Source organism: Diuraphis noxia, unplaced genomic scaffold, assembly GCF_037042655.1.
Source record: "Diuraphis noxia isolate RWA-SAM2 unplaced genomic scaffold, SU_Dnox_SAM2 contig0002, whole genome shotgun sequence".
Classification (NCBI taxonomy): Eukaryota; Metazoa; Arthropoda; class Insecta; order Hemiptera; family Aphididae; genus Diuraphis; species Diuraphis noxia.
In genome coordinates, this window is record NW_028301712.1 from 28,883,420 (window position 1) to 28,998,568 (window position 115,149).

Below are 115,149 nucleotides of genomic sequence, written 5' to 3' on the forward strand. Positions count from 1 at the left end.
TTTAAAAGAGAAGAGGGATTTCCTAGTTACCTCGCGTCTGCATCAATACCATAACTGATTTTTAGACGTTACATATTATTATATCTATTACCTTAAAAATTAAAAACTGGTCTAATAGGCCTAAATTAAAAAAAATAAATGTATTTTAAATTGAATACATAGCACAAGTAGGCAATTGATTCAAATATATAAATATTATATACGTATAATATTACTTATTATTTATTTTAATCAATATTTGGTACAAGGGAGCTGTCAGCTGGTGGATACTAACAAAATGAATAAACATAAAGGTACTTCCTATACCTTGATATAATCAGTATAATATAACTAAAATAATAATAATAATAAAAATGAATTATAAAATAAAGCATTCACAGTGCATCTGTGCCTGAGAAGAAATCATCTAATTAGAGTAAAAAAATATATATTATTTAGTTCATGTGAAATTTTATATGAATATTATACTAACCACCACTATTATACACAGTATATACTATGCAGTACACTAATACCTGGAATCTAGGTATGCAGTTTATTATGTAATTGTAACTTGTAAGTACCTAAAATATAATTATATAAGTACTAAGTAGATAAATCGTAGAATGATAAGTGAACAAGTGATAAATGATAACCTTTTAGTATTCAAATAACCTATATACTACAGAGTACAGGACGTACCTACCTATTTAACATGTAAGTATGATTATACAGACATAACCAGATGCCCAGATAGGTACAGTGAAAGGTGAAACTATATACTTGTGAAAAACCACATATGTTTAGTATAGAAATGTTATTGAGTGACTTTAGACATTTTCAATATTTCCATCATTAACGGATTCGAGAGGGGGGGGGGGTAATTACTTCCTTCGCTCTCTTTAATGTATTAAATGTATTTTTTATTTTTATGGTATTGATTACATTTTGAAAACAAATCCCCCCATTACTTGATTAATTTTTGAATCTACCACTTTTCCTAAAAATCCTTTTAATTATTTAAACTACATAACTAAATATTTTTAAATTTTAAATATATTTTATTGCGCAATTTGTTCAATTAAGTACATAATATAATATACATAATACATAGTCACATTTTTTTTTACAAGCTTTCAAAGTTAGAATTTTGACAACATACGTAAAAATCACAAAAGTATACATATAATATTTATTTTAGATTCTGAACGAAGTGATGAATGTATTGATTTTACAATGATGTGTGTTTTTGTTTTTTTTTTTTGTGTCTGTGTACAGCATAACTAGTCGAAATAATACTTCGATTTCAAACTTTGGGGGTGGTTTCCGATGTAAAATTGAAGATCCTTGGTGCATTATAGAGGTTAAAAGTAAACATTTCCCAACAGTTTTCAAAATAATCGAGAAAAACAAAAAAAAATGACAGAAAAACGGGAATTTTCATGCAAAATCAGTTTTCGACAAAATCTATTTTTTTATATGGTTTTAATTCAAAAAATAATCTCTGTAAATACTTGAAATTTTCACCAAATGTTTATGTTAGTGTTATCTATATACAGTTTAATTTTCAAAAATTTTCGACTTTTTTTGAGTTATTTATAGACCACTGAAATTTTCAATTTTTTTGAGAATTTTTTTTTGAAGTGTCGGTAAAAAAATGTTGGACGACCAAAAAAACTTGAAAATTTAATACAAGGTTCCTTATGAGTTGTTCTTATTGTAGCTAAAAAAAATTAAAAATCGTAAGTCACAATTTTTTTAAATAAGCGTTTATAGTTCAAACTTTTACGAAATCTGTCGAAAACGCGAAAATTTGCAAGTAAGTTTGAAGTGAAAAATCATAACATTTTTTGCGTTTATAACTAAGGATTAAAAACACAACACTAAGTTTTCCATAAGTTTTCCTTCAAGTAGGTATAGAGAAAACTCGAAGCATCATTATAGGAAAAATTTTAAGTGCGTTTGAATTTTAAATTTTTACGAATTAGCGTAAAGATAACGATTTAAAAATTTAATATAAGATTCCTTACAAGTTTTTCAATCTTTATCACAAAAAAAATGTCCACCGGAAATGCAAATTAAATTTTTATAAGCATTTGAATTTCAAATGTTGACAAAAATTCGTCAAAACCATGAATATTTGCGAATTTTTTTGTAGTTCAAAATTCATAATATTGTTTGTATTTGTATCTAAGGTTATAAAATTCAACAATAAGTTTTCCATAAGTTTTGCTTCAAATAGCTATAGAGAAAATTTGAAGCGTCATTATAGGAAAAATGTTTTGAGCGTTTGAGTTTTAAATTTTTATGAAATCGCGTAATTATAACGATTTATCCTCAAACCAGGTACCTATATGTATATCTATGATAATATAAGGTATTATGAATTATGATCACTACATGATAACTACACTAATTGATTAACCATGCCTAATGCAAAATGCGTCTTAATTGAAAAATAAAATATTTGTTTCAAAATAGAATATATGACAATATTTAAATATAATATATCCTAGACTGACAAATCATCTCCGTTCAGAATCGTTTTTCGTACCTATACAATGATACCTATCATTGCATTCAAATTTAATCCCATCCATTACAGTAACCTACTGTACAGCAGAGCGACATCCACGACTTACCCGCTTTTTTAATTCAAGGTTTTCTGGTGTAGCTTGGTTTAGGTATCTCAATATTTAATCTGTTATGATGCATGTAAGCCATGTGCAGGTAGGTACTTAGAAGATTATAGATATTTAAAATTTTAACAGCACTTAAAATAGGCGTAATAAGTGAGTTCACATGAACAATTTATGAGAAGCAATAATTCTAAAGTGTTTTTATTGTTGGATTAACTATTAATTACAAAGTTCATCTTTCTGTTATACATTTATCCAAGGTTTTGTACTTATGGTTGTGGGTCGATATCTTTAGTCGTTAGTTATTTGTTTTACCCTTATCTATTTTATATTTTTTAATATAAAAAATGTAACTCATGAATAAATGACTTTTGATTAATTATTATAACGAGCAAACCATGTATATATAGATTTCGGTGGTATTGGATAATCAAGTTATTAGGTACTTAGATTTTGTCAGGCCAAAAAACATTACCGTCTCCATCATAAGAAAAAAATCAGATGACAACATCATGGCATTTATTATAATATAATATATTATTATTTATTCATATTTATTTATATTTATAGTATATTTATTTTATTTTATTCATATTTTTGTTGTGTGTGATGTATACCGTACTCATAAGTCATTAGCAATATTTTCATTTTCCGTGACATTTCTGTGCATTCAGTTATTTTAGCACACTATAATTTAGCATAAGAATACGATATTTAAACGAATGATATATATATATATATATATATATATATATATATATATATATATATATATAATATATATAGCCCATTTGTGGCAAAAACAGATGTTTCATTGGGGGGGGGGGAGGGGCATTTTCCACCATTACGGATATATAAATAATTATATGTACCTATTTGTATTTTTTTGAATTATATATGCTTATCAAACATTTTAATAATTGACTAAAATACCAATATAATATTAGGTAATAATAATAATAAATAGAATAGTAGTGATGAAGAATATCACAAAAAAAAAAAAAATTAGGTACTTCAATAAGTAGTATAAAATTATGATCCATCAGATGTTTCATGGTTTTTTATTGCTTATTATTATTGGAGTTTATATTTGAAATCGAGACTTGTGAATTTTATATTATAAGCATAAGTAAAAATTACATAAGTAAAAATGTAATACATTTTATTAAAAATAATCATTAATCAATAGGTCAAAATCCATCATAATACTTTTTATTTAACAAGATAATGCACAATTATAGTATACTAAATACACACTCATGCCAATTGATTGTAAAAAATATATAATGTTTAAATGGGTTTGAAAACTGCCACGCTAGTAAGAGAACGAATTTCACAGAGCTGTTGATTATTTTAATTTGTGATTGGTGTGACACTTTCTTCGTAAGCCCATTGAAGAATGTTCCACTTCCATTTTTTCCTAGTAATTAAAACACAGCTATTACAAACATAGGCGTGCGCAGTTTCAAGTCGGGGGCAGCGAATATTTTTACCGGCCCATACATGGGTGTTAAGTTAACATTTCTAAGCTCAAAATCAAAATTAAACCTTTTACCTTTAAATAAAAATATTTTAAACGATAATCATTGGTTAATCATAGATTGTTTTTGCTCAACACCGGTATACCATATCAAAATTAAAAATACATCAAATATCAATAACATATTATTCTTTATTATTATAATACGGTTATATTATTATGTTATGATATTATTATATAGTTCGGCCCATACAAACAGGCACGTATCCAGGGGGGGTCCATGGGGTCTGGACCCCCCCCCCCCCCCCCGAAATTGTTGTGCACCGACACATAAAATCATTATCATTTTAATTAAAATTAAAATAATATATGTGTTATTCAAAAAAAGGTTATTGTGTTGTAGTACAAAAATAAACCACTATAGAACGGTCGAATGTTATTATCTAAGGGCCCCGCCACACTACTCCGGTTTCACCGGACCGGTGAAAACGTTCATTATAAACCGGACGGGACATTGTCGCCACACTATTGCGGTTTTACCGCATAAATGGTTACCCTTTCCACCTAAATTTTGACCTATACACCTGTTAACAATAATTTAGTAATGCAGTTGTAGTATTGGAAATGATCATTTGTTTGCACTTGGATTTTGAGTAGACATACGTTATTTAGTTATTATTTAAATAATTTTTCGTATATAATATTAAACTTATTAAAAATAAAAATGAATAAAAAAATAAAAGCTGTTTGTATTGCGGAAGCACTTGGACTGCTAGATGAGCCCGTGCGACGTAAATTTTGGGTTCATCCATTAAATGTTAATCGTGAAAAATCGCAAAGATTTTCATTATTTTTTGAAAATTTAAGAAAATATCCAGATAAATTTTTTGAATATTATCGGATGTCCATAACATCGTTTGATGAACTTTTGGAATATATACGTGAATATATTACTAAAAGAAATACGTCTTTTCGAAATGCAATTTCAGCCGAAGAGCGTCTGACAGTGACACTGAGGTAAGTAATATTTTAATAATTTTTTCTTTATAATTATAACATAATACATATAGGTAAGTACTACATATATTTTCTAAACTTAAGTAGATAAATTAAAATATAAAATCAATACTTGTTCAGCACTATACATCAATATCAAGCTAGTCTTGTAATAGTTGTATAAATTACTTTATTAAAAGTAAGTGGCCGACACAGATTAGGTACATATAATTTAAAAAATCTATTTAAATATTTTAGATTAAAACATTCATTTTTATTTAAATATGCATAGAATCATAACAGTTTAAATTATAATAATGTAAAATCCATTAAAAGTTATAAAAAATAAAAATAGTTAATACTTTTTTTAAGTAGGCACCTACTTGATACAGCAATAAGTGTAAATTAATTTTCGACTTAAAATAATTAATTTTTTCTTTAAACATTACCTTCCCGGTATTTAAAAAAAATAATATAATTAATAACTTATTAATATTTAATTAAATAATAATTATTAGTCATTAATATTTTTATAAGGATGTGTATCTGTAAGGGGGCCAGGAACAAAATAAGGATTAAATATAGGTGGTATTGTTGAAGATGTTGGTGTAGTTAAAGTAGAAGGTTGTTGATAAATATCTGATGGCTGATATGTTAATGAAGTGGACACTGTTGATGGCGTTCCTATGTTATGATGCAGAGAAGAGTTGAGACTATTGGGATAATTTGTTTGAAAATTATATGGAATTTCGGATTGTAAAGGATTTATACTACAGATACTATGATTTGAGGGTTGTGGTACAGGATTGTTTAAGTTGGATGTGTGAACAGGATTTTGGAAATGTTGCGGTTGTTGTACTGTTTTGGAAAGAGATTTGAAAAAATTAATTACATGAGATTGAAAATCCAGTTTTTGATCTTCAGTTAATTTTTTTACGTGGTTTAAAAAACTCATTAAAAGCGCTATATCAGGATCTACTTCTTCGGACTTTTCTAACATATTCAACAATTTTGATTGGAAAGGAGTCTCAGCTGGTTTTCTTTTTTTACTTTGAAAGCTTGTTTGAGACGGACCAGGTAAATTTGAAATATTCATATTTGTGTCATTTTCAGTGTCTCTTATAACCGACTCATCGGAAGTGTTATGAAAAATATCATCAACTTCATTTAAAACATCAGCTGCATTTTCCACCATATTACTTGTCGTCCTAATAATAATACTTTATTAATATAATACAAATACAAACTATCATAAATTATAATATCATTCATTTTGTACAAATTTAAAAAATAAAATATATGAGAAATATATGTAAATTTAAAATGACTAATTTGTAAATCTGATTAAGAACAATTTTGATAGTAAAAACAAAATTATTTACTAACCATATAATTTCACAATTTTTGTTATACGTTTAAATAGGATCTTTTTTTTTGCCCTGTATTACATTATCAAGTGTCGGAAACGATAAAATAAACATTCATTGTAAAATTAAAGTATCTATTTTATTTAGCAAACGCTAAAAATAAATTTAATTTGACTTTCTGGTAGAAATTTTTTTTTTGTTTACGAGAAATCTTGTATTCAATTTTAAAATCTTAGATTTAAAAAGATTTAAAAGAACAATTTTTATAAATTTATGAATTAACACATTTTGTGATTTATACGTATTTTGTCAAAATTAAAACTGAGACGCTCATAGAAATGTATTGTGGATTTACGCTTAAATTTATTTTTTAATTTGCAAAAAACTTAAGTATAACTTACTTTCTTTTTTTCACGGTTTGTTGCAAAAAATTTAATGCATCAGCGTAAACATATTTTTTTTTTGAAGTTCCTTCGTCACCACTTTTCCCTTGATTGATAAACTTTGAATAATTATCACGAATATGGCGCCAGGTATTTTTCATCTCTATTACTTTTTAGTTTTTAAAACAAAATAAAAAATGCATCAAAATAATGAAATAGTTATAATTTTAGGTAATAATAGTAGGTATATAATAATAAACTATTAGATTATTAGCAATAATTAGTTCAGTGGATGGTGATTTATAATGAAATAAAACAGCCTTAACCTAAAATAATAATTACATTTATTTTTAATTTAAGGTTTTTATCTACTGGCACAAGTTTTGGTGCATTGAAATTTGATTTTTACATTGCTCGGAGTACTATTGGGGAAATCGTAAAAGAAACGTGTACGATTTTATGGATGGTTTTACAACCAAAAGAAATGCCAGAGCCTTCAACAGAAAGATGGGTTGAAATTGCAAATACTTTTTATGGTAAGACTAATTTTCCGAACTGCTTAGGAGCAATAGATGGTAAGCATATTCGATGTAAAGCTCCAAACAATTCAGGTTCATTATACTTCAACTACAAAAAGTATTTTTCGATTGTGCTGATGGCGATTGCTGATGCCAACTTATGTTTTATTGCAATTGATGTTGGTGCCTATGGAAAAGAGGGTGATTCAAATGTGTTTAAAGATAGTATTTTTGGGAAAAAACTTTATTCAAATCAACTTAATCTACCAGAATCAGCAAATTTACCGAACACAAATGAACATCCTCAGCCTTTTGTATTTATTGGAGACGAGGCATTCGCCTTACATTCGAACTTATTAAGACCGTACCCAGGACGTGGTCTTAATGATACTAAACTTATATTCAATTATAGGCTATCAAGGGCAAGAAGGACGGTAGAATGTACCTTTGGTGTTCTGGCTAATAAGTGGCGTGTCTTACATACACCAATACAAGTTGAGCCTGATTTAGTGGACGAAATAATTAAATCGTGTTGTGTATTACACAACTTTGTTCGAAGAAGGGATGGCTTCAACAATGAAGATACAGAGACCAATATGTTGGATGATATAAAAGTTCGTGGTACGGGTGCTCGTACTCAAGGTACAGAAGTTAGAGACTACTTCGCAAAATATTTCATGGGACCTGGATCAGTGCCATTTCAATTTCAAAAAATTTAATTTTTATAATATTTTTTATTTACTTTATTTAATTTTTTCTACTTAAAAAAATAGTATTGTTTATATAATACTACCTTTTCAGTATTTAATAATAAATACATTAATTTAATAAATGTATATACAATGTATAATATATTATATTATACATGATATACAATGACAGCATACGTCATATCGTTTACATATATTTATTTTGTTTTATATAAGTTATAAATGATACATAGAATTATAAAATATCTTTTAACTGTAAAGGTTTATAAATTTATATTTAAATTTTAAGTATTTAAGTATTTAAAATCGATAAAACATAAAATCAATAAAATAAAATTGTTTGTAACATTTTTTTTAAACCTTATTTTTAATAACAATTTTTTATAATCAATATTATTTATCTCAATTTACGATTTAAACATTTTAAACTATTAAAAGCTATTTTTATAAGTACATTTTTGGGTCGTCAAAATCTCATCTTTGTATCTTTGTTATAAATATTAAAATATGTACATTGTGTTGTTTCCTTACCTCGTTCATCTTTTCCATTTTTTTCAAGCTCATGCCAATCTAAATACATTGAGCTTCCGATGTCCATCCAACTTTTTAATTTAAGGTGTTTGTCTGAGTACTCTTTGGAGCCCATTTCCCATATCGAATTATTATTTTGAATACATTGAATAAATTTATCAATGTCAAACATGATGATAATTGATAAATTTTTAATTTATTCAATAAAAAAATAATTAAAAAATCACAAATTTGAAAATTCGAAAACTGCAGTCCGGTTAAAACGCATCAGTGTGACAGGTATGATATAAAATAATGTGTTTTGATTATTTCATCCGTTTATCCCTTTCCGTTTTCAACGCATCATGTACCGTTTCAATCCGGTCGACGCATGACAGGACATGAACTTACAGGATAGTGTGGCGGGTTAAATTTAAATCAATGTGTTTTGATAAACCGGATGACCGGTGCGTTTTCACCGGTCCGGTGAAACCGGAGTAGTGTGGCGGGGCCCTTAGGGTCGAATTATATCGCGGAGACCCGACGGCCGACACACTGTCACGTCAATAACGTCGTATAACGTCAATTATTATCGAACAATATTATCGCAGATATGTGATATTTGTACATGTTATCGGAAATCTCGTATTGGGTTTCATAGTTTCATGAGATATTAATCATACTCATACACGAGTATTGAGCTCTTCTGTCAGTACATTGGGAAATGTCTATCTCTACAGACGAAGTGCTGGATGTAATGGCTAAAAAAAACAGAAAATTAATATTATAGACATCACTACATCAGTGGAAAATTTTAAATAATAATAGATTGTATTTTGTATTGTATTGTAACTTGTAACTTGATTTTAATTTGTCTGCTAATAAAAAAAAAGGTTTTATATCAATTAAGTATAAAACTTGTACTAACAATTTATTTCGATCCCCCCCCCCCCAAAAAAAAAAAAATTAAATCCTGGCTACGTGCCTGCATACAAATATATTCAAACCGTCCAGGGGCAGCAAGGTGTGCTCTTGCTGCCCCTGTGCGCACGCCTATGATTACAAATGATATTGACATCAGTATCACAAACCAAAATATTATAACATCCAGCACCAATTTTACATTAAAGATTATATAGGTGCTAATAAATACCTATATATTTAATGTCTGAATTATACCTTCCTAATATCTACCAAATAATTATTTAATTTTGAATTCAACTTAATATCATTATTATTAGAAGTAGGATTGATTAAATGTTATATATTTATTTAATATAATCGATATGAAAATGTACATTGATGATACAAATTTAATACGAATAAAATCTAACAACCAACAAGATGTATTATGTATACATGTTCCCATACCTTCTTCACATAAAATAATACCCACATAAGTTATTAATATAATATACTATCATAAAGTACCTATCATAGATAAATTGTATCTATATTGTAAGTAAGTAACTAAGTAAGTAAGTAAGTAAATAGTAAGTATACCAACTATACCATTGATTAAATAAATATATAAATCAATGTTATAGTTGGTATACTTACTATTTACTTCGACGACGATTATATTAATATTTTTGGCTGCATGTTACTTTGCGTCAAAAAAAAAAAAATAAATATTTTTCAGGTAGTAAATTTGACCGGTAAGTTGCGTCCCGTTTTGGGGGACGCAAGTCAGCCATATTATTATCATCGATATTATCTTCAAAAATCATTAAAATCGATAGTATCGTGTCACTAAAATCGATAGTTCATAAATTGTACTGTATGTTTGTATACATGTATACGATGTATACATGTGTGTGAGTGCGTGCGTTACTTACTTACAATATAGATACAATTTATCTATGATAGGTACTTTATGATAGTATATTATATTAATAACTTATGTGGGTATTATTTTATGTGAAGAAGGTATGGGAACATGTATACATAATACATCTTGTTGGTTGTTAGATTTTATTCGTATTAAATTTGTATCATCAATGTACATTTTCATATCGATTATATCGATATTTTCGGGACGCAATTAGGTCATAGAAAAAGGTATACCGGGACGCAAATACGCAATGACCTTTTTGAATCTTTTTTTTTGCGGGACGCAACTCACCTACTGGCTACTGATAATAATTTCGGACGCAAGTAGTATGCTCCCATATTTTTAATTCCCGCGGTCATTGCAATGGATATGCTTTTTAACTATTATTTTATATTTACAATCTTCGCCGAATTCGATCCCTTCCTAAATCACTAGTTAAAAAAAAAAAAATAAATTTAAAAATTCTGTTTGTGTGAAAGAGAATATGACTGGGAGTTCAAAAAGATTTTCTAAAGTTTTGGTATCAGGGTTAACTTTAAGTCATTTCCGAATGTCAATTTTGAGTATTCAAAACCTTAAGTGACCTGTATTATGTTTTTTTTTTTACTGTAGACAATAACTCGTATGAAAAATATTTTTAAGAATATTTAAAGTATAATTTTTTTCATATTACGATAGAACAAGCATTTATTATGAAAATTATATTATAGAATTGAGTAAGTCATTAAATGCAATTAAAAATATCTTATTAAATATTGTAAAATCTAAAAAAAATTGGTTTCAAAAAATTGTGTTTATAAGTTATACTAATTAAAAACTAATAATAATACAATTTTTTAATTAATTATATTATTTATTCAAACTATATACAAATAAATATTCATTTAAAAACGAATGATACCTATATCTTTTGTACATTGTTTTAAATATTCTACATGGCTACATGTTTACATTTTATAGTTAAAGAAAACATATTAATTATAAAAAAATTCATAAAAATTACAAACTTATTTTTAAGACCTTTGTTCTAAACATATTTAATTATAATCATTATTTTAATTGTACACCTTAACGAACGTATTCTTGAAGTTTAGAATCAGAAAATTCTAATATAAATACACTTAATATATCTTCAATCAAATCAAAAGTTTTAATACGATAGACAATAATAAATAAAATTTTCATAAGTAAAAAACAAATTATTATTCTGTTATTCTAAAGCATATTTAGGTATATTATGGATAGGTATACATACATTGTGAACTTTGGTACGTTGTATTATTAATATAATTTTTGTATAATATCTTAATGTATTTGAAATTCAATTAGCATCGTTGATAAGATGATATTATAATTAAATTAATAGGTATGGATTTAAGTATAAAAACAACAATTTTTAAATATAATCGCAATTATCTTTAATTGTGAATATCTAAACAATTATCATACCTATTAAACAACGATACTTCATAGTTCGTTTGAAAAATTGAAAACAATTTAATTTGGGTCATTATACTTAGAATTAAGTACAAGAGTATAAAGCTCTGAAAATATTATTCAATATACATAAAAAATATTATTTAAGTTTTATATTTATAACCTAATCAATATTCAATGGGTTTTAACATTTATATTAAACTTATTATAATATAATACATTCTTTGACGATTCAATTTTATTGAAAACTTTTTTACTCATCTTTACATAATATTATAAATCCGTGGAGCAATGAACAGTGGACAAATTAAATTAACAAATATTTACAAAAATCTACTATTTTAATCAAATAAAAATAATAATAATAATAAATAAGAGCTTGGAAAGTTTTAAAATTATTATTGTCTTGAATTCTTAATTTGAATGAAAAATTTTACAGAAAAATAAATCATTATTTGTTATTGAACATTTTACAAAAAAAATCGTTAAAAAAAAAAAAAATGAAGTTTCTGAATAAAATATATATAGATTTCTGTGAACTGTGTAAATTAAATACAATTAATTTTCCATTTTAAAAAAGGTTGTTTTTTAGTATGGATATTAGATTTTTTATGATTCAATGTCTTTTTCAAATTTAATTTTCCTGATTAGATATAGTTAGAAAACGTGTTAAAAAGTTTGGTTTTGGGAACTTAAATATTATTTGTTACCACAGTTTGACAACAGGAAAACCAGTGACGGATTTGATTCGTCTTCTAGGGGAGGGGGGCAAATCCATTGGGTCCAAAAATGATACTACTTTTTAACCTACAGAGGAAAAAAACATGTAATTGGTAGGTATGAAGGTAAAAATGTAAAATAAATATTTATATTAAAAAATTTAAATGTTTAAATTTGTTTGTTTAAACTTTAAATTAACATATACAAATTTATATTAGTCGTCTACAATACAAAATCTTAATTTTTTTTCTTCATCGATGCAAATCGACTACACCCTACAGAGGCCGTGATCATAATTCTTAGAACTTCTATACAGATTTCTGAAAAAAATTATTATTTATACGTAGTTTGATGTCTAGGGAGGGGTCATGGCCCCTATTCCCCCCCCCCCCCCTTAACGCCGCGCCTGAGGAAAACAGTGTAGGTATTTTATCTGATTCGCAATATAATAGTACCTACCAATAATATAATATAAGATAATATTCGTATATTTGATACACGAAAGCACGATATCCATGTAAACATCTCGTTAATAAACACATTTTCACGATGGCAATACAAAGCTTTACTTAGTCTACGAGGTATAAATACATTAAACAATCATATATAAAGGTACACGATATAAAATACATAAATTACATATAGCGTTGGACAAACGTGGTATCTGTCACATCTGGTAGACCATGGTACTGGTACATGGTATTATATGACCCATGCCACCTTAGTGGCTCTGTCCGCGGACAAATGGCTGGGCCCGATTACGCTGACCGAAGCCATCGGCGCTTGGGCCTCCGGGCCGGGTCAATCGGGATCGTACTTGCAGTCGATGTGCACCAGCGCGGCAGTGGACAGCAACGTGAGCAACGTGAGCGAAATGAGTATGGTGGCCAACACGGCGATCTGCCCGTTCCGGAACAGCGACCGTGCCGAGACGTACAGCAGACAGGCATGCAACAGACACGCGGCCAGCCACAGCACCGTGAGCGCCACCGCGGACCGGACGGTCGGCCCCAGAAACCGGAACGGTTGTAGTCGCGGGTCGCACAGCTGTTGCGGTCGGTAACCGCTGAAACCGTGGCTCATGTAAATGCTGCCGGCTGTTTAACATAATACATCATCATGGCAAATCAATGAAACACGTAGATATTTTAAATAATACGATTGTATAATATTATATAATTGATAATATATAATATACATATTGTGTAATACAGCGTGTGATGTGAACATTGGTGCAGCCTCCCCGAAATGTTGCCCGCACCCAACACCCCCGCTTGTTGTGTCTCTGCAGATGTTATAGCTAATTTAATAAATTGGAAATTTTTCAATGTAGTTTTCTTTAACGAATTATAAATTATATATTTTGTAGTTTGCGTCACATCTAAAAACTAACTTTGGTCATTTGAGCCACTTTTTAAAGTTTTAGTTTGCGACACATAAGACTAAATAAAAGCTCATTATATTTAATCTGCGCCATTCGTACTTACAAAAATTGTAATGTACGCCATTATTTATATAAGTAAAATTGTAATTTTTGTCACTTTAAAAAAACTGAACATTTTTTTTATCAGATTAATATATTGTATTTTTAATCATCAGTCATTCAAGTTCATATTTTAATTGTTAAATATTTGGAAAATTTCTAATTTTATTGAAATAAAATTATACATGAAGTAAAATAAATAAATAAATATATATGTTACCGTAAATGCCTGATCACTAGGTAAACCTAGGTTTTACTAGTTAATGCTAGGTTTTAATGTTTATACTCAGTAAATGCTGAAATTCTTAATTTTATTCGGGCTTTTACAATACAAAATAAAAATGCAATAATAGTAAAACTGTGCAAATAAAGAAAAATTTTAAATAATAATTTTGCTTTTAAATGCATTTTTATTTTGTATAAACATTTAAATAACTATCGGTAGTTTGTTTTAATAATATATAATTATAATTTTTACGCAGCTTATTGCTTAAATGTTGTAGGTATGTCGTGTACTGATCAGCTTTTACTAAGTCAATTTGTATATCCTAGGACCTAGTTGTGTACAACGTGTTTAGAAACAGCCCGAATAAAATTAAGAATTTCAGCATTTACTGAGTACAAACAGTAAAACTTAGCATTAACTATTAAAACTTAGGTTTACCTAGTGATCAGGCATTTACGGTAACATATAATATATGTATACGTATTTTATGTATGTTAAATAAGTAAAATTTCGGTTATTAATAAAAAATATAAAAATTAGTTATATTATAATTGAAAAAGCGGGTAAGTGGGTGTCATTCTGTTGTACAGTGGGGTACAAGTAGGTCATTGTAATGAATGCTTTTAAATTTAAAATCTATGATTTAATATCATTGTATATACCTAGGTATACGAAAAACGACTCTGAGCGGTGTCGATTTGTTGGCCTAGGATATTTTATATTATATTTATATTGTTATTACTACTACTGTGGCCAGTAGGTTGAATTAATATGATTTACATAATTTATGTATCAATATTATATTATTTTCTGTCTGTTTGTCCTTTAATCATTCCTAAACGGCTGGACGTATAGACAAAAGATAGGCTAGTTAGAAAGTGATAGGCCCGACCTCGGGAGGTGTTCAAATAGACATTTTGAGATTTACGAAGGAAATTTTTGCTTATTTATAAATGGTTGCTATTATAGTGATGGTTGCTATAATTATTGATATTTGCTATTAGTAATATTTGCTATTAGTGATGTTTGCTATTAGTGATGTTTGCTATTAGTGATGTTAGCTATTAGTGATATTTGCTATTAGTGATGGTTGCTATTAGTGGTGGTTGTTATTAGTGCGAAAGAAATAATTATGCCTGAATTTGTTATTATTTGTTTCTATGGCATGTACGTCTATGAAATTGTTTTTTTTTTGTTAAAATAACGCCATTTCTATGCAGTTATGCCTCCCAACAAAATATCGATCTGTAGTTCTACGTCTCAAGCACAAAAGAAAATCGCAATCGAGCTTTAGAAACAATTGAGCAAAGAGATGCAAGATTGGAAATAGCCAGAGAATGTCAGGCTCGATTCCGTTCATCTGAAACAACTGAGCAACGAGATGCAAGGTTGCCAAGATTGGAAACCGATATGAAATGTGAAACAAATATGCGTGTACATCTATAAAATGGTGCATCAGCTGATGGTTTTGCAAAACAATTGCTGGGAGTGGGGAATGGGAAAATAATTAATGATGAATCAACACAATTAAAAAATTCATCACATTGCCAACAAATTTTTGTAAAATAAAAACAATGACCAATGAGTTAATTGACATTTTAGTTTTTGCAAATCTACCACAAAATTACAGAAATCGTCAATGGCTTAGTGAACGGACTATATATTGGCAGCCAAAAACTATGATGTAAATACAATCATTATCACCATTTTTAACGAAATCCCAGGTGACACAACCTCGTACTAATCTACCGATGTGTTTTTGAATCAAGACGAGTAGTTGTTAAATATCCAACTTAAATTCACTTGATTTTCCAGGCATGTCACCACGCGTTCTAACATTGAAATTTTGGCGTGCCCATTAATCATTCATTATTCTTCTACGAAAAATTAATCCACCATGACTCTGCAATAGTAGCAGACTTTCAGTGAAAAATTTAAAAACATTATCAAAGCTACAATTTTAAACAGAAAGTTTAAAGGCGAAGATGTACTGTTGCCACGCATCCCAATGATTCCAACAGATATGATTTTCGAATTCAAAAGTTTGCAGAGTCCGGCGCGACTCGCCTTTGCAATGACCATCAACAAAGCACAATGACAATCGCAACAATAGTGTGTGGACTGAATTTAGAAAATCCGTGTTTCTCTCATGGACAGCTTTATATGTGGAATGTTCACGTGTCGGAAAACCTTCTGATTTATTTGTGTTCACAACAGAAGGAAAAATAAAAATAAAATGTCGTACCCCAATGCACTTCAATAAATATCATTCAATAGTCAGACTTTTCTCGATAAAACAAATATATTTACATAATGATATACTAAATTGAATATTGTTGTAAAATTAAAACTTAAAATATTTTAATCGTTATCTATCTATATGCATAAAAATAAACTGTTAGCATAATCACAGGAAACAAATTTAACATACAGTTTGAGACATATAAAAAATAGGATTTTTAACGGGCTACGGAGTGCACGGGTTCAGCTAGTATTATCATATTTATGTACAATAATAATATACTTTAAAAGTTTTAAGTACCCACGAATAATATTTTTAAATTACAACAATATAACTAAAAATATTATTTTTGGTTGTTTAAAATAATTAATTTCGTCCAAATTTGAACAGAGATTACGATTTAAAAAAATTTTTTTTCATATTATTTTATAGCTTTTGGTCACAGAATGGAATACTTTCGTGGAACCTTATATACATTTTTCAATCCTTAGCTATAAAATTGCTATAAAAGCGTTTCATACATTTTTAATTGTTAAATAATTTGTAAATTTTCAATTTAATGAATTTTGTCAAAATTTGAATTATAAATGCTCGTAAAAGAAAAATCGTGGCTATGTTTTTTAAATATTTGTCAACTGTTGTTGTAACTACATATCAGAAATCTTGTATACAATTTTCAAGCTTTTTGACCTACAAAATTTGATTGACATTTAGGTACATTAAAGAATATTAAAAAATTGAATACTGAAAATGTCAGTATACAGCTCAAAACAAGTCAAAATATTTTGAAAATTTTATCATATATAGGGATTAGGGAATGCTAAAATAATAATTTTGTATACATTTCAAGTCCTAAAATTATATGTTTTTGAATTACAACAATATGGGAAAATAGTTCCGTGAGAAATCGAGTGAATATCTAATGTTGTAAACATTTGAACTTCAAACGCGCATTAAAATTTAATTTGACTTTTCAGTCGATGTTTTTTTTGTTTTGATAAAGATAGACACACTTATCCAGTATCTAGTATTCAATGTCTAACATCAAACGCTAGTAAAATTAATTTGACTTTCTAGTAAACTTTTTTTTTTAATTAGAAAAACTTAAGAGGACTCTTGTATTAAGTTTCAAACCTAAGATTAAAAAAAAAATCAATTAAAAATAAAAGGAAAAAATATTTAAGTTGAAAATTGTAGCATTATTTCTATTATTTACCATGTGAACAGATACAAAATAATAATAAAAAAATCACAGTAAAATCAATACACATTCATTGCTCTACTTAAGTACAATCTAAAATAATAGAAAATGCTAACAATTTAAGTTAAAAGTTTTGGCGCAAATTGCATATTCCAATTCGTTTTCTTTCGGGGCGCAAATATCAAAATTAATTTTTAGATGCGATGCATGTGTCGCAAAAGGCATGTTATATTTTTTTATTTTGGCGCAAATTACATTATACACATTTAAATGTACCTATTGGTTGTGCAAATTAAAATTAGTGCAAAATACCATCTCCTGTAAAAATATCACAATGGCTTAAAAAAATTTTGATTTTTGACGTACATAAATTATGTATTCTGTGAAAGTGAAATAACGTTAGTTATTTTTTCTTGTGTGAGTGTTTTGTAAAATTTTTCAAACCATGTTCAATTAACATATATATTATAAATAGTTAAATATATATTTGTATTTATAATGTATGAACAATGGATATATTTGTTTTTCTAGATTAAAAAATTCCAAATCGACCAGTTCTGTCAGTACAACATAATGAATGTACCATTTATGGAACATAAAATAACATTAATAGTTACATGACTCAAGAAATATTGATCTTTGACCTTGTATAGCTTAAGTTATATGGACGTTTTATACGGCTAACAGAATTTAACATTTAAAAGTGATTACATAAAACTAAAAGAGTTAGATTAATAGCTCCATATTTTACTATATTGAGCATTTTATAATTTGTTACTTGGTTATTATTCTCTTTATTTTTATCTCTCTGAATTATAATAAATGTGAATAATATTATAAAGGTAAAAAAATAATAATCACATGATTAAAAAACAATAACAACAATGCCAATATAGTCATAATGTATAAAATAGTTTAAAATTAATTAATATATAAATTTATGAATATTCATCTTCAAGTTGTTAGAAAACAAATAAAATATATTTACATAATATGTACTTAATAATGAATAAAATATATTAATCGATAAACATTTTTTCGTAGGAAAATAAAATAAAATAATATTATATGTTATATATTTTGGTAATATGGTATCCATAATTCATTAAATTACTAGAGAAATGCATTTCTTATAAATAACCATGGTTATTAAAATATGATTTCTAGTTAGTTGATCTTATACTAAATATATAATTATCTACACATATAATTATTATTGTATGCAGTTAATTAGCATAATCTTACAAAAAAAAAATAAATGACTGCTTAGAAATGTTTAAACTTTAAAATGATGAAAACACAAAGTTGTTCAGAACTATTTTTATCTTTTGTAAAACTAATACTTCGTGATTTATTTATTATGATAAGAAATGATAAAATATAATTTATGCTTTATATCAATACATACTTTAAATTGTCATAAGCTGGAGCCTGAAAGTAATATTTATTTTAAACATTGAAAACTTAAATAATTTCATCTAAAGTTAATTTCAAATGCATATCGAACGTACTACAAGTACAGAAAATTAAAATTAATTAGGTACCTAAACTAACAATTCTGATGATTCTTTTTTGAAGTCCACAGGCCTCTATAATTTAATATAATTTAATGATTTAATGATTTTTGTATATACATATTAAGAAACCATACTGTTATTGAAACCCCTTAAAAAAAATGCTGTTATATCTTAAACCTTGCAAACATAACATTACTGTAATGTAGTTGCCGAATTTTTATTTTATCAATAAAAAAAAAAAAATAATAAAAATTCTGAATAATTTAGTCACCATCTATTCCTTACATTTTATCCCGATTTGATTCAGACTTAAACTCTATCATTAGCCCGCTCGTTTCCCTTCTATTAACACTGTTCTTAATACTTTTTTGCGGTAATTATACTTTCTATATTATCTTCTTAATTATTATCCTTAATCACAATCTGCTTATATTATAACTGAAAAATTAATCTTATTAAATTTTAGATTCTGAGTGGAGCGAGGAATGTATTGATTTTACCATGATGTGTGTGTGTTTTTTTTTTGTGCCTGTCATCACGTTTTGGGGCAGTGAAAGTGCTACGATTTTCGACTTCAGTACCTCGTTCAATTAGAAAGTGATACAAATTTATTTGATGGGTAGAAAAGCTTGAAATTTTAGAACAAGGCTCCTAATATATTGTTAAAATAGCAGTTGAAAAATAAGAGAAATATATAGTCACACATTTTTTTTATAAGCATTTACAGTTCAAATATTGACTAAATACGTAAAAATTACGGAAATGTTCAAATTATTTTATCCTAGAAATTCATAAAAAAAATTTTCTTTTTAATTCTAAGATTTGAGAATTTAAAAAGCTCATAATATATTTTTACAATAGCAGTTGAAAAATAAAAGAAATATATAGCCACAATTTTTTTTTTACATGCATTCAAATTTTAATTTTGACAACATACGTAAAAATCACAAAAATTCGTAAATTATTTTATCCTAGAAATTCATAAAAAATTTTCCTTTTATATCTAAGATTTGAAAATTTAATACACGGTTCCTATAATATTTTTACAATAGCAGCTGAAAAATAAAAGAAATGCATAGTCACAATTTTTTTTACAAGCATTTAAATTTAAATTTTGACAACACACGTAAAAATCACGAAAATTCGCAAATTATTTTAAGCTAGAAATTCATAAAAAATTTTCTTCGAAAATCCAACATGCTTACCAACGCCTTGCAATGCTGTTTCCTATTTCAAACAGGAAATCAACCTTAGAGAAAAAAATGTTCCCTACTTATTTATAAGCAAATACTGTGCCCTTTGCTTAGGTACTCATGCTAGCCCTGTCTGGGGTAAATGCGCTCTTACCCACTTAAAAAAACTCCAAATATTTCATAACAAAACCTTAAAAATAATAACAAATGCTTCATGGTTTGTAAGAAACCAAAGTATTCACAAAGACCTCAAGATACCAGAACTTCAAGACCACATTAATATCTGGCTGATAGTTTCTTCAAGTCTATTCAAAAGTCAACGGGATTAATGCACTACCAACTCAACATAGGACCACCGATCCAACACCGCCTTCGACGTGGACGACCGCACGACCTACTTGCATAAACAAACAATTCAAGTTAAGCCACCCAAACTTGTCGCTACTCCATGCATGGTACATGTTACATATATGATGTACCTAACCTAACCTACAACATTAATTGTTAATTAATCTTATTATCTGTTTTTTTTTTTAAATTTTTTTTTTCTAATCGTTATCTTGTTATAAAAGTCAAAAATAAAAATTGTAAATACTATCTCTAGATATAGATAGCCTACTGTTGGCTAGGAATGTCTAATAAAATAAAATAAATAAACAAAAAACTTAAGTAGGCAATTTCGTTTAATATCTAAAGATAAACATGGAGGTGCTGAAAAATCAATTATATATTATGTACTGAAAATAAAGCTAATACAACTTATTTTTGTAAATATGAAAATACTGTTGTGCAATAATTATCAGGGCCGTATTAGGTAACCCAGGATCAAAAGGAGCATTTTCTTCAAGCAGACAATTTTTAGGGATTGCAAAAGATTTTAGCTATTTATCTATTGCGTATTTGAATATTTATTTCTCTTTTCAGTATACAAGCCTATAGTTTCTGTTAAGCATAAATTTTATACTGCAGTAAATGTGCTACTTCTGTATTATGTAATGATCTCGTTCTGTTTTGTAAAATAAAATAAAGTTTTAATACAGTTTTAATTACTCATCTAATTAAAAAAAAAAAAATACTAACCATTTTAGAATCACTTAGGTTATTATTTAGTTAGTGTTTTTTTTTAATCTATTAGTTTATATTCCATTTACTGATTATTTCTTAAAAAGGATATTTAATTAGGGTATTTCATTTTATTAGTCAATTTTAACCAAAAATAATTTTAAAATTCTTTCCATTTTGTATTTTTAGAGTAATTATGATTTGTAAATTGTGCAATGTTTAATTTTAATAAATAAAAGAACAGGTAATGATTTTTTTTCATAGTGACAATTCAACTACACATTACCGGAGTAGACTATAAGTATATTTTCCTGAACCATTATTAACAATACCTAGTTTAAAAAAACGTAATTATTATAAATAATTATGGCGTGGCTTGGGTTTAAGTGAATAAAACAAACAATGACTTTAAAGATTTGAAAAATCAATAAAGTCAAATATAAGTGAATAATAAGTGATACAATTAGGTATATACGCATAACTTGTTTTTTATAATGGCCATAATTAGGGCCTAAATAGGAGAAACTAATTGTCTTACTCCGAAACCCGATTTGATGACTATTAATTTAAGTTTTTCTTTCTAAAATATTTTTTTCAGGAAAAAAAATATTTATGTTTTATTAAAAGTTAGGTTAGACCAATTTTAGATCCACAATCGTGTAAGGTACAAATATGAATATTTTATTACTGAAATAATTTTAAACCAACCATAAATCTTGGTTTCAATTTATAACTTCAAAGTTATATATGGGGCGGGCGTTATCCCCCATTACAGAAAATTATTGAAACCGTATAGGACAAAATCACACACAAATTTCGATTTTATATTGATCAGATATCCTGATACCACATAGTGTACGCACACAACTGTTACAGGATTTTGGTGTTGCCTAATTGTTATTTGTTACTATAGAATATAGATAACATAAGTAACTGTCCAAATTTCATTAATGACTTTTAACTTTTATGAATAATAAATTAACAATTATATTAGTTTTGACTTATCCAATATCAACAAATTCTAATACACGTATTTTTAATATTATAATTTATAAATCTACATATAATAAATCATGTGATATTTATAGCCTATATAGGTAGACACGTGTAAAATGTTTAAGTACTGTAAAAATAATTAGATAATATATCAATAATTAAGATAATCGAGGGGTAGAATATTATACCATTAAAATTTTCAACAAAAATCCGATCAACGTTGATTCTATTGTTCGTATTGTAAAAAAAATGTGTTCTTTATTTTTAAACGTTATTAAAAAAAATATATATTTACATACCATACCTAATTATTAAAATTAGTTTATAATGTTTATGTTGAGATGCTATGATTCCTTGAGATGAATCTATACATATAGATGTCTCGAGCCATTTTTGTAAGTACTTTTAGAATATTGATTTTATCAAATCGAAGTGGAATAACGAGTAATTTTTGTGAGTAGTATTATAGAGTTATGTATTTTATGCGGTATTGACTAATTATGAATTATGTACAGCATTGAACCATGTGAGCCAATAGGAAGCATTGAAAATAACCTTAGTATAATATAAAAATTTTAATTTAAATATGTGACACAAGAATCACAGAACTTCTAGGATGTTTTAAACGCATATATATGTATAATGTATATATATTATATATATGGTAAAAATATACGTTGTTTCTTGTATGTGTAATACGACTAATACGCATGTTGTCGAGGAAAAATAAATTCTCGATTAGCCAACTATCGACTAATGTTTATGTACCAGGTTATTTTTAAAGTATCAAATAATATAACTATATTATGCTTTAAAATATATTTTATGAGTTGCATTCTTGTTTACAATATTAGTTATTGATTATAGTGATATTAAAATAAAGATTTGATTTGAATTTAGGTCCTTTAATTAACGATACTGTAACCCATATGTATGAAAAGAAAAATGGTACTCTGAGTTCTAACAGAATGCTTTGGGTTTATTCAGCTCATGACATTATTATAGAAAATTTATTCAACGCGTTTGAAATACACGAACATTCACTGGTGCTTTTTGCAACTGTCTTGAAGATTGAACTTCGGTTAAACACTACAGGAAATTATGTTGTCACAGTGAGTTTTTACACAAATAAATATTAAGTATGTATATATGCTATAAAGTATAAAATGTATAAAATACGAATACGTGTATAAAAATCAATATGAATTACATTTTTTTTTTATATCGAATAACTAAACCAGAATTGTATGATATCAATCTTCATATTGTTTTGTTCTGGTACTGTTTTTTGGATAATAATTTTATATTTTAGGTGTCGTATAGAAACACAAGTTACCACTAACCATATATTTACTACATGTACCTGGTGGTGATTCTATCGCTTGCGAACTAGATATATTTATTGATATTTTAAGACCATTAATATCAGTTGACTGGGATATTGAATGCAAATCTGAAGTAGAAAATAATATTTCAAAATTTTTCAGTGTGTTAAACATATATTTATTATTTTGTATTTCAAACTGAAGCTGTAAAAATGCAATGGTTTATATGAAATTTATTAAAATAATTTTAATGGTTATATCTATAATTAAATAAATAATAATCGTACAACTTAATTTTGTCAAAAAAAAAATATCGGAGACACAATTTAATTATTAGGTATTTAAAAGTCTCGAATAAATTTATATTTATTCCAAATTAAAATTATGGAATTATAATTATAGGTAGTTATTATTTATTATTCCGTTATTCGTGTGTTCTTTATAAAGTATACCACAATAACTTATAATTATAAACATTATTATAAACACCCAATTATTTTTAAATTGTATTATTTTGTTTTTTAGATTATTTATTGGAGTTAATAACTGTTATTGTTATAATGTTAATATTGTACTAAATTGCTAAAAAATATAATTTTTCTTCAAGAAAAAATCAGGTTACCAAACGTGTGAGTAGGTATTTACTATTTATTTTTTTTTATGATTTAAAATGTGTTTACATATTACAAACATTAAATAGATGTATTAAAAATAATCAATTCTAACTTAAAAAAAATAAGAAATCTAAATAAATAAAAATAATTAGAAGTTATAAAAACGTTATTCTACATATAATTGTATAATATTTTATATTATATATATAAAAAAAATGTGTTTTATAATAATTATTTGCAATGATTTGTCCATGGCGTTCATATTTTACTCCCTTATGATTTCCAACTGCAGAATCCACCTCAAGATATGTTAAATGAGAAAAGTAGATAACCATTGATATTAATAAAAGGTTTTACCTATTTATATAAAAATAATCTTGTCTATTTAATGCTTCCCATGAGATAAAATGCTGGCTTTATGCTCATATGTCTGTTTTTGTGATCGATAGCGACCGTTTGATAATAACAATATCTCATACTACATAACCGCACAAAAAAACAATACATAGTTTATATTATTTATAACACACTTAACAGGGATAGGCTTAGTGATCATTATACTATCGTTAATGTTATCCAATATATGTAAGTTGGAATATCACCCGATACATCATGTCACCATGAGGGAAAATACAGAAAATAATATCGATGTTGTTGCACACGCAATATTTTTATTTTTTTATTGTGTTTTTATTAACATCGGTAGCCATTTGTTACGTTTTTTAAAATTTTTTTTTTATATTTGGTTAAAAATTTGATTGTTTTAAAAAACTTTAAAATTAGTGTGGTGGTTTACGCGTCAGATCCGAGTGCTGTGTCCAATGGGTTAGATAAATTGAAGCTGCTGATTTCGTCTGTGTATTAGAGGTATGCTGTGATTATGTGATGGTTGGCTGAGAGTTCAGTTCCACAATAATAATTACACCTTGGTTTCTCTTATTTTGCCATTAGGTGTCTACGTGTTAGGTAGGAATAGCTAATGCAACTCGCATTAAAAAGATTACATTATTTTTTCTGTTCAGGCGCTTTTTGAGGACCAGTTTTACCAGCTGAAGATATGTTTTTTGTTCTTTTTGATTTGGTGTTCTGCTTGAAACAGTAGGTCTGCCATTTGATTAATATGAGCTTTTATCAAAATAATTGTTTATTTAAATATTCACGGTATCTAACAGTAATAAATAACGAAATATTTATAGAAATAAAGCGTTTTAATGAGTGTATCATTATATGCGTTCATAGATCCATCGCTCACATTCGTACATTATGTCATTTGATGTTTAAGTTAATTCAAAGATTTCATGATTTACACTAATATGAAAGAAAACGTTTTGTTGCATATAAATAATTTTTTGACGGTTAAATGAATGACCCTTGTCAGTGTTCAATGAATTCGAGTAATGAATAATAAAATAGTCGGAACGAGTCATATTAGTGTCGTTTGACTAATCTATCCCTACTGATAAAGCATTTGTCATATTATTTTTATTTCATGATTTGGTATTAACAGTTATAATTTATTGTTTCTATTAAATAACAATTATTAATGTGATCATTATATATTATATTATACCTGTTTTTTTTTTTTTTGTAGTTTTTTTTTATAATGTCTAGACAATATAAATAACATCAGATATATTCATACATTTCCGGTAACATGAATAACAAAAACACAAATGTGTAATCAACATTTACATACAAAATATAATAAAAATAATCAATGTAAAAAGAGTAGGATGAATCACTATTATCATCATGTTTATTGAATTCTAGTTCTTTAAGCTTATTAAATCATCTATAAAAGATCCATAATTCTATATAGATATTATATTAATTGTAAATTGTAATAATCTGACCCCTGGTTTTAAAATGTGGATAAATTAATAAGAATAAATTATAATTAGGCACAGTTTGTTTTGTTTATCTTTTAACAAATAGTTAATATTACTTTTTTTCCCGCAATTAAAAATTATAATTTGTTTTATTAAAAGCTTATAGAATATGAATGTACACCTAATTTAGTTTAATAAAAAAATATATTATATAAAAGAAATCGAAAAAGAAAAAAATTGTCATTTCATTTTGAAAAATTTAAACGCCGTAATTATTTTAAAACAAAAATAATATTAATTATTATAATGATAATAATTATTTAGTTGGTTTTTTCTTTAGCTAATTCAAAATATGATCTTCAAAAATTAAAATACAAGTTAATTGTTTTTGATTAAATACATAATAAACGTATATTACTAATTAGTTTAAAGTTTAAATTGAATAATATTCCTTCTAAGAGGATGTAGCATTGTCTTCGTCTCATCAGTGCATAACATATCAAATTTACCCTCAGTAGATCACGTGTAACTTCATTAGTTTAAAAATTAAAGTGAATTTACCTATTATAAAACTTGATGGTATGAACATTATTTGTGTTTGTATGTGGGATCTTTGCAATAGTTCAGTTTTAAAGTGAGTAATGAACATTCTAATTTATGTTATTTTATATACACAAAACTTGCTAAAAAAAATTGTAGTATTGTAAATCCACATACAAACACAGATAAAGTTTTTGATATCAAGTTTTATAAGTGGTCGATTCAAATCTAATTTTTAAATTAACGTAGTTACACGTGATCTTCTGAGTGTAAATTTGGTATGTTACGTACTTGAAAGAGAGAGACAAAAATTGCAGTGTTACGTCCTCTGTTGTTATAGTAGCGAGTGAGAGATTGGCCCACCATTGCTAATTGTTTTTTTAATTGATTTGTTTCAATAAACGATGGTGACCGGAGGAAAAGTGTTGGAAACATAGTTCTGCTCCGGTCCCTCGGTACCATAAGAAAAAAAAAGAAAAGTGTTACGTCCTCTTAACATCCCTATTTTATGAGGGAATATTTATATTTGGAGTTGATTGGGTAAATTTTAAGTGAATTTGTTACTAAAGAATTTGATGATATTACAGTGTATTGCTTCATATTTTATAATTGATATTAAATTCATTGGGTTATAATTTATTAAAAAATTTTGAAATCAACTATGCAGGATTATTTAAATTTAAATTTATATTTATAATTCAAACTTATAGATTGCGTGTTTATATTGTTTATACATTATATTTGTCTGAATATCTATTATTCCATCAAACTATTTTAACTATTTCAATGTATACTAACTAATTCAGATACTGCGATATTATGATGTCAGGTTATCTGTATAAAATGTGTCGTCTATGTTTGTAGGAAAAAATGATATGATATATATATATTATATATATTATTTCAATTTTTGTGTATGCTTACTTTTATCAAATTTACTTATCGGAATGAAATATAAATATTTAGCTAAAAATTCAATACATGTATTGAATGCAGGAAATTAATTTTTATTAAATTCAGTTTCTCAACAGTTTAACTATAAGTATTACATGCTATATTAAAAAAAGTAATTTCTAATTTTTATACATAGGTGTATGATGTACATCTATTAGGTATATTTAAGTATTTTCAATGGTATGAAATAGTGTGCATTATTAAATTTAATACTTGTACCTATTGAATACTTTTGATTTTGATTTCAGTACCTCATTCGATCAGAAAGTGAAACTAGTTGGTACTTTGGGGGGCCAAAGGTAAAATATTCTCAATATTTTTCTAAATAATCGGGATAAACAAACTAAAAATTAAGGGAAAAACGTTAATTTATACGCAAAAATAGTTTTCGAAAAAACGATTTTGGTTTTTGATATAACTTTAAAACAAATGACCATAAATACATGCAATTTTCATCGAATGTTTATATAAGTATATTCTATCCACCATGCAATTTCGACTTAAGTTGAACTTTTTATAGACATATGAAATTTTCGATAGTTATTAGTTTTTTAGATTCTGAACGAAGTGATGATGAATGTATTGATTTTACAATGATGTGTGTTTTTGTTTTTTTTGTTTTTTTTTTGTGTCTGTGTACAGCATAACTAGTCGAAATAATGTTTCAATTTCAAACTTTGGGGGTGGTTTCCGATGTAAAAGTGAATATCCTTGGTGCATTATAGAGGTAAAAAGTAAACATTTTCCAACAGTTTTCAAAAAACTCGAGAAAAACAAAAAAAAAATGACAGAAAAACAGGAATTTTTACGCAAAACCAGTTTTCGACCAAATCGATTTTGGTTGTGATTCTAAAACTAATCACTGTAAATACTTAAAATCTTCACCAAATGTTTATGTTAGTGTTATCTATATACAGTTTAAAATTTGACATTTTTGAGATATTTATAGACCACTGAAATTTTCAATTTTTTTTTGAAGTGTCGGTAAAAAAATGTTAGATGACCAAAAAAACTTGAAAATTTAATACAAGTTTCCTTATGAATTGTTCTTATTGTAGCCAAAAACATTAAAATCGTTAGTCACAATTTTTTTTTATAAGCGTTTGTAGTTCAAATTTTACGAAATCTTTCGAAAACGCGAAAATTTCCAAGCAATTTTGAAGTTGAAAAATCATAAAATTTGTGGTGTTTAAAACTAAGGATTAAAAATACAACACTAAGTTTTCCATAAGTTTTCCTTCAAGTAGCTATAATGAAAACTCGAAGCATCATTATAGGAAAAATTTTAAGTGCGTTTGAATTTTAAATTTTTATGAAATAGCGTAACGATAACGATTATTTATCCTCAAACGATTTTAAACATTTGTTATTTTTCAAAAAGTATAAGTCGTAGATACTTGAAAATTTTACCAGTTATTTAGATTGGCATTTTCTTTACATGATTTAATTTTCAAAATATTTTGACGTTTTTTGAGATATTTATAGACAGCTAAAATTTTCAATTTTTTTGAAGTGTTGATAAAATGTTTTTGGCCCTATCAAAATACTTGAAAATTTAATACAAAGTTCCTCATAAGTTATTCTGACAGTGAATAAAAAATTATTAGAATACATAGGCACAATTTATTTTTATTAGCATGTGAAGTTCAAATATTGACAAAAATTCGTCAAAACCATGAATTTTTTTTTGTGTTTGTCATTACGTTTTGGGGTAGCAAAAATGCTTAGACTTTTAACTTCAGTACCTTGTTAAATCAGAAAGTGAATCTAGTTGATACTTTGGGGGATCAAAAGTGAAAAGTTCTTAATACTTTTTTAAATAACCGAGAAAAACAAACTAAAAATTAAGGGAAAAACGAGAAATTTTACGCACACTCATTTTTCGACAAAATCGATTTTGGTTTTTGATGTAACTTTAAATTAAATGACCATAGATATATGAAATTTTCACCGAATGTTTATATAAGTATATTATATCCACCATGCAATTTTAAAAAATGTTCGACTGAAGTTGAACTATTCATAGGCATTTGAAATTTTCGATCATTATTAGTTTTTTAAAAATTAATATCGATAAAAATGTATTTGTTAAGCAGAAAAGCTTGAAAATTTAATACAAGGCTCTTAACATTTTGTTACAATAGCAGTTGAAAAGTAAAAGAAATTCATAGTCATAATTTTTTTTTATAAACATTCAAAGTTTGAATTTTGACAAAATACGTAAAAATCACGAAAATTCACAAAATATTTTAAGCTAGAAATTCATAAAAAATTTTCTTCGAAAATCCAACGTGCTTACCAACGCCTTGCAATGCTGTTTCCTATTTTAAACAGGAAATCAACCTTAGAGAAAAGAATGTTCCCTACTTATTTATAAGCAAACACGCACAGTTTTACCTTTGCTTAGGTACTTATGCTAGCCCTGTCAGGGGTAAATGCGCTCCTACCCACTTAAAAAAACTCCAAATATTTCATAACAAAACCTTAAAAATAATAACAAATGCTTCATGGTTTGTAAGAAACCAAAATATTCACAAAGACCTCAAGATACCAGAACTTCAAGATAAAATGTTTTCAAAATACTTGAAAATTTAATACAAAGTTTCTCATAAGTTATTCTTATAGTAATATAGTGATTAAAAAAATTATAAGAATACGTCATATGCACAATTTTTTTTTATTAGCATTTGAAGTTCAAATATTGACGAAAATTCGTCAAAACCATGAATATTTGCAAATTATTTTGTAGTTCAAAATTCATAAAATTTTTGTATTAATATCTAAGGTTAAAAAATTCAACACTAAGTTTTACATAAATTTTGCATCAAATAGCTATAAATAAAATTTGAAGCGTCATTATAGAAAAAAATTTTTGAGCGTTTGAGTTTTAAATTTTTATAAAATCAGGTATATGTATATCTATTATAATATAAGGTATTATGAATTATGATAACTACATGTAATGTTTTTGGAAAAATTGATTAACCATGCCTTATTTAAAATGCATCCTAATTGAAAAATAATATATTTGTTTCAAAATAGAATATATGACAATATTTAAATATAATATATCCTATTACCCACTCCTATCTTATGCGTAGAGAGCTCAAACCCAGGTGTGAAACATGCAACTGCCAACTCACCGTTAATCATATATTCCTAGAATGCCCCTCGTACCATAACGCCAGATCAAAAGCAAACATAAACACCTCCTCACTCAAAGACGCACTCGGACCAGGACAAGAAAAAAACATAGTAAACTTCATCAAGATGGCCGACCTTACAACCAACATATAAGACAAGAACCAAAGACAGCACATCACAACTATCAAATCTTCATTATATTTATAAATTAAACATGTAAACCATTGTAGGCTAATAAACCTTTATATTTGAAGCCTTTAATTAATAAAAAAAAAATAAAAAAAAAATAATATATCCTAGTCTGCAGACAAATCATCTCCGTTCAGAATTGTTTTTCGTATACAATGATACCTATCATTGCATTCAAATCTAACCTACCCTAGTCAGAGGCTCATCTCACCGCCTAATATACAGCAGACCGACATCCACTTACCGCTTTTTTTTTTAAATTAATATCGATAATAATTTATTTGTAAGGTAGAAAAGCTTGAAAATTTAATACAAGGCTCCTAAAATATTTTTACAATACCTAGCAGTTGAAAAATAAGAGAAATGCAAAGAATTTTTTTTACAAGCATTCAAAGTTTGAATTTTGACAACATAAGTAAATATCACGAAAATTCGCAAATTATTTTAAGCTAGAAATTCATTAAACATTTTTTTTTTAATTTTAAATTAAAAAATTTTTAATAATCTATAATATATCCTAGACAGATAAACTGTATCCGCTCAGAATCGTTTTTCGTATACTGAAATGATATAATATCATTGGATTCAAATTTAATTTCATCCATTACAGTAACCCACTTGTAACCTACTGCGCAGCAGAGCGACATCCAGATTTTTTATTATTCAACTTGAGACAATTTTTCCATAAATGTATTGAAAAATGTTCAACAATATATTTGTATTTATTATTTTTCGAAAAACGCATTACATTGAAATCGTAAAAAAAATATTGAAATCATTTTGTAGAAGGGTGATTGGTGCAATTCAATGCAAAAATTATGTGGGACGTTTTTTCATTCCTAAATATACAATTATATAAAATGTCATGATTACATATTTAAATATTTACATTTCAAAAGGCAATATTAAATATAATAAAAAGCTTTTAAAATGATGAATTATCTCATTGTTTATTTGTCATTTATATTGGTAGTATACCGGTGTACTGCCGAACAACTTTATTTATGACTTTAATGTATACTTCATTCTCGTGCCTAATATAAACATTTTATGAGATTCTATAAAATAGATATTCACGTATATAATTAAAAGTTTATAAATAAAAAAATACTACAACTATTTATTATTTTATTTTTCAGTTTAATTTTTGCATAATATATTAGATCTATATCACAAAAATCAGATAAACGCAACTTATAAATTTCAAATTGCAAATTTCATAGGAATCTCCTAGATACTTTATATATATATATGAATTCAATTTAAAAAGCTAATAAATAAAAACTTAATGGTTTGATATTTAACAGAAAATGTATTTGTATACATTAGAAATTATGTTTGGTTTACGCTGATTATATTTTATTCATATTTATAATTTTCACTTGCAAATTATAGCAATATATATTATAAAATAGGAAGCTAGAAAGTTGCCGGGTTGAAAACCATATTGGTGCTTTACCAGCTACTGTCGGTAATTCAGATTGATTGCTTGGGTTTGTCAGACAGGTGGAAGCCATTCATTGCTAATTAACTACATTAAAATATTAGTTAGGTAAATGAGAATATTGTGCTCCAACGAGAAGACACTTTGATCAAATATTTCGTTAATTCAGTATATTATCAATAACTATAATGTTTCAATATTTACAACAATACTTGACTTAATAATTTATATTTATTTTTTTATAATACAATTAACTGAACATATTTTTAAACTCAAAAGGATATTTATTGAAATATTCGTAATGCTTTAAGTTTTGGTTAGGTATAATTGGTAAACAAAAATAAAACGGGTTTAGTACAACATTTTAAAGAGCTATTAACATCATGACCTAGTTAGTGATGAGTGAACATAAAAAGGCTGTTATTTGTCTGAATATTGTGTATATTGACCAAAAATATTTACTGATAAAAAAATTCGTTTATCGGTCCATTAAAATATATGTTAATAATAGTTTTACCATCATTTAAATGATTTGTGAATTGAGTATAAATGTTAGATACAAAGAGAAAATAGTTTTGCAGTGAGTTGCAATTTAGTTTGTAAATTACTTGAAATTGTGTTTTATAATTAGTAATGTAATGTATATTCGAATAGTTCTATCGTAAATAATTCGAATATTCGAATATCAGTATTCGATGCTAAAATATCTAATTTTTTTTATCTGTTCTTCCATGGCAAGCTTTTTATACTATTTATTATTAATAACATATCTACACAACTAAAGATAATGTATGTCAATGATTAATCGACCTAAATACGAAAATAGTTCTTATCTTGCAGGTACTTGTTAGTACTACTAACTAGTAACTACTAACTTAGTAGTTACTAGTTATACCATCTATTTATTTACTTTTGTTGTAACTTATACATTATTATTAATAATTTAATTATGATATTCCAGTATTTTGCACAGTTTTTATTTTTTTATTTTAATAAATTGCCCTGTCAAATAGTAAATATCGCTGGCTTCGAATTCACTTCTCGCAGGCCTTTATGCACCATAAAATATTATTATTAAACGTTTTGTGTTGCGCAAAAACTTAAACGAATAATTTTCGTTACGTATTGTATTGTAGCATCGAATATTGATATTCGAATATTCGAATTATTTACGATAGACCTATTCGAATTCGAATATTCGAATAATTCCCATCACTAGTTTGTTATAATTTTAAATGTAAAAATTATATACTGTACAATGTACATGTAATGGTCTAAATGTATTTTAATGACGATCATTCAAGTTGTAGTCTATAGTCTAACAATCTATATAATGTTAACAATAATTATTGAAATTATATTTATACATAGGTAGTGAACACAGTAATAAGAAGAAAAAAATGGTTTTTAATTAACTTGAAATCTAATGATTATCAAAAGCATTTACAAAATTTAATTTATTTACAACATGTTCTTCTACCAGTTATTTTTTTTCAAAAAACGTTTTTCTTTTTGCATTGTTCTTTAAATTACCTAATTAAGTAGTTATACGTTACCTAGCAAGTAATTTAGAAAATTCATTTTATATTTAAATATAGGGTATTTCATAAAGAACGTAGTTTTTAGTTTTGCTATAAATCAATTTTATTTCATCAGAAATTGTTTTCCTGTAAGTTGAGGTTTAAGTGTAAAATGCGATATCGTGCATATGACCCTCTCTAGAGTCGTTAACAACAGCGAAATATTAAAAAACTGAACTTTGGGCTCGTTTGCGCCTAAAAGTGTGTGTGTTTGGGCAGCAGGTCCGAATTCGTCGTATTATGGTTTCCTGCTAGGTACGCCAATGGTTAGACGACCGAGGTTGGAAATAAGAATTTGGATGGGATATTCAACTTTATAATTCGCATAGACGGATGATGATTGATGATTGTATATTAATTATTGATCTCGTTTGATGTAATTGACAATCAGGGCCGTATTTAGGAATTTGACACCAAGGTGCAACAAAAAAAATACGCCTCATTAATCATTATACAAAATACAAATTTAAATAATAAAAAAATTAGCCGCCCGGGGCAACAGTACCCTGTAGTTCCCCCTTAATACGGCCCTATTGACAACAGATTGGCAAAGTGTGGGAGTTTACGACAAATAATATTTAAAAATTGAAATTTTTCACCCGTATTACCACCAGTCGAGTGCCGCCAGCAATACATCACTGCCGTAAGAGCTGCCAACAGTACCCCACCGCAATTGCCAGCCAGCCAACCGTGCCAACCGTGCCAACCGTCCAACATCATTATAGCCCCGCCAAGACTGTTATCGATATCAAACGCCGGAACACGTTAACCCGTGTTGTAACCTTAGATCATATAATATGGATGGAGCCATAACCTATAGATTACATTATATTGGTGATGATGTACATGTTCGCGACGAGTCGTCAATAATGTGACCTCTATTGCGCATGCGCCGCTAGCTACTAGTCGCATATTTAATTGGAATTCGAAATTCAAAATTATAATTTAATCTTATCAGTTCATATTTATCATATCATTGAGAAAAATAAGCGACAAGTCTCGAATGCGCATGCACAGAAAGGTACACACAACTGGCGACTTGTCGCTAACATGTACATCAACATATTGAGCTGTGGCTCTATCCATTGTATATGATCTATGGTTGTAACCGGTGTTGGTCACTGACAGTAAACGTGCTGTGATTGTCGTGGGGCTCTTCTATCAACTAGTATCGTGAGTTCATTATTCATACCACCAAATATCTATATGTTGATTTTTGATTGTAGCTCAAAGAGCAAGAATATTTATAATAAAAATAAAATAATATCAACTTAATAAATATAATAAAATAAATGTACGTTATTATAACCATAAAAAAACTGCGAGTTATAATTCGTTACAAGTATTAGGTAATGTTCGAAATTGGTCTTGTCTCTGACCAGATGTCATTATTGCTGATGCGCGCGGTCATCGTTTCATGATGTTTGAGGACCGTACGACGTTTCTAACAGTTACAGCAACACACTCGCCATGTTATAATAGGTTTTAATAAATAAAATATGATACTCGTGGCTCAATTGTATACCACTCCATGTCAACAAATAAACAAAATAAACTACATTATATTGATTATTCACCAAATTCCTAAATAACCACAAATAACAGAAATTATAAAAACAGTGCCATCTTCCTAACAATAGCAAATTAGTCAGGATTTCGAAAACTGCGTTCTTTATGAAACACCCTATATTTTCATTTTTCAAAAGTACCATATGTTTTATTAGAAATTATATTTTTATGGTGTTAAACTATCACAGAGCAGTTTTAATTAAAAACACATGTCATACTTATAGTGGTATGTTTACTGTTAAAATTAATAATTACATTCCATAAATGTTATTGATTAATACGTTTAAATATTTAATAGAATTTATGGTCTTGTAAAATGTTATGGAGTATGGTGCCAATGAAAATAAAGTTATTACTTATTTAATTAGATTTTCTTGCTGAATTTAAAAGATTATTAATTTGTTCTAACTCTCATATGGTACTTATTAGGTGATTTCCATTGTTTTATATACTATAAATGATAAACACCTCGGAAATTTCATAACTATAATAGCCATTTCGAGAAAATTGAATCATAGCATATTGGGGAAAGAAATATAGACTTTAAGACTTATAGCATGTTTTGTCCTAATTATATAATATAACTAAAAGGGCATATAGTGTAATTAGTGTACAGTGTACATTATGTTCAATGATATAATACAATCATATTTATTATGTATAGCTACGTTTTGTAGATAGTTATTTTTCAACACATTTTAATGAACGTGAGCCATAAATGTGTTTTTGTTTTTTAAGGAAATTTTTTTGTATCACGTCTTGTAAACCACATATATACACCGTACAAGTCATTTTTCTAAAATTTTATATTTTAAAAACATTTTCAAAATACCTATATATTTTTATTATTAGATTAACATTGCACAGATCAACTCGGTTAGTCTACACAAGCGTGTCGTACATGCTTATAAAAACATACCTCCCGAAAACAATATAAATGCCAGTTTCCCGTAGGCAACACTTGCAAGATTATATAATATTAATTTTGGTATCACAATTCACAGAGGCATTCAAGACAAAAATATATCTTGATGTTATTATAATAATATTATATACGGTATTCTATATTAATATTATTAATATTATTATTTTTTTTGTTTATATTGAGAATAAGGCTTCAAAAGCTAGGTCATTAGTCTACGGTTGTAGATACAATATTCTATTATTGATCTATTAAAAATTATAGTATATCAATTTTAAAGTAAATTATTAATAATACAGGGCTAGTCTTTTGATATCATATTTGATTGTTTTAAATCTTTACTTTGATATATATATATATTTTTTTTTTTGGTATATTTGCACACATTTTTTAGAGTTTCAGATCATAAATATACTATCTATAGCTATTCATTAATAATTTTATGATAATGTTCATATAATATATATTATAGTACTATACACACCTGCAGCAATGACTGTCAAAATTCCAGCTGGTATTGCTAAGCCCAAGTTCATTTTTCCCTTTTCTTCTATAGTGGCAACCATACCCATAACTAACCCGGTAATACCGCAAACTATCTGAAATAATATACATATATATAATTATAATTGTACTATGCCAGTACAATAATTACAAAAAAATAAATATTATATGGGGAGAGCACGTATTGCGTTTTTAATAATATATTTATGAAGGGTTCAAATAGTATATGTATTACTAGGTACCGTAAATAAATCAAAGGAAATATGTATATGTAGAAAGAGAGTGAGTTAGTGAGAGGATATGAAATATTCCTAAGCAATTTATTCAGCATTATAACGTCGTGGCTCTTGAGTGTAAATTATATTTAAACTACCGTGGATTTTATTTTAAGTATATATTTTTTTCGCTAATTTAGTACTTATCTCCTATATTTAATTCATTACATCGAGATATTAGAATCAAGAATTATTTTCGGAAACCAATTAAATACTAATAACAAACCGAATTAAATTAAAATATAATACAACTATATTTTTTTGTATTGCAGTATAATATACTCATAAAGCTTGTATGACATTATTTTGTTTAAGTTTATTATATATAATATATATTGTGACAACGGCTATAGATTTATATCATTTCTCAAATATATTGATATTTTTAACACAATTTAGTGATTCCAATGTATTTATTGTTTTATAATTTATATTTATATTTTTGTAAGCTAATAAACTTATTTGTTAATGCTTAACCATGAGAATAACAAAAAAAAATATATATAATATATATTATGTAGTACTTATAGCCTTTATCAAATTAACAATGAAATGAGCAAAAGAAAAAAACATTACATCCTGCATCCTACTGAAAATCTTAATAGAATACCCATGAATTGTTTTTTTAAGGTCTTATACTCGAAACTATAATAGATAATAATAAAACTTATAATTGAATATTTATAAACATTTATTTTAAATGAATGAAAAAAATCTTTCATCTACGGAATTTGTTTTATAACGTTTATTCTAAATTTTTGCATGTAGATGGTTTTTATTTAGTTTTTGCATAGCAGTAGTCTATAAATATATTTTTCTCTTATCAAAAATATCATATATTATGTATATTTTTCAAGTGGTATTTGAACAATTTATAAATGAGGTGCAATGAATTTCACGGAAAATGAAAAAAGGAATTTCTGAGAAAAAGAGGTCAAATTTGACACTCTTGTATTTTTTATGTCAATTTAAGAATGTGTTTTATAAAGGTATGTGATAGTGTTATGGAGGATAAATCATATTACGGGATCACCGTTGATGTATCAACGACACCGCTGACTTTATGAAAATAAGTTAATATCCCATAAATTCCATACAGAAAAATAAACTACCACGGCGCACAAAGTTCAGTGGTGTTGTAGAACTTTGTTTTGAGTGGTTCCATATCCATATTTTATATCAATTTATAATGACAAATTCCAGTCTCACATAATACGCCCCATGTTCTCTATATTCTATTTTTACTTCGTCCTTGTGGATGAGATTGATTGAAAAACAGTATTTTTAATATTATATTTTTGACTAGTCGCGATTCACATGTAAGAAGAATATTGTAATGTAGCCAATGTACGTCCAATTTTTCTAAAACTACAAAAATCGTTGTTTTTTATATTAGTGTATACTGTATATGAACGTATATTTTTACAATGATTATAGTTTTTTCAATTTTTTTTTACCGCGATGTAAATAATATAATTGCTCGTTGAAATATTCACGAGGTGTATTACTACTTTAAAACAACTATAAACGGACATTGTACAGAGAGTCGTGACTAAACATGACCCCCGAGATTATATTATTTTATATTGTAATAATGCGTGAAAGCTTTTCACGTGGCCGAATACCTGCCGCAGTATTATAGTACCTATATATGCACATTAATTATTTCAGTGTTTTAGCAAGCGTATAATCGCATCTCTTATTTGAAACCCTATACAAAATACTAAGTGCTTATACTAATAAAATTTGCCTGGTAAATTTTGGTGTATTAATCAAACGATTCAAACGTAAAAATAGCAAAAACGAAACAAAAACGAGCTTCTGAGAACTTTAAAGATTAATATTAAAATTACACGTGTTAAAGGAACTGTATACTAAAATATTATTCTTGCTGCATTATGTGTTTTGATTTCTATATTGTGCTATTATAATGACATTATTTATGGTACATTAATCAATGATTCTACGAAGCTATATGTATAAGATCTAGAAAAATATAGTGAAATTCGAAGTAGGTATTAAACAATATCTTTAAACAAAATATGTGTCTACAGTTTCGTCATGATGATAAACGGTTTTTTTTAATGTCTTGTACTATTCAAAATTAAATTTTAAACAATGTTTTGTTGCACTAAAACAATAAATAAACTGCCACGATGGTGAAAGCATTTTACGCCACTTTAAGCAAATTGTAAAGTAAAAATTCAGTTTTGAATGCCTTCGATAACGAGCAAAATAAATACCACGCAGCAATGGAGGATTGTCCGCGGCTTAAACTCGTATATTCTCAATACGATGATCCCGTCATTTGTCATATTTTATTTGACACTTTAGATAATTTTTGACGTTCACCAGGTGAAAATGTTTCACAGCTTCAAATTAATTTTCACACAGATATTTGTACATATTTATTTGATATTTGAATTCTTAAAATTTAAATTTAACTATTGAAATGCATACATGGGAGTTCTAATTATTGTGCCATTATTGCCGGCGACTCACATCAGAAATTTGTTTCGTAAAACTTTTTTCATGAAACAGTAAATTTATTTCGTTAGTTATAAACGCGTGTATTTAAATGGAGCAACACACACTGATGTCTCCAAAACGTTATCTCAAAAATATTTTGTAAACAAGTTTCATGAAACCAAATGTGTTTGGTTTCATTTGTAATTGTTTCGTTATTTCACTATCAACTACCGCGCAGTCCATGACGTAAATAGGTATATATAAATATTATAATTATTTATAATATTTGTGTTCTCTCCAGTATGTTTCTTGTTTTTTAATCGATGACCAACCAAGTTCACTATTTGTTGAAAATTTGTGAGATTCATTCTATAGAATGATTTAAATTTTTCCGGATGTTGGTTTAATTCGTTTGCAACAATATAGTATAGCACTATGTTTTAAATTAATTTGGTTCGCATGATACACCCAGTATCGTCTTTTTTTAAAAAATAATCTTCTTCTTTCGATTTCTTTCTAACCACCACAGAACAATAATGTCATAATTGGACGACATCTTTAGACCAACTTAAATGGGCTGGGTGAACTAAATGGTGTGTAGGTGAAAAAATTATTTGTGAAACAAATTTGTTCTGTGTTTATTAACCATGAAATATTTTTCGTGTGATTAATTGTAAGAAACAAATTTTACGAAACAAATTCTAATGTGTGTCACCGGCCTTATGAAACGAGCTTGTGTTAAATTAAGTGTTATTATACCAATTTTTGAAATTTGATAATATTTAGTAATGCAGTGCGTAAATTAGCATCACTCAATATTTTTCAAAAGTAGAGTTATAAATTGTTTTACTCAAATAAATTGTTATGTCCTAGATACTTTGGTTTCACAATAAATTACATAAAAACAAATACAATTTTACCCTTTATCAAATACTGTCGATTTTTTTAATTTATTAATAGATTATATTTGGGCGTTGTTTTATAATATTGTTTCGTGCATCACGCTACTACGCTTGGTTAAAATTTCTATACTCCTTAATTAATTATAGCTCAACACTGCAAATCAAACGCTTGCTTCTAATCTATCAAATTTGGCCACTATAATAATATACGCATGGCCCGTATGGACCAATGTATCTAAAAAATAGTGAAAAAACTTCAGATAAGACAGAATAAATTTCTCGGAATAGTCCTTAATACAAAATTAAAATTAAAATTCATGCATAACAAACAGCTTCATGACGATGCTGGAATACCTTATCCGGATACATGGATCCAAAATTAATTAAAATAATTCGTATCTACCACTAAACTCAATTCAAGGGCTCCTTCACTGCAAAATCAGTAAGAGAACAAGAAAACCGCCGGCCGAAACTTGGATTTGTTAAATTATTTTTTCCACGTTTAAGAAATAAAAAACAGAATTATATATATTTTCTTTGTAGAATTAAAGCTTTACAGTCATAATTATACTGCAGTTTAACTGTATTAATTTTTAAATATTGATTTGTATACTAGCTGGTACCTGAAGTACACGAAGTCTCAGGACTACAGCGAACGGATAAGTCTTCGGTTGCGACGTATAGATCATTTTATCGTCTAATAACATGTTGTCTTCGTCGAGTATGATCACTGGTTCTTTTTTATGGTTCATCCGCACCGCCTGCAATCATAATATTATTTACATTAAAATACATTTAATACATTAATTAATTTATTATATATTTACGTATAATATAAATATTTTACTACTATTCCGGGTGACAAATAACAAACGCAATCATTTTTAAGGTTTTCTATCGCGAAACGTAATAATAATATTATTTATCACGTTTTAAAATATTATGTTATCATGACTTCATTACTCGTCTAGAAGTGTTACCGTAACATATACATGTTGCATATTATAAAAGGAAATTTATCTACTTAAATGTATATCGGTGATGGATATCGTATTGTACGAGTAATGATATGCATTCTATTGGAACGCCTGTACGAGCATACACTCGTATTGGGTGATGATTATAAAAATCAGAATTTGTGTATCTGTAGACTAAATCGAATAAAAAAATAACTAAATAAGTGATTTCTGTTTACTCTTATCAATGCTTTTTTTTAAATCACAGTTTTGAATCATAATAAACTGTTTAAAATATACATATATTTCTGACTAGTAGGTATATGAATTGCTTAAAGTGGTGTAATACTACTACTCTTGATTCTATATATAGTGTTACCGAATAAAAAAATAACTAAAATAATATTAACAATTTAATTGTATACAACTATAATATCTACTATCGCAATAACGCAAATAAAAGATTTAAACATTAAACAAATTTCTCCATTATTTTTTTCTCAGAACTATGATGCGCATGAAGATTTTTATCGTCACTGGACTTAAAAATGTATGTGTCGCATTTTTGAAAGGGGTGGTTTCTAAAAAACATTGTATAGTTTATATCTGTCGAAAATTGCAATACCATAAATCCTATGAATATCTTATAAGGGGTTGTCGTGTAACTCTTGTCATGAATGGACATGTTTTCAGTAATTTATTTTTAACCTTTTGTGGTTCATTTTATTCAAACACATAAAATACAAAAATCAAAAAATGTTAAGGAAGACCATCTTTTATACTAAAATAAAATCACTAGTGGTAAATAAAGCTTTTCCAGAATAAGGAAAAAAACAATTTAAAACAAAAACAGCCTACAGTAACTTTACCCATAATATTATTGTAAAACAATTAATTAATACTGTCTATTAAATATTACATGAAATTTATAAAAATCAAATTAATCTACTAAAATGATTGAATAATAATTTAATATAACCGTAACAGTCTATACATAATATATATATATATATAGTTATAATATTTAAAGTTTTATGCTTGAGTATTGAAAAACGTGAAGGATAGTATACATTTCGTAGGCTGAATATTAACTAATTAGTATTAAGCAGCCAACCAGGTATAGAAGTAATTATAATGTGATAATTGACATTTTTGGTACCGAAACGCATTATTTGTGTAACACGGCGTGTTGAATAGGCAATTTAGGTGACCTCTTGGCAGTAATGTCATGGTATCCTTCGTAGATTTATACATTTTATTAATTATTTCCCTTTCAACCTCTCATTCACAAGAATCTGAAATAAATATCATACAAAACAATATCTATTCATAATAATTGATATCGTTGATTATATTTAGATCACATCGTGCAATAATATTATGTGAAGTATAAAATGAAAAATTCTGAACGTTGAAGGACAATAATTGTTTTTTTTTTTTTTTTAATGAATCAATTACATGACACTACAACTGTCATAAAACTTTCCAATTTCTACATATACGTCTGATAAAGTGCAATTTAAATATATGATAATAAAACCAACAGGGCAATAACTATATCGTTATTTTATATATTCGAGTGAGGACTTGAACTATATTATAGTAAACGAAAAAAAAAAAATCAAAATGATCAAGTTTGAGGAACAAATTTTAAACCAGATGTTAAACGTTTTTCGACTATCCATTTAAATGAGATAAAATATTATTATAACTAATAATAATACGAATAATAATTATTATAGTTTTTTTTTTACTATGAACTTTCATTATAAAACTATTATAGTTCACAATTACAATGAGAATATATAATTATAACTCAAAAATAAGATAAGTGAATTATTTAAATATAACAATAACAACAACAGAAGACAACATATTATACTGTTGATACAGATAATAATAATAACATGAAAATTAAATGATGAAAATAATCTAAAAGTAATAAGGAGTAGATAAGATTAAATTTAAATTATTTAAAACAGACATTAATGACTTAATTAAATAAGTAGGTATTTGAGATTTTGCTAATACGTTTACTTAAACTAACAAATAATTCGACTGATGGTAGTTGATTGGCTGTGGCATCGGCGTAGATTCGAATTTGGTTGGGACTGCAGGAGTTCTCAGACTGCATGAGTTTAGTAGGTCTAGAAAAGAAATTTAAACGTCTTCCCGAAGCGTCGTGTTTTTTGTAGACTGGACATCCTTTATACGATGAGGTATGAACACCTGCGTAGAGTGCGCATTTAGCTGGTAGACTATTATCTTTGGAACACTTGTCAAAGGGATGTTCTTCTCTACATTTGATGCAACGAGGTTTGTGTGAACTATATGTTTTCGTATGACCGCCTGATATTTATGGCATTGAGGTGGACTGATTTTGGATTTATGTGGTTTTTCGACCACGACGGAGGTATGCAATAATAGTAGTTTTAAAGATGTCCAAATTGTTGCTATTGGGATTTAGGTCTACAAAAAATAATGGAAGAGATATTTTGTTCTTTTTGATATCTTCTATATGTCTAACCGAGTGGCCAAGCTCAGTTAAAGCATCAGAGATATCAGAACTAAGATTTGAGGGATGTAGGTTTGTGATTATGATCCTGAATGGTCGAGAGCTAAGGTGGACAAAAAGTGTGGAAATCCGTGTTGGAGTTCTTTAAGTAGTCGAGTATTATAGTTTAGCTTTGTCCGGCCTATTTGGTCGAACGATGAGATAGGATGACGTAACCTTGCAAATGAAACCATCAATACACGTGAGTTGTATTACTTTATTTTTGAACGAGGTGAAATTGGTTATATTTTTTATGTAAATAGGTTGAGAACGGGTTGCATTTTCGTTTATATCGGTTCGAGACTGAGTCTCACGTACTAAAGTATGATCACTAAATGGGAGAAAAGCACACTCACTTGAATCATCGTTGCTTTGTAGAACCTCGAACCGGTTCGGAGAAACAAATGGTTTTGGCTTCTTGGCCGCAGGTCTAGGGGAAGTAGAAGTAGAAGAAGAAGATAGATTACGTTTGCCGTGAACGTGAGCGATTTTTGCTTTCCAGAACCGCGTTTTGAAAGGGAATTTACCTTTGATGTCGTAAACTGTTGACAATCGTTTGGCCTTATTGTGTGTAAGTTGCATACCGAATCTACTATAGTATTTAGGTACAACGTCCATCGCGCGGATACGTGTAATTAACTAATGACGCTGATCTTTCACTATCTCTGATAACGGAGCGTATACAGCATACGTGTGCACTAGACGGCACGCGAAACCGAACTGATTATTATCGTATTATTATATGATTTTAGTATGGGTCAAACAACTGTCAAAAATATTTCATTACAATTGACTAAAAAGTTCTCCAGTAGTAAAATAATAATACATAAGGTGTTGTATGAAAATATTTTCGGCGTCGAGGTGGATCACTCATGCACAGACTCAATAGTTCAACTTTTGTTCATCGTATACAAATTTTATGATATTTTACAAATTTTATTATTAATATAGTATAAGTAAGTCATGATACATATTAGCACTAGGACATGGGCAGGGCACGAAAACCTTTTTGTAGTAATAATAATTTTGATTACAAACAAAATAATTTCGTGCAATCGTGCGTGACTATTACAACATATTTACCTACTTGTTCTATAAACCTGTGTTACTATATCCGGTATATTCCTCTCGTTTCATTCGTATTATAATTACAACGTGTCAATAATAATATTATATAAGTTAAACCAATCAAAATTATGAGTATATGTATATTATTTATGAATTATGATGTAAGGTTCGTTAGTGTATCTCATTTTTTGTATCAAAAACTTAATGTCCACAATTTGTTTCAACAATTAAAAATTAAAATAATTATTAAATTATGACACAATTTGTATGCTATTAAGTTCTATTCTTCGAAAAAACTCTATACATGATTGATTGACTTTCAATTTTATTTTATTCCACAGTCAATAAGGTGGTTTTTCGTAATTTTCATTATGATGACCTAATGACCCATCCCTAAAAAATATTAATTATCAAAATAGCTCCGTTAAAAATACACAACAAATATAAACATTATTGTGGCTTGGTACGGCCCGGTGTCTACTCTCAATTTCATACGCGTTCTGGGTGTACGGACCAGCCGGCGTTGCTAGCTTCCAGATGGCCAAAAATTAATAACAAAATTCTTGCCATACATACAATACGTATTCCCAACCAACCATCTCCCTCCACAGACAGCTAATGACTATAGTTTCTCGGCTAAGAATCAATAAAAAAATGAACATCTATCATTAAAAGATGTTTATATAGTAATTATATTTTGTCATTACCATTTAATATTTGATAAATTAAAACCAAATTGCATAAAAATATATTACAATATTGTTAAAATATTGTTAAAATATTTTATACTGACTGCATAAACCTAATAACCTCGAAACACTCGAAACCTTTACTACCCTGAAACTCTGCAAATTTATGGACTGAAATTTCATTTTATTATCAACGCGAGTGGAAAAAAATTTGACAATCGGAAAATAAAATGTGCTCAAGATACGAAAAATAATTGTTTCATCGAATGTTTAGTTTCACATATTATATAGGTACCATAACTATGTATGATAATTATACGTAAAATTCCTTTTAATATTGCCACATTTTTAATCAAATTATTTTACGTAGGTACGCAATTTAAAAATATTATAAGTTATAACTATCTAACGTACAATAATGCCTACTAAGTGAATCGCATATTTATGGACTAAATTATACTTGGTTGGCACTTTTGACATCAATATCAAAGTTAACATTTCCAACTTCATCATTATTGTTGAAAGGTGTCACCTGACCCCTCGTTTATACATTACTTTATATAAGTCCAGTAGTCTATATCAACGTATTTTCCCTTTCATTTTATACGCGTGTACAACGCTGCCAAGCTGCGAACACATTAAAAATTTAAAAAAATTGAAAAGTGTAAATACCTATATGAAATAAATTTTTAATATAATTTCTACAAAAAAGATCATTCGAACAGGAATATTTAAAGAGCACTAAAAAATGAGTGTACATTATTTTTGCGGCGGGTACCTACCCACTCATATTAATCATATTAAAATTATCATATATGCTATATTCGAGGTAAACCAGGAATAGTTTTACGTTTTACTAATAACAGACCTCGTGTCGGACACCCATTGTGTAAATGAGTTTGTATTACATTTTTAATTAAATTAAAAATTCTTTAACACAAAAAACTTATAAAAATTCTATATAGAGAACCAAAATGTTCGAAATACGTTGAACATTTTTACGATGTCAGTATTATAAAATAACCGATGAAAATTCTTTAGGTTTTAATTTTTTCAAATTAGAACAAATTAGTAATGGTCTATTAAAATTCATGTGATATACATTTTACAGTTTTTATGACGTTTTTTTGAAATTTTTATCGAAAATTCTAAAAATGACCTCAATATATGTATAGTGAAACATTTTTATAAGATATTCTATAGATTGTTATGTGGTCACATAAAACTTATGAAGCCGTTTTTTTTACCAAAAAACATGAACAAATATACCAAATTATAAAAAATACATTATTGTTAAACCTCGCTTCTCTTAGAAACTTAAAAAATATAATTTGATCTATATTAAAGATAAAACGTAACCGTATGTTTAGAATTTTAAGTAAAACAAATAAATTATTCTGAAGATGACAAAACTATCGTATTGTGGTTGATATCAAAAGAAAGCTGACAACTGTGGAAAGATAGAAGTGACAGGAAAAATATAAAAAAAAGAAACGTATAAGAAAAATAAATACGCTTGTAAAAGAAATTAAATAAATCTGTCTTAACTTGGTTATTTAATTATTTTCTTCTTGGATAGAACTTCGATAAAAATAATAATGTAACTTTAAAGGTTTTTTTGGTTATAGGACTGTTTAGGAGCTTTGAACGTAAAGGCTTGATATTAAAAGTCAATTTTACTTTATAATCAAAATAATAAAATATACAATATACATGTCATACATTATGAATATAATACTATAAAAATATATAATTACAATACTTACAATATTTGTTCTTTGACATGTTCAAATTGTTATAAATAATTAAAAAAAAAAAAAAAACGTAGCTTCTTTGAATAAAACGATTATTTTTTTAGAAAATTACTTTTCGTTTACAAAACACGATCATTAAAAACGAGCACTACGACATTTATTGTATATTGTAGCTCCGGAACACCAAAATACAGAAAAAGACGAACGACTTCCTTTTTAAACATCCGGTATTATACTATTAATACAACCGTTATGTCAAAGCAAATACTGCCTTTAAAAATAAAAACAAAATCATTGTAATATTTCCGATATTCATAAAACACCAAACTATAATTTATTGATATTATTATAAAGTAATAAACTCTTCTGTTATCTAGAAACATTAAATACCTTCGTTTGAAAAAATGTCGATGGTTAAAAAAAAGCTGATATTTCATTATTTATACCATCGTTTAAAAGTTTATAAATACGTCCAAAAAACTCTGAGAAATTGGATATTATTGGAATGATTGTCTAAAACTATAAATTAAAAATGACACTGAAGGAAGAGAAGGTAGAATGAATACATCACGCACGTTTATCTCGATTCATTCACCTCATAAATATTTCCTTTAAAAACGATCAAGTTTGCTTTAAGTTTTGATAACTACGACCCATTATAGGTGCCTACTGCTATATTACACGAATAAAAGTCAATTATAAAATAAAAATTAGAGTTAAAATGGAATTTTAAAATATGAAAAATACAAACTAAATACGATAGTACTTATATAATTAGTGTTGATTAGAATAAAATAATAAATATGATTATGTAAAATCGTATAGAATAAGATTCTCTATGAATTAGGGCACTCATATATTTTTTATTTTAGTGAGTCATTATAATTTTGGTATAATTATTATTTTTATTTATAGGCCTCAACAGCTAAGGGTATTGGCTTACGTTTTACAGATACATTATTAAACTATATATAATTTAAATTATTACATTATGGTAGGTTTTAGAGTATTATACTAGAAATAGAAGGTTAGAAAAAAAACAATATAATTATATGAGGTTATAAAGTTAAGTTCTTTGTAGAAACGTTATGATATGTTGCTGCAATTTTCAAGACTGGATCCAAATGGCTATTATTTTATTTGTGCATGAGAACATACACACATATTCGGGGCGTAATGATCTATAAAATTCACATCATATCATAAATTACTTCTATATATTATGCAATACGCATGTGTCTATGGTATTCATAGTGTCATTGTGTCGATGGGAATATAGTAGATTATCGATGGAAAATGTCATTTTAATCATAATTTAAAGAAGTTATGATTTAATTTCGATAGTGGTTTCCTAAGTAATAGGAAAACCTATACTGGCTATACCTACGAAACTGAGTTTAGTTTTTTTTCCTGTATTACAGGAAAATGTGAATTTTAATATTCAATCTGTTTGATCGGACATGTGAACTGAAGTCAATGTTACTCATATTGTAATAATATTTATTATACATATTCAAAAATTATTTTCTTTTAAATTAATCAATCCTTTCTATGATGATGTACAATACTTTTAAAACAGAATATTTGTATCTCGGATTTCTATCCATAGATAGTGAATGTATCGATTATTACTTAATTTAATATGAGAAATCTCGTATGAAACGAATTAGTAAACAAAAGTAAAACAAATCTAAAAGTAACTTAGTTAAAAGCTCTTTATATGGTTCAAACTCGAAACGGATGAACTTAATGAAAAAATTGTTGACTGATGGGTTATGGCATTTGAGATTTTTTAACTCAAGTTACAATAATTGGAAAAGTAGTAAATTTAAAGATTCTGTGTTTATCTACAAACTTATAAAAACCTAAAAAATCCATTAAACCATCTTTATAGGATTTGAATATATAATAACATAGTAGATAATTTCTATACGGTTAGGTATATTGATAACAATGGTTGAAATAAAATATTTGTAGTTGTGAAATTTTGAAGTTTCAAGATTGATCGTTTATTCTGAATTATAACAAAATAACCCAAATTGATTTTGTTAGAAACCCTGGTATGCCGTAAATTTCACTTTTTTCCCCTTGCGATTTGTTATAATTTTTCTTCCACAAGTCTAAGTGAAACTTTTAGAGTACTCCTCCTTTTTCTGTATGAAAAAAAAAAATGGTAACCGACAAAACTAACTAACTTATAGTATAACTAAAAAATAAACACATATCGTTGTAAATCAAATACGCGTTATTCGTTTCGTTCAAAAAAATTATACACATATTCGAAAATGTTAGGGAAATATTTTATCTCATTTCCTTAACGATGAAAAATGAGAAAGATTTTAATATTGGGTACGTGTCGTTTAGAAAACGTAAAAGGGATATATACGCAGTGCGTATTACGCACCGGTTTTACGGGGAAAAAGTCAACGGAAAAATAGGAATCAGTATTTTTTTCTCGATACAATAAAATACTTGATTTTCCGATCAAGTCCAATTTGTGTGGCCAATATTGAATAGTATTTCCAATTTCATATTTCCACATAATATATGTATTAATATTTAATATACATAACATTGAGTCATTGACATATTATTGTACATCAACTATTCAAGATATTGCATAACACTATAAATTACATAACTGCAGGTATTTTTTAATATTTTATTTCGTTCAGAACAATTTTAGTATATTTTATTTGAAAGTTTGATAATATGCTCCGCGGTACATAAGACAACAGTATCCTAGTATACACTGTGTAACGTTTAGTGTTCCAATGCTAAAATAACATTAAAAAAATACTTAAAGAATTCATTACTCGTATATGGTTATAGGTAATTTAATGAAATCTATGACTTCAGAATTTCGTTATTAACCCCAAGCTACTTAGCTAAACGTTTTTTGAAATTAAATTACCAAAGTAATTTCCGATCAATACTTTACTACACCCATCCGCCACGATGTAATACCAGAATATAAGGGCAAGTGTAACAAGGTTTAACGAGATTGCAATTAATTCTCTGTTTAATTTATCTTTAATTACTGCATAGTTTTCTTACACGAAAAATAAACAAATTTAATATGATGGATTCATTCACTGTTCGTTGTAATATATAATTAAAATATGATTTGTTTGAGTGTGTTTCGTTGTAAATTATATAAACAGGCAGTTAAAGGCACTGTACGAGTATTCACAAACACAACAGATATTTTTAACAAATAGTTTTATTTCAATGTGATGTAGTACCAAAATATATAATATTTATAGTAGGTACGAAGTATCCACATGATTTTTATACCGTAACAAAATAGTGCACCATGATTTAATCGGTGAACGTCTATTTTTGTGCTAATATAATAATGGTTTTAAAAATTGTTTAAACAATTTATTTTACGAAAAAATTATATTTTTTTCAAAAGACAAAACAATGTATTGTTTATAACATATTATTCGTTATGTTGTATGAATGTTGATTTTCTCATGATTGTTTCATGTTTGTTTATAATAACTCGTAATATAATAATGAAATAGTATAGTCTTACTGTAAATTATGATTAAACGAATTTCAAAACAAAACACACGTTTAAAACGCGATGAATGTTTGTTTATTAAAAGCGGGATATTCAAATTTAGTACATTTTACTGAGTATATAGCGACCAAAATATATAAACTAAATTAGCAACAAGATATTTTTAGAAAACCATGTGGCTATACGCGTCAGGAGTTCCATTTGACTACCTACTACCAGAATATTTTGTTTAGGTGAACGGAAAAGGGTATTTAACTCCGTCATTTACATCTTCCATCCATCTCTGCTTATTATTAATCACACAAAAGGCGTATAAATAGGAATATTATGTAAAACATTTAATCATTTATATATTCTGTCAGTTTAATGCGTTTTTAATTCCATTTTTAAATATACGTATTTTTAAAAAGTTTGAATTCTAACTATACTTTACTTTAGACTTAAAACTTTCTACAAGCTTTACCTTATACATACCTATAAATTATAAACATGCTACATAATATCAAAATACAAAAATCTTGACTGTAATGCTGTTACAGAGAATGCATTATAGTTCACGATGTCAATATACGTACAGTGTATTTGAAAATATGATATAGAAAAATAAGCATACCTATATATATCATATGAATTCAAATAAATATACATTCTTATTTTGGCTCATAATCAAGAAAATATATGAAATTTTTAATCCAACAAGTGTAGATAGAAAAAGAGGATGATTAGCTAGAAAACTGAAAATAAAATAAGAAAAAAGTACCTAGACATTTTTTTTAAACGTGTGCTAAGCTGTTCTGATTTACTAAATTTAAAAAAAAATGCTCACACGGTTTCGATGTAATAAAGTTGCGTGTGAAGGGAAACAGCTTTATGGATATAAAAGATCAGAAAATATTTTCAGACCTGTTTTTACTTTTAAATATATTTAATATTTTTTAAATATTAATTAATATTAATATTAATCTAATATTTATTCACAGTATTTTTTTTCTCATTAAAATTCGTTTACGAGTGAATAACCATGGTTATTGAATTTAAAATATGTAAACATATAATTAATACTGTTTCGTATAACAATGTACAATTAGTATATAAAATCAATATTTTTAATTTGTTTTAATAATTTAATGTGATCGTCGTTATGTTTTTATAATTAATAGTTAATCGAAAACAAGTTACATTGATCATCGAATTTTTATATAATATATATCTCGTTCAATATTTCGACATACTGTTTTATATTACTGTGTTTCAATAAAACACGAAGATTAAAACTGTGCTACAATACAAACAAAACAATGGTGGTAAGTTAGAAAAGTCCAACACAAGTGAAGTACCTACTCAGCAACTATAAGTTATAGAAACTTACGAACTATAAACTGCAAACTAATTAATAGTGTCTTCATATAATATGTATACGTAATATATTGATAAATAATTTTATCCTAAAACTGACTGAAGTATAATCGCTTATTGAGTGATTTAAGATTTTGTCTCACGTGGTGGATAATTCCGTGTGACATTCGAATAAGTATTCAAATAAGCTGTACCGTAGAAACGGTGGTTCATCACGCCAGTTATGCCGAATGCACGAAGTCGATGAAGATACTGATAATATTTTTTATTAGCCTACGTTTAGTATTTTATATATTATAAAAATAAAATAAACGTTGGAGAATAATGTTTTTTTTAAATGTTGAGCTATTATTATTCATTATAGGCCCATCGTTATTCTCGGTCAACCACCCACAACACAATCACAAACTATCAAATAATCGTTATCCGTAGAGAATAAACAATGCTTGTAATTTTTATCAATACTGACGTATCCTTTTAAATATTGTTCGCACAGAATTAATGTGCAATCAATTTAAATTAACGGTGATAGATATTACAGACAGAAAACTACAAACTACCAAATAGTTTGTAGAGCGTTGGCCGAAATTCAATTATTATTTTATATTAAAGAATTGATTTTTACGCAATTGTATAGTAGTATGTAGCAATTATTTGTTATGGCAAGTAAGTTTTTTTTTTTATGATTCCGAAACAGCAATAAATAATAACAACGTTCGCCAACTACGTGCAATTCATTGTTTTTTTTTTTTTTTAGGTTATATTTATATTGTTACGGTTGTTATTTTATTTATAAATTATGATATATGTACATGTTACTGGCCGTGTTTATTAAGGCGTTTATTATTATTAAATTGTATTCCACATTATCAATGTATGATGAACAATATGGCAATACATTAGAATAATAATATTATCATTTGTTTCGCTGGGCTCGAGCACTCAAGGTTTATAGATAATAGGGGTTGCCTCATACCGGAATTCTGTTAAAAACGGAAGTGGGAGAAATCATACTATGACGTCAGCTGTCGTACAAAATTGTTTGTTTATCATAGCAATCATAGCACTAATGTTAATTGTTATTTGTTAATACATAATAGTTAATACGTTGATGGTTGATTTACGTTTTACACTGTGTTTATTACTTAACTATCAGCTAAATTATTTTATTTTAATGGCAACTCCAAGATCAAAAGGCGGTTCATGTTGTGCAGTTGCGTCATGCAAAAATTATTCAGGCAAAGCCAAAAATACTGGTAGAACCAATTTGTCTTTTCACAGGTATTGAGGTATCATATAATTTTTTTTTTTTTTTAACTACATATTAAGCAATGTTAAATTATACATACCTATTTATTAGTTTTTATATGTTATAATTGAAGTTTATTTTAATTTTAAAGGTTTCCAAAGGATGATTTACATCTTAAAGTGTGGTCGAATAAATTTAGGAAAAATGATGTATGGAATCCTAGTAAATCATTTATTTGTCAGGACAAATCACTTTAAGGAAGATGATTATATTAGAGACTTAAAATCTGAACTTTTGGGGTATGCTCCAAGAGTCAAAATTTTAAAAACTAATGCTACACCTACACTTAATTTACCTGATGGTCATGACAAGTGTGTTTCAGAATCTGGTATTGAGCGTCAAAAACGAATAGAAACTAAATTATTTAGACTGGTGAATATTGTTTTCTTTTATTTTAAGTATACAATCTGTACCTGTAGGAAGGTACCTACTATAAGAGTATACGAGGCAGTGGCGTATTTAGGTTTTTTTCATGGGGGGGGGGATATGACTTTTTATGGATAATTACTAACTTGAGGGGGGCTTTGCCCCCCCCCCCAAGTTTCCAGGAATTATAACAATATAATCGTATTACGAGGTACAAACATTACAATGAAATTATATAATTAATGTATTCTATAATATTATAGTACTATGTCATGTTTATATATTTTCGTAACTTATATTCTTTGCCTTAAGTCATTATCACGTTACAGACTTATATCTTTATTCTTTTTTTACTTATACAATGATAATATTATTTTATTAAATCATTTAAGTATCTATAAACCTTGTCGAGCACTAGATATCGTAAATATCTTTGCAATAAATATCGTATAAATTAAGATTATAATTACAACTGTCGTACCGAGGCCATTGCAATACTTCTAATTGATTTTTGATCCCTTGCAGAGGGTTTGCCAGCGTTTGCTGTGTGTAACATTACAGTTGTTGTCGTTTTCAAATGTAAGCAGGACCTATGTGCCGGAGAAATTAAATGAATGTCGGTGAATGCATTAAACTAAGCAAAAATTGTTGTTCTAACAAATAGAAGTGACTGCGGTAATACATTTAATGACCGACAACGGCGGCTGAAGATTCACGTGATGTTTTTCGCAATCTTTTCCCCTCCTTTAATGGATATACATGTATTAAAACTATGGGGGATTAACCTACAATGCGCTGTCGGCATTTTATTGGTATCCGTGCAGTTTTAACGATGCTGTTCGTGTCGATTTCTCGGACAAAAGTTCATAGATGAAAATCGACTATCGCAAAAAAGCGCCGTGTTTTATTTAAAAAATGTAATGCTTTTCCCGAGTCTGTGAATTCAAATGCTATTATATTATTATTAACAGCGATATTCGTACGATAATTTTTTTTCGTACCGTGCCTAAATTTTTTGTGAATGGATGATCTTGATAAATGGTATTAACAAAAAAAAAAAAAATGTCACTCCGCCGCATATGTATGGTACCTATAGGTTTTTGACGTAACTTGTCGATGAGTTGACCATGACCACACATAATGATGAAAAGTTTCAATTCCTTACAATTAATATTTTTTGAATTACATCAAAATAACTATTTTATGTTTAGATGTATAATATTTTCAAAAATATCTAATGCCTATAAGTGTAATGTGCATAAGTATAAATTTTAAATTAAAAATTCACGAGGAAATTTGTATTCAAGCTAAAATTTAAACGAATTTTGTAAACATTTAAATGTAAAACGCTTAAAATATATTATGCCATTTATTTTTAAATTGTCATAAAAACAATTTATAAGTAGTACGTCGATTCATTTTTGATAGAGTAATAACATTTTTTCTTATCAACAGTAAATTATTTTATTAAAACGTGAAAAAATTCTAAAATTATAGATTTTTTAATTACTATAAAATTATAAAAATTCTATTTCGTCAAAAGCTCATATAGAAGAAATATCTCAATTTTCTTGATTGTTTTAAGAAGTTTAGGTACTTTGTATTTTTATATGATTGACCGTCGGAATCAAAATTTATTTTTGTAAAAATTATTAATTAAAAGTACCTATAGAATATATATATATATAAAGGGAATTTAAGAACTTTAAGATCATTTTTATACAAAAAAATAACACATAATTTTAAAACCAATACATCTCTTGTGCCACTTTAAGTCTAAAATAATAATAAAAGCATTGCCATAAAATTAAAATAACGTTCTGCTGTATTATATATTATGCTATAATTTCTTGAATATTTCTTAAAATAACAACTATTTTATATATTTTTTTATTTTTCAACTTGAAAGTTTGACGATTTTATGGAAAAAAGTCCTAAGTTCGTCATATATTATCTCCTATATAATATACAAGCAAGGATTTGTATTATATTTGTACTTTTCCATAATTCTGAAATATTTGTTCTAAATATTTGTTTTGTTTTTACTCAAATATTATATATATATATATTATGTATTTTTTTTTCTATTATTCGTTTTCCTATTAGAGCTATCATAATATTATTAAAGTGATTAAACGAAACAACAACTTGCGGTCTATTCTCTATTATAAATAATTTAAGTCCTGTTCGTAAAGTTATTGGAATACGTCTATCTATTTAGGTAAGTTATATATCTGCCACGCTTACTTTTCTAAAATTGTATTTCCTTCCCCACCTTCCTAAAAAAATTATGGCTTTCATATTTTTTTCAAAATTTAAAAAGACGAATTTAACAATATTACGTTCGATTTTTGTCGAAATAATTTATTCGAGATCTCGTTAACTTGTCTTTCGTCTACATTTTTAGAGAATAAAATTCTATTATGTACTCAATATAATAATAATAAATCATAATAAATAATAATCCACCGACCGAATAGGATGTATGCAGTCCGTCTATATATTATACACTATTATTGGTGTTAGGTTTTACGAGGCTCGAGACAATTCTCAGACAATATACTCGTATAAGCCCCATCGCAGTGTGTGGAGAGTACTGCCAATTGAAAAGCTAATAGTATTTGTCGGATCAAATCTAGAAAATACAAAACACTGGACAATAGCAATGCACATTGAAGATTGAACGTTTTTATGATGTTCGCCGTTCGGATGATCGTAATAATGTAGTAATTCTATATGAGTTTTCGAGTATTCCGATATGAAACGTTAGGGTTTCGAATTTAAGACATCAATTCCGTCAAGGCGTCGAATAAATCAATAACAATAATTATTTTATATCGGTTCATACCACTATACCAGTTGGATAGGTATTATAATTATAATTTTGTAAGAAAACTTAAGACGATATATTTTACAGTTGTCTTCGTTATTATATTATAGATACCTTACATTCAATCGTTACATGTCTATTGTCTATTATAATATATAGATAGATGTTAATAATATAATCACGAATAAAGAGAAAAATGTTTACTCCTTAATTGTCCATGTCTGAGTTTCCCTATACTTAATGATTATTTATTATTACTTTCTATAGTTACTACACATAATGCAATGTTTTTATTACCCCTCCCCCTACGGGACACACATCTACAAAGCGTTCATATTTAGACAGATATGTGTTCTTATGTGTTCTCAAAGTTATACCAATACCATTGTTGCAATCATGAAAATATTATTTTACGATACATTTTTTGCACTAGACTTGTTCTAATATTGTCTATAATAAATCTTATACTATTATTTCATTCATTTAACGCTGTACCTATTTTATGTACCAGGCAGTATTTCTTATATAATATATAAACATATTTTATTTTTTTTTATAGACGTCTGACATTTTAACTGAAAACAATAAGTACATTAAAGCATTTTGATTATTTTGAATTTATAATTGGTCAGAATAAATATATAATATTTAGTATGAAAGCACCTACCAATAATATTTTTGAGTATATTTTATTTTGAACTCAAAAATCCCTTGTACGAAAATTCGGAATAAATGTTGTATTGCCAAGTTATGATTTACCTTATTTTTTTATATTTCCCCATGAAAACAAAAAAAAAAACGGATTTGTCGAAATTCAGTCACATGCTTAAAAGTCAAACGAATTTCCTCCATTTGAATTGTCCATCGTAGAGGAATAAATTAGTTTTCCACTCAAATGGCGATTATGTGTTTCAATATGGTGTCCCATTATACTATGCGTACATATCATAATATTTTTATTTATATATTTCAACGCCTAACGCAGGCACGTCACCAAGGGGGGGGCCTTAGGGGGCCTGGCCCCCTAAGAAAAGTCAGTGGCCCCGAACTGGCCCCCTCAATTTTATTTTCAAATATAATGGCATTTGATTATTCCGAATGGCCGAATCAAACAATCGTATTAGGTAGGTACATAAATTAAATTCCAAGATTTTATTTTATTAGTCGTTATTATACTCGCCACGGACTAAAGTATCTTAATTCTTAGTATATGGCGACATGGCGTATATGCGTTAGTCCGTAAAATTCGTCACTCGACAATTTGAGATAAGAGTGATAATCATAAGATTAGAGTGAATTACACGTCTAAGAATAGATTGAAAACTAGAAATTCCAAATACGGGTCTCGAACGTGCATTTGATAAACACGACCGTCGACCACAGACAACACGACTAGGTACAATAGTTTATATTCCACTATTCCAGTAACATTGTGATAGTGATCACCATTTACTACAGTCTACAATAACGTCAATAACAAATAAACATACCTCATCAATATAATATACACAGTGTATCGATTTGTATTGATTCATTATTCATAATCAGGCAGAGGCCAAGTCACAAGTAGTTGTAGTAGTATTACAATGAAGAGAAGTATAATAAGTTATTTTAATAATCCAAAAAACTTAAAAACTGAGAAAGGTATGTACGATAATATTATACACAATTCAGGTACATTTTATCTACCCAAGTCTTATTTACCTACATTTTATATTTACTAATTATTAGACTAATTTTCTTAAAGCTGTATATTCTATCATTAATAGGTACCTACGTCCTACATATTATTAATCCGTAGTTTTTTTAAATTTTTAAGACATTTCATTCTATTATATTGTTGAATTTGTAGTATTTTAATTTTTAATCATTAAGATGATTATTATTTTATAGTGTTTATGTGCATTATACTCTTTGCACACTCTTATTAATCTCAACATTTACACTATTTTTACAAAGTATAATTTAGGTAGGTAGTACTAAATATTTCTGGACTTATGGTATTTACTATTTAGTATTGTATTTACCTGTTACCATTCGGTGGATACATTATTTTCATAAATAATTGTTTTTATTTTATTTTATTTTATTCATGAAATTTTGATTTACTTATTTGTTGATCATAACATAGTTGATAATTAATACTAATTTGTACCTGCCTATTTATTATATTGTTATTATTATTATTATTATTATATGCAGGGTTTGAAAAGAATGCATTCAATTTTTACATTATGAATTATGATTGTGAATGCATTTATTTTACAAACGAATATGAATGGAAATTGAATGTAACTATGCATTCTTTTTCTAATCACATGGAAAAAATATTATATTTTTAATACCAAAAAATTTAAAAAAAAATTTTATTCATGTTTGATGTTAATGTTACTATGATACATATACATTTATATATACAGTATAGTTAATGTGGACTAAAGACAAGTATTTCTATACCTACTTTATTATATTATTTAATATTTATTGTGAAACAAAAGATGTTTCTCATTCATCATTTCAATAGTCATTAGCCATTTATATAACATGTTAATATATATGGTTCTAAATTATAATTATAATTATTATTATTTTTAATATCTTATTTATTTATTTATTTATATATAATATTGTTAAATTGCAGTTAATGTTTAAAATGTGTGTTATTTCAATTTGCTATACCTCCTACCTCGTTTATTGTTATTGTTCATGAAATATATAAAACGCCTTGTTATTTTGTTAAACAAAAAAATAAATTAATAAATTATGTTTTATTCATATAAAATAAAACATTTTTTTTTTACATGAATGCGGTTAAGAATGCATTCTTTTTGAAAAATTGAATGTTGAATGCGAATACATTCAATTTTAAGCTCTATGAATATGAATGTGAATGCATTCATTTTTTGAATGAATGTTCCAAACCCTGATTATATGTAATGTAACCATATAAGACTTGGATAATTTAGATAACTTAACAAAAAATAATTTTAATAAATAATATGTTAAGTCCAATAATCATGTTTTAGTTAATGAAGATGATATTAGCAAGAAGTTATTATGTGAAGCATCTACTTCTACAGAGATAAAAGAGATAAATAAAGGTTAATGTTACAGTTGCACTGTTGCGCATACTTATACTTTATAATAATACTTACATAGTTTCATATTATCTACATACATATTTAATATTTATACATTTATTTATTAATACTTATTACTTTTAGATGTTGAAGATTTCAACAATAGCGTTGGTGACATTGTGACTTGTAATTATGAAGAAGAACAACTACAAGACTCAAGTAGCAATGATAGCAACAGTAGTGATGAACATGTGAGTTGTGCTACAATTGTTGATAGTGTTGATATAAATTCTTCTATAGATTCTTCCTCTTGTACACTTGAAATATCAAAAACAATACCAGGTCCAAAAGATCTTGCTCAACATTTGGATGATGGACCAAAACAACCCAAATTATTATTTTATCCAAAAACAATGTTTTCTAACAGAATGAGACATTTCTCAGATACATGGTACAAAATGTTTAATTGGATCGAGTACAGTATAATGGACGATGGAGTATTTTGTTTTCCATGTCGTTTTTTTTCTAAGCATTATGACTTACACACTGTGTTTATTACAATTGGATTTAAACAATGGAAAAAAGCTTTAGACAAAAGTTCAGGGTTTAAACGACATGAATCAAGTAGTGAACACAAAAAATGTCAAGTTATGTTTGTTGAATACACAAGTATGAAAAGAAAAAATATATCTGTATCAACTTTAATTAATGAAAATCATTTAAAGTTAGTAAAAGAAAATCGTAAATACATTCAGTATATTGGAAAAGCGTTGTTATTCACTGCAGTTCAAGGTATTGCTCAAAGAGGGGATGACGAAAGTGAAAACAGTGTCAATCGTGGTAATTTTCTGGAGCTTGTACAGTTGCTCGAATATTTCAATGATGATTTTAAGCTAAAAAGGCAATCACTTCCAAGTAATTCAAAGTATACCAGTCCTAGCATGCAGAATGAAATACTTACAGTTTTTGGTCAAATAGTACGGGATAAAATCAGTAACGAATTGCAGAAATGTGAATACTTTGCAATTATGGTTGACGAAACAAAGGATATTAGTAAAACTGAGCAGTTGTCTGTAGTATTAAGATATTACCTGGATGGTATTGTCTATGAGAGATTTATGGGTTTCCGTGCTGCTGGTTCTTTATGTGCTACATCTTTATTTACATATATTAAAGAAATACTTGATATCAGTAATGTTGACATAAACAAGTGTGTGGGACAAACGTACGATGGTGCCAATGTAATGAGTGGTAAATTTAATGGTGTGCAAGCATTATTTCGCAAAGAAGTGCCACAGGCTTTATATGTGCATTGTTACAATCATCGTCTGAATTTGGTTATTGCAGATATCTGTAAAAATGTATCTGGAGTTAAAATGTTTTTTGATTTAATTGAAAGTCTGTATGTATTTATTTCTGGTTCTTCTATTCATGCTCAATTTGTTGATATTCAAAATGCCATGAAATTAACTTCAAAAGTTGAACTTAAGCGTATTTGCTTAACTCGATGGACAGCCCAAGTATTTGCATGCTTAACAATGAAAAAAGCAATTAGTCCATTACTTGTACTATTAAACAAATTAGCATATGAAAGAGGAGACCGTGCTGTAGAAGCTATAGGTTTACTTCATCAAATTGATTTTAAATTTATTTTAAATTTAGTAATGTTCTGTTATATCCTACATATGTTTAAAGGAATAAGCGATTATTTACAAAATGTAAGTGCTGAACTAGCTAATGCATTGATTTTAATATCATCTTTAGAATCAACCCTTCAAGATATGCGGTTAAAAGATACAGATACAACTTTTAGTAACATATATGCTGAAACCATTTCTATATGTGGTAAAAATAACATACCCATACCTTCACAAGATACAAATGTAAAAAGAATAAAAAAAATACCAAAACACTTTGAACAATTTATATTTACACAACAAAACTCATTAGAAGTAGAATTGTATACATCCAAAATAGATTTAAAAGTCAATCTTTATTATACAGTAATTGACTACATTTTGTTGGAAATTAAAAATCGATTTTCCAATAATAAAGATATTTTAAGTGCTGTCTCATACTTACATCCTGGTAATGAAAAATTTTTAAGTTTTTCGCACATTCAGCCTTTAGCCGAACATTATGGGGCCAATACTGATGTACTAAAGTCAGAATTAAAGATATTACCAAACACTATAAAAAGATATGAATTACAAAATAATACAGAAATTAAAACTATGATGAAATTATTGGAGCTGTTAGAAAAATACAAGTTGGCTTTTATTGAAACTCATAAAATTGTACAAATTATCATAACTATTCCAGTTTCAAGTGCTGCATGTGAGAGAACATTTTCTTGTTTAAGAAGGCTCAAAAACTATATGAGATCTCTTATGACAAATGAAAGGTTAGTGCAGTATTTAAATATGTAAAATAATATGACTAGTAAACTCAAACAATTATACACTTCTACAAAATATGTATTATTACATATCTTTAAAAATGCTATTATGTATAATACAATTATCTAACAAAATAAAAATAAAATATTTCATTCATAAATTCAAAAAATATCCCATTGAAAAACAATCAAACTGGAAATTTTTTGTTTTTGTAAATTATAAGCATCTCAATTACTTAATTAAAATTAGATACCTATGAGATAATAGTTTTGTTTATTATTTTTTGTTGTAGGTTGAATAATTTGGCACTATTGTCTATAGAAAAACATTTATCTAAATCATTAGATTTAGATGAATTTACCAGAAGATTTGCTGTGAACCATAAAAACCGAAGACTTATTCTAGTATAAATAATAAAATGTATATAATAAAATGTACCTACCTAATATAAATATAATATAAAACTTTAACAACCAATACAGACATTATACTGTTAAAATGTAGTATATATTTTTATAGATATTATGTGATAAGGAAAGGAGTGGTAGGGGGTAAAAAAACATAAAGGGGCCAACAAATATTGGCCCCCTCATAGAAAAATTCCTGGCTACGTGCCTGGCCTAACGGCAATTAACAAAGACGAATACATAAATATTGATATAAGTATTAGATAACAAATTAGTATGATAAAAAACATTATAAGTATAAGGCTAAAGTACTGGTAGAACATAAAAATTAAAATATAATAATATGTATGTTTGTAAAAACAAAACGTTGTGTGGTCCGTGTCTTAGATTTATTCTACTCTTTAATTTTGACTAAAATTCCAAAAGTCTTGGGTCTGAGTTTATTTTAATCATAGTTCTTTGGATAGGATCATTACATAGATAATTTGTTCTACGAGTGCTGATTTCAAAAATTTGTTTACTACGGGACCCATTTCTAGGTATATGAAATTTAACCCTTTCGAGTAGATAACCTTATATCCAGCATATTTCTCCTAATTTCAAGATTAAATATGTTTAACATTTTTTTAAAAATGTCGATACCGATGTGTAGTCGTGGGGAGGATGAGTAATTTTTAAAACATATCCAGTGAAGGCAAGAAATCGTTTTTGAACCATTTCAATCCTTTGGATATCTTTCAAATTGTGTGGGGACCATAAAACAGAGCATAAAATAATGCATATTAAATATATGCATTATTTATTTACATAATTAATATATATTAATAATATAGTTTATAGTAATAATATAAGTTTAAACCAACGAAAAATAAAATAAATATTCAAATTTCAAAATGTAATATACGGTATTACGGTTATGAATAATAGATTTGTATATTTAATATTTATATGAGATATGACAAATTTTTAGTTATCACTCATGAATTCCCAAGGAGGATGCATTTTTTTAAATAAATATGCGACGAGTATACATGCGCATGCGCAGATCGTGCATCTCAACTCGCGACTCGTCGCTAATATGTGCTTCAACAAATCGGGACATGGCTCAATCCATTGTATATGATCTAAGGTCTCCTGATTTCAAAATTTGTATGACTTTGCTTATTTTCCAAATTTCTGAAATTTCTGGGAAAATATCTTACTGGAGAGATTTATTAAATAATATTAGTAACTGTGTGTTTAAGGCTTCACGGCATTGGAAAAGCAAAAGTGCTGCTATCCCATCTAGTCCGTTACTATCAGATTTAGATAAGAAATTTAATCCCTCCGTGATATCTTCCAGCGAAATAGAAACTTTAGAAGGCAAATGAGAATACTGATTTATCGAGGAGTTATCTAGATCACTTGGTTTTGTATTAGGTGTTTTATAAACGGAAGAGAAATACGAAGCAAAGAGTGCCGAAATTTGAGGGCCTGAAACATTTGTATTTTCTAGATGCATTTCTTCGGGGATGCCTAAGCTTTTTCCTTTATTCCGTACATAATTCCAGAATTTGGTAGGGTTGGATGTAAGACTAGTTAGAGTGTTATGTATATTATGCTCTTTGAGAGATTTTTTTGAAGCCGATTTGCATTGAGCTCATAAATTGGAAAAGTTATAATAGTCGACTTGAGATCCAGAAGTTTTATACTTTGTATGGGCCACTTTTTTTTTAATTATAAGAGATTTAAGTTTACTTGGTACCTAATGGTGAAAGTTAGAAAGACTTTAATTGGTACATATTTATATTAATAATATATATAAATTATAAACTTAAAATAATATTTTGTAGGTAAGCATCAGCTTGGTTAACTGACATTTCACTGAAAATTGTATCTCAATCAAATCCACGCGTATATCAGATTCAATCCTCCCATATGCCCTAATCAACTGGAAGTGGACAGTTCATTGAAAAAGCTGGATCTGGATGGTGGGTGTCGCATGGGATAATAGAGTCTAAGACAGGTTCATTACTTAAACGGGAGCTTGAAAACACAAGGTCAAGAAGAGCACCATTTTGCTTTCTGATTTCATTGTTTTGAGCTAAGCTTAGTAGTGCGTATTGGTGACCTATTACTCTTACTTTGTCACTAAATACCAAACTTTCATCATTATTATACCTATTGACACCTGAAAAATTAAAATCTTCACATACAATGACTATATCATATACGCAAGACTGATATATAATATCAATTTCCTTATCATGGTTCTCGTATACTTTAACATTTGCCGATGGAGACATATAAAGACCTGCTATAAGTACACTATCCTTATTTGATAATAAAAATTTCACAAAAACTTGTTCAACATTATCATATATAGACCTTTATTAGTCTTAAGGATTTTTTAACAGCTATAAGTACCCCACCTCCACGTACTTTAGTACTGTTTGTCTTATTTCTTTCAAATCTGAAAACTAAATATTCACTTGAAAAATATTCAGCACTCGATATTTCCTGCGAAAGCCAGGTTCGGTAAGCACAAAAATATCATATTAAATTAATATTAAATTGGAGGTGAAATTATAAATTTTAGTTCGGAGACCACGTACATTTTGATAATATATTTTTACATATATTTTTTGTAATATAATATCGTTGAGACCATTCGTTGCGATTTTCTTCACCAAATGGTTATTACCTGTATATATCTACTATATTGTTTATTTTATGAAAATAATATACTGTCTGAAGCTTATCGACGCGAGTCCTACAGTGCAATAACGTCTCGTTGATATTTTTTCCACAGTATAATATATTTATTTGTGTTTATTCAATAGAAAAATAACTCTCAGGATTGTAGCCAATGAGATTTCATTTTCTTTTTACAAAATAGTTTTCATTATTAGTGTGGTGTATAGACATTCTTTTTATATAATATGAAAAATACAATAAAAAATTAAATTATAAAAATTAAAAAAAAAACAGTACTAATTGAAGTAACAAATTTACACGATTTTTCATGATATTTATTTATTCAATCCGATTCACGGAAGGAAGGGTGATATGTTAAGTATTGAAAGCTCTGATCATATAAGCTTTCAAATATGTCCTCTGATAAATGTATGGTTTTGGTTCATTATATTATTCTGTATTGTAATTTGCATAATTGCATCACATACTTAGATACCATGTAATTCAATTTTATTATTTATAGCTATTGCTAAATTTTTAACCATTTTATAATGATAATCTTTATTTTTTTAAGTATACTAATGTACTATTTAACTTAAGCGAATTTAAATTTATGAGATAATTATTATTTATTTTGACTTGGCTCTGTTTGCAATCATTATATATTCCATTTTTTTTTCAATCACAAGGCTATTTATTATACAGTTTTTTTTTTTTAAACTTAAAATTGATTAAATATTAAACCACTTATTTAATAATATATTATGTAAAACAAAATTTAATTCCATTAAGTAGATATTATAAAGAGTAGAAAAACCATAAAACAGAAGTTTCATTTTAAAAATAAATAAATTTGGTAACTGGTGTTTAGTAAGTAGTAACTTACACTTATAATGATGTTCTTCCTTGACCCTTGACAGTTACCTACTTTATTGTTTTTAAATTGTATTTGGCTTAATATTATTTTTATTCAGTAACATAAAATGTATTTACTTTTGAGGTTTATTCTCTATCAAATTAATATTCTTTAAGTAAAGTACTATGACCTTTTTCCAATTATATTAAAAGTTATTGTCATACAAAACACAAAGTAATTTATCGATCAACAGTTCAAACTAAAGTTACTCTCGATTTCGTGTAAAAATAAACAAAATAGATGTGTTCCCATATATTATGACGTAAAACATATATCTTATATAATACCTTTGTGACTGTAGTTCTGTACATTACATTGCAATAAAAGAATCGAAGGTACTAAAAAATATAATGTCTGAGCTTACTCTACGGAAAATATTAATGCAAACAACTACAACGTGAACCACTGAACAAACTTTAACATTTTTTGTTTTATAAATAACAATACGTAATTTATTATACATTTTAAATAAACGAAATGGTTTATAATAAATGTGGGTTTATTGGGTTTAACTATAATCGAGTTAACTTTTTTGTACGAGCAGTACCTACTAGATTAAAAACATTAATATTATATATTTATGGATCTGAATTAAAGATAAAAGAGTAAAAGTGTATTATTTTACCTTCAAAAAGCCGTGAGCGGGTTTTAAAGACAAAGAGATGCAATAGAAATTTCACATTTTCAGATTTCTATACAATTTCGTCGGCTCTGAACGAGTCTAATAGAAACTGTTTTACAAAATTTGTTGTATGCACTTGCAACGAACATGAAATTAAAATTAACGAATGGTATAATATAAATATGACAGTGTGTACACGCATGTCACATAAACGTTGGGTTATCTTTGAACACGAACTATAGCTGTGTTATTCAGAGTTCACTACTTCAGAGTAATTTATATATATATATTGTAAGAACTCCACACAACCATCATTGTAGCAATCTATATTCATTAAATTATACGAAAACGCTATATCACCAACCGCAACGAGAATTTCTAGTTTTATGTCCAAACAAGTCGTTGTTTGTGCTATTGTTAATCTTGTAAATGTTTGTCTTTTCATGTGTTTCGTGTACAGGGTGAAAGGGTGTTTCACAATGTTTGTTCCTGCCCACCTTATACTTACTTACCTACCTACCAGAATTTTAAAACTTATATAATTATAATATTATTTGTATATTCATTAATGACATTAAAAAAGTTATACATATAACTTGCAAGATAATTTTCATAAATTATTAGTTACTAAATTGAAAATATATAATTATAAAATAACAGGATATAAAAAAATTAATATATTTTTTTTAAATTCCATGTTAAGGTCAACTAAAGAAAAAAATATTAATTAACTATTGAAATATCTATTGACATCTAGTGAGATAATTTTCTATATACATATTTAGAATAAAATATAGTCATTACTCCGAGAGTCATGATTATATAGGAAAGACATAAAAATTATGACGAACAATTGTATTATAACTTATTCTTATAAATTTAAAATCAAAAGATAAAATTACTCATTTACTGAGTGTTATTTTTTAACTGTGAAAATTTATTATATCGTAAAAAGAATTTGTACCTAACAATTTTTTTTAAATAATTCAAAATCTTTACAACACGACATTAGTGGAAAAAGTTTTTATTTTTTAAATGATAATGATAATTTTTTTTATCTCATATTCTGGAGCAAGATATTTGTCACAGTTATTTCGATGAATAAAACTATAAAACTTAAAAAAATATATAGTAATTTTTTTTTTAAATTGTTTTATAATAAACTCTAGCAATAAATAGCATGCAGAAAAATATAGCGAAATTCATTAAAGTTGAAAAAAAATTCTTTTTATATTAAATAATTAATATACGAAATCTACCTTCAGGTTGGAAACGACAAGATTTCATGAACTTCCTTCCATTTTAATGAACAATTAGGTACAATAAAAATGTATAAAATAATTTTTAGTTCTATATTAAATAGTGTTAGTATATTCAATAATGAATAAGTACATTTTTAAGTAGTACAAGATAATGGAAATTAAAAGTTTAGGTTTTATGCTGTAGCCACAAAAATTAAGTTTTTATGAAAATATAACTAATTTATAAGGTTTTAAGTGGAGTAAAAACAATGAACAGTTTTGTGATGTTTTATTCTGAAACACTTTTATTACAGTGTTTTTAGCAGGTATTTTTCAGATTAGAGTAAAATTATTATTTTACGGACATGTATCAATTTTAATTAGTATGAAACCTATTCATAAGAATACAATCAAACACTTTTAGTTTCTATGTTTTAATGTACTTATTACTTATTAGTCAAACAAGTGAATATGATCCATAATTCGTGACGCTTCCTAGTATTATAACTTATAAGTATAACTAATACTGTGCAATATGAACAATGAGCAACAATTCTAGTTACCGTTTGTGAATTTTATGTTATATATTAAGCTTAAAAACAGTAATTGGCATGTTTCGAAAATAATTTTTTATGAGGTTTTTTTTAACTGTTTCATTAATTTTGTAGCATATAAATTCAAAGCTTTCGGATTGAATTTTGTTTTTACTAATCTAATAATTATTTTTTAACTAAAATTTCATGATTTCTGGCATCCTCGCAATCTTTATGAAAATACTTTTAAGTTTTCAAAGTATAAGTATGTACCACTGTGTTAAATTTTCATTAAATTAATAAAAATAGTACATGAAACCAAAATATCTGCGATTTTACGTAGCTGAAAAAATATTTTCGGAAAAAGTACATCATTTTAAATATTCAACACGTTTATGATTTGCTTATTTGATAAATCTATTTTTTCTCTACAAAAAAATGTAAGTTTATATGTGATAAAACACGTCAGCTTAATAAACATAATTCATGGTTATAGACGGTCCATTTAACAGTGGCAAACTCGTGGAGAAGGTCTGCTTTTTATTATATTATACAATTATTATTAAATAACTGCAATATTTTATATAGTTAGTCATCATTATTTGTTATTTTTCTCGAGTTTAATTTATTGTCCCATTATTTGTAAATTATATATTCATTTAATATAAAATATTTAAATAATATAGAGTAGGTATAAAAAATTTAAATATGTTTTTTTTTTTTTTAAATATAACAGTGTTAAATTTCCGATTGTCCAATCAGAAAAAAACACAATATTATACCATAAACCCTTGAATTAATAGATTTTCAGGCCTATCTAGGATGTAAAACTAATTTACATAAAATATAATTGAATTTATGAGTATTTCACTTACTATTATAAAACCGTAAGACGTATATAAAAAAATATACCTATATAATAAATAAAAATAAAATATTTATTAAATCGTAATCTTTATTGATACGTGATGTATTATATGTGTTATATGTATTATATATAGGTATTATATGTGTATGTACACCGTACACATATATACCTTTCTACCTACCTAAGTTAATATGCTATATGCATATTATTATTATTATTAGGCAATCTCGTATAAGGATATCTATACTCTGTTGAACAACATCAGCCCTGTAAATCCATGGATTATTGTTTTAAGTACGAATATAATACCAAGATCCAACATGTTATCTTATATTACAATGTTTACATTACACGGACAACTTGGTTCTAACGTACCAATGTATCATATCGTTTCCACTCGGATATGTTAAAGACAGATCAACAATAGATCGTTTGACTGTATATATGTTAAATTTGAATTCATTAGTAAGCAGCAATGTATACCATAAACGATTGTGATCGAATACGATCTGTCAGCGTATATTGCCAATTATAAATGCCAAGAATAATATTTTATGATATTAATATTTCTATTATAATTATTGATTTTATAATTATTAGTAAAACAGTAAGTTGAATTAATTGTTGCCAATAATTATGATAGAAATAAATTTGAAAATAACATTGTGTGGCATTATCTGTGTAATTTTAATGAAATAAAATTTCTATTACAAAAGTAGGTATATGAGGAACTTAATTTTTAATTTTCTTAGTTTTATGAGCAACAAGTAACTTAGATGACTATATAAATTCAATTTCATATAAAAAAAATATACGTATACTGGTAACTATATTCAGCAGTAATAAGTTCTACCCGACTGGGCTGATTGTGGAATCTTGTATATATTACATTATTTTTCAAGCATTTAACCTAACAAACAATTTTATTTATCGATATTTATAGAAAAACATACTAAAAACAATAAAAGTCGTAAAATTTCAATATATACCTTGAGATAAAAATATTTTGAAAACGTTATTATGTTTTTTATAACGCTAGTATAAACATTATTGGCTGAAAATTTCAAGTATTTGTGGTAATTCGTTTTTGAGTTACACTAAAAAACAGTAAAAATTCCTTATTTTTTTTTTGTTTATCCCGATTTTTCCAAAAATTCTAGAAAATTTCAATGTTGACCTCTTAAAAGTATCAATAGTTAGATCCAATTTCATAACAGAAACAATTCGCAAAGTTTAAAATTGAAGCATTGTTTCTACTATATTAATCGCGTACACAAAAAAAAAAACACTTATCATTGTAAAATCAATATAGAATGAATATAATAGATTAGAAATCAAAAATCGAAAGAGAAATATAGCAATTGGGTTTAATAAGATCACCTTAAGGTAGTATACATTTTTTGAGTAGGAAGTAAAAATACTTCATTTTTGTACAAAGGAAAAAATGCAAATACGAGGATTTAAAAAGTAATCGAAAATATAATTTATAAATAAATCTCTCATCTGGGTGTATAAATGAATAAAATATGCATACAAGAAAAATAAATAAATAATAAGACTGAAAAAGTAATTTCATTCTTGATTTTTTTTTTCTTATATAAGCATTCCATAATTTTTAAAATCAGGTAGATGAAAAGCGTATACAAGTACTTTTATGAGTACCTGCATGTAGTAAGTTTACATTTGAATTTAAAATTGTATTTATATCATTATTTAATTGAAAAACATTTTTATAGTAATATAGGAGATATGATGGGATCTAATAAGAATTGACTGCAGATTTCTTATCGGTAAACTTCATCTATATAAGTTACAGTTACTCACTTTCACACATACTCACAAGTTCGCTGCAATGAGAGGATATTATACAAAATGATAAGGACCATGGTATAAAATATTTAGATTTTTTTAATAATTTAAAGAATGTCGATACAAACTAATGCTTTTAAATTTTTCATATAAGAAATACCTTGTGCAAAATTATTGAACACAAGATTTTTTTTTTTCACATTTTGATAATTTGATGTATTAATTTAAATTGGTATTCTTATGGATAATATTTCAATATTTTTTAACTACAGTGCACTATATCTACTGTTAATAATTCATCGTTATAGGTGTTATCTTTAGGGCGGGTAATAACTAATAAGAGCTATGATGATTGGAAAATTGAATTAATTTTTTAATGTTCTATAGATTAAAAAAATTGTCCGAGTAAAAAAAGTATTTGTTTAAATATGTATAATATATCTGATTTTATGGAAAAAGAAAATTCATATCGATTCAGGACTTCACTAAAATTATTTGAAAAAGTCAATGTACTTTAAAATATTGGGTTCCTAGGTAAGAATTATGTACAAAAAATTTCATTTATAATTCAAAAATTATATGAATTATTTTTAGAGCATAAAATGGTAGCGAGCATGCTTTGTATACCACCCTGTTTCCATTTACGTGGGAACTCATTTATATGTCAGTACTCAGTGTGCACCTATTTTTTTAATAATAAAGTTTCAATCTAATTAGATTTTAGGACAAAAAAATGCCATAAATAATTGAGTTTTAGTAGTTGATTACTGGAAAAAGCTTTGTTTTACAATTTTAAATACAAACAATACGAATAGTTGTGTATACAATATACATTATACATGATAATATAAAAAATTCATTTAGGTATATTTTATAATGTATATTGTATATATAAATTGACAAAAATTAACTTCTGAAAATGTATTTAGTTTTATTATCATTTCATATTTATATTATATTTAAAGATATTTCAATATTAATAATGAGATGAACAATCAATAAAAATTTAAAATTTGGCTGCATAGAGTTTGGTTTTTTGCAATATATTAATTTGTTTTTGTTGAACAAATTTATACTTCTTGTTTAAATTAAATGTTACTAAGTCGTTATAGAAGTTTTAAACAATTTATATTTCACTAATGAATTCATACAACTATATTGAATGATTGAATTCTGAATTTTATTGTTGGTAGTTATTTGTGTAAAATATAAAATGTTATTATACAATTTATGTTCAGTACACATTAACTTTGAATACGTCCTTTGAAAGATAAGAGGACATATTATACCGAACTGTCAACTGAATTTAAATCATGATTTCGAGTAATACTATATCGTCTATATATCATTGTAACGAATAAATGAGGCATATTCAAAATGAGATTGTGCTACTAAAAGGATAAATACACTAGTTCTAAGACGTCTCTGTAGAATAATTCTTGGCAGTATCGTTAAAAAAATTTTTGGGGCTGTTTAATAACAAAAGTAAAAAAATGTTTATGGAAAAATAGAAAATCTGTAAGAAACCAATAAATTCCTCACTTCGTGTAGAAGTATAAAAATTTTCATTTCGCGCCCATTGATAGAATAAAAATAAAGTCTAAAACAATTAATATAATATGTAAAATATATGTTTAAATCAACTATATATAAGTATATATATACCTATATATTACAAACAATGTAAACAGGATAATAATGTACACAATGTAAAACGAATTGTCGTAGTACGATATATTATGATATTATTTTTAATTAATGATATGTTTAGTGACTACTGGTTTAACATTAATTTATACTATAATATCAACTTACTTAATTATTGATTAAAACATAATACCTAAGTATTTATAATTTATATATATATATTTATGAACCTGGATTTATCGAATGGATCATTATATTCATTAACAAATCAATGATACTTCTAAACCATTTTAGTATTTAATACAAATATGTCTAAATGACTAAATCAAGATTAAAAACAAATAATTTAGACCAATTATTTGTCTTATTTAGGTATGCTATAAATATGTATCACTAAAGTAGTAAAGTCTAAAATTACGAGTTTTCAAGTATCTAAGATTCTTAATATTACAACATACTAGTTATTTTAATATAATATCTATTTTCTAGTTTATATGTTGGCAGTTTAGATGACGTCATCGTGCTTTTAATAATCTTTAAACATTTTTAATCGTTCCATACTGATATTCAATTTGATATTTGGCTTAAATGCATTACCCATCACGTGTTTTTCACCCATTGATTAGTGTCACTTGTTTGTGTTTATAAAATAATGCACAATATACATGTTATATATGTTATACAAACATATGCAAATATTTACTAAGTATTTAATTATAATCACGAATGTTATCCCTTCAGATATTTTCTATGAAATAAAACTCACAATCAATAAATAATAATCCTGGCCCCTTTAATAATAGTTGTAAGCACTAACTATAATAAGTAATAACTATTTGGAGAGAACAAAACAAACATTAATATCATCGATAGATATGGAAAATATATATTTAAAAACTTCATATTTTAAAAATATATGATAAATTAATTTTCCAAATATCCATGACTGAAATTCACAGTGAAAATTAAATATAAAACCATACAAAAATCTATGCATCTCGTCAGTCAATTAACACTCATATACGATTCTATCAATAACATTTTCTTTTTCCTCTTTCATTTCACCTTTTTCTCACTACTATTTCAGGTCAGCTACTCTTTCCCTTTACATCTATATATTAGACGAAATCCTTCACCCCTTATTTACTTAATTTATCTTCCAAAATATAAAAATATTTAAATATATAAATTGCATAATATAATATATATATATATATATATATGCAGCATATTATAATAATATCATAATTTGTTTTAATAGAGCGTTAGTTGTTACACATCAAATAGGCCAACGTTAACTAATTTAATGAATAGATAGATATAATGAGTGTGTCAGACATCATCATTGATGTGGTGGTGTAATTTTCAGTATCAATTAAACCTTCACTAGTTCAGCGTCGTCTACCATTATGGTATAATATGTTGTGTTATATGATCGTTTTATGGACGCGCGTCAGGCGAACGTGAGGCAATTCTTAATTATTATCCAAAATATACTATATGCATCGTGTTTTTTGATGAGATTCAAAAGCTAATAAAATAAAAATGTATGAAAGTTTCATGGTTTTCGAATCACTGCTCAATTTCTAAGTCTTGGAATTTTCTTCAAATTCTAGTTTAAAATAATATTCACTTATTACATTATCATATTCCTTTCTCGATATTCTATAGGCTGTATTGTGTATAAAAACGATTCCCATTTGTTAGAATTTTATTTTCATGCATTAGCACCTCTCATAAAAAATCTCAATCAACCACTGTCGCCAATAGTTATTTTATTTTTATGGCTCCTCAAATAAAAATAATATTCTCAGTAGATCTTTATCAAAAAGTTTGGTCACCCTTGTTGTATACTGTTTCCTACATATTCTTCTTATTTTACTACCTATGTAAGTTTACACAGGCTCAATATTCCAGGTCCATTATTTTCTCTATAACATATTCACTTCGAATAAATCAACTCAAAATAAATTAAAATATTCTACACCAAGTATTGAACTATGTCAAACGCGTTGACTTCAATCTTTTTTTATGGCTCACGGTCAACAGAATCGTTGGAAAATCAAATAAAAGTAAAGAGCAACAATAATTTAAAAAAAAAAAATAATAAACAATTTATATTTCGTGCGTGCAAGTATGCAACTAAATTTATGTTAGATCAGAGAGAAATATAATTTGGTATTCACATTATAATATTATATATTATGTTACCTACGTAGTGGCTATGCTGCACTTTGCCTGCGAAATGTGTGTAAAATGTTTTCTTTGATACCATTTTTGTGCGGCCCGCATAGTATTCTATTATTTCTATTCAATATTTTTGACCCATATAATACTTACATCTGATTTTTGATATGTCTGCTCTACACTTATTATGAAACTAAATCAACATTTTTCAATTTGAATTGTATAAATTGTAATTGGAAATCTCAAGTAAAAAAAAAAAAAAAAAATGGATATTAAAAATTAAACCCGTCCTACTTTATGAGTGATTATGAACGAAATTTTTTTGTTTAACTATTATAGGAAATATATATAATTTATCAAACCAAAGATTTCGTGTTATCCTTATAAAGGCAGCTCACAGCCAACTAATATAATTGTGCATCGAACATATTATTAATTTGATATTTTTTTAATTACAAATTTACAACAAAATAATTCCATAACCAAATTCCGAGCGTAAAACTCAATAAGTATTGATTTTAAAAGTGTAAGTTTAGAATCTAAACCTGTATACAGAGTATATAAGCCATTGTTTTTGGATTTTCTTAACTCTGAAGGCTGGAATTATTATTGTGACACCACTTTAAAATCAATTTATTACATGTGTATACATTTATAAAGCGTGACAACCAATGAGATATAGAACATATAAAATCGCGAAGTAAAAGATGCAATACCTAAAGAAATAAGAGAAATACATGATCTACTGCCTGCATGGGGGAAGATGGATGTCTGTAAACTTGAAAGAAATAATAAATCATTCTATTAGAAAAAACAATTCTGTGTATAGTTAAGCTTATCTACTAAAAAAATCTAATTTTCTTGTTTTTTATTTTAAATAAGATAAAATATAAAGCGCGTGATTGAGATGTATTTTTGATACTCACTTCAAGGAAGTAAGTTGTGTCTGGAGTACTTTCTCGTATAAGTAAAGAGACTATAATTATTAATTTAAACCCATTAATGGTATACAACTGAACAAATAAATAAAATATTACAACTTAGAACTGTTAACTCATCATAAACATTATTATTGGGAAATAAATTTGTCATGGGAATTGAATAGTACCTACTCCTTCACATAAAGTAATAAGGTAATGGATTTTCCATTTTCCTGTCACTTCAAATTAGTTAATTCACCTGGGACATCATTTATGAACTATTAACGTGAAAAATGGGCTACAAAACTGTAACTATACGACAAAAGTTTAATGGTCGAAGTTGAACATTTGAAGCTTTAATAAAGTACCAATTTTAGTGTACAACAAGCACCGATTTCCAAATTGTATTAATATTTAAATATTTTTAATAAAAATAAAAAACTACTTTTATAAACCGTTCTGTTAATTTTAGTATTAAAGAATTCAATATCAATATTTTTTTAAATCAAATTTTAACTATTAATTTAGAATAAGTAATAATTATAATTTCAATTATTTGTGTGGAGGAAAAATAATGAAAATATTTTTTGTCATTCACTTTTTTTTTTTTACTCAGAAATTTTAAAACTATATTTTTAAATTACCATATTGTGTGTCTAATTATTTTCAATCGCTAAAGAAAGATTTATATGACTTTTAGGATATTTATTCTACATAAATACTGCTAGCGATTCTGAGTAAAATAAAAAAAAAACTAAAAAGTATAATATACTATTGTTAACATCCAAACCAATATAATATAGTTTATGAAGCTTCCTAGTTTCCCTTGTAAATCTAAAATTAAGAGAACGATAGGATCTTCAATCGTATTTTATAGGTAAGATTTATTTGGACACCGATTAAAATATAGCCATTATAGGTTTTAATTTTTAAAACCTATAATAACTTGTATCAAACATTTATCTATATCTAAACGTTATTATTATGATTTAAGATTTTAAATGGAGCGATGATGTATTAATTTTACATTAATCAGTGTTTTTTAAATTTCAATTGTAATTTTATTCCGGAAAATAAAGATTATTACATTTACCTACATATAATTATTATTTAAATCTGAACACAAAAATCAAATCGTACTAATAATATGTATATTTCTCCATTTCTTTTACGGCGTACGAATTGATAGATGACTGTAATACTACCCATACTTGGCATTTTAATGTAATACATTGTAGAAAAATAAAAAAACATACTACTATCCACGAAAAAAATTTAACCCAAACGAGGTTAGAAGGAGTATACATAAAATAGTAGGTACTACCGTACTCAATGTCATTATAGTTTGTCATTTCTTTAGTAAAAATTCTAAAATAGTCAATATATTAAAAAGAACTGAATGTGTATAATATGTTACTTAATTTTAGTTAATAATAAAATGTATTCAAATGGTTATAATCACGTATCGACTTTTCATAAGTTTTAAGTATTAATTTGGTTTTTCATAATTCATTTAATCCTAGGTACTTTAAGTGTTAATAGTCATTAACATTAATACTGTTGATATACAAATCACCATCTTGCAAGTATAGTCTCTAAGCCGTTATTATTATAATAGGTATATCTTATCCTCCAGACAATAATATCAATTGTTTTTTTAAGCTAATGATTACTTTTGTCTTTGAGAATATTATAATTTACAACTTATTTGATTTGAGATTTCATATTATATGTCTATAACCGATTATCATTATTGAAAATAAATTATTATAAATGTATTTTTTTTAACTTAGAAAACATAATATTTTAGATTCTGAGCGGAGCGATGAATGTATTGATTTTACCACGATGTGTGTTTTTTTTTTTTTTTTTTTTTTTTGTGTCTATCATCACGTTTTGGGGCAGTAAAAATGCTTCGATTTTTGACTTCAGTACCTCGTTCGATCAGAAAGCGAATCTAGTTGGTACCTTGGGTGGTCAAAAGTGAAAAATTCTTAATACTTTTCTAAATAATCGAGAAAAACAAACTAAAAACTAAGGAAAAAACGGGAAATTTTACGCACACTCATTTTTCGACAAAATCGATTTTGGTTTTTGATGTAATTTAAAAAAAATTCACCATAGATACATGAAATTTTCACCGAATCTTTATATAAGTATATTCTATCCACCGTGCAATTTTCAAAAATTTTCGACTTAAGTTGAACTATTCATAGGCATTTGAAATTTTCGATCATTATTAGTTTTTTTTAAATTAATATTGATAAAAATGTATTTGTTAGACAGAAAAGCTTAAAAATTTAATACAAGGTTCTTAACATATTGTTACAATAGCAGTTGAAAAATAAAATAAATTCTTCGTCACAATTCTTTTTTATAAGCATTCAAAGTTTGAATTTTGACAAAATACGTAAAAATCACGAAAATTCTCAAATTGTTTTAAGCTAGAAATTCATAAAAAATTTTATTTTTAAATCTTAGATTTAAAAATTTAATACAAGATTCCTTACAAGTTTTTCAATCTTTATCACAAATAAAATGTCCACCGGAAATTCAAATTAAATTTTTATGAGCATTTGAAATTTAAATTTTTACAACATTGGATTTTCACTTTTAGCGATTTCCTTATTTTGGTGTAACTCTAAAACAAATGACCGCAGATACTTGAAATTTTGACTGAATATTTATATAGACATTTTCTATATTTGATAAATATTTGTTTTGAGCTGTTTACCGACATTGTAATTTTTCAACTTTTTTGGTTTTTTTTTCTATAAATATTGATAAAAATGTATTTGTTGGGTAGAAATGCTTGAAATTTAATACAAGGCTTCTAACACATTGTAACAAAAGCAGTTAAAGAATATTAAAAATACATAGGCACGATTGATTTTATAAGCATTTAAAGTTCAAATTTTGACTAAATACGTAAAAATTACGGCAATAATGTTCAAATTATCTTAGATAGAAATTCATTAATGTTTTTCTTTTTAATTCTAAGATTTGAAAATTTAATACAAGGCTCCTAAAACAGTTTTACAATAGCAGTTGAAAAATAAAAGAAATAGATAGTCACAATTTTATTTTACGAGCATTCAAAGTTTGAATTTTGACAACATACGTAAAAATCACGAAAATTCATAAATTATTTTATGCTAGAAATTCATAAAAAATTTTCCTTTTATATCTAAGATTTTAAAATTTAATACAAGGCTCCTAACATATTTTTACAATAGCAGTTAAAAAATAAAAGAAATAGATAGTCACAATTTTATTTTATAAGCATTTAAATTTCAAATTTTGACTAAATACATTAAAATTACGGAAATGTTCAAATTATCATAGATAGAAATTCATAAAAGTTTTTTTTTTAAGTTCTAAGATTTGAAAATTTAATACAAGGCTCCTAACATATTTTTACAATAGCAGTTGAAAAATAAAAGAAACACATAGTCACAATTTTTTTTTATAAGCATTCAAAGTTTGAATTTTGACAACACGTGTAAAAATCACGAAAATCACGAAAATTCGCAAATTATTTTTTACTAGAAATTCATAAAAAATTTTCTTTTTAAATCTAAGATTTGAAATTTTTTAATAATCTATAATATATTCTAGACAGATAAACCGTCTTCGCTCAGAATCGTTTTTCGTATAGAATGATATAATATCATTGGATTTAAATTTAATTCCATCCATTACAGTAACCCACTTGTAACCTACTGTACAGCAGAGCGAAATCCACTTTCCCGCTTTTTTTTTTTTTTTGTGTCTATCATCACGTTTTGGGGCAGTAAAAGTGCTTCGATCTTTGACTTCAGTACCTCTTAACCCCTTTGACTTACCCGCCTTTTTTTACTTATATTATTAAATATTAATATTATAAAATAATTTATTTAATTTCTATAGAGAATATTATCGTATAACCAGTATACCATTTCCAATTAATTTGAAAACCACATAAAATGTTATGTTAACATACCTTTGTCCTTTATAAAGTGTAATATGTATTATACAATTATATTATATTTCATACGTGTCTTTTTCTAGAAAATGTTTGTAATAGAAGTTAAATTTCCATATTATAAATTATTAAATTGTCAACCTAAACTACATAATACCTATTCTATTCATTTTATTCCCTCGCTATGAATAATATTACAATAAATTGAACAAATAGATTTAAACGATTACAGTGTTACATAAATGATATCATTCTTAAATTTTAATATTTTTGTATATCTGCAGGTGTATATGACAAATTAATATTTAAAAAAAAAGTTTAGGGGCATAATTTCTATATTATTTAGGCCCCGATTGAAATTAGGGTTTTGTGCACCCGCTGCGGGTAAACACATTGATACGCTACCTGCCTACCTAATTAGTGTTCCTCTTTTTTTTTTCATCTAATTATATATATAAATATCCATTAAAAAATGCATGTTAAATAGCAAAATCGCCAAAAACTGATTTATTCAAAAAATTTGCTACCATTAAATAGAATGATCCTTTACATCGTATGCGCTACTATAATATGATATTAATATATTATTATAATCCTGTAGTAATATGTATAACCTACTCAAAAACACTATTTATATTTTATAAACATCATTCTTCTACACAATAAATGACATATAAAGTTCCATAATCCAGTCAACAGTCAGATAACTTAGGTCCATTTTGCATGCCTTGCGTTATCCTATACTTAATAATGAAACCTTTAAAGGCTTTAGGCTATAAGATAAAACAATTTCAGATCTCGAACAAAATAAGGAATGAAGAATTTATTTTATATTTGTTTAACAAACTCCTCACTTTTTAATATTTATTTACAATCATTAATGCGCATCGCAGTTAATTCAATTTCATCAATCGTATTAAATATAAAACGAGCATTAGTCTAATACCCGAATCAACTTGATCTAATACATATAGGTATTAACAATTGCATATATACGCAGACAATTGTAAACGATGTTTTTTTCGAACAACATATGCTCACAGATATATTATAATTTAAAAAAATTACAATCATGATTTACAATACAAATTAATTACGATTGTATATCAAGTTCTAAAGTATCTTATTATTTTTATGTTATGTCGTATACCTATTATATGTATATGAACTCATCAAATTATGTACAATCTGTAATCAGATAATTATTTAAAGCAATGATGAGCAATAGCGTTAAAAAAATAACTTCCGAGGTACGTAATATTTGATTTACTATTATAAAAAGTTATTTATCAAATTTAATTTAAAATACTGAAACTGTAATAATTGCGTTTGTCAATAATTTTCATAGATGTTTAAGAAATAATTTTTACAAATATTTATTGTATCTTCAAAATGTATTAAAATTTAAGAATAATAAAAAATAAGTATCTCACTAAGACCTATTCAAAATATCTAATATATTTTTATAATTTAGTTGACGACGCTCTATAACAATTATATATTTGATTTTAGTCTTTAAAAATTAAATTCATATAATACATGTATGGAGTTTAGAGATAACAGTTGAATAAATCACAAAAATGCAATATAAATCTACTGTAGGGATTAATTAATAGAAAAGTATATAATTTAATTTTATGTATATTAGTAAGTAATGCTTTAAGGTAAACAATAATAACTGGCAAATAAAAGTTGATACTTACACATATTTTCAGTTAAATCGTTAGTATTTGTTCACAAATTAAATCAATCTAGTCTAATTAAGTGTTCTCCAGTCCTCAATACTAGCTCCGGTCCTAGATACCATAGGAAAAAAAAAAAGTCTAATTAAGTGTTTCTTCAAGAAACAGAGGCCCAACATCTGAATATCGGAAAAAATGGCATACCGTGGAGAGGAAAATGGTCAATATGAAGCAGCCCTATCTTAAATTTTCAAAATATGTCGGGCCATGGCCCGACCTTAACATAGGGTTCGGCGCCACTGGTTTCTTGGAAACGCCAAAGTTTAAAAAAAAATTTTAATATTTTTTGATTTCAATCTGTTTTAATTTAATATACCTATAATGTTTTTATTTTTAATAAATTTCCTATTATTTTTACATTTAATTAATAAGAAGAATTCCAGGCATTGTTCTTTGAATATACACTATATTGATGTAGGTTATAATTAATTGAATATATTTTATGAATTTTGATTCGTAGTTAATTTTTTTTTACTAGCTTCTAAAATAACTATTATAGCTCAACAATTATACAACAATAGCAATTATGTAACGACTATAAAATAAAATTATAGCCGAAAACAAAATAAAGATAGAGTATTACATAGCATAACATACAATAAATTGATAGTTTGAACATCCGTAGTTATTAAACTCTTTAATTTCATATCTTCAAATTTATATTAATTATTTTGCTTTAACTCTTTGATAATATGCACTTTTTAAAATATTAAAATTTTTCAACTTGTAGTTAAAAAGTTTAATACAAATAATAACTAAACGACAGAGCAAGATGATTTATAAATCAAATATAATTAGTAATAATAATGATGAATATACAAATGTACTTACAAGATCATCCATGTTTTCACGTGGTAAATTTGGCGGGCAATTTTTAAAACTCAATAATAATCAACAGATAATTGTCTAGAGATTTAAACAAAAAGAAAAACATTATATTACACTTAATGTTATAAAATAAATCTTTGTATTGGTGGAAAATAAAAACCTAACCACCTCGAGCCAGATAATGCTGATTTATAAAAAAAAACGAAATATTATATTTTTGGACAAGTTTAAGCGGTCAACGCTCACCTTCGCGCTAACGGGACTGAGAGGAAAATGATACTGAAGGGCTTGCCGTCGGGTGCTCATCATACACCTACACGCACCCTCTCTGTTGCACTGTTCTTCCCTCAGATACCACCCCAACTTAAAAACCTACTAACATGAATTCCAACGATGAACATTATTTCATCATCTACAGCTTGAAAAGGTGAAAGAATTCCCTTGTCTAGTTGTTACTGTATCACACGGCTACATAATTCCTTTGGTCAAATAGTATGTAAAAAATATTTAATATGACACTATATTTAAATATCTATATACGTATAAACTATTGTTAACCATTGATTTAACAATGAATTACACAATAATGTGGTTTATCTACCTAACTAATATCCGTATTGGTATTGTTTATACATATACTATATAATGTTTCAGATATTGTAAAATATAAGCCAATTATCATCAAATCATTCATTAATCGTATAATATGTGTTATACGCATAAAATAAGTAACTGTTTTAATTTTTAATTTGATTACATATATTTTTATCACATTATTACAAGTTTTATTTTATCGTTTTTGTTATTTATACAGTAGTGTTCCCATAGGATATACTACATATACGTCGTATGCTCCATGTTTTTCACATCATGGTTGTAGGTATAGTCTTAAACAAATCATAAAAAAGAAGAAATACATAATTTGTTTTTAAATTTTAGTTCATTTTTGACTATGTATTCGAAATTTAAATAGTAGCTATATTAAATACTGTTTGATATTAATAAGGTTAATCGTAATTCGTAAAGCATAAATAAAAGTATAATAGATTTTTACTCAGCCTCCTCGTAAAGCGCAATAACAAACCACGGGTAATTTACCAATACGTACCTATACAGTTATACTACCGACACTCACAGAAATGTAAAAATAATAAATATTACAGAAAAATGAATCTTGCAACAATCGTTGTCGGTGGTATTTCCCGTAATCGTCGTCGTCGGGTCTTTTATTCTACTATGCATGTGTAGTTTTAATTTTTATAATTTTGTTTTGATATATTAAAATTGTAAAAATAATAATTTTTTTGGTTTTCAATTAAACCTCTCTTCAATACTTTAATTAGTTTAATCGTAAACATAAATATAAGGTAGATACAAGATACATATGGACCTGTACGAAATATATATGTATATTTATATTGTTATATATTAGATTGTATACGTAGGTATTAATTATATATTTATATAGTATAATATAATAATTTATTTATATATATATTATATATATATATATATATATATATATATATATATATATATATATATATATTTCAAATACGATTTAATAGAGGAAATAGGCCTCAACTATATAAAATTCACATTTTTCTAAAAAAACTACATATCTCCAAAACTCTATGCTTACATGGACAGGTACACCGATATTTATAATCATTACCCACTATAAAAACTAAAATAAGTATTAGTAAAAATCTCCGTCTCTCAAGCCGTCTCTCGAGTATCGTTCACTAAGTTACAAAGTAATCGATTTTGTTAAAAACGAATGTGCACTAAACTTAAAATTTTTTTTATTTTGCAGTTATTCAACTGTGGTCTGGGTTTTAAAACTATTGGTAAAATAAAAAACCTGTTTTACGTACAATCTGCATGTTTTCTACTTCCAATGAATGTGTGAATGCATATATACATATATACGAATATATATATGGACACTATTCGGGAGAAAAAACATGAAACTTTCAGAGCATTTTTAAAACCCCATAAAGGTTTTATCCAAAGAAAAAGAAATAAAATAAATCACATCACATCATTATTATACTTCCCAGACCATCAATATATTGGTATAGTTCAGACTTTCTCGATCCCTCTCTGGAATCTAAAATATCGGTATTACCAAAATATTTATCAATTATATATTATGTACTTGCATCAAACAGAATTTATGTAATAACATGTAGATGTTTCTAAAATATTCTCATGGTAAATATGAAAACGCCTGCAGCTAAGAAAAATGTTGATTTAAAATTGTAATTGAATTCTGGTGCGGATCCTAAAACAACTATACATACGATTTACAAGATAAGTATACCGCTCAGAGAAACAGAAAACTACCCTGGTAGGTATACAATCTCATAAATCATACCGTATAAATAGCAATTATGAATTCACTATAACACCGCTTTATGAAATTGTAATTCCAGGAACATTTGAATAGTCAAATGAATGGCTTACACTAATGTTCCCTATATACAGTGACTAAAATATTGTCTTGAATGAATTATACTTTATTCAACTCGTTAACAAATTACCTCCATCGAGGACGATACGACAACAATGTGATATCGGATATATTAAGGCTACCCCCCCCCCCCCCCCGGAATTAAAGTTGTAACTGTATATAGTAACTCTATAGTAGCCTTTATCATTAGCTAGATCGTTTGTTAGTTTCTATATATAGCCTACCCAGAAAATTATTTCTATATACGCCACTGCTCTGGACACTCATTATTTTAAAAAGTAAAAATGTTAGAACATTTTATTTTATGGTTTCTATTCGTTAAAAAAAAAATAAAAATTTGAATATTATATATAAATTTATCCTTAACATTTTTAAGGTTTTCACTTTCTAAACGACAACATACAGTTTTAATTTCATATTCCAAAACAGAATATTTTTTTAAAATATTTATCGATACATAAAAATCGAATTTAGGACGATTGGTTTATGAGTTATAATTTATAACTCACAAAACAATCGTTTAAAGACAGGATTTTGCATTAAATGTATGTTGCTGTTTTAAGCATCATATACAATATACAATATACAATAAACATGCAGTCAATGGGTGTGTCTGCATAAATCATGACTCAACCGATTAAATATCAAAATTTCATGCTGAATATTTTTGCATATTCTGACATAATTGCATGTTCTAAATATTTTTGTATATTTTAACATTTTACCTAACAGTTTTAAAAGGTGTTAAATAAAAAACAAAAAGATTATAGGTACGTAATGCGTCAAATATTTTACATTTCAAAGAATATTCGGACATAAAAAATGGTTCACTAAACGACCAAACTTCCAAATAGATTAGTTGGTTGCATTGCAAACGTGGTTTTACCTGTTTTGTCTAAACTTCTTGATTTAAGTTCTAATTTTAAATAAATTAAATGCGAAATATGATCTTGCAGGAAACATTAAAAAGCTTGAAAATTCTAATTTGTTACTTGTATACTCTTAAACGTTTTAAAAACAAGTAGAAAATTATGTCAATGGACTTCCTATAACCGCAAATAGTACAATAATTAAAACAAAATTTAAAAATGTTTTCGATCAAAATTATGATTAATGGTTTTAAAAAAAATTTTGAAAATACTTCAAGGTGACAGTAGTATTTTCAATGATTTGTCTGATCAAAATTAAATTTTAAATATGCACTAATAACCAGTGTTGATGTTGAACGCAGTTTTTCATCTTACATATATATATATATCCTTACAGATCGTCGTCATAATTTTACAGAAATAAAGATGGAAGTTTAGAACACACTTTGATAACTATTATTGTTTTTCCAACTGAAATACTTACTACATATTATAGATACCATATATACTATTACTTTCTTATCCATTTTTTCTATGAAAATTTAAATTAAATTAATAATTAATTATCAATGATCATTTTGATAGGTTATAAATGATAAATTATTACTGCAAAATTTAAATTTCAGTATGCATATTTTGCCTTTTTCAATTGCATATTTTGCTTATTTTAGTGCATGTTTGCATGCATATTTCACAATTTAAAATGCATATAAATCCAGTCTTTTGTTAAAAGTATTTAAAATTTAGATGAGCGGAGTGAAGCGTTACACAGTTACCAGCAAAATATTTGTCCACTACTCCTCTCAGCTAATCTTTAAATGCTTATAGCTTAAGAGAATGTCAGCGCAACTATTTTATAGTGAAAAACATACTTTAGCATTTCTTGATTCTCTCAGCTCACATTTATCTTAGAAATACGAAACAAAAACTCATTGAATAACAACAATATTATCTAGCGCCATACGGAGCCGATATTTTGTATCTTAATTTTTTTTTATTAATTATAACTTATAATGAATTAAAAAACTAAAAAAAATTGATGTCTACAAAACGTATTTAAATGTAGATATCCTAAAATGGCACCGTAGATAATTTTGTCATTAACAATTTGTTTTTTGTTTCACCACTTTATGACTTTCTCAACTCGAGAAAATAGAGAAATGCCGAAGTAGTATATTAATTTGGTTGATGGTGAAAAATATAATTTTGTAATTGACCTGTGCTGCAATAGCGGCAGCGTTTTGACTTATGAATGTGTTTTTACCACCACTCCAGCACAAGCAACTGAACTATTTACGGCATGCGTCTATATTGGTTGTTGACACGCTTATCGATGTTTATTTATAAAACTAAATATTAATAATTATTACTATGATATTATGAATGCGGGACGAAAAATATAATATAATATTATAGTAAAATATTAGACAACAATGATTTGATTAGTTGGTAATTGTTGCTGTTCTACACAATGCACTGTACAATTTGTTTCCTTTCAACGTGTTTATTATTTTATTCTATAAGTGTTATTGTTATTACTGTAATAAATTATTATGGCGAATAAAAAAGAATTTCCTTCTAAAAGAAAATCTGATGCCAAAAAAAAAAGAGGAAGTTGTCTTTTTCAATATAATAAAAGGTAATTTGAAAATAAATTATTTCATAATTGAATTGTTGAAAAATCAAGGGTGTGTTATGACTAGGTCCCGGATTTATATGCATTAAAAATCATCAAAAAATCCTCTAAGAAACATCCAAAAATACCATTAAAAAATGCATTTTACTGTAAAAATGTCCCTAAAAAAGACGAATACAATGTTGTGGTTACGATCTGCTGCGGCAGCGGCGATATGGAATTCAACACCATCTCTTGAGCGTTGCATACGTTTTATTTTACACTGACATCCTCTTAAACTACTTATTCTAAATTCAATATTTATATATTAAATAAAAAACAGCAAAATATTTTTTGAAATTAAAACAAGTTATGTTCGATGTAGGTCATTAAAATTTAAAATATTACCAACAACACAAACAATTGATCATTAATTATTCGCATGGGTATGAAACATATATATTGTTAGTTGTTATAATAATATTGTCATATAAATTTGATTTTTTTTTTAATGTGACGAAATTGTGAAAACTGAAAAGACAATTTTCAGAGGCCAAACTAATAACCTACGTTTGAAACGATTTCTTACGAGTTTACGTCTACCGACCCACTACTGTACAGTTTATCCTTTAAAACTATCAACGAATATATGAGTACAAAAAAATACTATAGGTGGAACTTATTTTTCATTGGTACATACAAAAAGTATATATATTTTTTTTATTAATATAAGATAAGATGTTCCTAGCCTTGGCTATCTACATCTATTGATAGTTACAATGGTACATTTTTAACAATTTGAACATGATTATTAATTTTTTAGAAGTTTAAATATTAAGATGAATTTGGTATCTAGTATGTACATTAGTGATCATTAATATTACTATATTAGTGATGTTACGCCGAGACTTAACTGACTATTATTTAAGTAACAGTAAACTGATTGAACTGATTTAATAATAATTAACTATAAAAGTATAAACAGATATATTTATATGTATATATAACAAGTTATAAAACTTAATATTAGACGCTACGAGTAACAAACAGTTGCTGTTTATTGTGTGGAGTTGTTAAACCAGAAGGGGTCATGCGGACGTCCACGTTTTAATCTACGTTGAGGCGGATGTACGTGGAGTTTATAGTGAAGTGAGCCGAAGAGTTGAACAGTGAGGTATGGGAGTTTTTTGATGAGATTTTTATGTGGTCTATAATTTCCTAGATCTGGAGGTCTTTTTGTAGGTTTAAATTCCTTATAAACCAAGGCACGTTTACAATAATACGTAGCACTTTATTTTGAAAGATTTGAATTTTACTGATGTGAGTGGTCGCGAAATTCCCCCGACCGAACACACATAAGTGAATAGTGGACGTAGAATTTGTTTAAATATTAGAAAAGAGCATTTTTTATTGAGAATAGGGTATAACATAGAATGGCGCTGATATGCCAGTTGAAGTTTGGATGAGATATGGGGCTACCATGTTAGCCGTTGATCAAATGTCAAGCTGAGGTACTTTACTGACGAGTTCCAAGGTATATGTACATTGTTAAATGTTGATTGTGCAGGGGGGTAAGGACGAAGACTGAAAATAACACCTGTGCTTTTTGACGCATTTATTTGGATACGCCATTTATTACACCAATTAGATATTGTATCAAGATGTACTAGCAGATTTGTGGTAATTGCTTCAATGTTTCGTGATTCGGTGAACATTGTAGTATCGTCTGCAAAAAGGGCAATATTCGTATGAGGAGACTGGGGGATATCATATACGTAGATGTTAAGTAGAATGCGACCAAGCTTAGAGCCCTGAGGTACACCAGCAGTTATAGGCATAAGGTCAGAGGTATTATCATTTATTTTAACAGCGAACTGACTGTTAAATAGAAATAAATTTATGATATTGAATAAGTAAGATGGAGTGTTTATGGATTTTAGTTTAATCAGTAGGCGCTCGTGCCAGACTTTATGGAATGCTTTTGAAATATTTATAAATATACGGCTCCAGTATGAGTAGTATATGATAATATTTTTCAAATGAAGTATTAATGTGCAGTTTAGTTATTCTAAGTAATTTTTGAACCGTAGAATGATTTGATTTAAACCCGAACTGAAATTTAGGTATAAGATCTATGGCATTTAAATAGAAAAGAAATCTAGTTTGAATAACTTTTTTAAACAATTTTGAAATTGAAGATAAGAGGCTGATTGGCCTATAGCTGTCAGGATTGAATTTGTCCTTCCCTGTTTTGTTTATTAATATTATGGTTGCGACTTTCCATTTGGATGGAAAGTAACCAAGACGCAATAAAGAGTTAAATAATGTGATAATAAACACTAATCCTTTCGGTGGTAATTTTATTAGCATGAGCCATGAGGTTTATAATTTTGTCGTGAACCGGTGATTTTTTGTTCAGAACATTTTTAATAATTTGTTTGACTTCATTTAGCATTATGTAATTTATGGAGTTTTGGACTTCATAATTTGGTAGTTCTAAGGTGTGTTACACTCTTAGGTCGTTGCTTGGATTACAAATATGGTTGGGAGAAAAAGTATTGTTTGAAAAAACATCACATTATTCTTGATCGGATATGACAAGTTTTGCATCTGTGCGGAGAGGGGGGATGGTGTTGATATCTTGGTTTGATAGCCTTTTTGTTGCTTTCCACAAATTTGATTCACCCGGTCGCATGTTTGACAAGTAACTATTGTATGAGGCTATACGGTAATTTTGTAAAGCTGCAGACTTCTTTGGTGAGTAGGTTAGTATTTTTTTATCTGTAGGGTTGCTATGGTTTTGCCAGGTGGGCCTGGATAAATGTTTACGACGAATAAGTGAAGATATGGAGTTCGGAAAGTTACCAGGACTGTGTATATTTTGCGGTACGGGATTAGAACAGGACTTAGCGGCTTCTGTTATGACGTCCTTCAGATTATCGGCTGTTTGTTAGGTTAGGAAAGGAACTAGGGAAGGACAAATCCAATCTTGAGAGACGGTGACCATTGAATTGGCTCCAAATATTAGGTTAGGTACCTAGTCAAGACTTGAATTGGCTCCCAAGACAGGCAATATTGAATTGGCTCCCAATATAATTTTCAACAAGTGGTTCTCAAAATATAAAAGTTCAAAAAGTACGTGACTTTAACTAAAATAATTTAAAATACAAATATTCCATCAAAATATAAAAGTTCAAAAAGTACGCGACTTTAATTAAAATAAATTCAGTTATACATTAAAATAATTTAAAATACAAATACTCCTAATTTTTGAAATGTTCATTTAAAAATGGCATTTTTAGGGCCGGTTAAAAATCCTAAAACCCAGTGGGCCGATACCTTATCGTCCTTATCTATCCAGTGCTAAGTGTATCTAGGTAAGTTAAATTCATTATTAAATACTAGGTTAAACAGATTACAGGTGTTTTTAAGAACGACAATTAATGACGAGTAAAGCAATTGTAACTAGGTATTTGATTCTAAAAAGAATTGACCCAAGGATGTAACAATGTTACAACGTTTGTAAATTTTTTTTTGTGTCTCTCTCGCGTCACATTTTGGAACAGAACGTATATACACTTCGATTATTCAATTTTCAATTACAAATTTACAAAGATGGTTTACAGTCACATTTGCTTTGCAAGAGTTAGGACTTTAAAGTTATTAAGTTGTAGTGATCGCTAGTTGTGCAAATCCTCGGCCCCCCGGGTTTACTTTGCCACCTTTCTGCTCTCATAAATAATTTGATGTTAAGTTAAGAACGGGTGATAATATTTGATAAACAGCTACCACCCGTTCCTGCATTAAGCACTTTTTCTCTTTATTACTCTCAATTATTTTAAAATCCATTATTATGTCTAATTAGAAATATTTTAATAATTTAATAAAACTAAAAAAAAACAATACATATCTATAGGTAAGCACTGTATATGTGTACTGTATACACAAGAGACAAGACCGACTAATAAAATAATAACGAGTGGTGACTTAAGTCTTAAAACGTGTTAGCATGAACATTTCTGTATATTATCTTATAACCTTATCTTATCTAACCCGTTAGTTAGCACTAAAAATAGTGTGCGGTTTTAATCACTATAAGTTTGGGTATTTTATTATATAAGGACCGAAAACTGTGCGGTTTTTGTCTATCGACCTTTTTCGAGTCAAATTCAAAAGTGTGCGGTTTTTGGATGCGACCAAAAAAAAGCACCGGTGGAATTTATATGTTATAAAACCAACCTTAAAATCGACTACCTGTAAATCAGTGGAATTTACAATCGCCCGTTGGTATACCCGTAGAGGTTAAATAATTAATAATTATTTTGCAAATTTAATATTACAGGAACAACTAATAATGATAAATTATGTTGGATCTGCAATGCCGGCTGAAAATTTCTAGGGTAGCTCACGGTAAAACGAAAATAATTTCCACCACTGTGATAGAGTAATCGCCCTGCACATGGTCGCAGTGTGATGCACTTTGATCGTTACGACATTATTAAACAACTTATTGGTATAACCTTGAAACGTAGGTATTGAGAAAGAGAGTTACCAAATAAATTGAACACTTCACACTTTTAGCTTAAAATAAAATAAAATATTTTATCGTTACATTTAAAACGACAAAATAAGCTCACTAGGCCTTCGACTGCAGGTAGTGTTGCTGACTATCATATTTAAATATTGCTAGGTACTCCCAGTTAGTGATCTGTTGTTGATTCAACACACGCATTGGTGACAATGTCATATACATTTTTGTTATTGATTTTGAGCTGGGAAGAGCTTTTGGTGTTGATTTCCCATTCCCATAAAGCGATAGTTAAAATAACTACTACGCATTGCTATAGTAAGACTCATGGTGATTAGTGGATAATAAAACATAATTAGTTGATATTAAGACAACCACTGAACTATGTACATCTTAATAAATAAAATAATGTAAATATGATATTAACTACCTATATTTAGTACAACATTACAGCAATTTTAGATTAACTTTTAATTGAGAGTAGGTTGAATATTATTGGTTAGTGTTATCTTAATTTAAGTTATTGATATTTTGTTAACTTTTGTATAGATGTTGAATTAACTGATGGTATTCTTTAAAGTTTAAACTACTTGATGTACCTATAATGTTAAAAAAAGGGGTGGAACACGATTGTGTACGCTGCTTATCGGCGGTACCTTTTTCAACCTTTTTCATAACACGATTGCGTACGTTATTTTTGTGCAACGTTGTCATGCTAGCCGGAAGTCACATATAGACGAAACTGGAAATATCAAATGAATTTTCATCCACCAACACATGTGGTTATATCAATACTAACAGAAATCCAAGTCGAAACGATGACGAAAATATGTTCAATTTCAAAAGGAATTAACAAAAATATTGCTCTTTCTGATTTAAGACGGATTTTTACTTCAATTAAAATGTATGATGAGTATAAAATAGACAAAAATATTATGGTGTATTTATCTAAAATTGGCTCTATTTACCAAGGGAAACGTTTATTTTAATTTTTTTTAGTATTTTTAACTATATTAGGTACTGTATAGAGTGTAGTGATCGATGTTATTGACAATTTTTTAAAACGTACAACTTATTTTATTTTATATCTTATTATTATTATTAGTATTATTGTATTGTCATCAATATTTTTAGAACGTATAGCTTTTTTTTTTTTTAATACTACTTTTACTTGATGTGAACTTAGTTAAAAATTGTAGTGTTCAATTTGTATAGCTAAGGATTGAAAATTTAAAATGACGATTCTCATAAACAGTTTATATCGATCTTGCATAGATCGCATATAGTGCATGGTTGTCAGTTATTAAGTTTGAAAGTGCATGGGCCGAAAAATGTACGGAAAACTCGATGAGCCGAAATTATCCACTCTGGCATTGTGCTAAGGGGATTGGAAGCGGTGATTTTCTGTCTTTGTCTAACACAATTACAACATAGGATTATAGACATGTTCTATTTCCAACGTATACCGATTGATATAATGAAACAATAAGAAATCTGTAGACAGATTTGAATTTGTCGTCAAGTCTTCTTGAACAAGGTAAACAAATAAATAATAAAAAAAAATTCACCATAACACAATTCATTTAAATGAATACACATTATTTTAGATGGGAATGAGAAACTTATCAGTTTAATAATCATATTATATTTTATTTTATGTTTTAGTAACCTAGCACTTACCTAGAATTTTATTAAAGAATCGATCCATAGACCCTGACAGTTATTTTTTTTTGTTCTTTTCCCAATTTAATTTTCAGCTGTGCCACCCCACTAAAATACTACCGCGACATATTAATTATTGTCTACCAAACTTTCAAGACAATTATATTTAAATGTCTAAATAATATTCATGAAAAATTTAAAAAAGAAATTTTAGAATATTAATTACCACATTAATGCTCCTTTCAAATACACGTGTGAGCGTACAAATTTATATCTATACCACGGTACTGACTAATATCAATAGTGAACTGCTAAAGCATAATATTCATAATAATAGAATAATATTATAATAAGATAATAATAAATAAACAACATTTTTCTACAACTTATACGGAGACCGGGGCCCCCAGAATTTGGGTGCCAAGTGCAAGTGCTTCATCTGCACTTGCGTAAATCAGGGCCTGGTGAATTGACCTCATAAATTAAAGTTAACATTATTATCAAGGGCTTCTCATAGGATTTGTATTGTGTTTTAATTTTAAAGCAAGTTATTAGTATTTTAAGATTTACAAACAATTTACAATATTAAAATACTCATAACTCGCTATAAATTAAAATACAATAAAAATCCTATGAGAAGCCCTCGATAATAATGTAACCTTTCATTTTTGTAAGAGGTCAATTCACTCTAAATTTTAAACTCACGTAGCTAAATGTGAACAGCTGAGCATATAATTTGATATAACCCACTTGTAAGACGGAGACAACACATGTGGGTATAACGTTTTCATAACCAATGATTATATCATAAAATTTCACACGAGAGACTTATTAATAACATAATGTACTTAGCATTTTTATTTTTATTTACTATTCAAACAATTTTAAAATTTGTTTATTTTATGAGTAGGCCAGAAAGAGAAAATAGTGTACTGACATTTTAACATCTAGATTTCTACCAATGTAATTAATAACTTATTTGTTTTGTAGTCATGAAAATCAGAAGTTAATTTTCTTTTAAATTATCTTAGTTATATTTTTGATAATAACTCGGTTATGTGTAAAAATTAGTGTACTTTCACAGATTAGTTCAAGTATTTAATACAAAGAAATTTATCAATTAATTAACATTATATATTACGTAAGATAATAAAAATTGTTATCATATCAATATAAGCTTATCACATAGGTTCAAGCAGGCATTTCTACATCTCTACACATGGAGTTTTCTAGTTCACGTCGAATGTCTGGTGTAATAGTATGATGTGATTTAGTTCTAAGTAATTTTAACAACGCTTTTTTCTGTTCAGAACTTATATCTGTCTTATAACGTTGAACAAATGTTAAAAATGATTGATGCCACAAAACTGGTAATTCTCTCTCATCACGCTCAAATCTAATACACAAAATAGTTATTATATTATTAAAAAAAATTTTAAAAATTTTTCACTATATCATACCCAAGAAAATGGAAAACAACTGCATCTACAACCCTATATGGAAGGGCATATTTTTTGTCAAAAAGTATTCTTAGAAATATTGATGTAGCTCCATTATATTCCATTTCAGCTAATTTCAATATAGCTGCTGCTGAATGTAACATTGGAATGGAATTTTTGCCTATAACTGATCCAATGATAATCGCCTCTCGTAAAGTACAAGTACCACTCTTAAAGAGAAATATGTTTATATATATATATATATATATATTAATAAAAATTAAATATGAAATATTACCATAAGATACCTACTTCACATAACGGAATGAGTATTCCTTTCATAAAAGCTCCAGGTTTGAACAAAGCTTTTTTCAATGCCTGATAAAGATGAAAATTTAATTTTTTATACTCATCTATATCATCTCTAACTCTAGGTAACAAAACAAGATTGTAGAATCGTTGAGCCATGTTTTCTTTTAAATTAGATGCAAATATACGAACACCCTGATACATTGCTGCAGCACTCCAAGTGGAAGGCTCTGAATAAAAAAAACCCATAACTAATAAATGTCTTAAAGTAAACCAACTCAAATATAACTAACCAGTTATGTACAAAATTTGCTCCCAATTTCGCAACTTTGGAATCAGTTTGAATGCTTTAGGCAATTTGCCACTTCGATATGTGGTTAGCACTTGTTTAACACCTTTATACATTTGTATGACACGTGGATCTACATCTTGCAATTGAACACCTAAAATTTATATTCATTAATACAAAAATATTAATTAGGTATTTTTAATCAAAAGCTCATGTTATCCCAGCTTCTGTTTAGCTCAATAATATACAATTCCAAAGAATACTCAAAGTTATATGATTGTATCCTAGCATTTAATTAAAATGATTTAAAGTGTTGAAAACCTACTTTCAGCATCTGTAAATTGTGTCTGTATTTCAGTTTGTTTTTCAGTAATTTTTTCCATGATCATATCAGCTAATGTTAAACGAGCTTCAGGTTTTTTAGACATAAACATTTCTAGAGCTTTTTCATCATCTGCATTGATTTCCTTTGAAAAAAGACAATAGACATACAATATATGAGAACTTTACTGTAATTTCATTATATTTACCAGTTGTTCATAATAATCTTCATCGTCTCCTACACCAAACATTGGCTTTTCTTCTTCATCTTCCTCAGAATCAGAGCCTGAGCCTAATGATGTGAGTAGATTTTTGTTTGTGCCCTCTAGATAATATAATACATATATGATTAAATTAAACACTAAATCTATGGAGTTGTTTCAAATATTGTTATTTAACTCACCACTTTCTGTTATTTCTTGCTTTTGTTCTCTTACTTGATCCAATATACGTCTGGACAGTTGTGAACCAATAACCTGGTTATAAAATTATTAAACAATAAATTAAAACTTATACATTTAAACAGCAATAGGTACTGTACCTATAATTCTCTAAAGTCATTACCTCTTCGCTTTCATCCTGACGTAACCGTATCTTTGGTTCTTTCTTTTTTGACACTACTCGATCACCAACTATCTGATCAGCCAAATTAGGATATGGTTTGTCAACTCCACTTCTCATATTCCTCTTTTTAGTCTTTCCCATTTTGTTTAAATTTTAATATAATAAAGAATAAATATAACAATTAAAAAAAAAATAAACACTTCTTAAAATGTCACATGTGAAACATTAAGATATTAAACTTGTATCTTTTATCAACATGACAACATTATAAATTATGGTATAATCACAGAATACTCAGAATAGAATATAGATTAAATTGAAAATAAAAACATAACGTTATCATGTTATGATTCTATGTTATCATCACATTTTTCGAAGATTATTCTTGAGGCAGCCGTTGGCTCATATGTCATAGACACTACCACAGAATAACCAGAAGGTTCAATGAGAAGCACGGACTAAGATATCCTAGTCCGTGTCGGAAATTATCTTATCGCCAGACTCCAGCAGCTCAGCTGCTGCAGCAGGCTGCTGTAGTCAAATATTGTATCTAATCTGTGGTCAAACCGTCGATTTCAGTTCGGTGGAGGTTATTATCATTATAATGAATAATGATCTCAGAAAAAGATGATTAATCGACTCTTCAATTAATGTAAACACTAAATATAAATCTGCGTTTTTTTTGAATTTGTAATTTCTGTTTAGAGTAAAGAGTTTTAAAAATAATTGTGTTTTTACATTATTGAACAATAAAATTAAACAAAGTTCTATAATTTATCAAATTGTTCACAATATATATTATTTGGTCACACTGTTTCTGTGTGCAATAATGCTTTTTTTTTATTGGGGTCGTCCATATTGTTTTTGTTGTGAAAAAATCACTAAAAACTCTTGTTATTAGTTATTATCGCATATTCATTTCATATAATATTTGTTTGTAATTTATGGTGTTTTCATTCAATTTAACATTTTAATGTGCGTCAATACGTTTTATAAAGTGTATTATGCAGACTCAGCTGTGCGTTTGTATTTGGCGACGTGCGACAACATTGTCAAAACTCCATCATATTTAATCTCAGTGAGTAAAAATACAATGTCCTTACTCCAAAGCATCTGAGCAATTTAATAATTAACTTTAAAGTTAATTAAAGGACATTCTAGATATTCTAATTAACTATGCATTAAATATTTCTGAAAGCATTAAGTCTCTGCAGTGATTTATCATGGTATTAAACTATTGTTGCCTAGATCAGGGGTCTCCAACCTACGGCCCGCTAAGCTAATTAATGTTTTGAAAATTATATATTAATTTTCATTGTTTTTAATTTATTTTTTATTGAATTAATGAATTAAATAAAATACATTTATAATATTTTCTTTTGGTGTTGTTCATAACAACTTGTAATAGTTATACAATATACATACATAGTAACACTAACTAATAATAAATAAACTCGTCAATCGCACTTATCTGACTTGACTCAAAACTTACGCGATGGTCAGATTAGATATGATCGACTTTTTCTGTTGTACCTAATAATAACGCTATCAAACTTATTGTAATCGATGAAATATATTTCTAACTGCGCGAGTCTACTGTGAAGTATTGGGTATATAATATAGAATTAGTTTTTATGATTATTGAAGTTTAGTGTTGTTTCTTATCGAGTGTAGTGCTCTATGCTGTTTTAAAATAAATATGAGTTTTAGTAAAAAACGGAAAGTCGATACAGATTGCCGTGTTTTTAACAAAAAGTGGAATAATGACTATTTATTCATTGAACAAAACAATGTTGCTTTATGCGTTATTTGAAGGAAAAGGTTGCTGTTATGAAAGAATGTAATATTGGTAGACATTATAAAAGTAAGCACACATCTACATATAACAATTAACAAGCTATCTGGTAAACTTCGATCAGACAAGTTTGAAATATTAAAACAGAATCTACTAGCTCAACAGTGCAACATGCAACAAATTCAAATTTGAAAATGATGAAGAATTCCCTACCGATTTTTCTGTTGTAGTTCTCACCTACTTGAATGAGCAGTTACACAAGCGGTTTAGAGATTTTGAAAGTGCAGAAGACTGTTTCAAATTTTTGAAAATCCTTTTGCCATAAAAATAGAAACTTTACTGACAGAGCTCCAGCTTGAAGTTATAGAACTCATATTAAACAACAATTTCAAAGACAATTTCAAGGAATCTAGTCTTCAACAATTTTACGCCATGTTGCCTGAAGAATCATTTGCAAATCTCAAAAAACATGCGCATAATGATATCAATATTTAGCTTTACATACTTATGTGTGCAGATGTTTTCAAAAATGAAGTATGTCAAATCTACGTACAGAACTAACTTAAGTGACTTAACTTAATTAACATTTACAAGCTACGCTGTTAATTAGAACCACGAAGTTTGATGCAAACTATCAAGACGTTTAAAAAAATAAGCAGTTCCAAATGTCTCACTAAGTAACTTACTCGTATCATAATAAAACAAATTTTGAATTATAAAATAAAAAAATTATATAAATAAACATACATTTTTTTAAATAAATCTTATCTATTTATTATATTTATCTTATTTCTCAATTTCATAACCTATCTATTCCTCTAAAAATGTTGGCCCGTGATGCCAAAGCGTATATCAAATTTGGCCCGCCGTAAAAAAAAAGGTTGAAGATCCCTGATTCCTGCATTATGATATCGCGACAATTAATTAGAACATACATAAGTTCTTATACATAAAAAAAAAATTATAATAAATACATAAATAAAACAAAAATTAATGATAATACCTATTATGATTTAATTTTCAAAGTTTTAATATTTTAAAAAATATCTTTTTCAAATAATTTTATGCAATTAAAAATCAACATTTTTCATAAGAAATATTTTTAAAAATTATATTAAGTATAGATTTTTCTTAATATCTTGTTTATAAAAGTCAATTAATAACTATTTCATAAGAGTATAAATATATTAAGTTAACAATAGAAAGTGACAAAAATTGTATGTACACAAATTGTTAATATATTGTACAGTTACATAGTATATAAATATAGTACACAATTAGATAAGTAATATATTTATTGCAACTTATTATTGTTTTTAATAATACATCAAAAATAATTTAAATAAATATTTATACTCCGTACCACGAGAGAACGCATACGGTGGCCGACCAAAACTCGTTGTTTTCGCGCATGAGCTGATTGCCGTATGCGTTCTCTGGTGGTATGGTAGGGGAAATTTGGCCTCAGTACGACGGAGCGCAATCATTCGGATGCGCCAGCCGTATGTGTTCTCTCGTGGTACGGAGTATAGTAATTATCTACAATCTTAGTCTTAGTACTTTAAGCTTTACTAAACTAGGTTATCTTTATTTCCACAAATCTAATTTTAGTGTAATATATAAGAATATAATCTTGTTCTAAAACAACAAAAAACTGAAAATGAGTAATGTCTATTTAAATTAAATACAAGTAATAAAAATATTAATAAGTAATGACCATTATCAATTAAATGAAATTGGATTATTGTGGTTTGTAGAGATTTAGTTAATTTTATATAACCTAATCTAAGTCATTATTTTTTAAATCTAATAAAGAATGGTAACTGATAAAGAATTTTATGTTTTAAAAAGAATAATTGAGTAGTTGGAAAAATTAAGTTTATGCTACTAGATATAAGTATGTCAGCCTTATGAAAGGTCTATATAAAAATTAATAACTTGATATATTTTAGTATTTACCTTCATACTGATTAATAAAAGTAAATAATATTATTGGAATACATATTTCAAAATCAAATATTTGGGATGAATTTTAATTATGCGCTTTAATTTTGTTTCTAAATAATCCAAAAATGTTTTTGTCAAGAACAGACTTATTATAAAATATTGTTTATGATTTTTTTTTTAATGATTGAAATTATTAATGATTTCTGCTTCGACATGTGAGGCCATTAGAATTACATTTAATATTATACTAGAAAAAATAATATGTATTATTTGAATTTATTACCTCAGAAAATTGTCAGTGTATTGTTTGTTTTCTCTGGCCATTGTGTGTAAAACACGTTTAAGTAGAATCATTTTGTTTTTATGTTGCTTGATATAAGAGATTAAGAGGACGTGATACCCGCATGTGTTGTCTCTGTCTTACAAGTGCATTATATAGTAAATTTTACGTTCAGTAGAACACATGTAGCTCCGTTTGCTTAAAAATTAGAGTGAATTGACCTCTTATAAAATTTAAAGGTATGATTGTTATCTAGTCAACCTCATATGCTTTTTAATATATTTAAATTTTAAAGGAAGTTATGAGTATTTTAAGATGCACAAAAAATTCACAATTTTAAAATACTCATAACTCGCTTTAAATTTGATATAAAATAAAAAGCATATTAGGTTGTCTAGATAATAATCTTACCTTTAAATTTTATAAGAGGTCAGTTCACTCTAATTTTTAAGTTAACGGAGCTACACGTGTTCTGCTGAGCGAAAAATGTACCATGTTACGCATTTGTAAGACGGAGACAACACATGCGGGTATCACGTCCTCTTAAGATGATTTAAAATCACCAGTTTCAAAAACAATAGACAATTTAAACATCACATTAACTTCCAATTTTTTTTTTTTTAATTTTGAAAATCAAATAATTATAAAATATAAGACAAATGTGTCTGTGCCCTCAAAAATCATAAAAATGATATTAGGTGAAAGGGCATTATCTATGATGCACATGAGTCTGAAAGAGAAAATAAATATTGCCCTTAATTCATCTTAACAGAAATTGTCTGTACTTTCAGTTATTGCCTTTGGTTAATTATGGTATAATTATTATTATTACTTATATATAGTTCTATAGGTATATTACTATATTATTTTTAAATTAATATTTGAATGTAAATTTTTTTATAAAAAAATAAACAATCTATGCTAGTGAAGCATAATTAGTAAATATGATGACAAAATTTACAGGTGAGACATGAATTATATGAAAAGGGAGGCCATCCATTGATAGAACCCAACACAATATTATTTTATTGCAAATTTATTTGAGTAAGTCTTTACATCATTTTCATTTCAAACAGCATATTGGGTTCCCAGTGAGAGTTTTGCATGAAAGTGATGAAGTCTTGGGTTTTGGTAATGTAAGTTAAATGCTAATTTATTCTGGGTGATTTAGATGTTCAAAAAAATCCATGAGATTTTCAGAGCTAACTCGATATATCTAATCTTATTTTTACAATAAGCATAAAAAAAAAAAATCATATTAAATTAATACTCATCTTATAGTAAAACCTTTTTCTGGCGAAGAAAGATCTTATTCATTCATTATTTTGAATTAACATATTTTTGCTGTGATTATTTAATAGTTATTTTCAATTTAGTAGATAAAATTATTCTATTATGTTGGAAAATAGATCTGGGATATGATAAATTATTAAACATCAATTTTAATCTGTAGATTTTTATACTGAACTATTATACATCAATAAAAATAATAAATTCATAGTATAATATAATTATTAATGAAAAAAAAAATAAGTTAAAAGTTTTGAAAGACCCAGCTTTGAAACTTGGCTCTTCATAACACATCAAGTATTATTTAGAAATTTAAAAATATATTTTTCTTTATTTGTATCTAGATATTTTGTTTATTTAATTATTTTGACATAAGTATTTATATCAAAATACCTATATGACTTGTACATTCTAGTATTAGTGAACCTTTGCTCGCCCATCCAAATTTGATATATCTTTATATATTATATAGATTATTTTTTTTCACAGCTTTAATAGAGTTTTCAATTAAGATTTGAAGGGTCTTGGCCCCATCCAGATTAAACAAAATCAGCTTTAAAATATTTGTTAATAGTTTTGGATAAGTAAAACTATTTTATCAATGTTTTTATCATTAAAAAATAACTTATAACCAGTGGCGGCGCGAATAGCTATTTTATGAGGCGGCCGCCTCATACAAAAGTGAGGGTGGGTATCCCAATGACTCCAGGACCTATAGGGCTAGTTTATAATTTACACTCACATAGTCACATAATCACATACCACAAACATACTAGGGTAAATATTAGATAATCTTCGTTACATTATCGAGATATGGATTTATTAGGTACTTTTGCCTCATGAAATAAAATAATTCACGCCGCCACTGCTTATAACTAATGAGCTATAAATACCCATTTTCATAGTATTTTATGAGGTGTAAAAGGAATGTAAATGTTTGTTGGTTTGTCAACTCGGTTATCCTGATAGTGACACTACTGTTTTTATAAAGTCTACACCCTATGGGACAAATTAAATATTATTATTATTGAAATTTATATATTTATTGAATTAATAATTATATTTTCAGTGTAGGTATTTAATTTTCTTAATTATATGTTTTCAGTCTATGGTTATTACAATTTTTATGTGAAAATAAATTGTAAAACAATAACTTAAAATTGGATAAAACAATGGAACATAAGATGTGGATATGGATATGGATATCTAGTATTTTTTTCCTTGTAACATCTTGTAGTTGTGCGAGCCGCAAAAAATATGAAGAGACCAAATGCCATTTTTACAACCAATCTGCCTGTGCTGCTAATCCTGAAAGTTGTAATAGTGTTATTCAAAATTGTAAAGCCGTCGAAAATGATAAACCATCATATTGTTATGCTGTATGGATAAATGATACTAAGACAAATACATTAGAAATTCAACTAAAGGTAATCTAACCTAATGTTCATAAAACTATGTTTAATTGTATCTTATTTTTATTTTGTTAACTATGTATAGGGTTGTTTTTTAAATAATATTGAATGCCAAGGTCAAAAACAATGTAAGGAGAAAAAAGAAGAAAGAAAACCTAATGGCTTAATGTTTTGTTGTTGTGAAGGAGACTACTGTAATTCAGATATTCTATGGGACCCTATCCCAACAACTCCTAGAATAGAGACAACATGTAAATAATACAGATAAAATATCTTTGATACAAACAATTTAACAATAAACTCATTTGTCTATCTTAGCTGCAAAACCATTACGTGATGATAATGAATTAATACATACTATAGTGTTTTCTGTCATACCTTTGGTAGCCGTAGCAAGTATGTTTCTATTTGTTTGTTGGGTTTACAAGCGAAGGAAAATACCTCAATTTTCTCATGTAAGTAAATTGAATTCTTCTTTTTCTTTTTTAGTAACTACTTTTTTTTAGATAAAATATTTTTTAATTTGTATACTTTAATTATTTAATAATTTATTAGCTTATAATTATGTTTAAAAAACTGGTACAATACTGTAATATTGTATTTATTAACACGTTTTCTGTATAACAAAATGTTGCTTATACAATATTCCCTGGCGCTGGTCAAAATTACATATTTTAAATGTTATTGTAGGCCTAAAAATAGTAAATTTGAGTTACTAATTTCACATGCATATTCAATAACAAATGCTGACCCTATAAGAGCTTTAAAACCTTATGCTGGACAAAATAAAACTTATAAAAAACAAATTTAAAAATGGTACTTTAAAACATGAACAATATATGCCATAGAACTAAATGTTATCTTAAGCTTAAGTTGTAATCTTCTACAATAATGTAAAAATAAGTAATAAACTAATAACCATTCTTTTTAATTCCTTATATATTTCTTTGGTCAAATAGGTTATAAAATATTGGACTAATTTCTTTCATCTGTAACTGTTTCGTGCAGGAAGGAACCGAGAAGTTTACAGTTATAACTTGTAACTATGAAATTAAATTTTCACCATGTATAAAGGAGAATTTTAACTGTGTAACAGAGTTTTTATTTTTCAATAAGGCTAATATATCAAAAGTTATTGATGTATGAAAATGTTTAAAATATCAGATTTTTAAAAGTATTTCAACTTTTTCTTATTAAAGATATCAAACAAATAAAATTGCTAGGACACAGAAAATATTATCTTCTATATTGTATAATTTTTGGTGTTTCTGCTAAGAGTGCAGACTGAATGGTTCTATACCGGGTTAAACAGTTTTTACAATGTTACGCACTTGTAAGACAGAGACAACACAAAGGGTATCACTTCCTCTTATTTTAATTTTGTAGTAAAGATATGCCTTAATATTTGAATTGTATTTTAGATGACAAAAAAAAAAAAATTAATTGAAAATTAATCTTCATACTTTTTAATAATGTATAATTAAGACTGGAATATGTACGAATATCACTTCGCACACAACTTAATATTTTTTTAGAATTTCTGTTCTTATTTAATTAAATTCCAAAATCAAGTGAACTTTTTCAGTATCTTCAAACATCTTAATTTAAATTTGTCCAATCAAATTTAATTAAAATTATTATTATTTTTATAAATGTATAATCTACTTAAAGCAATTAAGATTTAATATGATTTAAATTAATAGTTAAAACTTTAGATAAAAATTATTTAGTATTGTCACTGTATTAATTATTCGATTGGCAATTCATTGCGTTTTGTATAGTTCCATTCCTATTCTACTATTCATTTATAGTAAAAATAATATATTTTAATTTACCATTGGTTTTTTTTTTAACATTACTTACTTTGGAATTTAAATCTTTAGTGGGTAAGTTAAGCTGATGATGTTCACCACAAATTGTTTGGTTTAATTTTGATTAATTTTTATAACAAATTATTACCTTTGTATTTAGGTTCCATCATCTGATAGCTCCCACTTGGGAAATTGTTCTCCCATACTTAGCAATCGTCCAATACAATTAGTCGAAGTAAAGGCAAGGGGTCGCTATGGTGCTGTTTGGAAAGCTCTTCATAAGAAAGATACAGTAGCTGTTAAAATATTCCCTCCTCAGGTAACAAACAATTTTAATATCCGTATTTTTTTTTTAACTAGTGTTTATTATTGTTTTTATTTAAGGATAAAAACTCATGGTTAGTTGAACAAGACATTTATCAATTACCACACATGCAACATGACAATATACTATCATTCATTGGAGCTGAAAAACATGCTAGTGTTATTGAAGGTGCCAAAAATGAATATTGGTTGATTACTGCTTACCATGAATATGGATCATTATGTGACTACTTAAAATCTAATATATTAACTTGGGATCAGCTTTGTCATATTGCCCAATCTATGACAAGGTAAAATATTGTGCAATTTATTTAACATCTCCAGGTTTTGTAATCACTATTTTGTTTCAGTGGTTTGATGCATTTACATGAAGAGATTCCATCAGAACGTTCAGATCAGTATAAGCCAGCCATTGCACATAGAGATTTTAAAAGCAACAATGTTTTACTTAAATATGATTTAACTGCGTGTATTGCTGATTTTGGTCTTGCTTTGGTTTTTCAACCTGGCAAGTCTTGTGGTGATACACATGGGCAGGTAAATACCCATTATTTCTTTCAACAATAATGAATAAAATTAATCTTCATTAAATATTCAGGTTGGCACAAGAAGATACATGGCACCAGAAGTACTAGAAGGAGCGATCAATTTTTCAAGGGATGCGTTTTTGAGAATAGACATGTATGCATGTGGATTAGTATTATGGGAATTGGCAACTAGATGCACAGCACAACAAGGTGCTATACCAGATTATAAGTTACCTTTTGAAGAAGAAGTTGGACAACATCCATCATTGGAAGATATGCAAGAATGTGTAGTACATAAAAAACTAAGACCAGCTTTTAAAGATAGCTGGAAATCACACCCAGTAAGAAATAATTAAAATATTATCTTAAAATATTAAATCTATTAATATATGGCATTGTTAAAATTATTTTCAGGGTTTAATTGCTCTATGTGATACAATGGAGGAATGTTGGGATCACGATGCTGAAGCTAGATTGTCTGCATCATGTGTAATGGAACGTATTACATGGCAATGTCGTCAATATGATGGGACAGCCTTACCATCATTAGCACAATAAAATATTTTATTTGTATAATAGTATAATGTACACCAGCAACCTAGCTTCTGCCGAAGAAAATATTGGTGTTTCCTTTTATGTAAGTTAACTAAACTTTGTTAACTCCTTAATAAGTAATTTGATTGGTGATGTACTTAAGTAGTAAGTGAATACGTCCAACCACCCATCTCTTTGATTATGTTTTTCATGTTCAGTGACAATGTTCCGTGTGTTAATTATTCAATCTATAATCCTTACATAATCAATATTTTCTATAATTATAGAAAAATAACCACATAGTGATAGTAATGTACCAATGTACAAAACATTATGGAGAGACATTCTTCAAGAAAACCATCACTTACTACTTAAATATATTTTAGTGAATATCAGTTTTTTTTTCATTAATTGTTATAAACAATTCAAAGAATATAATAAAGGAGGATCTAGAATAATTGTATTCTGCATATTGGAAAAAATCAATTTTGTTGGAATTCAATTTTACTGATTTAAACTATACCTATTATTAGTTACATTTTGACTAATAAAATTCAATTATTATTTATTTGATAATTGCCGAACTGTTGTTATTAATCTGTTTAAAGACAGAGTACCTTAATTTTACTATTTTTGTCATGAATTCTCTTTTTTGTGTCACACATAATAATATGGTGTACAAAAAAGATTTTACTGAAATTGATTTTCTCTATTTGTATGTATATCTTAAATTAATACCATTATAGTTAATAATTATTATATTCTTCTACCTCAAGTTATCCACCCTTAAAAATAATATGTGCCAATAATCTTAAGGTGGTATTTACTGAGTGTAATATGTATATTGTAAATAATATTAGTCAAAAAAATAAGTTTTTAATTCTATTTATTAAAACGAGTTTATTGGAATATTTGTTGATTGTAACAACTGAAAATCTAAATGTTTAACCTAAAAATAATTACTTAATAACAACACTTTCACGTCCTAATTTACTTTATTTATCCCATAGCTTTTGAAAGTTTAATTTTGATTACTACGAATGAATATAACTATGTTACAGAACATTTAGTTTTAATATGATAATAATTATTGTCAATGTATAAAGGATATCTCTAGTAATCAACATAAATAATAAAATGTACCTGTACACTCCTCTGTATAGTTAAAATAAACCTATTATATTGTTACCTATGCCACTAACGTTCAATAGTTTCATAAACGAATTGTACAATATTTTTTATTTGAACTACCTACCTAAATTAGTTGCTCTTTATATGATGTGTTCAATAAAATATATTAAATAACACAATGAATAAAAAATCTATGTTATCGAGCACCCCATATTTTTTTGAGAAGAGTGGAGGTTAAATGTTTTTGGCATAAACTTTATGTGGTTTTCTATAATAAATCATTGAATATTTTAAACATTTTTAAATTTGATAACTTAAACAACTCACAAATTGTATTGTTTTTTTTTTTTAAATACCAACAGGCTATAGTGAGACATAACAAAACTAATTTTAATTTACAATGCAAATTTAATAATAAGAATATTTTTTTCCTCATCTCTGAACTATACATTATTTAAACTTAATACTTATAAATTGTAGCTAAATAACTATTCCGCATAATTTTCATTTTCTTTCCCTTGAACTCGTTTCATTATTGTTGCCATGTTATATTTAATCTGTAAATGTGCTGTCTTTTATTTTAAAAATAAGTATAACAATTGTATTTAAGGTTTTAAAATGTCTATATAAGCCTAAAACGAAGCTAATGACACAGGTATTGAAATATATTATAGTTAAGATATTATATTGTATAATGTTTTGATATTACAAAAACAGGGCCGACTAGCTGGTTGAATGGGTGACGCAAAGAATTGGCCACGGTGTTCCCCACAAAGGGGCACGGAATTTAAAAAAAAATTATTTAACTCATTATAATACATTTTTACATTTTAAAACATTTTTTTTAATGAAATGAGTTACATATTGAAATATTGTATGTGATTAGTGTAATATGTGTACACTTCTATGTTATAACAATAATCTTTTACAAATTTAATATCAAGCTATAGTTATGATAGTTGATAAATTCTTTGAACTTATTGATCTTGATTGCTACATTATAATGTAACCTATAAATTGACTTAAACATTTCTAATAATAAAAAAATTGAAAATTATAATTATTTTTGGATCATATAAAGTTTAGTTTAGAATAGTTTAAATATTTATTTGTTTATACCTGATTTCTGACATGTATTTAGCACCAAAATTGATAAAACATCTAAAAAGCGTTAACTACTAAATAAAATAATTTATGGACTATATTGAATTATTCTTATTAATGTATTTTCATACGAATAAAAACGTATCATATTAGAAAATTTAACCGGCCCTGTATATGAATATTTAAATTTGTAATTAATTAGCTTATTTTTATTTGAGATAACATTATTGAAAATTACTTAAAATCAAAATAGTGTAACAATTTTAGATTTTATCTATCATTGTTATTTTATTTTGTTATTTTTATTTTGCTATAGTTGTATAAATGTTTAATAAATTACTTCTAGGTACTAAATATTATATTGTATAAAATAGTTCCTTTATTATAAATAAATCTCTCTCCTTTTTTATTTGTATTTTATAATTTGAATTATTATATTATTATTATTGTTTTGTTCCTTTCAAAATATTTTATATAAGTTAGTACAACTACAAGCAAACTCCAAGACTGCTGCTTCTTTCACAATAGCTAGTTGTTTACATTTGAAAAATAAATCTGCACATACATTTTTTACATAATTAACTACATAAATAATGTACATAAAATACAGAATGGATTTTAAATAATTTTCATTTATATTAAAAACATTGTTAAAGAGTGTTTAATTGTTTTATTTTTAAAATAATGCAGACTTTATTTTACTACAATTATATCATTTATATGACGTGTAATACCGATATGTTTATATGTGTGTGTACCCGTGAGTGTGTGTACGTACATTTATATTTATGTGTTTATTATAATGTAATGCTTATAATAATAATTGTGTTCTCCTTTTTTTCACAGTACAGGGTGTGGATATTTTGAAGGTTTTGTTTTAATGGACGGTTTGTTGCCAATTAAATTTAAAATACTAAATACAAATTTGTGAAAGAGAGAAAATAAATTATTTTTATTTTTAACATTTTTGTGAGTTGTACCTTTTTAATGACTCACTAAGTCCTTGTAGCATTTAAAAAGACACACAAATTTGGATAATTATATCTCTTAATTTGTCTAAAACAATATTTGTATACAAATGTTATGCCATATTTTCATTGAAAGATAAAATAATTAGTATATTTATTTCATAAATTAGTTATTAAGTTTTTAAATAGTTAAAATGAAAAATACTCAGTTTTATTTGTATGATCAAATTGTAAATAAATTGATTGTGTGTATAATATAATTAAATTTAAATACCTAATTTGTAATTTTTTGTTTCAAATCATATCAGTGTCACTTTCCGATAAACTAGACTCGCTGCAGGAGCTGGAATATGTACTGCTTGATTCCTCGTCCACTAAAAATTAAATATTCAAATATGTTATCTTGGAGAGGTTACTACAGTAAATTTCATTGTCTGTGCACACGTGCACATAAAATAGTAAAAAAAATCAATGAATTTTTATTATAGTATAGTCGAAATATTATTAATTAGTAGGGCTCGGATGTTGTTGCACTAAAAATGTTATAAAATTGATTGCATTATTGTTGTGAAAAAAACCCAAAATTGCACTTAAAAAAATATATATTAACAAATTATTTTATGAAATGGATTAAGTCGTCTTATTAAGTAATATTATAAAGTTTTATTAGATAGGTTTTAAACGAGTAGATAGTAAAAAAGATTCAAATTCAAATTCTCGTCAGTTGTCATTAAAAATCTGGTAAATTGTGTGGTCTTCTTATTTCTTCAGAAATCTACAAATCATTTTATCAAAATTTAAAATTTTTTATTTAAACTATTTTTTATTTGTTTTTTAAAAAAAACCCTTACCTTACCTTAAAAATGTTTGCAATATAATATACCTAATTTAACAAAAAAAAGTGAAAACATAAAAAAATATATAAAATTGTATTGAAAATGACGACAGTCAACAAAATTGCAATAAAATTGAAAAAAGGTCAAAAATTGCAAAAAGTTGCACTTAAATTGTTTTATATTATATTAATTGATTAGGTATCCCTTGTTCGAGACTGGCTATATCTGCAGTTTCGTCGACAAGAACTGTAAAACATTTCGCTTCAATTACTCTGACAATCTAGCTACTATTTTATTGAGTAAAATTGAATTGCACTAATCAATTATAGCATTTTGACTATAATAGGATTTGTATATTTTATAGTACCAGAACTTTCAAGGTCTATTTTGAGCGGAGCATCACTGCGAGCTCTAAAGCGTAATAAATTAGGAAAATTTCCGTCGTTAATATCATTATTATCAACGGTTAATTTTCCAAAACCACGATGACCTCGTAGAGGTATATTTTGTCGACCGCATAAAACAATTGTTTTAATAACAGGTTAAATGTTTTTTCTATTTTCAAAAATTTGTCGTTGCCCGAACAGTTTCTAATTGATTTTCAATAGATAAATGTACGTTTTTTTTTATATCTATATGAAATTATCTGCATCAAAAACGGATTGTTTGTAATACTGAAGTGTTACATGATTTTTAAACGTTTCCAGTTTCCATAGCATGTTTCCAGTTTTGAAAAGGTTTTCTAACCAAAGAGCCTAGTGTTTGAGAATCTATGCCGGCTCGCCCGGCTCCTGATTTATTAAACGCTACACAAAACGTACAAAATGCACCATCTAATTTTGCGGAGTAGGTACGCTTAACCACGGAGAAATATGCAACCATCTGTATTGAAATTTTTAATTTTTGAATCGTTTATCTTTACCACTAAATATTACAGTAATAGGGAATTCAAAAGTAGATTCGGGCTTCCAAATTTTTTTATGAACTTTTTCTTTCTCTACATCTGTTAACGAGCAGTTAAAATAAAATCCAATATCGAAATTTTTAAAATTGTGTTCATTTTCTGTTTCAGTACAACTGTATCGTTTGCTGAAAAAATTCCGAAAGATAAAATATCGCACTGTTCGAGACTTAGATATTTTCTGTCTTAGTTTGGCAATGACGTCTTTTCGATCGACGAGAGTATTCTTTTTTCAAATTATGCGAATGTGAAGTTAATAGTGACAACAAATTTAACGTTTCACAACACATAAAAACGGATAAACACCTCAAAGCAATCAAACGTGAGCAAAATAAAATTGAAAAAAACAGCAGCAGCTTACAAGTGTTCAACAAAAATTGACTTTTACCTAACCATTAAACAAGTCATCTAATGAAAAAGCTCGAAATTTTTTAGTTAAGTATACTAAAAATCCAATTTCAGACGAATCAACATTGAGAAATCTCTACGTAGATGATATCTAACAATGAAACTATTGAAAAAAACTAGAACTCACGTATCTAATAATCGCATTTGAGTGAGTATCGATGAAACAACAGACATCGAAGGTCGCTTTATTGCCGATGTTATTATCGGTACTCTAGATTTGAACGTTCTGGATCCATATTTTTACTCTACTCGGAACAATTAAACAAAACCAACTTTTCTACGGTCAGTTAAGTTTTCGAAAAATTATGGCCAGATGGAATACGGCACGACTATATATTATTATTTTTATCAGACAGCGCCATACAAGAAAAAAACGGGAAAATCATTAAAAGTATTTTATTCAAAAATGATATACGTAACATGCGCAGCACATGTCTTACATAGAATTTCAGAACAGGTTCGTGACCACTTAAGCACTGTTGACAAAGTAATCGCAAATTATAAAAAAAGTATCTAAAAAATCACCTACTGGAGTAGAATTGTTTAAAAAAGAGGATCCAGGTGTTGAGGTGTATGTTTACCACCAGATCTCGTATTTACAAGGTGGGGCTCATAGATTAACGCAGGTGTTTATTATTGCGAACATTTAAACACTGTTGGTCACATTATGACAGAGATCGATGACGATTATATTAAATATTAATTATATTTATTATATTAAATATTATATTATATAGTAAGTATAAAAAAAACCAAAAATACATTGTTAAACCCGGTCTTGAGAGGAACTTGGCGTAGATAAAATCAAACTTTAAAATTCTCGTAGAAGGAATAAGCTAATAATAAGCTACCGAAGTACCGACAAAAGGCCCTTCTTTAAAACTGAGTTGAAAATAATTGAGGATATCGAAAACTCGTTCAAATCATTTTGTGGTGAAGCAGGTACAATTGTAAAAAAAATTAATTTAAATCAGTATTTGAAAATTACAATGGCTAGTCAACATTAAAACGCATCTCCAAAATATTATCTGGTAAAGAAGAAAATAACGAATTAGATGGAGATCTTTAAAAAATATATAGTGACGATATAGTATTTTTAAGTATTCACCTATCACCTTGGTAGATGTTGAGCGTTCCTTTTCAACATACAAGACATTGATGTTTGACAACCGCTGGAGCTTCAAATTTGAAAATTTGGCAAACCACTTATTCATACAATGTAACTTGGGTAAAATAATTTAATATACTATTTAATTTTTAAATAATAAATGTATAATTTATTTTATTTTATTATTTTTTCCAGACAATTTTGAATAGTCTCCTCAACTCTCCTGCATGCTCAAGTAATTTTAGTGCCTAATTTTCTGTACCTATTAATTCATAAATAATCTTAAGTTAATAAATTAATAAATATAAGTTTTTTTGATTATGAACAGAATACATTTTTATTTTAGATTCTGAACGAAGTGATGAATGTATTGATTTTACAATGATGTGTGTGTTTTTTTTTTTTTTTTTTTTTTTTGTGTCTGTGTACAGCATAACTAGTCGAAATAATGCTTCAATTTCAAACTTTGGGGGTGGTTTCCAATGTAAAAGTGAATATACTTGGTGCATTATAGAGGTCGAAAGTAAACATTTTCCAACAGTTTCAAAAAAATCCAGAAAAACAAAAAAAAAAAAATGACAGAAAAACGGGAATTATTACGCAAAACCAGTTTTCGACCAAATCGATTTTTTTATATGGATGTAATTCAAAAACTAATCACTGTAAATACTTGAAATTTTCACCAAATGTTTATGTTAGTGTTATCTATATACAGTTTAATTTTCACAAATTTTTGACTTTTTTTTAGTTATTTATAGACCACTGAAATTTTCAATTTTTTTGACAATTTTTTTTTGAAGTGTCGGTAAAAAAATGTTGGACGTCCAAAAAATTTGAAAATTTAATGCAAGGTTCCTTATAAGTTGCTTTTATTGTAGCTAAAAAAAATTAAAAATCGTAAGTCACAATTTTTTTTAATAAGCTTTTATAGTTCAAAATTTTACGAAATCTGTCGAAAACGCGAAAATTTGCAAGTAATTTTGAAGTTGAAAAATCATAAAATTTTTTGCGTTTATAACTAAGGATTAAAAATACAACACTAAGTTCTCCATAAGTTTTCCTTCAAGTAGCTATAGAGAAAACTCGAAGTATCATTATAGGAAAAATTTTAATTGCGTTTGAATTTTAAATTTTTACGAAATAGCGTAACGATAACGATTTATCCCGAAACGATTTTAAATATTTGTTATTATTCAAAAAGTATAAGTCCTAGATACTTGAAAATTTTACCAGTTATTAGGATTGGTATTTTCTTTACATGATTAAATTTTCAAAATATTTTGACTTTTTTTGAGATATTTATAGACGACTGAAATTTTCAATTTGTCTGAAAATTTTTTTTTGAAGTGTCGATAAAATTTTTTTGGCCCTATCAAAATACTTGAAAATTGAATACAAAGTTCCTCATAAGTTATTCTTATAGTAATCAAAAAATTATAAAAATACATAGGCACAATTTTTTTTATTAGCATTTGAAGTTCAAATATTGACTTAATACGTAAAAATTACTGCTATGTTCAAATTATCTTAGATAGAAATTCATAAAAAATTTTCTTTTTTGATCTAAGATTTGAAAATTTAATACAAGGCTCCTATCATATTTTTACAATAGCAGTTGAATAATAAAAGAAATGCGTA

General features: G+C 27.0%; 6 protein-coding genes and 1 pseudogene across 12 annotated transcripts in view; 3 read left to right on the forward strand and 4 right to left on the reverse strand.

Annotated features, from left to right (window-relative positions):
• Positions 1-5,474: 5,474 nt before the first annotated feature.
• LOC149058309 (uncharacterized) lies at positions 5,475-7,005 on the reverse strand. Its single transcript, XM_089220601.1, has 2 exons — positions 6,863-7,005; positions 5,475-6,302 (listed from the first exon to the last, which is right to left on the reverse strand). The coding sequence occupies exons 1-2, from the start codon at positions 7,003-7,005 to the stop codon at positions 5,609-5,611; spliced, it is 837 nt and encodes a 278-aa protein (XP_089076727.1). The 3' UTR covers positions 5,475-5,608.
• Positions 7,006-11,322: 4,317 nt separating this feature from the next.
• LOC149058310 (uncharacterized) lies at positions 11,323-83,288 on the reverse strand. Of its 4 annotated transcripts, XM_089221332.1 has the most exons (5): positions 83,007-83,288; positions 82,137-82,229; positions 41,377-41,514; positions 37,088-37,202; positions 11,323-13,670 (listed from the first exon to the last, which is right to left on the reverse strand). In XM_089221332.1, the coding sequence occupies exons 3-5, from the start codon at positions 41,503-41,505 to the stop codon at positions 13,375-13,377; spliced, it is 540 nt and encodes a 179-aa protein (XP_089077458.1). In that variant the 5' UTR covers positions 41,506-41,514; positions 82,137-82,229; positions 83,007-83,288; the 3' UTR covers positions 11,323-13,374. The 4 variants fall into 4 exon arrangements, with proteins under 4 accessions (XP_089077458.1, XP_089077455.1, XP_089077457.1 ...); XM_089221329.1 differs by lacking the exons at positions 82,137-82,229; positions 83,007-83,288 and adding an exon at positions 54,816-54,962; XM_089221331.1 differs by lacking the exons at positions 82,137-82,229; positions 83,007-83,288 and adding an exon at positions 44,620-44,806.
• On the forward strand, positions 15,321-24,455 carry LOC149058311 (lysosomal acid phosphatase-like; annotated as a pseudogene).
• On the forward strand, positions 58,130-63,108 carry LOC149058312 (zinc finger MYM-type protein 1-like). The gene is made up of 4 exons (XM_089221314.1): positions 58,130-58,808; positions 60,191-60,265; positions 60,389-62,648; positions 62,936-63,108. The coding sequence occupies exons 1-4, from the start codon at positions 58,751-58,753 to the stop codon at positions 63,051-63,053; spliced, it is 2,511 nt and encodes an 836-aa protein (XP_089077440.1). The 5' UTR covers positions 58,130-58,750; the 3' UTR covers positions 63,054-63,108.
• Positions 83,289-95,265: 11,977 nt separating the features above from the next.
• Positions 95,266-97,477, reverse strand: bys (Bystin). The gene is made up of 8 exons (XM_089221738.1): positions 97,076-97,477; positions 96,915-96,987; positions 96,721-96,836; positions 96,516-96,657; positions 96,195-96,344; positions 95,905-96,131; positions 95,614-95,822; positions 95,266-95,549 (listed from the first exon to the last, which is right to left on the reverse strand). The coding sequence occupies exons 1-8, from the start codon at positions 97,214-97,216 to the stop codon at positions 95,345-95,347; spliced, it is 1,263 nt and encodes a 420-aa protein (XP_089077864.1). The 5' UTR covers positions 97,217-97,477; the 3' UTR covers positions 95,266-95,344.
• A 467-nt stretch (positions 97,478-97,944) lies between these two features.
• On the forward strand, positions 97,945-112,879 carry LOC107173913 (activin A receptor type 2 punt). 4 transcript variants are annotated; one of them, XR_016190636.1, is made up of 11 exons: positions 97,945-98,153; positions 102,061-102,233; positions 103,493-103,814; positions 103,885-104,050; positions 104,118-104,254; positions 105,771-105,929; positions 105,995-106,224; positions 106,285-106,471; positions 106,533-106,802; positions 106,876-107,098; positions 112,107-112,879. XR_016190636.1 is itself a non-coding variant. In XM_089221735.1 (10 exons), exons 3-10 carry the CDS (start codon positions 103,560-103,562, stop codon positions 107,017-107,019), a joined length of 1,548 nt encoding a protein of 515 aa, XP_089077861.1. In that variant the 5' UTR covers positions 97,945-98,153; positions 102,061-102,233; positions 103,493-103,559; the 3' UTR covers positions 107,020-110,194. The 4 variants fall into 4 exon arrangements, 3 of the variants coding, with proteins under 3 accessions (XP_089077861.1, XP_089077862.1, XP_089077863.1); XM_089221735.1 differs by lacking the exon at positions 112,107-112,879 and having other exon boundaries at positions 106,876-110,194; XM_089221736.1 differs by lacking the exon at positions 112,107-112,879 and having other exon boundaries at positions 102,061-102,141; positions 106,876-110,194.
• LOC149058313 (uncharacterized) overlaps positions 110,388-115,149 on the reverse strand; it is a 7,028-nt gene continuing 2,266 nt past the window's right edge. Inside the window, exon 4 of the mRNA XM_089221739.1 lies at positions 110,388-110,572. Within this exon, the coding sequence (XP_089077865.1) occupies positions 110,493-110,572 (80 nt within the window). The 3' untranslated portion in view covers positions 110,388-110,492. The remainder of the gene's footprint in view (positions 110,573-115,149) is intronic.

What these genes read in the sequence shown, in the direction of transcription:
- LOC149058312 (XM_089221314.1), top strand. Translation starts at nt 58,751, where the DNA reads ATGAAGAGAAGTATAATAAGTTATTTTAATAATCCAAAAAACTTAAAA. An exon ending in AAACTTAAAAACTGAGAAAG is followed by an intron (nt 58,809 to 60,190) that starts GTATGTACGATA and finishes ATCATGTTTTAG; the next exon opens with TTAATGAAGATGATATTAGC. An exon ending in GATAAAAGAGATAAATAAAG is followed by an intron (nt 60,266 to 60,388) that starts GTTAATGTTACA and finishes TATTACTTTTAG; the next exon opens with ATGTTGAAGATTTCAACAAT.
- bys (XM_089221738.1), bottom strand. Translation starts at nt 97,216, where the DNA reads ATGGGAAAGACTAAAAAGAGGAATATGAGAAGTGGAGTTGACAAACCA. An exon ending in ACAATTTACAGATGCTGAAA is followed by an intron (nt 96,345 to 96,515) that starts GTAGGTTTTCAA and finishes TATAAATTTTAG; the next exon opens with GTGTTCAATTGCAAGATGTA. An exon ending in GTTGTTTTCCATTTTCTTGG is followed by an intron (nt 95,550 to 95,613) that starts GTATGATATAGT and finishes TTTGTGTATTAG; the next exon opens with ATTTGAGCGTGATGAGAGAG.
- LOC149058310 (XM_089221329.1), bottom strand. Translation starts at nt 54,890, where the DNA reads ATGTTACACACAGCAAACGCTGGCAAACCCTCTGCAAGGGATCAAAAA. An exon ending in GAAGTATTGCAATGGCCTCG is followed by an intron (nt 41,515 to 54,815) that starts GTACGACAGTTG and finishes TTATGATTGCAG; the next exon opens with GCGGTGCGGATGAACCATAA. An exon ending in TGAGACTTCGTGTACTTCAG is followed by an intron (nt 37,203 to 41,376) that starts GTACCAGCTAGT and finishes ATATTATTTCAG; the next exon opens with ATAGTTTGCGGTATTACCGG.
- LOC107173913 (XM_089221735.1), top strand. Translation starts at nt 103,560, where the DNA reads ATGGAACATAAGATGTGGATATGGATATGGATATCTAGTATTTTTTTC. An exon ending in AAATACCTCAATTTTCTCAT is followed by an intron (nt 104,255 to 105,770) that starts GTAAGTAAATTG and finishes CTTTGTATTTAG; the next exon opens with GTTCCATCATCTGATAGCTC. An exon ending in TTAAAATATTCCCTCCTCAG is followed by an intron (nt 105,930 to 105,994) that starts GTAACAAACAAT and finishes TTTTTATTTAAG; the next exon opens with GATAAAAACTCATGGTTAGT.
- LOC149058309 (XM_089220601.1), bottom strand. Translation starts at nt 7,005, where the DNA reads ATGAAAAATACCTGGCGCCATATTCGTGATAATTATTCAAAGTTTATC. An exon ending in CAAACCGTGAAAAAAAGAAA is followed by an intron (nt 6,303 to 6,862) that starts GTAAGTTATACT and finishes TATTATTATTAG; the next exon opens with GACGACAAGTAATATGGTGG.